This window comes from Megalobrama amblycephala, linkage group LG13, assembly GCF_018812025.1.
Source record: "Megalobrama amblycephala isolate DHTTF-2021 linkage group LG13, ASM1881202v1, whole genome shotgun sequence".
NCBI lineage: Eukaryota > Metazoa > Chordata > Actinopteri > Cypriniformes > Xenocyprididae > Megalobrama > Megalobrama amblycephala.
In genome coordinates, this window is record NC_063056.1 from 20,026,484 (window position 1) to 20,155,885 (window position 129,402).

Here is a 129,402-nt window from a genome sequence, read left to right on the forward strand (position 1 = left end):
ACTATTTACTTGAAGTCAGAATGAATTAAAATGACGAGTGAATTTGTTTTGTTACTGGAAGAGCTGCTGCTTTTGCATAGTTTGTGCTTACTTTTTAATAATCATTTGATATTTAGCTTAACTGGAAAACTCCATTAGCAATGAAATTATTTATTTCAAAATCTGTCATGGACACCATGACCCTCACAGTGCATTATGGGTATTCTATAGCTGTTTATTGTACATTGTTGTACACTCATTTTGCAGTGCATTATAGGATTGAATAATGTCAACTAGTTTCGGACACTATGGTTGTCCACTCAAATAGTGCACTACATAAGTGTGTGTGTATATATATATATATATATATATATATATATATATATATATATATATATATATATATATATGTGTGTGTGTGTGTGTTGATTTTGAGTTCCTTAATGCACTATTCAGCAGCAACAACAAAACATCGCTAAACCACAGAATGAAACAAATACCTTTTTATTCAATCAAAAACATACAGAAGTGCAATCTGATTCAACAAATGACTCTACTGAGCAGGTTAGTTTTATTTGGTCAAACACAGCTTACTGATTAAGTGTGAGACATACATAAACGTGGTTGTATTTATGTTGCATATAAAAAGACTGTGAAAAGCCATTTCAAACCTTTTTCAAGCACTGTAAAGAGACATTTGTTAATCATTAAAATTTAAATTTGGCAGTGGAATTTTTTAAAAATATTTCTTCATTAAAATGAATTCATTCAATCATTAATGGAACCATTAAAGAACCAGAATCATTAAACTCATTATGATTCCCATAAATAGACATTATCTCTTCTATTTCTTTGAAACTGACTGCGGTCTCTCAGTTCCTTTACAGCTGTGTTAAATAAAACATTTCTGAGTATCTCTGCATCACTCACAAATGCCTCAAGCACAGAAATAGTTTAAAAGATTATGATAATTGCTGTAGATTGGATATTAAAAACAGTTAAAATGCAACACCATATTTACAATGACATTTACAATGAAAAACCAATGTAAGTTCTGAGCTCACAAGCACATTCTACACAGTTACAAACTCACTTCTGACACTGTCATAATCCACTGCATCTGTATCCTAAAGGCTTAAATCAATAGAGGTTCTCCTCAGAAAAACTGCACAAGGAAATATTTGTAATGGCAGAAAATACATTTCAATGCTTTGACAGGCTTTTTATGTCATACATTTATTGACAAACACAATCTAGTATTACAAGCATTACTGAAAGCAGCCGCTCAAATGGTTAAAATACCACATTTTCATTCCTGTCATACTGTTATTAAAGACTGTTTTCATAATTACTGCAAACTGACAGTTAATTAACAACATTGATGGTTCAATGAGAATGATCTAAAAATGAAGCTGTCCTCCATTTTCTAAACTTTGTGCAAGCACAGAGATCAGTTTATCCTGAATTAATAATAATAATAATAATAATAATAATAATAATAAAGACAATAGCATTAACTGAACAACAAGCAGACAGCTACTATAAAATACATCCCAAACTAACCAAAATACTACAAAAAATCTGATCACCACTTGGGTTTGTTTGTTAACCCTTTGATGCACAAGCTATGAAAACCCCTTCTAATGCGCAACATGGGTCAAAAATGACCCGTATTCATTTCCTATGTAATTTCAATCATGGCTGAGTGTTTCTTTGCTGAATCTTTGAAAGAAATGTATTTTATCATTCATTTATTTCAGGTATTCCTTAAATATCTTGTTTTGGATTGTCAAAAATCATTATGTTCATTTTTTCTTTCTTACTTTATAAACAAGCACAGTTTTTGTATGTCTACATCAATTTTACACACATGGGTCAAAAATGACCCGTATTCATTTCCTATGTTATTTCAATCATGACTGAGTGTTTCTTCGCTGAATCTTTGAAAGAAATGTAATTTGTCATTTATTTATTCCAGGTATTCCTTAAATATCTTGTTTTTGATTTTCACAAATCATAACTTTTGTATTTCTACATCAATTTTACACACATGGGTCAAAAATGACCCATAGAAACCTTTGCAAATTTTCGCAAGTAGGAACATATTTACTGCAGACAACTATTCATCCGCCAAACATTTCACCTCTCAACATGGCTGCTTTTGTATATTTGATGGATGAAAGTCATATTATATTTCATATAATAGGCTATATATTATATTTCATAATCTTTATTTTTTGTCATAAACCAATGCTACTGGTCACCTTTTACATCTATCAGTGTTCCTAAAAAGTAACAGTTTTGAACAAGGTTTCTGTCCAACAGTGAAAATATATAATAAGTGTATTTGAATATGAATATTTGAATATTCTTGTGCTTTTGATTTTCTTTATCTAGAGTGTTAGCATCTGGTCCTCAACAGAACTGAGGTGGATGATGACATCACTGTAAAAAAAAGTTGAAAGTATACTTTGCGCACAGTCAAACACAATTTAAATGTGTATGTGCACATACACAGTTACAGAAATCTGGTGGAAATTATAAAAAGTTACAAAAATCTGTATGCTGACCCTCACGTACGCATAAAACACGAAGTATACTTTGGCCTTTAGAAAGATAATGACACAAAAAAAAATGTCATTCAAAAAGAAAGGAAATATTTAAATAAGGATTTGTTTGAGTAATACCTGGAATAATGAATGATGAAATTAATTTATTGTAATATATGAGATATAGAAAATAATAACTCATTCAGGTCACTTTAGAACACTGACAGATTTAAAGGGTGACCAATTGCATTGATTTATGACAAAAAATAAAAAATTATGAAATATATAGCCTAATATATTAAATATAATAAGACTTGCATCCATGAAATATACAAAAGTAGCCTCGTTAAGATGTGAAATGTGTGGCAGATGAACAGTTGTCTGCAGTAAATATGTTCCTACTTGCAAAAATTTGCAAATATTAAAGATTTCTATATGGGTCATTTTTGACCCATGTGTGTAAAATTGATGTAGAAACTGCGTTTGTTTATAAAGTAAGAAATAAAAAATGAACAATTATTTGTAGAAAATCAAAAACAAGATATTTAATGAATACCTGGAATAAATAAATGACAAAATACATTTCTTTCAAAGATTCAGTGAAGAAACACTCAGTCATGATTGAAATTACATAGGAAATGAATACGGGTCATTTTTGACCCATGTGTGTAAAATTGATGTAGACATACAAAAACTGTGTTTGTTTATAAAGTAAAAAAGAAAAAAATGAACATAATGATTTTTGACAATCAAAAACAAGATATTTAAGGAATACCTGGAATAAATGAATGATAAAATACATTTCTTTTATAGATTTAGCAAAGAAACACTCAACCATGATTGAAATTACATAGGAAATGAATACGGGTCATTTTTGACCCATGTTGCGCATTAGAAGGGTAGTGATAGAAAAATTATTTTTATTCAAAAAGTAAGAAAAAAAAATTAAAATGAGGATTTGTGATGATCAAAAAGAAGTTAATTGAGGAATACCTGGAATACTGAATGATGAAATTAATTTCTTGCAAAGATATAGAAAATAAAAACTCAGCCGGGTCATTTTTGACCCATGTTATGCATCAAAGGGTTAACATGTGAAAGACAGTAATTATAATGGCACTGAATAAAACCCTAAGGAGTCAATTATACAAGGTCTTTGTATAATAAATGACTGTTTTACTTATTTGTGATGGTTCTTGTTCACAGAGGCATAAAGTTGACTGCAGTTATCCTGAGGTCCAGCTGTTGCTCCTCTGATGGAAGCATAAGTCACTTTATCATCACCATGAACCTGAATGAACATCACAGATATTGTCAAACAAGTTTCAAAATACAACCCACAAATATTACAGCCTCTTGTTAGATTTTAACTCAAGAGAAGAACTGCATTTTAGAATAAAACTGAATTAGGTATAGCCTACAAACTATTATGTTGAGAGAATGTGGATGGTATTAGTAGACACAAGGAAGTGTTTACTCACCTTGTTCTTTTTGGCTTTGTTTTTACTGTACTTGACAACCTCAGTATAAATCACATCATCTTTCTGCTCCTGGACAATGAAGATATGGTGAACCAAGTTATTATGAAATACTGGAAATGTTGCATCATTGAGTCCAATATATTTATTCTTATCTGTGACATTTAAACAAGAAACGGTACAAAAAAGCATACTAACTTGACATTTAGCTGATGCTTTTATCGACTAAAAACTACACATTTTACAGGGATAGTTCACTGGAGCAGTGATTATGGACACAATAAGGATATAACATATAACATATATATAACATATCTTTGACACTTACCACAGAGTCATCAGTCCCTCTTCTGTTATCTGAAAAATAATGCCTCATGAAATAGGAATACTTATGATAAAAAAAACAAAAAAAGACAACAAAAAAACAACAACACAAAATGTCTGTAATGCAAGTTGTCTAGTAAAATTCTAATGCTGTAGAAACTTTTTTGTCTTGTTAATTGATTAGTTTTCACTTATTACAAGAATTATGAAAATTAAAATTACATAATTTTCAAATCAGTAAAATCTTATAAACCATTAAACCAAACACTTTTACATCTTCCCAAATTTCTATGATAAAACTGAAACTGATGCGCTTGTCTAGAAATACTTAAAGTCAGATTTCTTGGATTTTTTCTTGGATCTGTTGTAACAAAATACAGAGAAGTAAAACTCACCAGATTTTTTTTTACGTATCGCCCAAAGAATAACAGCAAGAAGGAGAACAGCCAATGCAGAAACAACACCAACAATCACAGTCACTGAGGGAGAGACAATAGAGGAACATGTTCAAATCCAGATGAAAACAACTGCAGAACGTCTACTGTATATTACTATAATTTTACCAAAGATATAAAAACAATGGTAACACTTTACAATAAGGGTGCACTAATGTGCATTAATTCATGCTTAACTAATGCACAGATAATCATGATTTAATGACTCATGAAGAACTAAACCATTAATGAATGATTATTGCATAAGAAATAAAGAGTCTAAATGATTAATAGATTAAGTAATATATGAATTGCTATTAATGAAATGTGTCATAATGTATTAATTCCTTAATAACATATTTTATTAACTAAAAGTTTAAATTAATGTGTTAACTCCAACAATGGTTTGAAGCCATATACTTCAACTTTCAGTTGTCTGCTTTAATTAATCATTAACTAATGATTTGAAAATGCATCATTATGTTTTGACTTTACTTGTTGAGGCACATGACTAACTGTTAAGTAATATGTAATTAATAGGTTTTGACTGTTGCACATGCAGTGAGTGTAATGACAGAGAATGTGTTTGAAGGATGTAAGTTGGGCAGCACACAAATATGAGCACACCAGAATCTGAACTACAGATTGATGTTGCACTGTGTTTAATCTGGTACACCTGTTTACACTGGACATGACAGACCATTGCAAGTCCATTTGTCCAACATAACAGAAATGACGTTTTGTTGTGTTGTGTTGCGTCATGCCGCATACAGTGTAGTATCTCTATCACTGTTTTTAATGGGTTCTATTCTCTTTGTCCGGTCTTGACACAGTGTGCCCGGCCGTATGTTCTCAGTGTTCCACCTTTGAATCCTTGACCTCAAGCATGAACAACAAGGTTCTGGATGCAGCAGTTCATCTGGTAAAGTGGAATCACGGTTGTAGATAGTTGGAAATTGTATTCCATGGCTTAGTGTGGATGTCAAACACCATTAACATATTACTTAACAATTAGTTAATAGTCATGTGCCTCCACAAGTAAAGTCATAACATAATGATACATTTCAAAATCATTAGCTATTGATTAATCAAAGCAGACAGCTGGAAGTTGAAGTACATGGCTTCAAACCATTGTGGTAATTAACACATTAACTTACACTATTAGTTAATAAAATACGCTATTAAGGAATTAATGCATTATGACACATTTAATTAATAACAATTAATATATTACTTAATCTATTAATCATATAAACTCTGTATTAGTTGCTGATGCGGTAATCATTAATTAATGGTTTAGTTTTTCATGAGTCATACATTAAAACATGATTATCTGTGCATTAGTTAAGCATGGATTAATGCATATTAGTGCACCAGTATTGTAAAGTGTTACCAAAAACAACTACTGACAGACACATAAATCCATATTTGTGGATAATGAGTTTACAAAAAGCTTTTCTTGCTTAGTTTACAGCTGTTACAACTGTTGCCACTTTGGGTGTTTCTAGGCATGGGGAACTAAGTGAATGCCAATAGGGTGTCACCATCAGGCAGTCCAGATGTTGCTAGTTGTGTTTGAATTAAACAAAACAAAGTGAATCTGAATTATTCCAGAGAACAGCATATTTTGACATGTGTTGAAAGTCATCTGCACAATTTACCCCCTATGTTTATATATGTCATGACACAGATTGTTTATGATTGTTTGAATGAGACTGATGTCTCATTGATCTTATTATTAAAGAGTTACTTTTCACTAGCAGTAGCATTAGTTTTCATTTTGATGGATGGTTGGTTATGTGTATAAGAGGAATAACAATGTTTAGTGTCAAAGTTTATTATAAGCTGCTCTAAAATCTCCAGAGAGGAATCAATAATTCACACAACCCCAGTGTGTGAATAAACACACTAACTTGAGAATTACTCGCATACATACCTTGATTAAGAGACTCTGCAGTAGCTGGAATCTGTGTTTTCTCTGTGATTGATGCTATAGAGGATGGATATTGTGTAAATTCAAAAATACTAACTGATCACACTAAAACATTAAGTTATAGATATTCCTTTTACAAACTATTTAAAATATTTAATAAAAGATTTATTTAAAATATTGTTGTCACAAGGTTTGTGAAAAGCTTCTCAACAAAGGAATATGTAGATAGCAGTTCTACTGTTACTCTGTAAAGCACTGAAATGAGAAAGACAGACATAAATACCTTGCTGTGTAACTGAAGATCTTTGTGCAGCTGAAGTCACACCAGAGTTTGAGGTAATGATCCGATTATCTGTATCGTTTTAAGGGAGTTTTTTGTTCAGATGCACCATATTGTAAAAATACAAAATATATGAAATACTGTATTGTCTTGCTTTTTATTCAACACCTCTGGTTAGCAAAAACTTTTTTAATTGTTCAATTACCCCATCATGTGTTACATCCTATTATGGATGGTTTTACAAATGTGAAAACATTTGTGTATACGCAGACTTTAAGGATGAAATCTATGCAAAGTTTTATACATGAGGCCCCAGGACTCGATCCCACTGACAAATCTGTTTAAACAGTTACTTTCCAGATAAAATATGATGATAAAAAGTTTATGAGAGCCAGTGTAAACCACTGAGGTAAGAGACTGATGCTGTGTGACTGATCATGTACCTGGTTGTGTCGGAGCTGCTGCTGTAGTTCGGCTTGATTTCTTCTCAGAGTTTGATCTGCTGACTGGAATCAGTGTTGTTGAATCAACTGGAGCTGCAGAAGATGAATGTTCAGGACATAAACATAATTTTAAACTCAATCATTACATCACATGGCATGCAGTTTGTGTTTAATCATCAGTATTTACAGTGCAGTTGTTGAGAAGAGAGGTGTTACTATAACCACATGAAACAGTTTATGCCTCATTTATATAAGAGTGAAACAAAGTGAGCTGAAGCCCATAAACCTTCAGTTTGTTCTGAATGAATGACATTATGAACAATCATGTCATGTCTCTGTTTCAGAGTCTTCTGAAATTGATTTAAGAGCGTTTTTTTAATACCTGAATACTTGACAGTATATGTGGCTGAGGTCTTCAGTTGGTTTCTCTGAGTAACCTGACATCTCCACTCTCTGTTGAGATCTTCATTCAGGAGTGTTGTAGTCAGAGTGATGTTACAGTGTGTTGAGGAGAATGATATCTGATATCTGGAGTCTGTCATCACACTAACACGAGCCTGATTCACCCAGGCCAGCTGAATTCCCTCAGTACGGACCAAAGTATCACAAGAAACTCCATCATAATACAACTGACAGTAGAGAGTCACAGAGCTGCCTAGGCTGATCTCAGTCTGTGAGGGTGATGAAGAGACTGAAACAGAAAATAAGACAGAAATCAAATGTCAGATTCAGGCTTTTCAGTAAAGAGTTCAAAGAGAGAATGGTTTTCTTTCAAAATTGAACATATAATCATATAATTAATTCATAATGAACATTAATTAATTAATTCAGTAATCAAATAATTTACAAAAACACTGACCATGAAGAAAATGCAGATAAACAGGTGAATCAGTTCCTTCTTGTTTTCCATTCACAAATTGTCGGCAGGTGTAAAGCCCATAATCTTCTTGTGTGATTTTCTTGATGTTCAGAGAGCAGTCAGACCCCAGACTCAGTCTCTCACGTCTCTCTGTGTCATTCCTCTTTATCCCTCCAGTAATCAGTTCAACTGTCTCTGAATGTCTGGTATAGATCCATGTAGTTGATGTGCAGCCAGAAAGAGCATTATTACAGGGCAGACGGACATTTTCACCAGAACTGCTGAACACATGAGTTACTTCTGCTTCACCTACATAATATAAAACAGTAAAATAATAGGGTTAATTTTAACTTTTAATACAATAACACGTGGTCGCTGGCAAACAGACGAAGAAGAAGAAGAAGAAGAAAGTTAATTCAAATACAAGGTTTAATGACAATAATTCAGGAACAGGTAGCAACACACACATGACATGTACGAAACCGGACACTGAACTGAAAACAAGTATGAACTCTTTAAAGATTAAAAGATTTCTTTACCTTTCAGAAGTGGACAGAGAATAATCAGTCCCAGCAGACACATGTGACACTGATCAGCCATTTTCTGTTTCTGTCAGTCTTTCTTTTCTTTATGTTTTTTCTTTAAACATCATCAGCCCCTCCTGTGGTTGTTAACTTCCTCTGATCTGACCAACTGACTGTTTACTGCTGACACTATGATACAGCTGCATTTAACTGATGCATGATAAAGAAGTGTCTATAATATAACCTACTGTTTAAAGCAGTTTGGTTTGTTCTAGGTCTAATTTAGCCAGAAGCCACTGAAACTCATGACTGCAGTTTTCAGGTGTACTGAAATAAATGGATACAGCAATTGAAAAAAATAATAATAATAAAGAAATAAGAAAAATTGGCTACATTTTTTTTTAACATAAAGGTAATTTATTTGTTCTTTTTCTCCAAAGACTGAATGTAATTGAAAGTTATTTATTATTTTATGGTATCACCATAACTGCTTTGAACAGATTATGCTGCCACAAGGCAAACTCAGAGACAAGGGAGGGTTGGAACCAAATGCAGAAGGTGTATTAAAATAATACCAAAATTCAATTTACTACTAAACTGAAAGACAAAATACAAGGACACTGAACTGAGAACACCAATATCACAGCCAGGAAAAGAAATGCCAGGGGTTCTTCTCAATAGCCTATATTCAAATTTATGCTTCCTTGTTTCCTCACTCCTTCATCCTCCAGTCATGTGTGACCTGGAAAAAGAAAGCCATTTTGAAGGAGATATAAATTCTCTAATTGCACCATGAGGAGGTGAGGAACGAGGAGTAAGGAAGCTTCCTGAAGACTCATGTGTATCCTATGCAGAAGTTTGTCTTGTCAAAAAACCTGACAAACTTATCATTTCTTCTCCCCTTCACATCTGTCACAATAATTTTATTTTATGTCTTACATTTGCATTTTAAATAAACCTTCACATATTTCAACAGAGCATCTTGCTTTATTATTTATTATGTACTATGTTTATTATGTACAACATAAGGGCAAATGTTGAGTGCAACTGATGATGCTTTGAAGTGATGCTTGAGTGATGTTACATCCAGAGACATATTCTTTTATTATTATTATGTGTGAGTTATTGACTTTGTCAAAAGTATGTATCATTGTTGTTAAATAACTGTGTGCTGTGGTGTGTTTTTTCCTGTTTTTTTTTTTTTTTTTTCTGTTCATTTTTGGCTCCTCCAACTCATTCTCTCTGACAGCTAATTGTTCCCAACTGTGCCTGGTTACCAACCAGGAGTGAGGCAGCATAAAAAACTCACAGATGTTGAGAAACATTCGCTGTGTCCTGCCCATATTTTTTGTTGAATTTTTTGTTTTATCTTCTGAAAGTGAATGTGTTTGCATTGCTCTATAAGCTGAGGTAATGTACTTTACTGCAATAGTAATGTCAATGCTTATCTTGCTTATCTTAAATTAAGGTTTATGTGTTCATTTACAAGTGGTTCATATTTACAACTTAAACCTGATATTATCTTGATTATTTTTGTTTGTTTTGGAAGCTGTGGGGAAGTGGGAGACATTTTTTGATTTATTCTGTTTTTCTCCTGTTTTGTGGCCAGGTTGGGAGTGAGAGACCATTTACATGACACTGTTTTCAACTAAAAACGTAAAAAATGTTATGCTTTTGGCTGTTTATTTACACGACAATGACGTTTTGGGGGGCCTGAAAAGGTAAACTTTTGAAAACTGCTTTCAAAAAGTGCAAGTTTTTTGAAAATGTGTAAACTCAGTGTAAACTACATAAACAGTCTACAGGCTAGTAGAGTTTCTTGATAAAAATGCCATCAACTAGCCTGACTTGCATATACAGCATTTTTAATCATTTTCCTGGATCCGTGTGAATAAGAATCATTTTGACTTTGTCATCTGTACAAGAAAAACACAAAGGAAAACTTCTCCATTTTTAGTACATCATTGTCATGTAAACGTACACAGAATGTATGTTTCTGTTCTTAACTTTATTTTCTTCAGCAATTTAGGGGCTGTTTACACAACACCATTTTCAACTAAAAATGAAAGACTTTTTATGTGTTTTGGCTAAATAAAAAACAGGGAATGTTACACATTCTATGCTAATAATAACAATATATTTATATCAGGCGTGAGAACTCTCCACTCTGTGTGTGCAGTTCTCACCCAATCATCTCAAAACACATGAACAAACACATTCACATTAGTAAAATATTTGAGTATTATAAGGAGCTTCAAGTTTTGCCTGATAATTGTGTATTGTAACTAAAGTAGTTGTGTTCATTTATTGTTCTTGTTTTTTTTTCCTCAGCCCTAATGTTTGTAGTATTTTCAGTTGTAGTATTTTGAGCACTATGTTGACGTTTGGAAACACGTTAGTAAAGAGCGCGAGAACTGTTAGTTTGACCACAGCGTGTGGGTTGTGATTGTTATCTCTGAACCCAGTTTAGACCGGTGGCTGTGAACTCTCACACATTCTGATGTCAGTTTCTCTTCTTTAAGTGAGCATGCTGCATGGCATTAATCTCTATTTTTACAGTTCATGATAGCATAGTTTCAACATGCTTAATAAGATAAACTAATTTAATTTAACTAAACAATTTGCAAATACTCAAATTAATTTGGAACCATTCTGTTTCACATCAGGTGATTATTGTGGTAGTATCAAGGTCAGATTTATATCACCTAAGTGTCTAAGTGTGTGCTGCTGGTTCTCTGCCAGAAAGTTCATCAGTCTTGGTGTCATAGTGAAGAAGTTAGAAAAATAAGTAGCATCCTCATCTAGGTTCAGGCCCTAATCTGCTCTCACTATCATTACTGGATCTCACACTCGACTGCCCTCTAATGAATGACTAAAGGTCAGAACAGCAAAATCAGGAATCAGGTCTCTCAGTAGATAAATAATAAATAATCAGTCAGTCAGTCACATTTATTTACACAGAATAAAATTATAAAATGCAACACTTTTGTTTTTGCCCCGATTTTTCATGAGCTGAACTCAAAGATCTAAAACTTTTTCTACAAAAGGCCTATTTCTCCGAAAAACCAGTATCTGGTGTGACCACCATTTGTCTCATGAGTGCAACACATCTCCATCGCATAGAGTTGATCAGGTTGTTGATTGTGGCCTGTGGAATGTTGGTCCACTCCTCTTCAATGGCTGTGCGAAGTTGCTGGATATTGGCAAGAACTGGAACACGCTGTCGTATAAGCCGATCCAGAGTACCCATACTCATGTTCGGTGAGTATGCTGGCCATGCAAGAACAGGGATGTTTTCAACTTCCAGGAATTGTGTACAGATTCTTGCAACATGGGGCCGTGCATTATCATGCTGTAACATGAGGTGATGGTCGTGGATGAATAGCACAACAACGGGCCTCAAGATCTCGTCACGGTATCTCTGTGCATTCAAAATAACATCAATAAAATGCACCTGTGTTCATTGTCCATAACATATGCCTGCCCATACCATAACCCCACCGCCACCATAGGCCACTCAATCCACAACGTTGACATCAGCAAACCCGCTCAACCACACAACGCCATACACGCTGTCTGCCATCTGCCCTGTACAGTGAAAACTGGGATTCATCCGTGAAGAGAACACCTCTCCAAAGTGAGAGACGTCATCGAATGTGAGCATTTGCCCTCTCAAGTCGGTTACGATGACGAACTGCAGTCAGGTCGAGACCCCGATGAGGATGACGAGCATACAGATGAACTTCCCTGAGACGGTTTCTGACAGTTTGTGCATAAATTCTTTGGTTATGCTAACCGATTGTTGCAGCAGCTGTCTGGGTGTCTGGTCTCAGACGATCTTGGAGGTGAAGATGCTGGATGTGGAGGTCCTGGGCTGGTGTGGTTACACGTGGCCTGCGGTTGTGAAGCCGGTTGGATGTACTGCCAAATTCTCTGAAACGCCTTTGGAGATGGCTTATGGTAGAGAAATGAACATTCAATTCACGGGCAACAGCTCTGGTGGACATTTCTGCAGTCAGCATGCCAATTGCACACTCCCTCAAAACTTGTGTGATAAAACTGCACATTTTAGAGTGGCCTTTCATTGTGGCCAGCCTAAGACACACCTGTGCAATAATCATGCTATCTAATCAGCATCTTGATATGCCACACCTGTGAGGTGGATGGATTATCTCGGCAGAGAAGTGCTCACTAATGCAGATTTAGACAGATTTGTGAACAATATTTGAGAGAAATAGGCCTTTTGTGTACATAAAAAAGTCTTAGATCTTTGAGTTCAGCTCATGAAAAAAGGGGGCAAAAACAAAAGTGTTGCATTTATAATTTTGTTCAGTGTATAAAGCACATTTAAAAATAACAGCTGTTGGCCAATCATCAAGGGTAAAACAGACAACACTGAGGGAAAATGAGCAATATCACACTTGTAGCAGTGTGATATGGCTGTACATCAGCAGGGCTGTGATTTCAGCCGTAGGTAATCAGAGCATGCTGATATACAGCCATATCACATGGCTACAAGTGTGATATTGCATTTATACAACAGTTTGAAGGCACAATTGTGTAAATAATTAACAACAACAACAACAACGGAGTGTCTTTTAACACCCTCTTTTGAGAGGAAATACTTCCTTCTGCCATGGATTCAAATCTCAGTTTGACAGTTTAACAGCTGAGCCCAAGCCTCCGTTACTGATTCTAAAACATCATATGTCAAAGGTACAAAAGATTCAGTCAGATGTACAAAAGCAGATCTCTAGTTAGTACAGGTTTTAATTTCAATGTAAATATAAAGTTATGAAACGTAATATGGCCCTTAAGCCAAATCTATTACCTCTTGAAGAAGTAATATATTTATAAGACCAAATATGGCCGTTTGATATCCCCCAAAACGAATTATAACTCATGTTTAAACACTATCTACATTAGAGCCAGTGGCAAATTCCTGAAGGACTGGCCGAGAATACGATGTTCTCTGTGGGTACATGAGCGCTGAATGGTCGCTGACAGCCTGAAGCTCATTCCGAAAACGTCTAAACAAATTTTCAAATAGGTGATATGTTTACATGTAAATCGCATATCTGAGGTCTAAACAACTATATTCTCGCCTAAAAAAAACTCTTAAAACTACTTTTCATTACAAAATAACAGTAGTAGGGTACATCTGGGCTAAAGGAGCCACGGGGCAAAAGGCGCTTTTGATTTTATTTTCCTCTACACCACTGGATGGCACAAAAACTTGCCGCAGCACTTTCCTAAATATCCGCTTTCCAAAATGCATGTGAAAATCTGTCTGATCCTTGACACGATTGCGGGCAGCAACGCAAAGTTGATTCTGAGGTAGTTTGATGATCTAATATTTGATGTTTTTTAAAATGTTGTTGATTTAAGTAGCAAATGAGAATCTATTAAATTAATCTTTGTATTTTCAGACAAAGATCTTCTTAATGATTTTCAGTTTTGTTTAAGGTAATTTAAGCAACAGTTTTTCAATAACGAAAGAATATGTAAAAGTATGGTATTTGGGGTAAAAAGCGCCCCTGCTGTTGGGGCAAAAGGCACAATAATTAACATGATAATGAATAGCTGGCTGACTTTTCCATCCGTTGACGTGACATGTTTAGATTCAGAAGGTAAATATCATATATCAAATTGGTATCCAAACAATCATATTATAATAAAATATATAGCCTATTATCATTTAATAATAAAATATAATTTATTGTTACTACTGTAAATCTATATTAAATATTATGGGATCTCCTTCAATGTTTTCTGAATCTTTACTTTTTAAAGTAATTTTGTTTCTGTATTTTTAAAATATATTTTTATATTAACATAGGCCTGTTTTAATGACAGTATATGAACACAAATGAATTCTTTAATTAATCAAAATAAACAGAAAATAGTACAAACTTTGCTAAAGTGATTCTTTTGAAAAAGTATTAACCTAGACATTATTAAAAACATATTATTTTAGCTAAAGTATTTGTATAAATACTGTGTGCATTTTACCCCATGTGTGGGGTAAAAGGCCCCCCTCACCACCTCATACATTTATAATATTTTGTACAGTTTTAAAAGTTAGCATTTTTGTTAAAACAACCCAATCACTGGGATTGTCCATTTTCAACCCAACTTGGGTTGTTTTAACACAGCATTTTTAGAGTGTAGTGACAGGCCTAATATACAGTGGCAAATTTTTCCAGAGCTGTGGAGCAGTTACTGAGAAAGCTCTGCTAACTCTCAAGTTGAGGCATGACCTGGGAACAGTCAACTGTGAACTTTTTGGATGATCAGATGATATATATATATATATATATATATATATATATATATATATATATTCGAAATTGGACTTGTTTACTGAAAACAGAGTTCTCCACACTTCCAAAGGGCATAAAAAAAATAAAATAATAACACAACACTGTTTTCAACTAAAAACGGAAAACTTTTTATGTGTTTTGGCTGTTCATTTACATGACAACTGTGTTTTGGGGGACTGAAAATGCAAACTTTTGAAAGTTTTCGCAGATCTTTGTGAACGGGGATTATTTTGACAAGGTTGCCGTCTGTACAAAGGAGAACCTTTTCCATTTTTAGTTTATTGTTGTGTAAACATACCCTTAGAACACCAAATAAATAAATAAATACTCATAGATATGGTAGATCAATTGATGTTATTTCTACAGGTTCTGACAGATAATTCCAGCAACATCCGAACATGGTGTTTGGTTCTTTACTTTTTACTCTTTATATTATGGTTTCTTAGTTGTAGTATTTTCAGAGCTTTGAGCAAATGTTGAGGTTTGGAAACATGTTAGTAAAGAGTGAGAGGACTGTTAGTTTGAACACACTGGTGAGTTTGACCACAGCATGTGGGTTGTGATTGTTATCTCTGATGTCATCACTTTATACTGATGGCTGTGAACTCTTACACATTTTGATGTCAGTTACTCTTCTTTAAGTGGGCTGCTACATGGCTTTAAACTCTGTATCTTTTCAGTTCATGATAGCATACTTTCAACATATTTAATAAAGAGAAGTTAAACCAATTTAATTTAACTAAACAATTTGCAAATACTCAAATTATTATGGACCCATTCTGTTCCACATCAGGTGATTATTGTGGTAGTATCGAGGTCAAATTTAAATAAGTATCTAAGTGTGTGCTGCTGGTTCTCTGCCAGAATCACATGTTCATCAGACATTGGTGTCATAGTGAACAGGATAGAAAAAAAAGTATCAGCCAAAATCAAAAATGTTTTCATTGGGTGATGGAGCTGCACACATCCTGTTCAGGCCCTAATCTGCTCTCACTGTCATTACTGGATCTCACACTCGACTGCCCTCTAATGAATGACTGAAGGTCAGAACAGCAGATTCAGTACAGAATCATGTCTCTCAGTAGATAAATAATAATATAAATATCAGTCAGTCAGTCACATTTATTTATAAAGCACATTTAAAAATAACAGCTGTTGGCCAAAGTGCTCTACAACATCAAAGTTAAAACAGACAACACTGAGGGTAAAACAAAATATAAAACACAATCAAAAACAATGTACAATGAAGGGCTGGATGCTCAGTTTCTGTGGTCATTACCTTTTAGGATCACAGAGGATCACTTTACTTATAGGGTTAGTCATTCTAAAAATTTTAAACATATTTTCAGTCTAAATTTCACAGAAGCCATAAATAAGTTACAAATCTCTATAGATAAATGGAGGGTTTTTCTGTTATCTTTAGGTCAATGTCATTGAAATGGTCTCTCTGCCTCGCTTTATCTTATATACAGTTGTGCTCAAAATTATTCATACCCTTGGTAAATATGACCAAAGAAGGCTGTGAAAATAAATCTGCATAGTTAATCATTTTGATCTTTTATTTTAGGGGGGGGGGGGGGGATCTCATTATGAAAGAAATGTTTTTCTCTAATACACATTGCTCACAATTAATCATACCCTTTTATTCAATACTTTTTGCAAACTCCTTTTCCCAAGAGAACAGCTCTGAGTCTTCACCTATAATGCCTGATGAGTTTGGAGAACACCTGACAAGAGATCAGAGACCATTCCTTCATGCTGAATCTCTCCAGATCCTTCAGATTCCCAGCTCTATGTTGGTGCTTCTTCTCTTCAGTTCACTCCACTCATTTTCTTTAGGGTTCAGGTCAGGGGACTGGGACAGTCATGGCAGAAGCTTCATTTTGTGCTCAGTGACACATTTTTGTGTTGATTTTGATGTTTGTTTTGGATCATTGTCCTGATGGAAGATCCAACTACGGCCCATTATTGGATTTCTAGCAGGGAAAGTTAGGTTTTGATTTTCTATCTGTTGGTATTTGATAGAATCCCTGATACCATGTTTCTGAACAAGATGTCCGGGATCTCCGGCAGAAAAAATAGGCCCACAACATTAAAGATCCAGCAGTATATTTCATTGTACACATGGGGTACTTTTAACCCCTGTGTGCACCAAACCAATCTTGAGTGTTTGCTGATAAAAAGCTCATTTTTTTTAGTTTCATCTGACCACTGATTATAGTAGTGTCAGTTACTTTTCAAATGTTCTATGGTCAGATGAAAGAAAAAAAAACAGCAAACACTCAGGATTGGTTTGGTATGCAAAATATGCAAATATCACAAAGACCTTATTTAGACACAGAGACCTTATTTTGCATATTGAACATCAAGCATTTTATTAAAGTAAATTGACAGAACATTTTCAAAATATAAACCAAAAATAGCACTGTTAAGTTGAAATAATCTAAAAAAACAAAACAAAGTTTTAATAAAGGATTTATTTTAGTGGTTTGGGGAATTATTGCAGAAGTTATGCTTATGGGTTTAGAACGAAACATAGGCTAACCAGAAAGTTAAATGCAAGAACTGCAATAATGTCTCATCATTTCTCATCAAGTGATTCATCATTTAATGTAATAATGTTTCTCTCTGTGTCTGTGCTGTAGTTCCTGAGAGTTTAACCCTGAAAAATCCTGGAGAGTCATACTTAAAAGTGTCTCCAGGGGGCGCCAGAGTCCAACAAGCTGACAGAATGTCTGGTCTGTATAAAGACTTCAATCCAGGTACAGTTCCAGTGGAAAACTTCCAAACTGGCCAGCACTACTGGGAAATAGAGGTCAATAAAAAGCCAGACTGGACTGTAGGAGTTAAGATGGGTTCAGAAAAAGAGAATGAGATCCTGCTCCACCTTAAACACAATAAAGGATACGATCTGTCTTGTGATGGAAAGGTACTCGAGTACTCGAGACAAACCAGAGAAAATAGGGTTGTATCTGAACTGTGAGAGAAAGCAGGTGTCGTTCTATAACGCTGACAACATGTTTCGGTTTCGGTAACCTTGCTGTCTCAGTCTGGTGCCGGGACTTTATCTGGATGGAACGAATAGTGACCCTCTCACTGTCTGCTCATATGAGTTTAACTCAAAGATGAGATTAAAATAAAAACGTTTTGATCTTTCTAACTTTATCTGGTAAATGACACATCATGATCGCAGGAAATATAATTTAATTTTAGCTTCTTGAAGTTTTTGTGTGATTCGCTGAATGCAACAATGACAACATGAAAAGATACAAGAGAAATATTGATTTTTTTTTTCTTCAGATTAATTTATTGATTGCATGCAAGTCTCAACTGAATAGTTATTATAGACTATGATGTGAGAAGTGGGCAATTAGGTTTCTTCCTTTTCTGAGGTATTTTTGATTTATTTTCAGTTTTAGCTGGCTAATTTCTGTCACGATCACCTGTGAGAGTGCCTTCAGCCTCTAGAGGGCACTCCTTCCCGGACTCATTGTTTCACTCATTTCATGAACTACATTTCCCATATACACTCCCTGGACTAATTACCATTCATCATTGCACCCAGCTGTTTTGTGTTTGTTAATTAGTGTTTGTCTATTTAATCTCAGTTGTGTCTGTCCCTGGTTGTGGTTCGTTGTATTTGTTACGTGCACTGTTTATATCTCTGGCTTGTTGTTTTGTGGACTGATTACCTGGATTTTGACCTCTTGCCTGCCTTGGATTACGTTTCTGGACTCCCCAATAAATACTTATGCTGCACTTGGATCTGTTACATCTTGTTCTTGTGCACCCGTGACAGAACGAACCACCACTATGCAAGGATCCAGCAGCAGGAGACTCCGGTCATCAGTGGGGGCTGAGGAGGCTCAGGCCCTTTTGGCGACTCTCCGCCAGAGGAGAATGGGAGTGCGGGCATTCGTCCAGAAGTTCTGGTCACGGGCGGAGGGGTATGGTCTCTCTGATACGGTCCTCAAAGACACTATTAATAACTGTCTGGATAGACCTCTGCCGCAGTGGGAGATGGAGCTGGTAAGGGGGTTAAACTTTTGGAATTTCTCCAATTACCTGCATCTGCGTGGGAATGGGCCGCTTCGACTACCTCCAGCACCCGCTCCAGCCCGTGTGCCCGCTCCAGCCCGTGTGTCCTTTCCAAGGCCTGCTCCAGTCCATGAGTGCGTCCCAGCCCGTGAATCCGCTTCAGAGGCCTCAGAGGAGGTTGGCACTGAGTCTCCGCTTCCCACATCTAAAAGGAGGAAGAGGAGGAGGAAGGCTTCCATTCCCCAAAACCCGGAGGCCTTTCCAGAGCCCGCTCCAGCCAGTGAGTCCACTCCAGAGCCCGCTCCAGCCAGTGAGTCCACTCCAAGCCCGCTCCAGCCAGTGAGTCCACTCCAGAGCCCGCTCCAGCCAGTGAGTCCACTCCAGAGCCCGCTCCAGCCAGTGAGTCCACTCCAGAGCCCGCTCCAGCCAGTGAGTCCACTCCAGAGCCCGCTCCAGCCAGTGAGTCCAGCTCCAGAGCCCGAGTCCAGCCAGTCCAAGCCCGCTCCAGCCAGTGAGTCCACTCCAGAGCCCGCTCCAGCCAGTGAGTCCACTCCAGAGCCCGCTCCAGCCAGTGAGTCCACTCCAGAGCCCGCTCCAGCCAGTGAGTCCACTCCAGAGCCCGCTCCAGCCAGTGAGTCCACTCCAGAGCCCGCTCCAGCCAGTGAGTCCACTCCAGAGCCCGCTCCAGCCAGTGAGTCCACTCCAGAGCCCGCTCCAGCCAGTGAGTCCACTCCAGCATGCTCTCCCTGTCAGTCCCGTGATGGCCAGGAGGGCTGTCTTCACTTTTTATATTTTGGCTGTCTTGCGTGCCTGGAGGATGCACTCAGAACAGCCCGAGCCCGCTTCAGCCAGTGAGTCCACTCCAGCCAGTGAGTCCACTCCAGCCAGTGAGTCCACTCCAGCCAGTGAGTCCACTCCAGCCAGTGAGTCCACTCCAGCCAGTGAGTCCACTCCAGCCAGTGAGTCCACTCCAGCCAGTGAGTCCACTCCAGCCAGTGAGTCCACTCCAGCCAGTGAGTCCACTCCAGCCAGTGAGTCCACTCCAGCCAGTGAGTCCACTCCAGCCAGTGAGTCCACTCCAGCCAGTGAGTCCACTCCAGCCAGTGAGTCCACTCCAGCCAGTGAGTCCACTCCAGCCAGTGAGTCCACTCCAGCCAGTGAGTCCACTCCAGCCAGTGAGTCCACTCCAGCCAGTGAGTCCACTCCAGCCAGTGAGTCCACTCCAGCCAGTGAGTCCACTCCAGCCAGTGAGTCCACTCCAGCCAGTGAGTCCACTCCAGCCAGTGAGTCCACTCCAGCCAGTGAGTCCACTCCAGCCAGTGAGTCCACTCCAGCCAGTGAGTCCACTCCAGCCAGTGAGTCCACTCCAGCCAGTGAGTCCACTCCAGCCAGTGAGTCCACTCCAGCCAGTGAGTCCACTCCAGCCAGTGAGTCCACTCCAGCCAGTGAGTCTCCAGCCAGTCCACTCCAGCCAGTGAGTCCACTCCAGCCAGCCACTCCAGCCAGTCAGTCAGTGAGTCCATTCCAGAGCCCGCTTCAGTCAGTGAGTCCGCTCCAGCCAGTGAGTCCACTCCAGAGCCCGCTCCAGCCAGTGAGTCCGCTCCAGTCAGTGAGTCCACTCCAGAGCCCGCTCCAGTCAGTGAGTCCACTCCAGAGCCCGCTCCAGTCAGTGAGTCCACTCCAGAGCCCGCTCCAGCCAGTGAGTCCGCTCCAGCCAGTGAGTCCGCTCCAGCCAGTGAGTCCGCTCCAGCCAGTGAGTCCGCTCCAGCCAGTGAGTCCGCTCCAGCCAGTGGCTCTACTACTGAGCCCGCTCCAGCCAGTGGCTCTACTAGAGCCCGCTCCAGCCAGTGGCTCTACTACTGAGCCCGCTCCAGCCAGTGAGTCCACTACAGAGCCCGCTCCAGCCAGTGAGTCCACTCCAGAGCCCGCTCCAGCCAGTGAGTCTACTACAGAGCCCGCTCCACCAGAGTCTACTACAGAGCCCGCTCCAGCCAGTGAGTCTACTACAGAGCCCGCTCCAGCCAGTGGGTCTACTACAGAGCACGCTGCCGTCCCAGAGCAGCCCCAGCCTGGGCACGCTGCCGTCCCAGAGCAGCCCCAGTCTGAGCCCGCTGCCGTCCCTGAGTCCTCCGCTCTCCCTGATACGGCCACGGAGACCGTTACCGAGCTGTCCGCTCCCCTTGATACGGCCACGGAGGCCGTCACCGAGCTGTCCGCTCTCTCTGATACGGCCACGGAGGCCGTCACCGAGCTGTCCGCTCTCTCTGATATGGCCATGAAGCACCCTTGGCCTACTGCCCTGCCGCCGTCCAAGCCTTCTGCTCTGCCGCCACCGCCCAGATCTTCTGTCCTGCCGCCGTCAACCAAGCCGTCTGTCCTGCCACCGTCGTCCAGGCTTCCTGCCCTGCTGCCACTGCCCCGGCCGTTGGAACCGTTGGAACCCGCCTGGTCAGTTCCGCCAGCACCGCCCTGGCACTCAGCCAGGATTCCAGAGGCGCTGGCACCAGCCTGGTCAGTTCCTCCAGCACCACCCTGGCACCCAGCCAGGACTCTAGAACCGCTGGACCAGCCTGGTCAGTTCCTCCAGTTCCTCCACCACCCTGGCTATCAGTTGGGGACCCTGGATCTGGCCCACCATCCCTCCCCCTGATCCTCCTCCTGTCCACCTCCCTCCTGAGTTTTTTTTTTTGTGTTTTTGTTTTTTGTCTGGTGGAGCGTCTGGTAGCCGCTCCTTTGAGGGGGGGTAATGTCACGATCACCTGTGAGAGTGCCTTCAGCCTCTAGAGGGCACTCCTTCCCGGACTCATTGTTTCACTCATTTCATGAACTACATTTCCCATATACACTCCCTGGACTAATTACCATTCATCATTGCACCCAGCTGTTTTGTGTTTGTTAATTAGTGTTTGTCTATTTAATCTCAGTTGTGTCTGTCCCTGGTTGTGGTTCGTTGTATTTGTTACGTGCACTGTTTATATCTCTGGCTTGTTGTTTTGTGGACTGATTACCTGGATTTTGACCTCTTGCCTGCCTTGGATTACGTTTCTGGACTCCCCAATAAATACTTATGCTGCACTTGGATCTGTTACATCTTGTTCTTGTGCACCCGTGACAATTTCAGGTTATCCAAAGTTATCCAGCCAAGAGATATGAGTTGTTTTCTGTTTTCTTTTAAATATTGTTTCTTGATTAACATTCCTTATTTATTCTTAATTTTCTCTAATGGCTTTGGTGTATGAAATTAATAAATATAATCCCTTTTTTAACCCTAATACTGATTATGAACCCAATATCAAGGTTAAATACATCTTAGTTAAATAATCAAATAATTTTCAGCACATTTTTGAAGACCAAAAAAGAAGTTTGCCATTTTGTGAATTCATATTTATGAATGAAATGACATGAAAAACATACATTCATACTTTTTCTTATTTAGGGTTAGTAGGAAAAATAAGTAAGGATTTGACTTTGCATTTAAATAATCAGTGTACAAATAATAATAATAATAAAAATCAAAATACATCTATGTAATGATAATTAACAGATCTTGCTTGTTATTTTATCAGTTTTTATTCTAACACTGTAGCAGGCATCTCTATTTCCTCTGGGTGGTGTGAGTCCTTCCTCCCTACAAAATAATGAAATACAATTTACTGATCTCCCATAAGATTTACTATGTTTGCAGATTGTTACAGATCAATGTGAATCATCAGATTATGTCGCTCAAAACTCACCAGATCTTCTTGCACAGATGATCTGAAGAAGAATCACAGTAGGAGCAGCAAACACTGCAGTCTCAACAATAATCATAATCACTACAGGAAATATGTGTGGACAGATGATAGAGAGAAAGAAGAGAATGTGATACTGTAAATGACTTTGTAGATGAAATCAAGGATATAAAACCATTAACAATTATTTACAAACCATTAAATTAACTTCATTAATATAATGGTATAGAGTTATCAGCATGAAAAAAACATACAAAGACGTTTCATACCTCTGAATAATGATCCAGCATCCATAGAGACTTCAAACTTTGGTGCAGTAGCTGGAATCTGTGTTTTCTCTGTAGTTGATGCTACAGATGTGCCATGTTGTGTAAATTCAAAAATACTAACTGATCACACAAAAACATGGTTATATACATTCCCTTTACAAACTATTTAAAATATTTAATAAAAGATTTATTTTAACTGTTGTTGTCATAAGGTTTGTGAAAAGCTGTACTCTCTAAACAAAGGAATATGGAATATGTAGATAGCAGTTCCACTGTAACTCTGTAAAGCACTGAAATGAGAAAGACAAACATAAATACCTTGCTGTGTAACTGAAGATCTGTGTACAGCTGAAGTCACACCAGAGTTTGAGGTAATGATCCAATTACCTATATAAGGGAGTTTTTGTTCAAATGCACCATATAAAACACAAAATATAGGAAATACTGTATTGTCTTGCTTTTTATTCAACATCTCTGGTTAGCAAAAACTGCCTTGTATTCTCAAAGTCTTCTGTTAAGTTAGGAGCTATTAATAGCCTCCTGTAGAAATAGATCATATATTATCAGTTGAAATTGATCATTACATCTGTACTGCATGCCTTGTTACAATTTTACTGTTTAATGCTGATGATTTATGATTATTTTGAGAGAGAAATTTATACAGACAACAGACTATATGGTCATGACTCACGATCCATCTAACAAAAGGACCTGCGGCCTGATATATAAACGTTGCATAAGCACAAAATGGGCATTGAAATATGTGTAGGGGAGACCGGTATTATTGTAACATGGGGACAGCTGTAACACCACCAATCATAAATGATCCTGAGATCAATTCAGTGTTTACCCACTTCCTCTCAGATCCCTTTTGAATGGCTGTCAAGGCTGGAAAAAGGCACATGCTTTTATAAAGGAAAAAAAACACTTTTTTTTTTTTTTTTTTGACCAAAACTATGTTTTAGCTTTTGTTGATAAAATCATTTAGGCCCCTAACTTAAATTAGATTAAATTGAAGTTTCTCTGGCAAAATGTAATGTATTTCAAACCATTATGGTAACATGGCTTGCTAAACACTGACTGACAGGGATGGTTTGTCAGGCATCTTTAAAAAGCGTTACAACAACCATCCCCTTATACAACTAAGGGCAGTTTATTTATATTAATTTTATAGAGCGTTTTAAATTGTTCTCATGGATTGCTTCAATAAACCTACTTTTGAAGCATATTGTGGCCTCTGTTTTAGCTTCTTTTGTTAAACTGTTACAACTTACCCCATCATGTGTTACATCCTACCCTCTTGTAAACTGGCTTTCCATTGAAGCATACAGTCTGCTCCGGTCCAGAGGCATGAGAGCACAGAGCGGATCATATCCGCAAGTCGCCGCAGACCACAAAAGGTACCAGACCCATTTGAATTGTGCACAAAAACAAGTGCACAAATACTCTGATTAGGATTTCTAATTTTGCGCAGGTTCTGGCTTAGCATATAGTTTTACAAGTCTGAAAACATATGAGCATACTCACACTTTAAGGATGAAATCAAAGTTTTATATGTAACATGAGGCCCCAGGACCCATTGACAAATCGGATTAAAGAGTTATGGTTAACACTTTACATTAAGGTTCCCTTTGTAAAGGGTTTATAAAGGTGTTTGTTAATGACTAATAACTCATTTACAAATGTATTATAAGTCGTTGATAAGCAGATATAACTGCATGAATAACTTTAACGTAATACCTGCCAAATAGTGAGACATTTTTAACTCACATGTTATAAAAGCTTAATAAATGTATTTATTCACACATATTTTACTCAGAACCTGATTTCTGGTTATTTCATGCAGCAAAAATATACTGTTATCATTTATTCTTTATAATATCTCATGACTTATGTCACATTTCTCAATGTTGCTCATCAGACTTTACTCTGTGCATTACCCATTTACCCAGCTTTTTGAAGAATACGGAAAGCGGAAGCACGTGCAAGGCGATCATTTGTGTTTATAAAGCATATACATTTACATTTTTGTAGAAAATGACTGATCGTTACGCTAGATAAGACCCTTATTCCTCGTCTGGTATCGTTTAAAACCCTCTGAAGCTGCACTGAAACTGTAATTTTGACCTTCAACTTTTTGGAGAGACCATTGAAGTCCACTATAAGGAGAATAATCCTGGAATGTTTTCATCAAAAACCTTAATTTATTTTAGCCTGAAAAAAGAAAGACATGAACATCTTGGATGACTTGGGGGTGAGTAAATTATCAGGAAAATATTATTTAAAAGTGGACTAATCCTTTAAACTAGTCCAGAGTGTGTACACACCTCACACACCAGATGCCGTGCGCAAGGCAGTTAGTGTATTAGAGGTAAAAATTATATAAATACTGTTCGATTTGTCATACAAACCGATTGTTTCGTGTCTTAGGACATCAATGTGTCGTCCCGAGCCGCAGGGTTTAATTTAGATTTGTCTGCGCATATTTGTTTGACTCGTATATATGGTGTTCATATTGACATGCATTATATGACTGACAGACTGCAACGGTTGAAGTTAAAAATCATCATTTGTGTTCTACTGAAGAAACAAAGTCACCTACATCTTGGATGCCCTGGGGGTAAGCAGATAAACATCAATTTTTCATTTTTGGGTGAATTATCCCTTTAATTCAAAGTGAAGTCCTGTGGACCATTTATTCTTTATTTTATAAATAAAGACATGATTCACATGTTTCCACTTTACATTAAGGTTCACTTTCACAGGTTACTAACATTTATAACTCATAAATAAATGGTTCACCCTTCATTAGGGTTTACAGGTAATTAATGTAATTACATTTCTCATGAAATATATCTCATCAAGTTATGGTTGTGCTCGTATGTTTTTTTTTTTCCCCAAAATAATGTTTGATCATTTCATCTTGATAAACATGAAATCAGTTTTTATACATTGCTCTGAGAGGGAGTATGACCTTTTAGCAGAGTATCATGGGTAATGCACAGAGTAAAGTCTGATGAGCAACAGTGAGAAAAGTGACATAAGTCATGAGATATTATTGAGAAAACAACACATAAATCACCCTTCAGTCTCACCATAACAGTATATTTTTGCTGCATCATGAAATAACCAGAAATCGGGTTCTGAGTAAAATATGTGTGAATAAATACATTTAGCTATTAAGTTTTTATAACATGTGAGTTAAAAATGTCTCACTATGTTAAAGTCACCCTTTTTATGCATGCAGTTATGACTCCTGATCACCTTATCCATTTGTAAATAAGTTATTAGTCATTAACAAACACCTTTATAAACCATTTGCAAAGGGAACCTCTATGTAAAGTGTTACCGAGTTACGTTCCAGATAAAGTGTGATGATAAAAAGTTTGTGAGAGACCACTGAAGTGAGAGATTGATGATGTGTGACTGATCATGTACCTTGTTGTGTCTGAGCTGCTGCTGTAGTTTGGCTTGATTTCTTCTCAGAGTTTGAGTTTCTGACTGGAATCTGTGTTGCTGAATCAACTGGAGCTGCAGAAGATGAATGTTCAGATGCAGGACATTAACATCATATTTTCATACTCAATCATGACCAATACTGGGTGGATTACTAACAAATTGTAATACGTTACTGAATACAAATTACATGATATGTATTTTAGGTAATATAATCTGATTATTTTTTGGTTACTTTTGACCTAACTGGAAAGGCACTACAATGGGCAGAATCCATTTGGCAACATTCAGGTCCTGTCTCCCAATCACTGGACCGATTTATTGATCATTTCAAAGAAGTTTTTGGGCAACCCCCCTGGTGATACCTCTACCAATGACCAGTTATACCATCTATGCCAAGGTAAGATGACAATTACAGATTATGCTCTAAAATTTCAAACACTGGCAGTAGCCAGTGGATGGAATGCCTTAATAACCACTTTTCGTCAAGGACCCTCACCCCAATTTAGGCTGCATCTCGCTGCATACAATGATAGCATCGGCCTGGAGAGATTCATCTAATTAGTCATTCGAGTCTCCCATCATGTGCAGGGGTGCCTGGAGACCACCCAGGGTCAGCAATCATCAGCATCCCGCTAACCAGAGTTTGCCAGCCCTCCAGAACCAGAACCTATGTAGATTGAATTCACACGTCGGTCATTTATCTTGGGAGAACTCTTCCGCCAGCTCTGTCTCCCGAAGATCCTCAATGAGAAATGTTATCAGGCCCAATCCATAACGGGAAAACCCCTAACCAGAAGTAATGTCAAATTCAGAGTCGGTCCCCTTCAACTACGAGTGGGTCAGTTGCACACCGAGAACATCCATCTTCTGGTTCTGGAGAATTCCACTGCTGGCATCATCCTAGCACAACCGTGGCTGATAAAACACCATCCCGAGCTCTCTTGGACCACTAGGGAGGTCCTGAAGTAGGGCAAGAACTGTTTTTACTCCTGTTTCCATGAACTTCCTCTAAGAATCTCCAGACCGTCTCAACCGGTCCATGTATGTTCAATTACCATTGAAAGTCCCATTGAAAAACGATCCATAGATATTCCTGAGGAGTATATCCCCACGGAGGCTTGAGGCCCTGTATAGACTACTGTGCCCTGAATAAAATCACCATCAAATTCTGGTATCCCCTTCCTCTCGTCCCAGCAGCCTTGGAACATCTACAAGGAGCCTCAATCTTCACGAAGCTGGACCTCTGTAGCGCATACAACCTCATCTGGGTACGTGAGGGGGACGAATGGAAAACTGCCGTTGTGACCCCTACTGGCCACTTTGATTCCGTATGGGCTGGTCAATGCCCCCTCTGTATTCCAGGATTTCATGCATGAGGTGCTCCGGGAGTTTCTCCATCGCTTCATCCTGGTGTACATCGATGACATTCTGATCGGTGCCTGGCCGAACATCGCCACCACGTTATGGAGGTCCTCAAGAAGCTATGTGAGTTCCATCTCTTCCTCAAAGCAGAGAAAAGTCAATTTCTTCAATCAGAAATCCAATTCCTTGGTTACACCCTGGGCCAGAGAGGTATCGTCATGGATGAGAGGAAGGTGACTGCTATTAAGGCCTGGCCTACTTCATCAACCATAAAGGAACTTCAGAGGTTTCTTGGTTTTGCAAATTTCTATCGCCGGTTTATCCAAGACTTCAGTTTGATCATCAGCACTCTTACCACATTACTCCAGAGTAAGCCCAAGTCTCTGTCATGGACCATCGAAGCTGATGAGGCCTTCAAGCGACTGAAGAAAGCCTTCTGCAGTGCACTGGTCCTAGTTCACCCTGACCCATCCAGGCCCTTCGTAGTAGAAGTGGATGCCTCCACCACCGGCGTAGGAGCGGTGCTCTTTTAGCAGCAGGGGACGCCTCCTAGACTTTATCCATGCACCTTCTTCTCCCGCAAATTAATCCCAGCAGAGAGAAACTACGATATTGATAACAGAGAACTACTCGCCATCAAGTTAGCCTTGGAAGGATGGAGGCACTAGCTTGAAGGAGCTCATAACAGCTTTAGTTGTTTGGTTCTTAAGGACCACAAGAATCTTCACTAGAAGATGCATCCAGGCAAGATGGGCCCTTTTCTTTACCTGTTTTGACTTACTCATTTCCTACCGTCCTGGAAACAAGAATGGCCGTGCTGATGCACTCTCCCGACTCCGTGCTCTGGATGACTCCCCAGATTCTCCTGAACCCGTTCTGGATCCTAAACTAATTGTAAGTCTAATCGAGTGGACCTCTGATCACACCCAAGCCAGTGCGTCAGAAAATCCTCCACCGGGCTGTCCTCCTGACCGGCAATATGTACCCAGACTCCAACGGAATCGACTTATCCATACCACATGAAATCAGTTTTTATACATTGCTCTGAGAGGGAGTATGACCTTTTAGCAGAGTATCATGGGTAATGCATGGGTAATGTTTTCTCACTGTTGCTCATCAGTAAAGTCTGATGAGCAACAGTGAGAAAAGTGACATAAGTCATGAGATATTATTGAGAAAACAACAAATAAATCACCCTTCAGTCTCACCATAACAGTATATTTTTGCTGCATCATGAAATAACCAGAAATCAGGTTCTGAGTAAAATATGTGTGAATAAATACATTTAGCTATTAAGTTTTTATAACATGTGAGTTAAAAATGTCTCACTATGTTAAAGTCACCCTTTTTATTCATGCAGTTATAACTCCTGATCACCTTATCCATTTGTAAATAAGTTATTGGTCATTGACAAACACCTTCATAAACCATTTACAAAGGGAACCTCTATGTAAAGTGTTACCGAGTTACGTTCCAGATAAAGTGTGATGATAAAAAGTTTGTGAGAGACCACTGAAGTGAGAGATTGATGATGTGTGACTGATCATATACCTTGTTGTGTCTGAGCTGCTGCTGTAGTTCGGCTTGATTTCTTCTCAGAGTTTGAGTTTCTGACTGGAATCTGTGTTGCTGAATCAACTGGAGCTGCAGAAGATGAATGTTCAGATGCAGGACATTAACATCATATTTTCATACTCAATCATGACCAATGCTGGGTGGATTACTAACAAATTGTAATACGTTACTGAATACAAATTACATGATATGTATTTTAGGTAATATAATCTGATTCTTTTTTGGTTACTTTTGACCTAACTGGAAAGGAAACTACGATATCGATATCAGAGAACTACTCGCCATCAAGTTAGCCTTGGAAGAATGGAGGCACTAGCTTGAAGGAGCTCATTACCCCTTTTTGGTTCTTAAGGACCACAAGAATCTTCGCTATCTACGAGAAGTGAAATGACTTAAAGGTCCCGTTCTTCGTGGTTTTTTGAAGCTTTGATTGTGTTTATAGTGTGCAATATAACATGTGTTCATGTTTCGCGTGTAAAAAAACACAGTATTTTTCACATAATTTACTTATCTGTATACCGCTGTTTCCACTGTCATAAAAACGGGCTGATGACTTCCTTGTTCTATGAAGTCCCTCCTTCAGAAATACGTAACGAGTTCTGATTGTGCCAGCGGTTCCTGTGTTGTGATTCGACAGCATCTTAGCACACGTTGCCCGGAAAGGTCACGCCTCTTACCATAACGGGGAGATGCATGCGCTCAGTGTTATCGTAAACATGTCTTTAATTTTACCTTATCAATTTGAGCCGGAATCAGACCCGGAGAACATAGATGAAGAGGATCGAGTAGAACCTGTGCAAACACGTCTTTTGCAGGATGTGTCACAATGGTAAGCTGTTTATTTACAGTAGGTAACGTTACATAGGCCTAAACATAGAACAATGATTCGCGTGGCTGCAGCTAAACCAGCATGTGGTTAAACAGTAAACAACAGATATAATCAACAAATAATTTAAACTGATCATAACAAACACCATCAATCGATGGTGTCCTGTTGAATTACTACACTTTTTAAAAGTTTTGGTCGGATAAGTTTCAATTGCCATCTAGTTAACAAAGCTAAACAGCGTTGCCCTTTGTGTGATAAGTTACAGAAACTGTTAAACGCACCAACGTAAATAATAAAATACACTTACCGGTTGTGGTCCACAAACAACGCCTTCTCCAGACAAAGAGGGAACTGCTCCATCTTTCAAAAATAATCTCTGTGCGAATCCGGCATTAAACTGACTGAGATTGAGGAAGCTGTCCTCAGTAAAATGTGCTGCACATAGTTTAACATGTGGATTATAATTTTCGGGAACCGAGTTAAACGTAAATTGTAACCACTGATTTCTAAGTACAGCGTCCCTGGGAAGGCCAAACAAAGGTGATTGGACTGCGGGATGAAAATAACAGCGTTTCGACGACATGGCGACAAACACACTTTACAAACACAACTCTTGCTCTTCTCCGTGGGAGCGCAACAAGACCACGCCCCTTTTTTGTGTATTCCTGTGGGCGGAGGTTAGTCAAAACACAGTTTTAGTGACGTCATTAAAGAAGGAAGTAGAGGGATGTAGTCCAAACTGGCCGTTCGTTGTAGGCTATTTCTGTTAAATAAAATATCTCGCTTGGCATTGAACTTTGAGCTTTAAAATTTTACAGATTTTATTTATACTCTAACAACAACATTACACACTAACTAAAGTTGGAAACATGGGATCACGAAGAATGGGACCTTTAATCCTCGACAGGCAAGATGGGCCCTTTTCTTTACCCGTTCTGACTTCCTCATTTCCTACCGTCCTGGAAACAAGAATGGCCATGCTGATGCACTCTCCCGAGTTCATGCTTCGGATGACTCCCCAGATTCTCCTGAACCCATTCTGGATCCTAAACTGATTGTAAGTCTGATCGAGTGGACCTCTGATCACACCCAAGCCAGTGCCTCAGAAAATCCTCCGCCGGGCTGTCCTCCTGACCGGCAATATATACCCAGACTCCAACAGAATCGACTTATCCATACTGCACATACCTCAGTGGGCACTGGTCACCCAGGGGCCAATAAATCCCTCTCGCTCCTACAATATCGCTACTGGTGGCCCATTCCCAACCGACCATGGACACATCTAGGGGCTGATTTCATCACCGACCTCCCTCCACCTCGACGTTGGGGTCCTTGGCCCTGTCACGGAATCAGCAGGCTCCACCCTCACTTCATCACGACGTGCACCCTCTCCAGAATATTAATCATCTTATCACCATTCCTGCATTTAAGCCCGCACCACACATACCTTCCTTGTCTGGTCTACGACTAGGACTACCCGAATATCTTCCTGCTACTTACCTTTGATGTATCTCCGAGCTACGATTCTTCTGGTTCACTTCCTGGATTCCAGTCGCTCGTCTCTCATCCGACATCCTCCTGCAGAGACAAGGAATATTGTATACGTTCTTCTACGGCGATCATATAAGGTGTGTGTGGTGCTTGATGCTTTTTTTCTCACCTGCTCTGGTTGTGTTTGTTTCTTCACCTGCCATTGTCATTTGTCAATAAACAGTTTAATACTTTCTACTCACCTTTTGCATTTGAGTCTGTGTTTCCTGACATGGACAAATGTGCGAATCACCATAAAATTTCATGATTGGCATAAAATTGGACAAAAAATATATTAATGGCTTTATTATATTATATTATATACAGGTGCATCTCAATAAATTAGAATATCATGAAAAAAATTTTTTTCTGTAATTTAATTCAAAAAGTAAAACTTAAATATATTCTACATATATACAGCTTGCTGCTCATCAAAATAAATAAAAAAATCAGTATCTCAAATGATTAGATATTTAATTTCAAGTTCTATTAAATGACCATTCTCAGGGTATAAATACTGGGTTTAGGTCAGTAATCCCAACAGCAATCATGGGGAAGTCTGCTGACTTGACAGTTGTCCAGAAGACGATCATCAAGACCCTCTACAATGAGGGTAAGCCACAGCGGGTCATTGCTGAAAGAGCTGGCTGTTCACAGAGAGCTGTGCCAAAGCATATTCATAGATAGTTGACTGGAAGGAAAAAAGTGTGGTAGAAAAAGTTGTAAAAGTGAAAGGAATGACCTGAAGGCTGGAGAAGATTGTCAGGTGAAGCCGATTTAAGAACTTAGGAGATCTTCAAAAGGAGTGGACTGAAGCTGGAGTCAGTGCATCAAGAGCCACCGCACACAGACGTCTTCAAGAAATGGGCTACAACTGTCACATTCCACATACCAAGCCATTTCTGAACCAAAGACAATGTCAGAAGCGTCTTACCTGGGCTAAGGAGAAGTGGTCCAAAGTCTTTTCAGATTAAAGTAAATTTTGCATTTCATTTGTAAATCAAGGTCCCAGAGTCTGGAGGAAGAGTGGAGAAGCACAGAAACCATGTTACCTGAAGTCCAGTGTGAAGTTTCCACAGTCAGTGATGATTGGGCTGACATGTCATCTGCTGGTGTTGGTCCACCGTGTTTCCTGAAATCCACAGTCAATGCAGCCATCTACCAGGAGATTTTAGAACACTTCATGCTTCCTTCTGCTGACAAGCTTTATGGAGATGCTGATTTCATTTTCCAGCAGGATTTGCCAAAGGTACCAAAAGTTGGTTCAATGACCATGGTGTTACTGTGCTTGATTGGCCAGCAAACTCGCCTGACCTGAACCCCATAGAGAATCTATGGGGTATTGTCAAGAGGAAGATGAGAGACACCAGACCCAACAATGCAGATGACCTGAAGGCCGCTATCAAAGCAACCTGGGCTTCCATTACACATGAGCAGTGCCACAGGTTGATTGCCTCCATGCCACGCCACATTGATGCAGTAATTCATGCAAAAGGAGCCCCTACCGAGTACTGGGTGCATAGAAATGAACATACTTTTCAGAAGCCTAGCATTTCTGTTTAAAATATCCTTTTTTTATTGATCTTATGAAGTGTTCTAATTTATTGAGATAATGAATTGGTGGGTTTTGGGGAGTTGAATTACAAAATTGCAGATTGAAGATTATAAAATTGGTTAGGGTTAGGGTTAGATATACTGATATAATATACTGAGAAAATAACTTCTTTCAGTCTTCTGCTGTCCAGTCCTTGCTGTACTTACAGAATTCTAGTCTGTCCTTGATGTATTTCTTGGAGAAAAGTGGCTTCTTTGCTGCCCTTCTTCACCAGCATGTTTGTCTATTTGTATGTGTTGTGGACTTTTGCAGCGCGTTTCATTATTTGTATGTGCTGTGGACTTTTGCAGCACGTTTGTCTATTTGTAAGTGTTGTGGACTTTTGCAGCGCGTTTGTCTATTTGTAAGTGTTGTAGACTTTTGCAGTGCATTTCACTATTTGTATGTGTTGTGGACTTTTGCAGCGCGTTTCACTATTTGTATGTGCTGTGGACTTTTGCAGCGTGTTTGACTATTTGTAAGTGTTGTGGACTTTTGCAGCGCGTTTCACTATTTGTATGTGCTGTGGACTTTTGCAGCGTGTTTGACTATTTGTAAGTGTTGTAGACTTTTGCAGTGCATTTCACTATTTGTATGTGTTGTGGACTTTTGCAGCGCGTTTCACTATTTGTATGTGCTGTGGACTTTTGCTGCGCGTTTCAATATTTGCATGTGTTGTGGACTTTTGCAGCATCTTTGTCTATTTGTATGTGTTGTGGACTTTTGCAGCGCGTTTCACTATTTGTATGTGCTGTGGACTTTTGCTGCGCGTTTCAATATTTGCATGTGTTGTGGACTTTTGCAGCATGTTTGTCTATTTGCATGTGTTGTGGACTTTTGCAGCGCGTTTGTCTATTTGTAAGTGTTGTGGACTTTTGCAGTGCATTTCACTATTTGTATGTGTTGTGGACTTTTGCAGCGCGTTTCACTATTTGTATGTGCTGTGGACTTTTGCAGCGTGTTTGACTATTTGTAAGTGTTGTAGACTTTTGCAGTGCATTTCACTATTTGTATGTGTTGTGGACTTTTGCAGCGCGTTTCACTATTTGTATGTGCTGTGGACTTTTGCAGCGCGTTTGTCTATTTGTAAGTGTTGTAGACTTTTGCAGTGCATTTCACTATTTGTAAGTGTTGTGGACTTTTGCAGCGCGTTTCACTATTTGTATGTGCTGTGGACTTTTGCAGCGTGTTTGACTATTTGTAAGTGTTGTAGACTTTTGCAGTGCATTTCACTATTTGTATGTGTTGTGGACTTTTGCAGCGCGTTTCACTATTTGTATGTGCTGTGGACTTTTGCAGCGTGTTTGACTATTTGTAAGTGTTGTGGACTTTTGCAGCGCGTTTCACTATTTGTATGTGCTGTGGACTTTTGCAGCGTGTTTGACTATTTGTAAGTGTTGTAGACTTTTGCAGTGCATTTCACTATTTGTATGTGTTGTGGACTTTTGCAGCGCGTTTCACTATTTGTATGTGCTGTGGACTTTTGCTGCGCGTTTCAATATTTGCATGTGTTGTGGACTTTTGCAGCATGTTTGTCTATTTGTATGTGTTGTGGACTTTTGCAGCGCGTTTCACTATTTGTATGTGCTGTGGACTTTTGCTGCGCGTTTCAATATTTGCATGTGTTGTGGACTTTTGCAGCATGTTTGTCTATTTGCATGTGTTGTGGACTTTTGCAGCGCGTTTGTCTATTTGTAAGTGTTGTGGACTTTTGCAGTGCATTTCACTATTTGTATGTGTTGTGGACTTTTGCAGCGCGTTTCACTATTTGTATGTGCTGTGGACTTTTGCAGCGTGTTTGACTATTTGTAAGTGTTGTAGACTTTTGCAGTGCATTTCACTATTTGTATGTGTTGTGGACTTTTGCAGCGCGTTTCACTATTTGTATGTGCTGTGGACTTTTGCAGCGCGTTTGTCTATTTGTAAGTGTTGTAGACTTTTGCAGTGCATTTCACTATTTGTAAGTGTTGTGGACTTTTGCAGCGCGTTTCACTATTTGTATGTGCTGTGGACTTTTGCAGCGTGTTTGACTATTTGTAAGTGTTGTAGACTTTTGCAGTGCATTTCACTATTTGTATGTGTTGTGGACTTTTGCAGCGCGTTTCACTATTTGTATGTGCTGTGGACTTTTGCAGCGTGTTTGACTATTTGTAAGTGTTGTGGACTTTTGCAGCGTTTCACTATTTGTATGTGTTGCGGACTTTTGCAGCGCGTTTCACTATTTGTAAGTGTTGTGGACTTTTGCAGCGCGTTTCACTATTTGTAAGTGTTGTGGACTTTTGCAGCGAGTTTCACTATTTGTAAGTGTTGTGGACTTTTGCAGCGAGTTTCACTATTTGTATGTGTTGTGGACTTTTGCAGCGCGTTTCACTATTTGTAAGTGTTGTGGACTTTTGCAGCACGTTTCACTATTTGTATGTGTTGTGGACTTTTGCAGCGAGTTTCACTATTTGTAAGTGTTGTGGACTTTTGCAGCGAGTTTCACTATTTGTATGTGTTGTGGACTTTTGCAGCGAGTTTCACTATTTGTAAGTGTTGTGGACTTTTGCAGCGAGTTTCACTATTTGTATGTGTTGTGGACTTTTGCAGCGCGTTTCACTATTTGTATGTGTTGTGGACTTTTGCAGCGCGTTTCACTATTTGTAAGTGTTGTGGACTTTTGCAGCACGTTTCACTATTTGTATGTGTTGTGGACTTTTGCAGCACGTTTCACTATTTGTAAGTGTTGTGAACTTTTGCAGCGAGTTTCACTATTTGTATGTGTTGTGGACTTTTGCAGCGCGTTTGTCTATTTGTAAGTGTTGTGGACTTTTGCAGTGCGTTTGTCTATTTGTAAGTGTTGTGGACTTTTGCAGTGCATTTGTCTATTTGTAAGTGTTGTGACTTTTGCAGCGTTTTTCACTATTTGTAAGTGTTGTGGACTTTTGCAGCGCATGTGTTGTCAAACTGATGAAGATGTTTTCTTTATTTGCAGGTGTTTTTCTATTTGCATGTGTTTTCTTCATTTGCAGCACGTTGAGCTCTCTCGGCCACCGTAAAATACACTTAATAACTGCACATAACCTCCTGAAAATCCCAATAAAACATACATGTAAACATGTCTTTAATTATTAATTCGGTTAACCAAAGCAGTCAACATTTATTAGTTTAAAATGCCAGCATTACTGCTCTTTGCGAAGGAGCAAAACAAACGCATCAAGAGAACACATAGAGTGCGCCACTAATTAGTGTCCCACCAAAAACAAATCCTACATACTTTAGTTCCGGGAAGAAACTATGTCTATTTAGCTATGACTAAATATAAATGAACTATAAAAAAAAATTAAATTTATTAGTGGTAGTTAGTCTATTTTCCACATTTGATTAGGATCTATGTAATAGGATATGGATGTAATTAATGGCTAAATAATCATGTGCCATTCTAATTATTTGTCATAAAGCTGCAGATGGCAGATTATGATTTACAGTTTGAATTATGATAGTATTAAATCACATGTTTATTTTAAAGTCCAAATATTTCTTATTACTTCTTATAGAGACTGTTTGTTTTAGTTTACCTAATGTTAAATGTTAATTAATGCATTAATTATCAAACATGTTTTAACATGTAGTTAAGGCTTCTGTTTTCATGCATGGAATCTTATGACTCCTGCAGTTAAGGATAGCTCTTCATTAGTTCATGATTAGTTAATATCTTCATTAATCATGAGTTCATGTTGAAGTAACTATCACTTCATAATTAGTACATTGATTATTGTACTATGAGTAGTATTGTACTAGTATTAGAACATGATTATTCATGTACTGTTATTGTAAAGTGTAAAAGGTTTTTCCATATCAAGTATAAAGGAAAAAGGATGAGGAGAAACACAGCCAGACCATGTGACTGTGAGCAGCTTCATAATTCGATGGTGCTTGTTTGTTGTCATGAATTAAATCTCAACAGTTAGCTAATATTTGTACTTGTGTCCTGTTTTTTAAAGGTACGTGTTTTCTGACATTTTTGCTATATTACTAAGGTTTAGACAAAAGTCTAGTGTAGATATGACAACATCATTGATGATCTTGCTTCCAATAAGTTAAAGAAGCAGAAATTCTGTAATGGGGGTAATAAGATGTTTCTCCCCTTTATACCCAGAAATGGCCCTGGTTACCATATACAGTTGCAAGAATAAGTATGTGAACCACTTGCAGAATCTGTGAAAATGTGCAAAAGTTTAGCAAAATAAGAGAGATCATACAAAATGCATGTTATATTTTATTTAGTACTGTCCTGAGTAAGATATTTTACATAAAATGTTTACATATAATCCATAAGACAAAAAAAATAAATAAAAAAATAGCTGAATTTATTAAAATGACCTAGTTCAAAAGTTTGTGAACCATTGATTCTTAATACTGCGTGTCATTACCTGGATGATCTACGACTGCTTTTTGTTGTGTGATGGTTGTTCATGAGTCCCTTGTTTATTCTGAGCAGTTAAACTGAGCTCTGTTCTTCAGAAAAAATCTCCAGGTCCCAAGAATTCTTCAGTTTTCCACCATCTTTTGCATATTTGAACCCTTTCCAACAGTGACTGAATGATTTTGAGATCCATCTTTTCACACTGAGGACAACTGAGGGACTCAAACACAACTATTGAAAAAAGGTTCAAACATTCACTGCTGCTTGATGCGACAAATTAAATACAATTTACCTTGACCAAATGTTTGAGACCCTTCCCTCAGTTGTCCTCAGTGTGAAAAGACGGATCTCAAAATCATACAATCACTGTTGGAAAGGGTTCAAATATGCAAAAAAAATGCTGGAAAACTGAAGAATCTGCAGGACCTGGAGGATTTTTCTGAAGAACAGAGCTCAGTTTAACTGCTCAGGACAAACAAAAGACTCAGGGCCCTATTTTAACGATCTAAACGCAAAGTGTAAAGCGCACGGCGCAGGTGCACTCAGGGCGTGTCCAAATCCACTTTTGCTATTTTAACGACGGAAAAACGGTCCGTGCGCCGGGGCGCATTTTTGAAATGGGTTGTCCCTATTCTCTTAATGAGTAATGGGCGTAACGTTCAATAAACCAATCAGAGTGTCATCTCCCAATCCCTTTAAGAGCGAGATGCGCTCGCGCCATGGCGGATTGCTATTTACATGGCGGAATTTGTTGGCGATGAGTCAGTTAATATATATGTGTGTGTATTGGCACGATTGTTCAATTAATTAGCCAATTTCGTTCATCATTATAAGTAGTAATAGGCTGAATTGAAAATAGGTAGCCTAATTCTAATACACGCAATGACTATTCATCATTACATTTTTATATTTATGTAGCCTACACAATAATATTCTTTTACACTGTAATCCTTTTGTTTTTAATATTTGGCATGTTTGTGTGATGCGCATCCCTGTGTGTAATAAGCAAAGTCAACGCGCACTGTGGACGCGCCCAGAGGCGCAGTTTCTACCAACGCGCTCTAACAAAAAAATATTGCGCCATTGACTTTAGACTTTAGACCAGGTTTGAGTTGGTCTATGGCGCAGTCTATTTTCAGCTCCTTAAAATAGCAATGCGCCGGCAATGCGCCTGAACGCACCTCTTTTTTAGACCAGCACGCCCATGGGCGCACTAACTGGCGCAAATGCATTTACTAATTTAAGGACGTGGCGCTGAACGGGAAAACGCGAACGGCACCGGACGCAAACTAGCAAACACACTTGCGCTGCGCCTTGCGTCGCATTGCGCCGGGTGTATTATAGGGCCCTCATGAACAACCATCACAAAACAAAAAACAGTCGTAGATCATCCAGGTAAACACACACAGTATTGAGAACCAATGGTTCACATACTTAAGTTATGAATGGGGTCATTTTAATAAATTCAGCTATTTTTTTTTTTTTTTTGTCTTGTGGATTATATGTAAACATCTTTTATGTAAAATATCTTGCTCAGGACAGTACTAAATGAAAAATAACATGCATTTTGTATTATCTCCCTTTGTTAAAATTATTAACATTTTCACCTGAATTAATGACTTTTAATCATCATGTCATCTGAAATTAAAGAATGTTTTACCTGAATACTTGACGGTATATGTGGCTGAGGTCCTCAGTTGATTTCTCTGAGTAACCAGACATCTCCACTCTCTGTTGAGATCTTTATTTAGGAGTTTTAGAGTGCTGATACAGTGTGTTGAGGAGAATGATATCTGATATCTGAAGTCTGTCATCACACTAACACCAGCCTGATTCACCCAGACCAGCTGAAGTCCATCAGAACGGACCAAAGTATCACAAGGGTATCTATCATAAAAATACAACCGGCAGGAGAGAGTCACAGAGCTGCCTGGTCTGATCTCAGTCTGTGAAGATGATGAAGAGACTGAAACAGAAAATAAGACAGAAATCAGAATAAATAAAACAGATTTTAGTCCTAAGATTACACATAAGTGTAACCGGGTGGTAAATAACCTTAAAGTTCTTTCTCTCCTTGCATGTTAAAAATCTATTATTTTCTGATTCTCATTATTTTCAGTGTATTAAGTTAAGATAAACAGTAGTTGCATGTATTTTCCTGGAGTGGTCAGCAGGTGGCACTGTGTGTGTTGCGTATGAGACAGTGCGCATGCGCTCTCACTCTGAAATATCCTGTTGAGATTGCGAGGAGTGCAAGCAGTGCAAGTATTGCGTGTTCTCTGGAGACTGTGGTCATCCATGGTGAACTATGGAATTACTTTTGATCCAAAAATAATGAACGTAACTTTTCAAAAAAACTAATAAAAATAGAAATTGAAACTGAATAAAATGTCTTTGAAACTTAAAAAAAATAAATCGCAGGCAAAATGTTTGACTTTGTTTTTAATACACTGCATGTTTTGCTAACAGTTTATTTTCTTTCTTTCACTGATCTTTACTTACAAAAGCATTTCCAGAGTTTTCATTTATGCTTCTGAAGTTTTCGTTTACGATCCCAGAGTTTTCGTTCGTCTTTCTGACACAAATCTCTCGCGGGGGCGGGGCCAGCAGTGGCGTGTTCTCATTGGCTTACTGAGTTTTTGATTGACAGCTTCTTCTTGACCTGGAAGTGAAGACGTCAGCGTTGTGTTTACAATTACATGTGTGGAGGTGAGCGTCTGTAAGCGGCTTCTTATTTCATTTTAGTGATGTAAAGATAGTCGTTTTTATTATTTTATCTGTATCTGCTGCTACTATAGTGAGATGATTTCTTAGGCCTAGCACAGACGAATGATATAATCATCATTATCATCAGTCATCGTCGTTATCTGGATACTCGCGGTAAGTTAGTATTTTTTACGTTTACAAAATCAATATAAGTAACATTACTTGCTTTTGCTTTTTCAGATGGAGAGGTATTTTAGAGCTCATTTAGAGCCCACTTTATACAGCAGTGTTGTCTTGATTTAACCCAATCATTACAGGATCTGGTTATGTACTGTACATACAGCCTTGGATTAGATCATATTTAAAGGGGAAAAGGTAGTCTTTAATAATAATTCATATAAAGTACTGTGCAAAAGTCTTAGGACACCATTAGATGTTGTTTTAGCAATGGTATAGTGACCATGTAAATTTTTTTTTTTCAGTCTTCTTATTAGAATATGACCAGGAAATACTTTAAATTTGTAAGCATTATTAAAAAACAGGGGAAAAAAAGACTTCTACAGGCTAATGTGGCAAGTATTTAGTGACCTCTCCTTACACTTGAGTAATAGTGAGAACCTGGCTCTCTCAAACCTAAATGGAATGGAAAATGACTGGAAGGCCAAGAAAACTTTCAAAATCTGATCACAAGTTTCTCCTTTGAAAAAACTGGAAGTCTAGGAGGTCACATTAAATACTGATTTTTGCTTATAGAATCCATTTTGTTCTGATTTTTTTGTGTGCATATTTCCTGTATTTTATGTTTGCATTGTAATAAAGACCAAAAAAATAAACATGGGTGGTCATTAAAACATTGCTAAAACAACAAAGCTAAGACTTTTGCACAGTACGCCTACTGTATGGCTAAATGCAAAACCTAATACATGAAAGTAATTATGGCTGAAATTATATATAATTTGTTTGAAATAAATATTTTAAGTCTGCATAATTTGTTATGTGGGAATTCAAAGCAGTTTGTATTGTTAGATTATAATACATCTGATTTCTTATTTTCCAGGGAGTGGAGCAACTTTTCCATTAACAAAATTCTGATGCTGACCCAGAGGAGGGAGTGGTAGCCCCAGAGATCCACTGTCCCCATCAGACAAGAATCTTATTTTGTTCAGACACATCACCTTTGACTGACTGGGATCTTGATCTTCAGACACCTGATATTATGCAAATATTTTAATTTTTTTGGAGCTCTAGATTAAAACAAGACACAGTTCACAAACACACAAGAGGTTGTACTTTATTCTTACTAGTCCATACTGATCTTGGATTAGCATACCAACAACATATGAATGTTAAAATGATAGTTCACCCCCCAAAAATTCTCATATATTTTACTCACCCTCATGCCGTCCAAGATGCGTATTACTTTCTTTCTACAGATAAACATGAATTAGGATTTTTAGGAAAATAATATATGTCTGAGTCCTAAAGACACATTAATCCATGCGACCCCAGTGGATGAATCAATGTCTTCTGAAGTGAAACAATAGATGAGAAAAATACTAATAATTTAAACTGTTTTAATTATTAACAATCGTTTCCCACCAACCATCATACGTGTATGGGTTACAGTCCACTTATGAGATGGACACAGAGATGGACTATTTTCTTAAAGATATTTGTGCTTATGTGGAGAAAGTCATACAGTCAAACCAAAAATGTATTCAGACAACATGAACATTTCATTCCATTCATTAAGTTTATTCACTATAGTTTAAAAAAATGGTAATAAAATGAATTTTATGAATTTTACACATGTATTCTATAATAGGTGCTTGTGCATTTTTATAGTAATGTACTGTATATCATGAGAATACTGCATTACATGAATATGCAGTTAGTGTTTTGTGGATTCTGGTCGTTCCTTTCACAACATAATTGCATCCAACACTTTCACTTTTATACTTGTGTGTATGCTGTAGTGACAATAAAGAATTTAAATTTATTTGAATTGATTCATATTTTCATTTATTCAACTGTTTATATATATATATATATATATATATATAAAGTCACAATTGAAACTGTTGATGATTGTTAAAAAAAATCTACTTTTATATGTTAGATGATAATGTTAACTAAATAAAATTATTATAATGATAAAAAAAATGGCAACAAGATCATTCTTTATGTGGAGTACTGAAATGCCCTTTGAGGTCTATACCCAGATAGCAAACTGACTCCGCAACGGATCCGCCCCGGCGGTATCACAAGCTCCGGAACGGATCCGCAAAACGGGTCCGGAACGGAGTCCACTTGCACAGCGCAGCGGATCCGGAACAGATAAGGATTGCGGATCCAGTTCAGATCCGGAAGAGACCCGCCCCGTGTCCGCCGATAAAGTAGTTCATCCGCCGCGGATCCGATCTGGACCCGTTCATGAAGCAGCTGATCCGCCGCGGATCCGATCTGGACCCGTTTATGAAGCAGCTGATCCGCCGCGGATCCGATCTGGACCCGTTTATGTGGTTCATTTGGTCTGGATACCTTTCAGATCACTCTCGAAATAGTATTCTGGCCAAAACTGGCTACACAGAAATATTTAAAATCTAATGGACCAACATCAGACAGACTGGATTGCTCTATAAAAGCTTGAATATTTAATGTTTACCTTTATTAATATTAATAAAACATGATGAAATCATTCAAAACTTTAGCCAGTTACAATAAAACTATAAAAATAGTTTGTAAATATATTTAGAGTATGTAATTACTATTACTATTTTTATAGTTTTATTATTTATGTACATTAATAGGTATTGAATAGAATTACAGAAAATGAAATGCAACCATAAATTGTACCAAAAACATTTTTTATTTAATGAAAAATAACACTTAAGAGTAAATATTCGAGCAACATTTTTGTTATTAATGTTGTAAACAGTTGTACTGCTTCATTTTTTTGTAGAAACTGGATTTTTTTTAAGATTCTTTGAATAGAAATTAAAACAATTAAAACATTTATTTAAAAATAAACTTGAACATTCTTTATTTTATTGTAACTGTTGCGATTTTAAATGAACACTTCAAAACACTGAAGTTAACATTGGCTACGTTTACTTGCACCCAAATAATCCATTTGTAATCGGATTGACGGCTCAATCGGATTGAAAAACGTTCATGTAAACACCTTAATCGATCTGAATGAAATTTCGATCGGATTGGAAGGGGTGGTTTATTCCTTTTCTAATCCGATCAAACAGCAAAAAATAACCATGTAAACATTGAATCCGACTACTTTCTCAATAGTATTCAGAAGCCTCTGGGGCACAACAGTGCAATGCTGACACGCATTTAAAGTTAACGTTCACGTCTTTAGTTGTAAAGATGTATGTCAACAGGCAGTGGCGTATGTATCACTTCGTCACAATATTCTTCCGTTTTAAGACAAGACGGGGAGCAAGTGGATATCACATAAGAAGCAACGTCCAAACTTTGCGCAAGAGTTATGCTGATGAAAAAGTCTCAAACTCGGTCAGTATTCACCACAAAAAGTAAAAAGTGACTGAGCTGTCTGAGGCTGCTTTAACAAAGCATATTCTCAGAGACAAATTTCAACATAAAATGCTGATAACGGTAGCCTATGTAACTGTCTAAATTTATTCCATTATTTCACTTGTGGCCGTACATATAAGCTAGTGAAACAAATGAGAATAATAGTATTTCGTGTTAAACAGGTGGTTTGTTTTTTAAAGTCAGTGCTTGAAGTAAAGCTGCGCTTAATTTTCATTGACATTCTTAATAACTTTAATTATAGGCCTATAATTCATTGTATCAGACCTAAAAAAAGTTTAAATCATTTTCAAAGATAGCTAATAGCCTAATCTTATAAGTTATATTATTCTCAGAGCACGCCAGTTATGCGGCGACGCGCTATGAAATTGTGGGGCAAATTTATTATAATATTAATTTAATAATAAAAGAAAGAAGCCTAACCTAATAGTAATAATAATAGACTAGAAGTATGTAACAGGCCTACATTAATTGGAAATACCAAATCCTCTTAATATTGCCAAGATTTGCTGCATTTGACAATATCTCTGACTCTGTTGACGCAACCTGGGTTACCGCAAGTGTGATTGATATGACATCAAAGTTTTAATCGGAATGTATATAAAACAAATATAAATGGATATTTGAATCAGATTACAATGTTTATAGTACATGTAAACAGATCTGCAATCAGATTCAATTAATTCAGATTGACGAAAATCGGTGCATGTAAACGTAGCCAATGATACTCTGAAACTCTACTGTTGGGTGCTCACAGTGGGACGGTTCCTGGAGCTTCCCCTATCAGCTGCCAGGCTGAACCATCGTATTGTGTTTTGTAATGTCTTCATCAGTGGCGGTACGTGATACATGGTTCTTTCTCACAGCACCTGTAATACACAAGCAGATTTATTTAAAAAATTAATTCACATTGAAGCTACCAGTTTTTTTTTTTTTTTTTTTAAAAAGGATACACATAACCACTGCTTTAAAAACAAAAGTGTACTATCTGACATTTATAGGTACACTATGTAACTTTTGGTGCTCTAGCGGTTAATAAACAGAACTACATGCATCTTGCGGAAGAACATTATAGCCGGAGCTATTTCTCTCTGTTTATGTCTATGACGAGTCACACAGATACTGTGCTACTCCACAGTGCTGCCGACCAGAACCAGTCTGAAATAGTCCCAGTGTGAACTCACTCGTTACATACATTTTGAACAACAACAAAAAAAGTTATGTGTTGGCAAAAAAAATAAATGTACTTAAATTTTTTAGCCAGGCAAAACTTATTACATTTACTTACACAGGAGGAACTTCTTGGACTCCATGTGGTTGAATGCGGGAAAGGATGTTCCTTGTGACACATTTTGTGTCATGGCGCCCAACAGTTGCACGGGATAAAATAGAAAATGTAACAAAAATCTTGTCAATTTCTTATAGTTGAAGGGTTAGTTCACCCAAAAATGAAAATAATGTCATTTATTACTTACCCTCATGTCGTTCTACACCCGTGATGCCTTCGTTCATCTTCAGAACACAAATTAAGATATTTTGATTGAATCTCATGGCTCGGTGAGGCCTACATAGGGAGCAATGACATTTCCTCTCTATGATATGAAATAATGATCTGAAACAACATTACATGAGGTGGAGAATTGTCAAATGTAAACAAAAATAGACTCAAACTAGTATACTACAACTAAAGTTTACTGATACAAGTGGGTTTTTAAACTTTAACCCATCAATTATAGGTATAAATCTTTTAAAACGGCACATTTATTACATGTTAAAAGCTGTAGTTGTGGACCATTATCAGTATTTGACAAAAGAACTAGCTAAATCAAGTTTAAAACAGTTTTTAATCTTACTTTCCTCAGATGAAAGATGAAATAGAAAGAAGAAATACTCCAAAAACACACTGGCGGCACTTGAATGAGCTGTAAGCTGCAACAGAACACACACACACACACACACAGTAACTTATTAATTATGAATTAATATATGAAATAATGATCTGAAACAACTTTACATATATTCTCCACCTCATGTAAACAAAAAAATAGACTCAAACAACTAGAAGTTCAGTGAAAAGAACAGGTAACGTTAGGCCTAACATTAGCTTATCTCGCTTGCTATTTTACTGGAAAGGAGTGAAAATTTGCGTTTAGGATTGGACTTAAACCCGGACAGCTTATTAAATCACCCCACCTCCCAGAAATATAAAGAAATTCTGTCCAAATAGCGTTGTACTCAAAAGGTTATTAGCCAAATTATTTTTTTACTCAAATCTAAGTAACGCTAATGACACTAAGAGCTAACTTGGCCACAGTCATTTTTAAAAACATCAAACAAAGCAATGAACGGTAATGTTACTGGATACAGCTGAACAAATAAAGCATATTTTAACTTTTCTTACCGTGTTTAGTCTTCACCGACCTGCCGGCTCCAGCTTTTCCACGGTGAGGAGAAGGATTCAGTGACGACGACAGTTGAAAAAAGGCGCGTCCGGTCAGTGAATCCGCCCAGCATCTGGTAACGAGTCCGCGAGTTGACAGTGCGCTGTGCGGAGGCGGGGCATATCCTGTGCGCGTTGCCGAATTGAATCTGAGCGTACAGCGGAGCTGGCGACTTGAAGGCGGATCCGCCCCGGAGTCTGTTGCTATCTGGGTACCGTCTTACAGCAAGCCACGACTGTTATTTTCATATTTGAATCCTTCAGAATTAAGTGATCATTAATTGTGATGGTGTATGTGCATATGCTAACAATGGGTAGAGTGATGGCCATGGTTGCCAACCTTGATTACCTGGTTGGAGTGAGACTTTCTTGACGGCTGAATATATACATGTATATGATACTAGTACTATTCTCTTTAAACTGTAACAGCACAACCTAATCAGACCCAACAATAGAGAAGAATCATCAGAAATAATCAAATATTCTCCGAAAACATTGGACATTATGCAATATTTTCAGTATTATAACCTTTAATGTACAATTAAACCTCAAGACATTCATTTTCTCTCGCGTTTGATCTCTCACGCTCCTAAAAGTTGATGTGACAAAGTAGAAGCCGCAGATAAATACAGATAAAATTAAAAAAAAGCTTTAAATGAAATAAGAAGCCGCTTACAGACGATCACCTCCACACATGTAATTGTAAACACAACGCTGACGTCTTCACTTCCAGGTCAAGAAGAAGCTGTCAATCAAAAACTCAGTAAGCCAATGAGAACACGCCACTGCTGGCCCCGCCCCCGCGAGAGATTTGTGTCAGAAAGACGAACGAAAACTCTGGGATCGTAAACGAAAACTTCAGAAGCATAAATGAAAACTCTGGAAATGCTTTTGTAAGTAAAGATCAGTGAAAGAAAGAAAATAAACTGTTAGCAAAACATGCAGTGTATTAAAAACAAAGTCAAACATTTTGCCTGCGATTTATTTTTTTTAAGTTTCAAAGACATTTTTTTCAGTTTCAATTTCTATTTTTATTCGTTTTTTTGAAAAGTTACGTTCATTATTTTTGGAACAAACGTAATTCCATAGTGAACAACATATGTTGGGGATTTCAGCCTTTGTAAAAGGTGAACGTGATGTTATGTAGGAGCTCATCGTTATGTGAGTGTTATTTTCTCATTTCACTCAAATGGTGTAAGTGGGTAATATAAAAATGTACTAATGTCATTTTGTTCTTTTTGTACAGTATTCCCACCGCCGTATTGTGTTGTAACATTTTCATTTGTGTTGCATTACTCATAAGGGTTTTATTGTCTTTTATTTTGCACTGAGATTTCTGTAATTTTTCTATTCTCTTGCATTTTGGAAATGACACCGTAGAGCTACGGAGGTTTAATTTGTGTCATCAGCTCTGTGAAAGCGCTCATTTTGTTTATATAAATTTTGTTATATAAATTTTGTTTCGCTTTTACTGATCTTTTTGTAAACTTTCTTCTCAATTAAGTTGAGAGGTCGCTTTTGATAGTGAATCATTTTCTCGAAAACAGTAAATGAATAAACAATAAAGTAGAACCCCTCAATGTGTTCCTGGTGGTGAATTTAAATCCCCAGTCACACATGTTTAAAAGGAAAATGTTGTTCTTTTAAACTTGAACATATAATCATATAATTTACAGAAACACTGACCTTGAAGAAAATGCAGATAAACAGGTGCATCAGTTCTTTGTTGTTGTTCATTCACATATTGTTGGCAGGCGTAAAGCCCGTAATCTTCTTGTGTGACTTTCTTGATGTTCAGAGAGCAGTCAGACCCCAGACTCAGTCTATCACGTCTCTCTATATTATTCTTCTTTATCCCTCCATCAATCAGTTTAACTGCGTCTGAATGTCTGTTATAGATCCATGTAGTTGATGTGCAGCCAGAAAGAGCATTTTTACAGGGCAGATGGACATTTTCACCAGACGTCCTGAACACATGAGTCTCTTCAGCTACAGTCATGCCTGAAACAGTACATTTGAGTGATCATATTTTCATAAATATCAATAAATTAAAACAGAAAATGTGAAAGAAAACAGCACATGCGATCACAACATGACCATCAGTAAAAATAAATCTTCAGTCTAACTTTTAGTCAGACTCAATGCCAAAGTAATTAAATTAATTCAATTAATTAATTTGGATCTTCACATTATACAGATCTTTCAAGCCATCTTATAGATCATATAAAGATTTCTTTACCTGTCAGAAGTGGACAGAGAATGATCAGTCCCAGCAGACACATGTGACACTGATCAGCCATTTTCTGTTTCTGTCAGTCTTTGTTTTCTTTATACAGTTCTTTCTATAAACATCATCAGCCCCTCCTGTGGTTGTTAACTTCCTCTGATCTGACCAACTGACTGTTAAGTGCTGACACTATACAGCTGTATTTCTTTGAATATGCTCCTGTGGAATCACAATTAAGTAAAATGTGCTAAAATTGATACCTTCTATAGAATCAATAATGGTGACATCATATCGGGGCGGTTTCCCGGACAGGGTTTAAATTAAGCCAGGATAGGCGTTAATCTAGAATAGTTAATCATTGCTTAAAAAATGGTTTTCTGAAATACAGATTAAGTACGGATTATTAAATCCCCCCCTCCCCCCTTTACTAAACAAGAGACAATTTTTTTATAGCAAGCAAAATACATCAGCTGTGAAAAAAAATAAATGCCTGGAAATCTCTTTGTAATGAATTCTATTTAAAAAGATGAATTCTATATATAATAATAATTCTATGATTATTAACCACAATGGTAATCTCCAAAAAACACTAACATAAATAAAACTTTTACATAATAGAACATTAAACAGTATGAAGTCTCTCCATATTCTCATCTTTCTAAAAAAATGCATAAAATAACACTTTTTCAACATTTACTCTCCTAATTCAGCTCGGTGCAAAGCATGATGGGAAGTGAAAGTCTTGTTTGATTGGGTTACTTGACTGAAACATGTCATTTCAAAATAAAAACATCAGGTGAGTGTTAGTAACCATTTCAAGTCAATTTAACATGAAGCAATCACATTTGAACCAGAAACAATGGTGTTAAATCAAAATAAATGGTTTAAATAAAGTGAACGGCATAATTTAGTGTGATTTATAAGCTGTTTTTTTATGAGGACCAAAAATGCACAAGATCAAACATTTCTGGTATTACTATCCTTTTGTCAGCATGGGGACAATGTAATCCAGTTAGTTTTCAACTCAGTTTGACCATACTAGTTAAACACAGAGGACTGTGGTCATCTCTGAACCCATTTTAGACTGATGGGTGTGAATTTTCACACATTCAGGTGGCAGTTCCTGTTGATTCTTAAAGTGGGTTTTCTTTCACACTTAAAAGTTTATTAACATAAATAGAAAAATATATAAAGCAGAAAATCACTTACAAAAATAACTCCAATTTCTGTCTGACACATGGTGTTAAAATATCAGACAGAACCAAGTTCAAAATAATAGCAAAAGCAAAAGAAACAAACAAGAACAAAAAGCAAACACAAGCTAAACAGAAGCAAGCAAATCTCACAACCCCCTCATAATGACACAAGCCTCTTTGTACTCTCACAAACTCCCCTTTAATAAGGGAAGAAACAGGTGCCAATCATTCCCTTAATTAGCCTGAACAGGCGCAGATTCTTGTGATAAGTCAGCCACACCATCTGGTCGACAACAGCAGAAATAACGGGAGACCAGTCATACCCCCCCCCCAAAAAAAAAGAGCACAGAGTCTTCCACAATTCAAATAGTCCAAATTACAATAGTTGGTTCAGCTTGCAATTCCATCCTTTCAGCTCTCACTCCTTTAGCAACCTGGCACCTAGGAAGCAAAATTAAGAAAGAAACAGAGAGAGACAAAATCAGAGAAAATACAAACTTTAAAACACCAAAATCACGTGAAAACAGGCAAGGCATCACCAGTTAAATTTTTTTACGCCTTTAATATGGTGTATGTCCAACAAGTAACTCTGAAGAAATAAACATCTCATCAGTCTTTGGTTAGGGTTTTGTAAGGAGAAAAACTAAAGGATTGTGATCTGTATAGACCACTAGAGGTCCCTCTGAAGATCCAAGATACACTTCAAAGTGTTGTTAAGCCCAAATCAAAGCAAGCGCTTCCTTCTCTATCACAGAATAATTAAGATGATATTTAGAAGAATCCGACGGGATGATCAATGTCATCCTCAGACGTTTGCAACAAGACGGCACCAGCACCCACATTACTTGCCTGGAAAATCCAGACTCATCCGCTGGTACAGTGGTGTCACCATTGAATCAATTCGATTTCTAGGGCGGAGCAAATCTGAGCAAACAGGAAGCGGAGTAAACCAATCAGAGAAGGGTGGATATGATGCTGTTATACACTGTTGACACTGGACGGATATTACACTGTTGTAGAAAGTAAAATCTTACCATTCGTAAGTGAGATGAACCTCATCGATCACAATGCCAACGAGCTCCTTCAGGTTAAACAGCAAGCGTCTCCATTTCTCATTCAGCAGCCAGGCCTCCGGGCTACCGAACAACAACTCTGCTTTACCGCTGAAAATCTCCTCGTCCCTATTCACTCCTAACTGCATGGCGATAACTCCGAGCTTGAAGGCCTTCATTACCTGCTGCTCCATGAGTGCAAGTAGAGGAGACACCATGACCACAACAGGAGTTTCACACAACGACATCTTTGCAACGAGCGGAGCTAACTGATATATTAAGCTTTTCCCAAAGCCAGTGGGAAGCAACGCGAAAACGTCTTCTTTTAAAATAAAAGCTTTTAGTGCTGTCAGCTGCTGGGGTTTTAATGACAATGTGTTTTTGGTCATTTAAAACTGAATTCATGGCTGAATAGAACAAACTCTCGGGTCTCGCGTGCACCATCTTTGTTGATATTGAAGGGACTTTCGCCACACTAGAGTGACGCTTGATCAAATCTCGGAGCTGCCAAAATGGGAGCCTCTGTAAGGAGCATGTGTACCCTTTCAAAAGCTTGCTGACACACTGGTGTCCAGCAAAAATCTGCTCCTTCCCACAACAAAATTGTCAAGGTCACTGCCACCATAGAAAACAACTGCAAAAACAACAATAAAACCCTACCATTTAGTGAAATCGCATTAGCTCTCTTTTTGTAGTGGGAGTAGAATATTTATCTATTGCCTCTACCTTTTAGCAAACAGGATGTACTTGGCCTTGCCCAACCACCTTTCCCAAATAGGTAACAGTAGCTTTGGCGAATTCGCATTTTTATTGACAAATTAACAGTCAAACTGGCCGATACAAAGCGATCAAATAGTGCTCTAATCTGAATCAAGTGTTCCTCCCAAGTTTGAATGAAAACAACAACATCGTCGAAATATACAGTGAAGCCCCTCAAACCAGATATAACTTGATTCATTAAACGTTGAAACATTGAGCATTGCGCAATCCGAAACTCATAACCTTGTAAGAAGATAACCCTGAAGGCGTAATAAAAGCAGAAATCTCTCGAGCCCTTGCAGTTAAAGGCACCTGCCTATAACCTTTAAGAAGATCGAACTTACTCACATATCCCAATTGACACGATCCTCGATTCGCGGCAGAGGAAAAGAACCAGGCTTCGTTATGGCATTTACCTTTCTGTAATCTATGCAGAATCTAAATGACCCATCAGGTTTATTCACTAGCAAAGATGGAAATGCCCAACTAGAAAAAGTAGGTTCAGCAATACCATTTTTCAGCATATACTCAATTTCATCATCCAGCTGTTTTTTCTTATTTGCAGACACTCAGTATTAATACTGATGAATGGGACTTGAACCTCCCACATCAATGTCATGTTCAATTAAATTTGTACAAGGAGGAGTATTGGAAAACAATGTAACATATTCAGTAATCAAATTAATCAAATCAGTATGCTGTACATCCGTTAGATGATTAAGCCGGACGTGCAAAGAAATAAATGCTTCCGAATTTCAAAGACGACCTTGAAGAACACAATCTTCCGAACAGATTTCATCTTCCTCCTCACCTACCGGAGTTGGAGTAGAAGCCAATTCAATGCTGCCATTATTAGAAGAAGAATCTGTAAGCAGAACAGGTTTAATACAAGAATCAGGTACATTAACTTTGAATTCATTACACACACTCTCGTCTTTTTTCTTCGATCTGGCATATTAATCAATTAATTCATATCAGAAATCTGATGAGCAACAGTACATGGTCCAACAAACTTAGCATGAACAATGATCCAACAATAGGCAACAATGGTTAAAACGAACGCAACTCTGTTCGACGATCAAAAGGTCATTTCATTTTATATTTTCCTTAAGTTGGAGTGAGCACACACTCAAAGCATGTTTTCGGGAGGGGCTGGATGATGACTTGTATATGTTTCTATCACCCAGTAAGAGCAGTACTTCCCTACTATATCAACTATGTCCTTTGGTTGAGGGGTTCTGACTTTGTTTTGGCAGAAGACTGTTCCATTAATCATCCAGCTCCATCCTAAACAAGTGTGGTTGTTCCAGTTAAACACAAACCAGTGCCCAAATCCTCCAGCGCCCGAGTCAGCTCCAGACTCCGCTACAGCACCAGAGTAAGCTCCAGACTCTGCTCTCATCCCAGAGCTGTGTTCAAAATCATCTCCAGTCCAGACACTCCTAGAATCCACTCTAAGTTCTGCCAAAATTTGCTCCAGCTCAAGTATCCTCTCCATTGTAACGTCTGTATAAGATCAAAATTGGCAAGCCAACTATAAACTGTTTAAGTTTGAACTCCTTGAACTTTTGTTTGTAAATCTCACATTGGCTCTGGCCTGGCTGACATTAACAGCTCACTTGACACATTTTATGGCTGCATCGATGGATCCCCAACCCTCTCCCCTGTGACTTCAAACGATCGTGGTCAACTTGGATCGAATTACTGCAAGCCATGTGGCTGCATTTCAGACATCGTCAAACCCCAATACACACCACACACACAGACACACACGAACACGCATGAAGATTGTACGTACATTTATCCTCCAAATATGACTGTGCCAAAGTGTAAGAGTGTATCTATTTCTTTATGTCTGTTGCACCCTGGCATGTTTGGTCTTAAACGAATTCTGTCAAGATTCTTTAATTAACTATGGATGTTCTGTTATGATACCATGTATTAGTCTATTTCTAAGGTCTTTTTGAGTAAAAGTTACCAATTCTGAAACCATCAAATTATGCAAATTGAGCCACAAGACAAGGCAAAGAGAACTTTTACCTCCTCAAAATCCACGCTCGACATTGGCTGTTTCACCCAAGGAGGCGTGTTGGCTTGTTTTTCCTTAAAAAGACAACCACAAGCATGTTCCCTTTGTCTCTTGATTGTCTCTTAATTGTCCCTCGCCATTTCACGCACGTCTCTCCCGGATGTCTCGGCGACCACGCTTCCATCACATGCTCCTCTTCTCTTCGGGATGACCATCTCCGGCGAAACAAACTTTCAAGTCCTCAGTTCAAATCTTCCTGCGAAAATGGAAGAAGCCAACAAACTGCAGCCACGGACGCACTGAATCGTCACTAGTATCTTTTTGAAACTCAGCACACAAACTCATGCAAGTACCACTTCTCTCTATCTTACAGGTAATTCTGGGATGTGTATGGTGGAATGATTCACCACATCTAGTGGTTACACCATGTCCGATGACCTTGAAACCAGATGGTGATGAAAATTTGACCTGTTCTTTGAATGTGTTACCATCTTGTGTGATAACACGTTCTATGGGTGAAGCACAAGCTGAATCTAACAAGGTGGTGAGTAAAACCCTTAAATTTTGTCAGTGTCACGTGATAAATAGCAAAAAGCTGACTCAACTCTTTTTAAATTATTTGACTGAGTTGTCTCATATGACTCAGTTGTCAATCTTGTATCTGGGTATTACCTAGACGAAGGACTGTTGGTTCAGAAATGGGCGCCACAGGGAGAGTTTGCAGTTGGTGATCCTATGGTGCAAATTGTAATTCCTCAGTCTCTCCAGCAACTAGTGTTACAGACCGCACATGATACGTCTGGCCATATGGGAGTGAAAAAGTTGTCTCATATGACTCAGTTGTCAATCTTGTAACACAAAACAAATCTTGGGACAGATGCACACAGTACCGTTTAATCAGACACTAACTGTGCTGCCTTATTCCAGTGGTCACAGCGCTACAAGGTCTAACATTCACAGCACTGCCAACACTAAAAATATTTAGACACATCAGTTTAGACACATTTAGATGCTTCAGTTCTTCAGTTTAGGCTAAAAAAAAAAAAAAAAAGTTTCAAAAGTAACTTGTACATCTTTTTCACTCCCATATGGCCAGACGTATCATGTGCGGTCTGTAACACTAGTTGCTGGAGAGACTGAGGAATTACAATTTGCACCATAGGATCACCAACTGCAAACTCTCCCTGTGGCGCCCATTTCTGAACCAACAGTCCTTCGTCTAGGTAATACCCAGATACAAGATTGACAACTGAGTCATATGAGACAACTCAGTTAAATAATTTAAAAAGAGTTGAGTCAGCTTTTTGCTATTTATCACGTGACACTGACAAAATTTAAGGGTTTTACTCACCACCTTGTTAGATTCAGTTTGTGCTTCACCCATAGAACGTGTTATCACACAAGATGGTAACACATTCAAAGAACAGGTTAAATTTTCATCACCATCTGGTTTCAAGGTCATCGGACATGGTGTAACCACTAGATGTGGTGAATCATTCCGCCATACACAATTGACAGCCAGGTAATTTCCCAGAATTACCTGTATTCCTTCCACAGGCAAGCAGGAACAAACCACTACTTCCACTTCTCCCTGGATCAACTCAGATTGTAAAGTAATTTTTTGAAGTGGTACAGACATAACATTCAAGCCAATGCCCTTAATTAACACATTGCTTCCAGTATAAGAATCAGTTGAAAAATGCAATACAGATTCTACCATAAAGGTTTCTGATGATACGGTATCATGTAAAATCTTAACTGGTACAACTTTTGTGGAATCTACCATTCTAACAGAACCTTCTGTAACAAATGGAGTAAAAGTTGAAACACATCACTGTTGAAGGAGTCACAGCCAATGCAACAGACTTTTCAGAGGACACAAATTTTGAATTCACTTTAGAATTGTCAGCTTTTGCTTTCAGAAATGAACACTCATACTTCCAGTGACCAAACCCATGACAATAATAACACATTTGCTGTCTTTTTCATCAACAGAGCTATGCAACTGTCTGCCAGGTGACTCACGCACAAATTTGGAAAATTTGCTATTTTTCCGCCAGGGTTCTTTTTGAAAATTTTCACCATCAGGTCTGTAATTAAAAACTGTTTTTTATGATTCAACGAGAATTCATCAGCCATAATGGCCGCCTCATACACCGTATCAGGTTCGCGCTCGTTGATGTACGTTGCAATACGATCTGAAATGGAACTCTTGAATGGTTCAAGCACCATTAATTATTTTAAATCATCAAGTGTTTTTATATCAGAAGTTACACACCAAAGATTAACATAGACCAAGATATCATGTACAAAGTCAACATACGTCTGCTTTTCTCTTCTAGGATTTAAATCTTTGTCGATAGGCCTCTGGTACCAGCTCATAAGCCCTTTAACACTGCTGCTTTTACAGCTTGATAATCAGATGCTTCTTCTACACTAAAGTGAATATGGTTCTTGGGCTTTGCCTGTAAAAACAGACTGCAACATCAGCATGTGCTCTTCATCTGACCAATTTTGTGCATCCGCAACACGTTCAAACGATAAAAAGAACCGCTCAACTTCTTTTTATTAAACTTTGAAATCAATCTCATATTATTCACAGTATCATACTTGCATGAACTTTAATTATATTTTCCCGTTAAAGAAAGTTTGCCATCTCTTATTAAATCTAAATGATAGCGTTCAAGTTCAAGTTGCTGAATTTCCCTTTCATGTTTGGTATCATTTTAAATGTCTCAGTGCGATTGGTAAAGTAGTCTCAAATTCACAGCAGTCACTGGTATTATGAGGAAGATTGAAAACTAAGGAGAATTCTGTCCTCCTTTTAGGTGGTGTCTCTTCAAGGTATCTGATAACCCACTCCTCTCCCCTGAAACCATGTGTTGGTGTAGTAAATATTTATAATCCTTTTGTCCTGAGGCCGTATTCACAAAACATCTTAAGGCTAAAAGTAGCTCCTAACTTGCCGATTTAGGAGAAACTCTTAAAAATAATGGGCGTGTCAGTCCTAATTTTAGGACTCCTAAATTTTTGCTCTAAGAGTATTTCACAAAGCATTTAGCGCTAAAACTAGCTCCTAAATCTGTGAAACGTTAGGAGTAGTCAAGAGGACTCCTAAGTCACTACCCCGCTAGAAATTTTACGTTCCCAGAACATTGTCAGAACGTCCCCAATGGTGTTGAGTAACGTTCCCAGTATGTTCACAAACGGTCACGATGTGGAGTTCTTTTAAGGTTTTGGGGGACGTTATTTGGTGGACCTTCAGGGAACATTCAAGACATTCTCTGAACGTTTAGGGAACCATACTTTATTTGGACATGTTCTCAGAACGTCCCCACTGCCCTTGTCAAAAACTTGACAAATAAAAGTGGCTGTTCAAACAAAAACTATTTTCACTTAAAGCTCTTTACAGGTATTTCCTGGATTAATATTATGAAACCTTTTCTTTAAATTGCAAATCTTTTGCATTAAGTCATTAGCTGACAAAAACACACACATGAACTAATGTAACTGCTGTATCACTGCATCAGCAACTACTGTACACAGTTACTGTCTTTAAATAAAGCAACATGCAGCAGAACATCAGTGTTTCTGGATCATCACTGACTGAAGCACAGGAGCTACACTTCAGCACAATGGTGACACATAAAACTCAGATAACGCAAACAACATTAAACAATAACAGGGGCCGTATTCACAAAACATTTTATCTTACCACTAAGAGTTCTCCTAAATAGCAGTAAAAGTTCTTAGCTAAGAGTGATTTGCTATTTGCTATTTGATATCGTGACCGTCTCTAAACGTTCTGGGAACGTTACTAGACAACGTTCTTAATACCAGTGGACGTTCTGAGAATGTTCTGGGAACGTAAAATTTTTAGCAGGACAACCTGTCACCTAGTAACGTTCCCAGAACGTTCAGAGACGGTCACGATGTGGAGTTCTTTTAAGGTTTGGGGAACGTTATTTGGTGGACCTTCAGGGAACATTCAGGACGTTCTGGGAATGTTGAGGGTACTATTACTATAGGACGTTCTGATAACTTCCCAAATGTCCTCTTTGTAACCTTCTTGCATGACCATAAAATAACCAAAATGGAACGTTCCCCTAAACTCATATCGGGAACGTTATTAAATGACCAACAGAAGACCATGTGGGAACGTTCTGTTAATGTCCCAAATGTCCTCTTTGTAACATTCTTTTTTTGACCATAAAATAACCAAAATGGAACGTCCCCTAAAGTCATATAAGGAACCTTGAACTGCAGCACTTTCATTACCAAAAGAGGACGTTTTAGGAACGTCCCGAATGTTCTGTAAAGGTTCAGAAATTTCATCACCTTTTGACAACTTTTAGGAAACATTGCGTAAGGTCCTGAGAACGTCACCTTCAACGTGGGTAAGACCAAATCACAAACAGTCCTAATCCACCCAAAGACACTGAACACCATTGAGGCAATAGCGACAGAGCCTTAGGTGCTGAACCTTTTCTTCATAAATGCAATACATTTTGATTTATAGATTTGAATCTACGATGAGACGCCAAAAAAAATCGGTAACACTTTAGAATACTGATCCTTCATTAATGAATAACTACACAGGAACAAATGAGTAATGCATTATTAACACTCTAGTAACTACTATTAACTAACAAGTAACTCTGATGAATGAATTAGTAAGTAATAGTGCTCAGTTGTAGGTGGTAGTTCACTATTAACTAATCAGTAACTACTGTTTTTTCATACCTCTAAGAGAACTACTAAGAACTACTATATACAGGTTCATAATTAACATGAATGATGCATAATGTATAATTAATTCTAAAGTAAAGGCCTTGGTAAACCACTAGTAATGACTGAAGTATTACTAAATACAGGGGCGATTCTAGGGTCAGAGCTTTAGGGGTGCTGAGCACCCAATGAGCCCCATTGCCACCACCCACCCTCTTTTCACACAAAAACAAAAAATATGTCTATTGAAAAATAACTTTATCATTTTAACATTGATTCAACTAACTCCAAAATCCAGATGTTTTTTCTTTTTTTTTTGCCTAGTTATTAATTGAATAACGAGACACAAATCAATCGTGTTTGGTCCCATTTATTTTTGATCACAGTGCATACACACAAAACTTTTAGTCCGAAAGTGCGCACATTTGGAGAAATGCACGTTTACCTCAGATTTCATTAGATAGAATAAGCCGGGCCGCACGCCGGGTTTTAATTACCGAGATCAGAAAATGTAGTATGCTAGGGGGGTTCGGGGGCATGCTCCCCCGAGAAAATTTAGATTTCCCTGGTGTACATATGTGCATTTTAAGATGTTTTAAGGCCAACAAATTGGATAACAATAGGTTTAAAACCATGTCAACAAATACATGCCTGCACAGTTTTGAGGCAGCTTTAACCGCATGTGTGGTAATTTCATGACTTAACTTACAACAGAACAACGACGGTCATTGCTCGCAGTTTCTTTTGCGCTTTATTTAAGCTATAATAAAGTAATTATGCAGCGCGCGCCGGCGCATTTGCGCATGCAATTCTTGAGTGCGCGCCACGAGCACAGTATAACGGCTGATTGGACAGTCGTGTTCATTTTTCTGAGTTTTACCGACATAGCCTGACATCATCTCATCTGACCGCGGTTCACTGTTGTTCAACTGAAGCTCCCTCGTCGTCACCTGCACCTTTTCCGCGCTCGTTTGACTTGCGGCTGGCGCTGAGGCGAGGTCGGAATACGCGTCTGAAAAGTGTCCCGTTTGTTGTGGTCGTAAAGAGACAGTTCTATATAAACGCAGCGTTTTACTTGGCGATGTTTTAAAAAAAGATTTATATTTTTGGTATTTTATATGCTCTGTTGGTGGTTTGAGGAGTAGCATCACCCAGGGGGATATTTTTTTTATACTGACTCCAGTAGGCTACTCACCGATATGGTTTCGGAATCGGAACAACTCTAGGTAAAAGGAAAGAAGTGTGATACACAGCTTTGGAGCAACTTAGTTGATTCGCAACACTACATAACGGGTTCTCACTCTGCGTGTTTCGCGCTGGATGACGGTCGTGCTGAGCGGTGCAGGTACAGAGGAGAACTTAGTAGAAGAAGAGAAGAGGATGACATCATTTGCTAAGGGGAATGTTTTCATTTTCATCCTTAACACATACTGTACAAACTACAGAGTATGTTTTGGACATTATTTAACCTTGTAAAAGACGAACAAAAATTTTAGAATAACATTTCTTACTCCAAGTTTTAGGGGTGCTGAGCTCCTTTTTAGGGGTGCTGAAGCACCCCTAAAAAGGGGCTAGCCTCGCCCATGACTAAATACTTAATAAAGAATTACTAATTATTTGGATCAGTATTCTAAAGTGAAAAACATGATAACTCTCTAGTAACTACTGAAGTCATTGTAAACTTTTGATGTTTTTGTATGTTTTTGTACAGTAATTCCTTATGATATATTTGGTAACACTTAAGTAGTTACTAGTGGGTTACCATGATCTTCACTTTAGAATACTGATCCAAATAATTAGTAGTTCCTTTAGAAGGATGTAGTAACACTTGAGTAATTACTAGTGGGTTACTATGATCTTCACTTTAGAATACTGATCCAAAAAAGTAGTAGTTACTTTAGAGTTATATAGTAACTCTTGAGTTATTACTATCCAATACTTTACAAAAACCTCAAAAGTTTACAGTGACTTCAGTAGTTACTAGAGAGTTATCATGTTTTTCACTTTAGAATACTGATCCAAATAATTAGTAATTCCTTCTTAGGTATTTGGTAATACTTCACTCATTACTAGTGGTTTACCAAAGCCTTTACTATGGAATTAATTATACATTATTCATTATTCACATTAATTACGAACCTGTATATAGTAGTTCTTAGTAGTTCTCTGGGAGGTATGAAAAAACAGTAGTTACTGATTAGTTAATAGTGAACTACCACCTTCAGCTGAGCACTATTACTTACTAATTCATTCATCAGAGTTACTTGTTAGTTAATAGTAGTTACTAGAGTGTTAATAATGCATTACTCATTTGTTCCTGTGTAGTTATTCATTAATGAAGGATCAGTATTCTAAAGTGTTACCAAAAAATCTTTAACAAATGAATAAAGATTGTCTGATTACCTGTGCCAGTGGTTTTCATTAGTTCACAATTACAAATGATCGAATAGAGTAAAAAAAAAAAAAAAAAAAAAAACACACACACACACACACACACATATATATATATATATATATATATATATATATATTAACTGTATATACTAGTTTAATTAGTGACACTTAGCTTATATTTTAAAACCTTTATGGCAACAATATGGCAACATTTTATTTTGAATAGGGCAACATTTGTATTTTTAAACCTTTATTTTAATATGGAAACATGACACCTCATTCTACAATATTTCTATGATTAAATCACTGACTCCTTCCCATCAGCCAATCACTGTGTGTTTACTCCATAGCAACGAGGTTGCAACCCCGCCCTTACTCTTAGCTTAAGACTTCAGTCTATTCCTTAGTAAAAGTTTGTCTCAGCAGGTTTGTAAATAGGTTTTAAGAGAAAACTCTTAGCTAAAAAGTTTTACTGCTATTTAGGAGAACTCTTAGTGGTAAGATAAAATGTTTTGTGAATACTGCCCCTGGTCTGGATATTTAAGGGAAAGAGCAAAGCAGTAATGTTGGACATTCTGCAACCAGAACCCTCAGTGATGGGTGAATTATTAGAAATATTCATCCACCACTGTATGCAATTCTTAGTCTCAGAGTCATCTTTGAGCAACTGATGTTATGTATTTATTATTTCTGAATGGGCTTCTAATTGTTTAAAAGTGTAATTGGCATGACATATTTTTACCTGATAAATAATTGTTATTCTAGATTTAATCTGCATTTATTCTTAAATCATTATTTCTAGTAGATTATTGCGAGTTTGGTATTACCACAAGTAATACCAAGGAGCATGGAGCACATTTGAGATCTTTTCGATTTCTGTCTATTGGCGTCTTAGTAAGTTGCAGTTTCCGTAAATATACAAAACTATGCTCCTTACAGGAGCTTCAAGTATTGCCTGTTAATTGGGTATTGTAACTAAAGTAGTTATTCATTTATTGTTCGTTTTTTTTCTCAGCCCTAATGGTTGTCTTTTTACTCTTTATATTATGGTTTCTTAGTTGTAGTATTTTCAGAGCTTTGAGCAAATGTTGAGGTTTGGAAACATGTTAGTAAAGAGTGAGAGGACTGTTAGTTTGAACACACAGTTTGACCACAGCATGTGGGTTGTGATTGTTATCTCTGATGTCATCACTTTAGACTGATGGCTGTGAACTCTTACACATTTTGATGTCAGTTACTCTTCTTTAAGTGGGCTGCTACATGGCTTTAAACTCTATATCTTTTCAGTTCATGATAGCATACTTTCAACATATTTAATAAACAGAAGTTAAACAAATTTAACTCAACTAAACAATTTGCAAATACTCAAATTATTATGGACCCATTCCGTTCCACAGCAGTTAATTGTTGTGGTAGTATCGAGTGTGTGCTGCTGGTTCTCTGCCAGTATCACATGTTCATCAGACATTGGTGTCATAGTGAGGAGGTTAGAAAAATAAGTATCAGCCAAAATCAAAAATGTTTCCATTGGGTGATGGAGCTGCACACATCCTGGTTCAGGCCCTAATCTGCGCTCACTGTCATTACTGGATCTCACACTCGACTGCCCTCTAATGAATGACTAAAGGTCAGAACAGCAGATTCAGTACAGAATCATGTCTCTCAGTAGATAAATAATAATAAAAATAATCAGTCAGTCAGTCACATTTATTTATAAAGCACATTTAAAAATAACAGCTGTTGGCCAAAAATGCTCTACAACATCAAAAAGACAACACTGAGAGTAAAACAAAATATAAAACACAATCAAAAACAATGTACAATGAAGGGCTGAATGCTCAGTTTCTGAGGGCATTACCTTTTAGGATCACAGAGGATCACTTTACTTATAGGGTTAGTCATTCCAAAAAATTTTTAAAATATTTTTAGTCTAAATAAGTTACAAATCTCTATAGATAAATGGAGGGTTTTTCCATTATCTTTAATTGGTCAGGTCAATGTCATTGAAATGACCTCTCTGCCTCACTTTATCTATCTTTTTCAGAACCTGCCTATATATTTGCCACATTCTTTTTTTAAACAATTAGATTCTGTCATTTTGCATTCATTTGGGGCTATAAAGAGGATAGAATTTCTAAGCCCCATTTGATTGAGTTGGGTGGTCTAGCACTATCTGTTTTCCGTCATTATTATTGGGCTGCTAATGCCAAGGCTATGGTGTTCTGGCGGATTAGCGATCAAGCTGCCGATAACTTGGATACGCATCCCAAGTGGCTGTATATGGAGGCTCGATCAGTTGTTGGTAGCTCCCCAGCTGCTATTCTTTTTTCGAATCCTGTATCTTTAACGAAATTCTCAATTCCATTAGAATTTTGAAACAAATGAAGGCCGCATTGTCAATAAACACAACACTGCAGATCAATTGAAGAATAACGTTGACATAATTTATTATCAGTTTTCACAGTGGCATGCTGCCACCACGCACACTAGGCCAACTCCATATAGGCCAACACTGTTCACTCTCTGCACATGCGCAAATATATACTAGGCAGGTTTGCCACTACTCAATTAAACCAACCGCTATCAATACATCTTCCTTTTTCCTTTTTTTCCCTCTTTTTTCACATTTTTTTTCTTCATTACTCTCAACATTTCATTAAAGGTGCTGTATGCGATTTCTCAAATTCATTGTTGAAAACTGTTGATATTTGAAATCAACCCAAACAAACCCACCCCTCTCTTCATTGCTCCGCCCGGTCTCAAACCCCTGTCCAATCATGGCATGCGAGGCAAATGCACTACCAACGGCACTAAATACCGCATTCTCTAGCTGTCGTCAGTGTGCATTATTTTAACTGCAAAACTCTCACTATCTGGCAACTGTTACACACCCAATGTGGGTGGATGTCTGTTTATCACAGCTGATGTGCAACAAAATGAACATACAGTACACAAGAGTAAATACAAAGTGTTCGTTTTTAGTCACCAACAGCACAGCAGCTCCAGACAATCAAAACCCAGTGTTACTCACATGAGAAGTAATCAAATCAGCCTCCACATCTGTTTTCAGGCCTTCCCTCTAAGCTCTCCCCAGCACTGGAAAGCTTTTCTAATATAAACATGGGTCCTAAAGCGCTTGCCGTCATAAACCTTCATTCCAGTGATATTTTTTTGAGCTCTTTTGTATTGTGTCCCATCTCTAGTTCTGCAGTTTTTTTTTTCTCGTTTTCTTATTTTCAAATCTTCCTCTTGCTCGTTCTCTCTCCTCGACCATCATACGCCCCTGATGCTGATTGGTTAGACGTTTGTTGTTGGTATTGGCCCGACTGACTTTCAAACAGTGTATTTGAAATCATACTGAGTCAACCTTTAAATATCAACATTTAAAATTATAAGCAAAATACACACGATTGTAATTATCTGTAATTATCTCAGCCTTTTGCAAGTCTTTCAGCATTTCAGATTTCAGATTTCAAATTTCAGCATGTTTCATGCACGTTTCATCTTAGTTTTTCCAGTTTTCTCTGGTTGTTCTAATTCAGCTGATAAATCTTTCAATAGATGTTGATGATTCCTCCATAATACAACACCGCCTGTTGTTTCAATGTTATAGGACCGGTTGAATTTGTTCAAGTACAATGCCTTTCTGATTCCAGGTATTAGATTTATCTTTAAATCTGACCTCCTCACCAGCACAAAGTTCAGGCAAATGAACTTTATCATAATAGATCTTTTGTTTAGCTTTTTGTCATTCTTTGAACTTTTTAACTTTCTCGCTGCCTTCTGTCAAGAGAAGATCCTCGGATATAGGTAAATTAGAACAAAGACGTTGTGCCATCAAAAGATATGCCGAGGAGTTTCTGCACTCAAGAGGTATACTACAATAAGCAAGCAGTCCCTTATAAAAACTACTTCTATCATCTCTTGTCTTTTGCATGAACCTTTTCACAACTCCCGCTGATTCCATTAGATTGGGGAAAATATGGACTCAACATCGTATGTCGGAAATCCCAGTCTTTTGAAAAGAGACTTCCCAGTCTTTTTGGAAACAAGAATTAAAAAATTGAGGGCCATTATCTGTAGAAACTTCTGTTGGTACTCCACGTCGAGCAAAGATCGATTTGAGACAAGAAATGACATTTTCTGCAGTAGTTGTGCTTAACACACACACTTCGGGATAAAATGAATAATAAGAGGTAATTTTTTCCATGACGTAAAAATGTCTACACCTACTTTTTGGTATGGTCTTTGAGGTACTGGATGCGACTTTAGTGGTTCTCTTGGATTACTGAACTGGTATCTGGCACATGTCTGACATTTGGACACGGCAATTGTGATGTCCTGATTGATTTCAGGTCAATACATGACTTCACAAGCTCTTTTTTTTACACTTTTCAATTCCATCTCAAAACATCTCATGTCTCAGATTTTTCAGAATCACTACTTTATTTCCTTTATGCAGAATTCCATCACAAACAGACAATTAAGACTTGCATTTCCAAAATTCATGAACATTCATGACACAATTTTGCTTCACTTCTGGCCAATCATTCATGACAGTATTTCACAGAGTGAGTGTTTGATCTTGTTTCGTCTCTTCACAGGTCATTTTGGAATCAGCAACAGGTACGGCTTCTACAATCATGTTCACATGGCCCAATTGACACTTTTCTCTATATTCAACTTCAAATTTGCATGCCTGCTTCCAGAACACTTCTTAACCTTGCATCATGTTCTTCTTCTGAAGCTCCCCAGACAATTATATCATCCATCGATATATATATATATATATATATATACAGTTGTGCTCAAAATTATTCATACCCTTATTGGTAAATATGACCAAAGAAGGCTGTGAAAATAAATCTGCATAATTAATCCTTTTGATCTTTTATTTTAAAAATCTACAAAAATTAAACTTTTCATTGGAGAATAAGAATTTTAAACGGGGGGGAAATCTCATTATGAAAGAAATGTTTTTTCTCTAATACACATTGCTCACAATTAATCATACCCTTTTATTCAATACTTTTTGCAACCTCCTTTTGCCAAGATAACAGCTCAGAGACCATTCCTTCATACAGAATCTCTCCAGATCCTTCAGATTCCCAGCTCCATGTTGGTGCTTCTTCTCTTCCACTCATTTTCTTTAGGGTTAAAGATGAGATTAAAATAAAAATGTTTTGATCTTTCCAACTTTATCTGATAAATGACACATCATGATGGCAGGAAATACAATTAAAATTTAGCTTCTTGAAGTTTTTGTGTGATTCGCTCACTGCAACAATGACAACATGAACAGGTACGAGAGAAACCTGATCCAGTTTGGCTACTTTCCATGTTATACAACCTGTGGGAGGAACAATAGTTACGCAAGCCTAATTTAAATGTATTTAAAACCGAAAGTGTTCACTTATGAAGCAAAGTCTTGGTAGAAGAACAAACACAACTGAGAAAATAACATCATCATCTTTGGAAGAAAGAATACGTTTATTGAGCCAAAACAGAGCTTATTGATTAGAACACGATCTTGACCAGAAGGAATCTAAAATGTATTCTCCTTTGTCTTTGCAGATAAAGTGCTCCGTGTGTTTGACTGATTTTACGGATCCAGTGACTCTCTCTTGTGAACACTCGTTCTGTCGGGAATGCATCACAGGTCACATGCAGGCCAGCCTGGGACCAAGCGCCTGCCCAGAATGCCAAAGGCCTTATAACAAAGAAGACCTGAAATCCAGCCGTTTACTGAAGAACATGACCTCGACAGTGAGAGAGCACCTTGCTGAGCAGAAATCGGACAGATCCACATCTAAAGAAGGAACACAAGCATTAAATTAAAGTAAAGATATCTGTAGGTCTGTCAATACCAGAAGAGGAGCTTTCCATGGATGCGCATCCATGATCCGCTTTATTAGACAGTTTTCTAAGGAAAAGGATGCACGATTTATTAAAACTATCTAAAAATCATAATACAGCATTACATAATGCTATTCTTAAATCTACGCTTACACAGGATAATACATATAAAAGTTTGAACCCTCACTCTGTCTTTGCATGTTTGATGTATGCCATATTCTTGTTAAAGAGATCACAGTGGCATTTCTATCAAAAAAAAAAAAAAAGGTGGCCGAAATATTATTATTTAACTAATAATATATTTTTAATTATGGTGGTTGGCTTTGATCGTGGATTTGGTCGTGCTGTGCTGTGTAACTACAAAAATCAGCAGGCTTTTGGTGCCCTCTGCAGGCATTTGTTATAATATATAATGTATTTATAACATTTCAGGGGAAAAACTCTTGATGTGTTTAAACATACAGATTAGCCTGTTTTGGTTAATTTAGAAGAAATCTACAGATGCAAACAGACGGATGGTAGTAGGCTTAAAACAAACACCATAGGGTTAAGTTTTCTTCCCATTAGAGTAAAAGACATGGCAGCAAAAATTAACCAAAATCTTAAAAGTATTCGAATGACACCAAAAGAATTAAAACGATTGATTGATTTGTGCAAAATAAACAAATTATTAGTGAAACTATGTCCCTCTCCTTGGTGCAGTCATTTATTCAAAAATATATCTACTTGAAAATAGTTGCTGTTGCCTGCTCTTGTGATAAACCTAATGAATACTAATGAAGAACATGGTCTCTGTTTGAACTGATTATTTTGTAGAAATCTGTGGAGGATAAAACAATTGTGTGAGTGTAAGGGAATTAAAATAAATTGGTAAGGAAGTCAGAGTTGTCTTAATAGATTTAAGAGTTTATTATTTTTTTAAATAAATAATTATGAAAAGTGCCCTTTTTCCACTTGAGCCCCTGCCCCCCAAAATGTCTGTGCACGTCCCTGTGTGAGACTGATCAGAAGCTGGTGTGTGTCATCTGCAGGGATGGAGACAAACACAAAGGCCACGTCTTTAAACCTGTGAAAGAAGCTGCGCAGATCAACAAGGTAAAACTCGGTCATATGAGTCACATGTGACTTCTTGATTAAAACATTGTGGATTAAGAGCTGCTTTCTTGCTTTCAAGTGTCTTTCAACCTATACTATTCATGTAATGTTATTCATGGCATAATTAGGTTTCTAAATTTGAATCCCAGGCTTATTTAATTGAAGATATCCAGAGAACCTTCTCTGTTTTCTGTCGGTGTTTTTCAAATCATGCCTGAGGAATCTTTTTCTGTAGGGGGAGCTGAAGACTGCTTTGGGCTTTCTTGCCAAAGAAAATGGACAGCTGGATTACATGATACAACAACAGACAAGGAGATGCTGCAATCCATCAAACCAGGTGAAGAATATGACAATCAATGCATTTTCAACAATTCATGTTTAAAGTTCAGCTATAAAGTGAAGGAAATGTCTAAAAAAACAAAATGTCAAAAATGTTAAAAATGTGGCAAAGTTAGATTTTTGACTTGGTTGTCATGATTCTCTGTATTTGTCAGCTGTGTGTGAGAAACAACATATAACAAAACATATGGGTCAGTGACTGTTTTTCTAGGCCAGATTTTTTAAATTATTAATTAATTAATTTTTTTTTTTTTTAAACCTTTTTTTATAATCTTGGACATCCTTATTTGTAATTCTGGCATTTGCGTGTAAAGCCAGCTACAGATGATTAAATAGAAGAAAGGGGAAAATAAATAAATAAATAAATAAAGACCTTAAAAATACATGACCAATCAGAAATCAATATATGCCAAATATCACAAAGACATATTTATTCAGTTGGATATTTAACATAAAGCATTTTATTAATGTAAATCAACAGGACATTTTCAAACTAAAAATATAAACCAAAAATAGCACAGTTAAGGTGAAATAATCTAAAAAAAAACAAAGTTTGAATAAAGGAATCTGTACATTTAGTGGTTTGGGGAATTAATTGCAGAAGTTATACTTATGCTAAACATAACCAGAATATTCAATGCAAGATCTGCAATAATGTTTCATTCAACAACTGATTCTTCGTTTAATAATGTTTCTCTCTGTGTCTGTGCTGTAGTTCCTGAGAGTTTAACCCTGAAAAATCCTGGAGAGTCATACTTAAAAGTGTCTCCAGGGGGCGCCAGAGTCCAACAAGCTGACAGAATGTCTGGTCTGTATAAAGACTTCAATCCAGGTACAGTTTCAGTGGAAAACTTCCAAACTGGCCAGCACTACTGGGAAATAGAGGTCAATAAAAAGCCAGACTGGACTGTGGGAGTTAAGATGGGTTCAGAAAAAGAGAATGAGATCCTGCTCCACCTTAAACACAATAAAGGATACGTTCTGTCCTGTGATGGAAAGGACACTCCATTAAGTACTCGAGACAAACCAGAGAAAATAGGGTTGTATCTGGACTGTGAGAGAAAGCAGGTGTCGTTCTATAACGCTGACAACATGTCTCGATTGGTCCAGATAAACTACAGCTCAAAACAGCCTTGCTGTCTCAGTCTGGTGCCAGGACTTTATCTGGATGGAACGAATAGTGACCCTCTCACTGTCTGCTCATATGAGTTTAACTCAAAGATGAGATTAAAATAAAAATGTTTTGATCTTTCCAACTTTATCTGGTAAATGACACATCATGATGGCAGGAAATATAATTTAATTTTAGCTTCTTGAAGTTTTTGTGTGATTTGCTCACTGCAACAATGACAACATGAACAGGTACAAGAGAAATATTGATTATTTCTTCAAATGGATTTATTGATTGCATGCAAGTCTCAACTGAATAATTATTATAGGCTATGATGTGAGAAGTGGGCAATTAGGTTTCTCCTTTTTCGAGGAATTTTTGAGTTATTTTCAAAATAACTCAAAAAGAGTTATTTTCGGCCCCATTGATTATGAACACAAAGTTAAATACCTCTTAGTTAAATAAACTCAAATCATTTTCAGCACATTTTTGAAGACCAAAAAAGACATTTGCAATTTTGTGAATTCATATTTATGAATGATATGACATAAAAAAACATGTTGAAGCATGTTGTGGGTGGGGAAGACAATCATTCATTTCTTATAGTAGGAAAAATAAATAAGGATTTGACTTTGCATTGAATAATAAGTGTACAAATCAAAAAATCAAAATACATCTGTAAATATGTCATGATAATGAACAGACTTGTAGTATCATAATTTAAAATGGACTATTGAAATATTCAAAAAGCCTTCTGTAAAAAGTTTCAAGATTAGAAGTAAAGTTAGAAAAGTGAAATTACCATGTATTTAGATTATGATTTGTGTCTGTGGAAATAACCATTCATGTTTATTAAGGTAACTGTCTTGTTTTGTTGATCACTTTATTTAAAATTATTTTTAAAGCAGTCTATACAAAATTTAGCACTGGAAAATTATAATATTCACAAACATGAAGATAAATCTTGCTGTAATCTTGCCTGTTATTTGTTTTTATTCTAATACTGTAGGCATCTCTATTTCCTCTGGGTGGTGTGAGTCCTTCCTCCCTACAAAATAATGAAATACAATTTACTGACCTCCCATAAGATTTACTATGTTTGCAGATTGTTACAGATCAATGTGAATCATCAGATTCTGTCGCTCAAAACTCACCAGCTCTTCTTGCACAGATGATCTGAAGAAGAATCACAGTAGGAGCAACAAATGCTGCAGTCTTAATAATCATCATAATCTCTACAGGAAATATGTGTGGACAGATGATAGAGAGAAAGAAGAGAATGAATCTATGAAACTGTAAATGACATTGTAGATGAAATCAAAGATATAAAACCATTAACAATTATTTACAAACCATTAAATTCACTTTATTAAAATAATGGTATAGAGTTATCAGCATGAAAAAAAAAAAACATACAAAGACGTTTCATACCTCTGAATAATGATCCAGCATCCATAGAGACTTCAAACTTTGGTGCAGTAGTTGGAATCTGTGTTTTCTCTGTAGTTGATGCTACAGATGTGCCATGTTGTGTAAATTCAAAAATACTAACTGATCACACAAAAACATGAAGTTAGAGACATTCCTTTTACAAACTATTTAAAATATTTAATTATTAGATTTTATTAGATATTATTAGATTTTATTAGAGATTATTTGATTTTTTTTTAACTGTTGTTGTCACAAGGTTTGTGAAAAGCTTCTCAATAAAGGAATATGTAGATAGCAGTTCTACTGTTACTCTGTAAAGCACTGAAATGAGAAAGACAGACATAAATACCTTGCTGTGTAACTGAAGATCTGTGTGCAGCTGAAGTCACACCAGAGTTTGAGGTAATGATCCGGTTATCTGTATAAAGGAGTTTTTGTTCAGATGCATCATATAAAATACAAAATATATGAAATACTGTATTGTCTTGCTTTTTATTTAACATCTCTGGTTAGCAAAAACTGCCTTGTATCCTTATAAAGTCTTCTGTTAAGTTAGGAGCTATTAATAGCCTCCTGTAGAAATAGATCATATATTATCAGCTGAAATTTACATTTACATTTAGTTATTTAGCAGACACTTTTATCCAAAGCAACTTACAAATGAGAATAGAATCAATCAAATCAACATGAGAACAACAGTATATAAGTGCTGTGTGAAGTCACAGTTATGACAGTAAAATGCTCGTAGCAAGGAATTTAATTTTTTTTTAAACAAATACACAAATAGGTGGAAAAAGAATAGAAATCAAGGTTAGGCTACTATTACTGGGTCAAGTGCTGACGAAAAAGATATGTCTAGCATTTTTTTGAAAATGGCTCATTACATCAATGAAATTGATTATTACATCTGTACTGCATGCCTTGTTACAATTTTACTGTTTAATGCTGATTAAAAGATTAGTTTACTTCACAATAAAAATTTCCTGATAATTTACTCACCCGATGTCATCCAAGATCTTTATGTCTTTCTGTCTTTAGTCGAAAAGAAATTATGGTTTTTGATGAAAACATCACAGGATTTTTTCCCATATAGTGGACTTCAACGGCTACCAATGGGTTGAAGGTCAAACTTACAGTTTCAGTGCAGCTTCAAAGGGCTCTACATGATCCTAGATGAGGAATATCTTATCTAGCAAACCGATCAGACATTTAAAAAAAAAAAAAAAAAAATTATATAATTTTTAACCACAAATCCTTGTCTTGCACTAGTGCCACGCATTACATAATCATGTTGGAAAGGTCCCCCTCCCTTTCCCTTTCTCTCTATACCAAGAGGCTAGTCTTAGCCACACCTATATATTAACCAGCTGTCTTTGATGATCCATTAATCACCACTTGTTTAAGAATACCTGTTTGAGCAATTGATGTCCTGAAGAAGGCTGTGTTGCCGTAGATCTACTTTTAACTGGTTTTAATGATTTAAGCCCAGTTCATTAAAGGCTTTTTACTTTACCACATGAGTGCCTTGGAAGTATTTCGTCTACATAATTTGAATATTTTTATTTTAAACAAGACACGGTTACTGAATGATTTTTAGCAATGTGACGGCACAAACAGCATTTACAGTCCACCTATCTCATATTGTAGTGTCTTTAAACACTGTAGGCTATTACATGGATGGAAATATTCATATGGAAATAATATGCAGATGAGTATATGCAGTAAAGCTATAGGCGTTGTAAGATCCATATGGTTATGGGGAGGAGATGGGGTGGAGATGCGTATACTCTGATTAGGATTTCTAAAGGGAATTTAAAAGGTTCTGGCTTAGCATATGGTTTTACAAGTCTGAAAACATTTGAGCATACATACACTTTAAGGATGAAATCAAAGTTTTATACGTAACATGAGGCCCCAGGACCAATTGACAAATCTGATTAAAGAGTTACAGGTAACACTCCTACATTAAGTTTCCCTTTGTAAAGCGTTTCTCATTTACAAATCTATTTTAAGTCATTGATAGGCAGTTATAATGGCATGAATAACTTTAACGTAATACCTGTCAAATAGTGAGCCATTTTTAACTCATGTTATAAATGCTTGATAAATGTATTTATTCACACATATTTTACTCAGAACCAGATTTCTGGTCATTTTAAGCATGTGAGTTAAAAATGGCTCACTATGTTAAAGTCACCCTTTTTATTCATGCAGTTATAACTCCTGATCACCTTATCCGTTTGTAAATAAGTTATTAGTCATTAACAAACACCTTTATAAATTATTTTCAAAGGGAACCTTTATGTAAAGTGTTACAGAGTTACTTTCCAGATAAAGTGTGATGATAAAAAGTTTGTGAGAGACCACTGAAGTGAAAGATTGATGCTGTGTGACTGATCATGTACCTTGTGTCGGAGCTGCTGCTGTAGTTCGGCTTGATTTCTTCTCAGAGTTTGAGCTGGTGACTGGAATCAGTTGTTGTTGAATCGACTGGAGCTGCAGAAGATGAATGTTCAGATGCAGGACATTAACATATTTTGAAACTCGATCATTACATCACATGACATGCAGTTTGTGTTTAATCATCAGTATTTACAGTGCAACTGAGAAGAGAGGTGTTACTATAACCACATGAAACAGTTTATGCCTCATTTATGAGAGTAAAACAAAGAAGCCCATAAACCTTCAATTTGTCCTGAATGAATGACATTATTAATCATCATGTCATGTATCTTTATCAGAGAGTCTTCTGAAATTGATTTTTTAGTAACACTTTAGATTACAGCCAGGAAAGTACTGCATAATTACAACAAATTTACAGCTTTTGATACAGTAAGTACATGTAAGTATAGGGGAACAATTGGGAATAAAGGGGTAACAACCAGGAAAATAACAAATTATTTATACTGTAAGTATTTTAGAACTAAGGGGTACTTATACTGTTATGATAGACATCAATCTTACATTTGGGAGCAATTTATTGAGAAAAAGCACTGATTAAGTTGTTTCAAGGCAAGTAGAAAGAACTATTGCAATCTTTTTTAATACATGGGGAAATATAATTCTGTTTCATGTAGTTACAGGGTAAGTATGACATTACGGGTTGTAAATTAAAGTGGTACTTGTTACACTTTTGTTTCATGTAGTTACAGGGTAAGTAATTAAAAAACCGCAAACAATCTGATATCACTGACTCTGAAACCTTTATTTGAAAAAAAAACTTCATTAACAACAGGTCTACAACACTTATTTATTCATTTATTCATTTTTTTTTAAAATCAACTTTTCATTTCAAATTCTAAAGTCCTGACAGAAAGTAACAAGTTTTGTCTGTTTTTGGTTGTTGTTGTTTCTCACTTGGCTTCCCCCTCCTCTTGTTTCTCAACTGATGAATCTTAATAAGGAATCCCGTTGCTATTCTGTATTATAAGAAAATACAGTACACCCAAAAATTTTCTCACGGTTTAGGCTATTCATCTTTTCACTTCTGACCATCTGTCACCAGCGCCTGCATGAGAGTCGACTTTGTGTTCGACGAAGCACATTGTGTTTAAAGTTAAAGTTAAGTTAAAGTTATTTTTAAAGTTTCAAATAAAGGTTTCAGAGTAAGTGATATCAGATTGTTTGCGTTTTTTTGATTACTTACCCTGTAACTACACAAAAACAAGCACCACTTTTTACGGCCCACAATGTCATACTTACCCTGTAACTACATGAAACAAAATTATATTTCCCCATGTATTAAAAAATATTGCAATAGTTCTTTTTACTTCCCTTGAAACAACTTAATCAGTTCACTTTCTCACGAAATTGCTCCCAAACGTAAGATTGTTGTCTATCATAACAGTATAAGTACCCCTTAGTTCTACATACTTACAATTTAAATTATTTGTTATTTTCCTAGGTTGTTACCCCTTTATTCCCAATACTTTACATATTGTTCCCTTATACTTACACATACTTACTATAGGTACACTATAATTATAGAAAGTTACGCTGTAAATTCGTTGTAATTACGCAGTACTTTCCGGGCTGTAATCTAAAGCGTTACCAATTTTTTTTTTTTTTTTTTTTTTTTTTTTTTACCTGAATACTTGACAGTAAATGTAGCTGAGGTCTTCAGTTGATTTCTTTGAGTAACCAGACATCTCCACTCTCTGTTGAGATCTTCATTCAGGAGTGTTGTAGTCAGAGTGATGATACAGCGTGTCGAGGAGAATGATATCTGATATCTGGAGTCTGTCGCCAGATTCACACCAGCCTGATTCACCCAGAACAGCTGAATTCCATCAGAACGGACCAAACTATCACAAGGGTATCTATCATATGAATACAACTGACAGTAGAGAGTCACAGAGCTGCCTGGTCTGATCTCAGTCTGTGAGGATGATGAAGAGACTGAAACAGGTAATAAGACTGAAATCAAATGTCAGATTCAGGCTTTTCAGATGAGAGAGTTAGGAGTTTTTTTGAGATGTTTTTCTTTTTTTTATTATTGAACATATAATCATATATGCAATTTATAATGAACATTAATTATCAAATAATTTACAGAAACACTAACCATGAAGAAAATGCAGATAAACAGGTGCATCAGTTCCTTGTTTTTGTCCATTCACAAGTTGTCGGCAGGTGTAAAGCCCATAATCTTCTTGTGTGACTTTCTTGATGTTCAGAAAGCAGTCAGACCCCAGACTCAGTCTCTCACGTCTCTCTCTGTCATTCCTCTTTATCCCTCCAGTAATCAGTTCAACTGTCTCTGAATGTCTGTTATAGTTCCATGTAGTTGATGTACAGTCAGAAAGAGCATTATTACAGGGCAGATGGACATTTTCACCAGAAGTGCTGAACACATGAGTTACTTCTGCTCCACTGGTACCTACATATTAATATAAAACAGCAAAATAATATAGTTAATTATTTAATATTTAATGACATACAGAAAATAGTTTCTTGATTATGAAAAACTAAAGAAATATTCAACATCTACTGACACAAAATTTCAGCAAGATAAAACCATGTACTCTCAATCCAACTCTTTGCCAATCTCTGTACCAGTAAATCAAAAGTAAATCAATTATTTTTTAACAGATGGTTGTTCACATTATACATTATACTTGTATAATATCTTATAGTCCATATAAAGATTTCTTTACCTGTCAGAAGTGGACAGAGAATGATCAGTCCCAGCAGACACATGTGACACTGATCAGCCATTTCCTCTCATACAGCTCTATCTTAAAACATCATCAGCCCCTCCTGTGGTTGTTAACTTCCTCTGATCTGATGAACTGGCTGTTTAGAGCTGACACTATACTGATGAGTGATAAAGAAGTGTCTATAAATATGTGAAGATATTAATGTAATTTCGAGAGGAGTACGCCCATCTAATCTTCTAAGTTTGGTTTGTTCTGATAGTGAAGGGCCACTGAAACTCATGACTGCAATTTTCAATGGTGCACTGAAATAAATGACAGCAATGAAAAAAAAGAATTCTATGGGCTAAAATTAACATATAAAGGTCACTTTTTGTGGAGTTTCTCAAAAAAAGGAATAAAATTGAAAGTTATTATTATTTTACAGTCACCATCATTGCTTTTACCATTTTTGTTTTGCACTTGTTTTCTAGTTAGTACTTCACACCAAACTGAAAACTCTGAAAAGATCATCCTGTCATGAAGCGAACTCAGAGATGAGGGAGGGTTGGATCCAAATGCAGAAGGTTTATTAAAATAATACAAAAATACAGTTAACTCAAAAACTGAAAAATAATTCACAAGGAGAGTAGACTTAACTGAGAACACCAAAATCACAGCCATAGAAGAAAAAGAAACACTAGAGGTGCTTCTCAATATCCTACTCAAATCGAAGATAGAAAGACATCTTGAAGGAGATCTCAGTTCTCTAATTGCACCATGAGGAGGCGAGGAACAAGGAGTGAGGAAGCTTCCAGAAGAGCTATGAGCGAGGATGCACAGGTGTATCATATGCAGCAGCCTTTCTTGTCAAAAAAACCTGACACACGTATAAGTTCTCCTCCCCTTCACATCTGACACAATAATTTGAGGGCATCATGATTCATTATTATTTATTATGTATTTCTTAAATAACCAGACTTTAACAACATAAGGGCAAATGTTGAGTGCAACTGATGATGCTTTGAAGTGATGCTTGAGTGATGTTACATCCAGAGACATTCTTTTATTATTATTATGTGTGAGTTATTGACTTTGTCACAGTGTATCATTCTTGTTAAAGAACTGTGTTTTGGTGTGCCGTGGTGTATTTTTCCCTGTTTTTTTTTCTGTTCATTTTTGGCTCCTCTTACTCATTCTCTCTGACAGGTATCTGAGTGTCCTCAGCCGTGTCTGGTTACCAACCAGGAGTGGGGCAGCATAAAAGCAGAGATTCTTCCTTGTTTTGGAAGCTGTAGGGAGGTGGGAGCCGTTTTTGATGTATTCTGTTTTTCTCCTGTTTTGTGGCCAGGGAGTAAGAGGCCGTTTACACAGCACCATTTTCGACTAAATACTTAAAATGTTTTGGGGGGCCTGAAAATGTAAACTTTTGAAAACTGGTTTCAACGTGCAAGTTTTTTGAAAATGATACTGTTACTGCCTCAGTGTAACTAGTATAACTTGTAACTATATGTGAATTTGTGAAAATGATGACATTCGCATTGTGTGTTCAGTCTGTAGACTTAGTGCTTGTAGGATTATTCCCGAACAAAGCTCACCAAATTACCACAAACTCCACATTCCAAAGATCAAAGAGTCAACTCATTCCCTTACTGAACCATTTGTGAGCCATAAAGTTGGACCTGGAAACTAAAATGGCTGATCAAAGATGGCCCCTCAACGTCTGCTTAATTACAAATGCATTTGATTGTAGTAACAGAGCAAAAGATCAAAGAGACTCTCTTTCGCTGTGTTGACTTTAAGAAAACAGATGGATCAGCAAACACCAAGGTGTAAATTCACGGTTATCAGAAAACTCGGCCCTGCGACACATCTTGAGGTGAAGATCACAGCAGGGCACCATGGGAATCACCCACAAGAAACTTTCCCTCTGCCCAGCTTTGCATTTCAAAAGACATTCCAAAGTTTCAGAGACAATTTAGAAAAATACTGCCAGAGATATGAACTTATCACCAAAAGCAGTCTCTAACATATCATATGTATTAAGCATGTTTTATTTTGTTCATGGAACGTATGTAATTCTTTCTGTGTGTTTTAAATATTGATTACTGGTAAATTTGAAGAAAATCTACCTCAATTGTACTGTTTGGTATGGTTGTGATGGATGAATGCTTTCCAGTATTTTGATGCAAAATTGATTTATGTAAGATGTATGACTTTTGAACCAGCAAAATTAACTTCTCAAAGTTCTGACCAAAATCCCTAAGTTTGAGAACAAAGGACTGTAAGGACAGTATGCTAATTGCATACAAGGACAGGAGAACTGGGCGTGGGACCCCGCCCAAAACAGGACCTGATTGGCTAAAACAATCGGAAAGGCGGAACCAACAAACTGTTCAAAACTCAATACCGCGCATTGGGAAAGTGCTTTTTGCTTTTTGCTTTCTGCTTTGGCTTTCGGCTTTTGCACTTCGTCTTGGCATTCGCTGAGGCGGCGGACAGAACATCGTCCTGCCTGCAAGCCAAACCATTTCAAGACTCACTCAAACCCCTGCAAGAAACTTCGTTGAACTTCGCAGCCGAGGACTCACCAAAAGTCCTTTGTTTCCAGTAACTCCGTGAGAGGCAGAGAGACACTCACGCAGCAACGCGTAAACCCTGCTATTTAACGAAGACTCCATTTCCTGCAAAGCCAACTTCTTCCCCACAGACGTCGTCCTTCAGAACTCTTGACCGAGCCACGCGCTTCCTTCAACTCCGTCACGAAGGGAACACGCGCTTAAAGGAGCAGCCAACGCAAGTAACACAGGTCTCCTAATTTTGCTGAGCTGGTGCAATTTTATTAAGCAAATGAAACTATGGTTGAATTGCTAGTGTATTAATTCTCTCAGGTTACGGTCAGAGAAACTTGTTAAAAGCTAAACAACTGGGGAATCCATTCACCTCCAAACAATAACCTCACCATTTCCCTGTAACTGAATGAATGTGTGTGTGTGTGTGTGTGTGTGTGTGTGTGTGTGTGTGTGTGTGTGTGTGTGTGTGTGTGTGTGTGTATGTGTGAGAGTATATGTTTTTCGTTAGATTAGTTGGTGCGTAGTAGATTTAGTTCAATAAAGTCTTGTTTGATTTTCCATACGTACAGTGTCTTGTGCTGTGCTTACCAAATTGCTGCCTTAAACAAAGATCATGCTACTTGCTCATAATCATAATCATAATTATTAATCATAACAAAATATTATTACTGTTGGCCACAGAATAATAATTTTGTCCAGAATTGGTAAAAATACTGTAACCTCAATTTTTCGGTGGACGAATAATTGATAAAGTGTTAAATATTGATTCTGAATCATTCACGGTTAATCCGGTTCTTATTCAATGTAATTTAATTACATTTTTGATTCGATATTTGGGTTTAATTCCTACATGCTTTACAAAAGTGGCATCACTACTACTGGCCTGGCATGAATAATACTGCATTTTTTTATTATTTCCCCGGATCCATGTGAACAGGAATTGTTTTGACTTTATCATCTGTACAAGAAAAACACAAGGAAAATGTTTCCATTTTACTACATCGTTGTCATGTAAACATACGCAGAATGTATGTGTCTGTTGTTAACTTTATTTTTCTTGAGCAGTTTAGGGACTGTTTATACAACATTTTCAACTAAAAATGGAAGACTTTATACGTTTTGGCCAAAAACAAACAAACAAACAGGGAATGTTACACGTCCTTTGCTGATAATAACAATATATTTATATCAGGCGTGAGAACTCTCCACTCTCCACTTGTGTGCAGTTCTCACTCAATCATCTCAAAACACATGAACAAACACATTCACATTTAAAAATGTTAAAATTAGTAAAATATTTGAGTATTATAAGGAGTTTCAAGTATTGCCTATTAATTGTGTATTGTAACTAAAGTAGTTGTGTTCATTTATTGTTCTTTTTTTTTCTCAGCCCTAATGTTTTTTTAAAGTCTTTTCATTATTGTGTGCTAGTTGTAGTATTTTAGTTTTGAGCACTATGAGGTTTGAGGTTTGGAAACATGTTAATACAGAGTGTGAGAACTGTTAGTTTGACCAAACTGGTGGGTTTGACCACAGCGTGTGCGTTGTGATTGTTATCTCTGAAACCAGTTTAGACTGATGGCTGTGAACTCTCACACATTCATGTCAGTTCCTCTTCTTTCTTTAAGCTGCTGCATGGCTTTAAACTCTGTATCTTTTCAGTTCATGATAGCATACTTTCAACATGTTTAATAAACAAAAGTTAAACAAATTTAACTAAACAATTTGCAAATACTCAAATTCATTTTGAACCATTCTGTTCCACATCAGGTGATTATTGTGGTAGTATCAAGGTCAGATTTTTATAATGGTCTAAGTGTGTGCTGCTGGTTCTCTGCCAGAATCACATGTTCATCAGACACTGGTGTCATAGTGAAGAGGGTAGAAAAATAAGTATCAGCCAAAACCAAAAATGTTTCCATTGGTTGATGGAGCTGCACACATCCTGGTTTAGGCCCTAATCTGCTCTCACTGTCATTACTGCATGAATGACTAAAGGTCAGAACAGCAGAATCAGTACAGAATCAGGTCTCTCAGTAGATAATAATAATAATAATAATAAATAATCAGTCAGTCACATTTATTTATAAAGCACATTTAAAAATAACAGCTGTTGGCCAAAAATGCTCTACAACATCAAAGTTAAAACAGACAACACTGAGGGTAAAACTAAATATAAGACACAATCACAATGTTCAATAATAGTAATATAACTACAACTGAATAGTTTCAAGAAGTGATTTAAAACCATGTACTGACAGACTTAATATACAGAGGCAAATTATTCCAAAGGTATAGAGCAGTTACTGAAAAAGTTTAGCCTCCTGTCAAGTTGAGGCGTGACCAGGAAACAGTCAACTGTAACTGTAACTTGAGTGTAGAAGAGTGTATATATGATGATAGGAGAGAAGATCAGAGATATATTGAGGAGTCAAGCCATGTATGCCCATGTGAAAAAACTAAAATGTGAAGTTCCGTTAGTTGACAATGTTTACTGAAGACTGTTCTCCAGAATTCCAAAGGTCGTAAAAAAAAAAAAAAAAAAAAAAAAAAAAAAAGAGTAAGTAAGAGTAAGAGGATCCAGCCTTGAACTAACTCATGCAACATCCGAACATGGTGTTTGGTCTTTACGCAAATGTGATTATTTAAAGACAATATCTGTGACAGTTCTCATTCGTAAGCAGCTCAAGGGTCAAAGGTGAGTTAGAAATCCCACAAGGGCACTTCTCATCCGGGTGGCTCCTAAACAACCCTTGCAAACACACCATAGACAGAACAAGGGAGATATCCTTTCCCTTCAACACTGTATGACGGCACATCATCACTGAAACAGAACAACACATTCACACAGAGCAAACGTGTGCTAAACTTCCACTATTGATTCATTGTCACATTTGGTAATATATGCTGCTGTAAAACCTAAAGAGTTACAAATGGCAAAAATATATGCATATATGCATCTGTTAGACATGTTGAGTATTATTGAATTTAATGCACAGCTGAACATCAAAATAAAAAATAAAAAAATAAAAGCAAAACATCAAACTCTAGATCTCTTGATTAATTTGATTGCATGATCGAATGAATTAATTACAAAGCAAGTTCATATTTATTCTCTGGATGCTGGGCTGAATGAATCACAAACACTGTTACTGCATTCCTGACATGGGTCAGACCCTCAGTCACTTCTCTGATACTGAATACAGATATTGCTTGTAACATTAATACCAGAGAAGGTGCAATAGATTTAAGAAAACTATGATTCCCTATTTGGAGGGTATAGGAGGCTCAATTCACCCCTTCAGACTGGAACCCAGTGAAGAGAGGCCACTGACGAAATACTTTCCCTTTTCTTAGTACCAGTCATAAGGAGCAGCATTCTGGAAAGTTGGATGAGTGACAGAAGGGACTGTGAAACACCCAGGTAAAGGGTGCAGAGACATTTTGGGGGGCAGGGGCTCAAGTGGAAAAAGGGCACTTTTCATAATTATTTATTTAAAAAAAAAAATAAACTCTTAAATATATTAAGACAACTCTGACTTCCTTAATTTATTTGAATTCACTTACACTCACACAATTGTTTTATACTCCACAGATTTCTACAAAATAATCAGTTCACACAGAGACCATGTTCTTCTTTAGTATTTATTAGGTTTATCAACAGCAACTATTTTCAAGTAGCTATATATGGCAGGAAATATAATTTAAATTTAGCTTCTTGAAATTTTTGTGTGATTCGCTCACTGCAACAATGACAACATGAACAGGTACAAAAGAAATATTGATTTTTTTTTTTTTTTTTTTCAAATGAATTTATTGATTGCAAGTCTCAACTGAATAATTATTATAGGATAATGTGAGAAGTGGCAATCAGGTTTCTTCCATTTCTGAGGTATTTTAAATATTGTTGTTTGATTAACATTCTTTATTTATCCTTAATTTTCTCTAATGGCTTCTGGTGTATGAAATTAGCACATATTTGAAGACCAAAAAAGACTTTTCAATTTTGTGAATTCATATTTATGAATGAAATGACATAAAAAAACATGTTGAAGCATGTTGTGGGTGGGGAAGACAATCATTCATACTTTTTCTTATTTAGGGTTAGGAGGAAAAATAAGTGATTTGACGTTGCATTGCAATGATCAGTGTACAAATAATAAAAAATGAAAGAAAAACAAAATCAAAATACGTCTGTAAATATGTCATGATATATGACTTGTAGTATCATCATTTAAAATGGTCTACTAAAACATTTAAAAAGCCTTCTGTAAAAAGTTTCAAGATTAGAGGAAGGAAAGTTAGAAAAGTGAAATTATCATGTATTTATATTATGATTTCTGTCTGTGGAAATAACCATTCATGTTTATTTAGATAACTGTCTTGTTTTGTTGATCACTGTATTTTAATATTTTTAAAGTGGTCTATACAATATTTAGCACTGGAAAATGATAATATTCACAAACATGAAGATAAATCTTGCTGTAATCTTGCTTGTTATTTGTTTTTATTCTAATATTGAGGGCAGGAACAAGCCTTTATGAGGCCCTATAGGCAGAATTTAATTTTGGGGGCCCCTCAGTTAAAATAACTTAAGATAAACAGTATCTTTTTATAAATGTAAATGTACAAAATGGATATTAAGTTAAATTCTTAAATAATAATGACATAAAATGAACAGATCAGATGGACCTGTAACAAGATAACAATAATAAATGTATTAACATTAAAGGAACAGTTCACACAAAAAAATGTAAATTCTGTCATCATTTACTCACTCTCAAGTTGTTTTAAACCCGATTTATTTATTTTTTCTTCTGTTGAACATAAAAGTTATTTTGAAGAATGTGGGTAACCAAACAGATGCTGGTCCCAGTGGCTTCAATATGTATTTTTTTCTATGAAGTCAATGGGGACCACTTTTTGGTTACCCACATTCTTCAAAATACCTTCTTTTGTGTTCAACAGAAGAAAGAAATTAATACAGGTTTGGAATGAATGAATGAATGAATGAGGCATTTATATAGCGCTTTCATATGTACTACTGTACACCCAAAGCGCTTTACAATCATATCAGGGGTCTCTCCTCATCCACCACCAGTGTGCAGCATCCACTTGGATGATGCGACGGCAGCCACAGTACAACGCCGCCAGTGCGCTCACCACACACCAGCTGTAGGTGGAGAGGAGAGAGTGAAAGAGCCAATTCAAAGGATGGGGATTATTAGGAGGCCGTGATTGGTAAGGGCCTATGGAGGGAATTTGGCCAGGACACCGGGTTTACACCCCTACTCTTTTACGAGAAGTGCCATGGGATTTTTAATGACCACAGAGAGTCAGGACCTCGGTTTAACGTCTCATCCGAAGGACGGGTCTCATGGAACAACATGAGAGTGAGCAAATAATGACAGAATTGTTATTTTTGGGTGAACTATCCCTTTAAAGACAAGGTGCAGGTTAGCGCAATCAGATGTGAAAGATAAAGTCCAGTAACCGGGCGCTGTTTGATAGGCTTAATGTGCTGATAGAATATGCTGTAAAAATCAAGCTGTCTTTTCATGTGCTCATGGGGCCCCTGGTGGCCCTAAGCAGCTGCTTAGTTCGCTTATGCCTTGGGCCAGCTCTGTACTGTATAGGCATCTCTATTTCCTCTGGGTGGTGTGAGACGAGTCCTTCCTCCCTACAATATAATTAAATACAATTTACTGACCTCTCAGAAGTTATTACTATGTTTGAAGATTGTTACAAATCAATGTGAATCGTCAGATTATGTGTCGCTCTAAACTCACCAGATCTTCTTGCACAGATGATCTGAAGAAGAATCACAGTAGGAGCAGCAAACACTGCAGTCTTAACAATAATCATAATCACTACAGGAAATATGTGTGGACAGATAATAGAGAGAAAGAAGAGAACTGTAAATGACTTTGTTGATGAAATCAAGGATATAAAACAATTAACAGTTATTTACAAAGCATTTACATACACTTCATTAAAATAATGGTATAGAGTTTTCAGCCTCTGAATAATGATGTTTTATAAACGTAGTTCAGGAGGAACAAGTCAAATAAGATACCCAATCATTACAACATCTTAATCATTACGTCATCTCAACCAGCTGTCAACAATCTGTAATCAACATATCTACCCAATCGGCATGAGTTCAGGCCTGTATATAATCACAGTCAAACTCACCCAAGGATCCTCGACAGTTTCCAGAATCCCTCCACCACCCCGTCTCCTCACACTCTCTGGATTACTTCATATAATCTAAAAGGAGGGGGGGGGGTACTCTGTGTTCGGGCCGATTACCGAGCTCGGAGCCCTCTCCCCGGACAGCACGCCAAATACGTTTACCAATTAATTTACCTGACTTATTTGTAAGTGTGAACTCGTGAAATGATCCATCAGCCATTAAGGCTTCAGTTTCTGATGGTGTGTCAGCTGGATCTGTGGATCATGTCTGTTAGTTCAGTTCAAACATATGTAAACATTGAAATGTAGAATATCTGTATTGACAGCATCTAAAATGTACAACCTTTACGATGCATGAAGACATTTCAAATGTACAAATATTTATAAATCCTTTGAGGTTTAGGATAATGAAATTATGTAATTAATAATTTTATTAAACTTGTATTGTGGTTGGATCAATTGTGATAAAAAGTGCAAATATACCTTGATTCACAGACTTTGGTGTAGCTGGAATCTGTGTTTTCTCTGTGATTGATGCTATAGAGAGGATGCATTTTAGTTCAGATATTGTAAATTCAAAAATACTAATTGATTGCACAAAAACATGACGTTAAAGATATTCCTTTGACAAACTATCTAAAATATTTAATAAAATATTTATTTTAACTGTTGTTGTCACAAGGTTTGGGAAAAGCTGTACTCTCTCAACAAAGGAATATGTAGATAGCAGTTCCACTGTAACTGGCCCTGTAAAGCACTGAAATGAGAAAGACAAACATAAATACCTTGCTGTGTAACTGAAGTTCTGTGTGCATCTGAAGTCACACCAGATTTTGAGGTAATGATCCAATTACCTATATAAGGGAGTTTTTTATTCAGATGCACCATATTGTAAAAATACAAAATATATGAAATACTGTATATTGTCTTGCTTTTTATTCAACATCTCTGGTTAGCAAAAACTGCCTTGTGTTGTGATTGGAAAACTGCAACATCACCAAAAAAAAAAAAAAAAACAGAGAGAGAGAGAAATTAATAAATGTATAGGCATCGGTATTGAAATCTGCGAGTACTAGAAAAAAAAAAAAAGCATCGGTTCTCATACTCTGTCCTTAAAAAATGGTATCTGGTGCATCCCTAATCATTTTTTAGCAACATGACAGCACAAAAATTTACAGTCCTGATTTTTAAGATTTAAATCTTACTAAAATGTTAAATATTTTTAAAACATTTAAAATAAAACAATCAAAATAAAATGTTTACTAAAAATATTTCACTTGTTTATGTGAATGCAATTATAGCCATCTAACTAGTGGCCGTGTGTGAAATTCCACAAATCTGGAAGACTTTCCCAACATTTATAAGCAATAGGCTGCATGTTTCAGAATGGGGCAAAATTAAAAACAAAATTAGTAAGGATTTTAAACATTAGAAGAATTAGGGAGAATCGGTGAATTATGAATAATTTACTGTTGTTTTGAAAATATTAAGTAATCATGTAATCGTTTTTTTAAAATTCTTGGGTCTCCAACTTGGGTTGGTTTTCCATAATGATTTTTATACTGTACATTCTATCACCTAAACGCAACCCTTACAGAAATCTGCATTTTTACATTTTCAAAAACATATTTCAGCATAATTTCTAAGCTGGTTTTCTCATGGGGACAAAAAAAAAAGTCCCCATGCACAAGATTAAAAAAAAATTCAGGTATTACTATCCTTTTGTCCCCATAGTGACAATGTAATCCAGTTAGTTTTCAACTCAGTTTGACCACACTCTGGTTAAACACAGAGGACTGTGATCATCTCTGAACCCATTTAAGACTGATGGGTGTGAATTTTCACACATTGTTTTCACACATGGCAGTTCCTCTTGATTCTTAAAGTGAGTTTCTTTTTACATTTTGCTATAGTTACTACAAAACATTTACAAATTCTCTAGTGCTGCAGTGTAACCAATGTTTAGCTTCAACTGTGCTCCAGCACACCTGGTTATAACTATAATTTATTAAAGTAAAAAAAGTTTGTTGATTCAGGAGTGTTTAAAGTTAAACCTGATATTAAACAAATGGTTCTATGCATTTTTACATGCTTGTGTGATCGAGACCTAAACAGACTATACCCCCAATCAAAAAAAAAAAAAAAAAAAAAAAAAAAAAACCCAAATTTTCCTCCCGGTAGCAGGCTTTCAACTAAATGAAAAGGACAAGCAGAAACAATGCCACAAGATCACAAGTTTATCTATCAACAAGACACTATTAAAACATTGAGCTCAACATTAATAAGAAAAGACATTTTATGCTTAAGGGTCAACCACTTGGCTTAAACCAAGCTAACATTCAATGGCATTAGTAGCAGAGGTGGCCAAAATACCTTATTTATAGGTACCCCAAAAAGAGTCCAATTACTTTACAATGTGCTTCAACGCTACAACCAGCCCAATGGCTTTGGTTTAGTCAGACCAAATGAACCGACCACCTTTATACTCAATGTTAACAATAACAACAGTACCAATAAAAACAGCAACAATAATAACAATAACAATAATAAACAATACAAAGAAGAAGAAGAAGAAGAAGAAGAAGAAGAAGAAGAAGAAGAAGAAGAAGAAGAAGAAGAAGAAGAAGAAGAAGAAGAAGAAGAAGAAGAAGAAGAAGAAGAAGAAGAAGAAGAAGAAGAAGAAGAAGAAGAAGAAGAAGAAGAAGAAGAAGAAGAAGAAGAAGAAGAAGAAGAAGAAGAAGAAGAAGAAGGAAAAGAAACAGGTCACAAAAGAAAACACAAGAGAAAATAACTGGAGGCAGATAATTTCTTTGATCTTATCTCTTTACACCAAACATTTCATACAGATCAAATCATGAACCAAGAGTGAAAAGGAAAAAAAAAAAAAAGAAAAAAAAGAAAAAACACATTTAAACACTCCAAACCAACCAAAAACAAATTTATACATTAACTACTTTAAAGCAACACAACATAATACACCATAAAATGTAAAAAAAAAAAAAAAACCACACACACCACCACACACACACCCCCAAAATAGAGTTCTATTGCATACACAAACTGAGTTATATCAATGTAAAGGCAACGAAATAATACCCAATAAATCCCAATAACAAAATTCAAACAAACACCAAGTCAACTTACAACGAAACCAAATAATACAAATAAGAAATATACAATAAACAAACTAAGCAGCAAAAAATAAAAACAAACTTCAATCCAGCTCGAATGCGCACACACACACGCACGCACGCACGCGCATACTCACGCACATACTCACGCACATACTCACGCACATACTCACGCACATACTCACGCACATACTCACGCACATACTCACGCACATACTCACGCACATACTCACGCACATACTCACGCACACACACACTTTAACAAGACACCCACACAAAAGACAAACAACACAAATTAACAATGTACGGGCTCAAACGACCACCAGGTGGCAGCGGAACAAGAGGCAACAGTCTTGCGTCTCCAAGGCAAGCGATTTACAAACAATAGCGGACTGAAGGCGTTCAACGCAACAGTGCGCAAGCAACACTCCAGCGTCCCAAAACTGGAAAACAGGTATATAAGCCACAGCAAAGCAGCAGCTGGCAACTTCTTTCATGCGCACGACACTTACATACTCACTAACAATGCCTGAACACGCACGACTAATCTTTCTAGAGGAATGAAGATACACGACCCACACAAACAGGCTCACATCAGTGCAATGCCACGAGAAAACTGAGATGTCACCTGTGATTATATAATTACGCAATTACCTGACGTACCAACCCACCGCACTCGAACGCACCATTCTTAAAGGGGCCATATTACTACGCTTGCATAGAAAATTGTTTCCCAAATTTGTTCCTGGAGTTACTGTACATACTGTACAACGTGCACTCTTGGGGAGTCTCCAGAAACGAGTTTGGGAACCACTGTCAAATGTAAAATATTTATTTACTGACAGAATCTAAAATGTAAAACATTTATATATGAAAACTTTTCAGGTGTAGAAATGTTTATGAATCCTCTGAGGTTCATATAATGTTGAAATAATGGAATTAATCTGATTTTATTTAGAACCGGGTTTTTTTTTTTTTTTTAATCCTGGAAATGAATGACATTAATGGTTCAGACATGCATTTTCCATTGATACGGATAGGACACTGTACTAAAATACTCTGGCTGTATCCAAAATCACCCTCTTTATTCTCATCCTCTATTCCCTACATTAAAAGTCCACTTAAAGGAGGAATTAATACAAATTTGTACACTGTGTTACTGGAAGGACTGCTTGCTGTTTATTAATCATTTGATATTTAGCTTAACTGGAATACTCCATTAGCAATGAAATGATTTATTTAAAATCTGTCATGGACACCGTGAGCATTATGCACAGTACATTATGGGTATTCTATAGCTGTTTATTGTATATTGGTTGTACACTCATTTTTGCAGTGCATTATGGGATTGAATGAGTGCACTTGATAATGTCAACTACGATTTTGGACACTATGGTTGTCCACTCAAATAGTGCACTATATTATTTATATATATATATATATATATATATATATATATATATATATGTGTGTGTGTGTGTGTGTGTGTGTTGATTTTGTATACAGTCTCTGTCTCTGCCAGAGTTCCTTGCATATGCACTATTCAGTAGTGACAACAAAACATCACTAATGAAACCACAGCACAAAACAAAAAGTGTGACCAGTTTGCACTTTTTACTCAATCAAAAACATACAGAAGTGCAATCTGATTCAACAAATGACTCTAATGAGCAGGTTAGTTTTATTTGGTCAAACGCAGCTTACTGATTAAGTGTGAGACATACATAAAATGTGGTTATATTTATGTTGCATATAAAAAGACTATGAAAAGTAATTTAAAACCTTTCTGCAAGAACTGTAAAGAGAAATTTGTAAATCATTAAATTATCTCTACATTTTGCAATGGAATTTTTAAAAAATATTTCTTCATTAAAAGTACTTCATTCAATCATTAATGGAATCATTAAAGAACCAGAATCAATAAACTCATTATGATTCCCATAAATAGATATTATCTCTTCTATTTCTTTGAAACTGACTGTGGTCTCTCAGTTCCTTTACAGCTGTGTTAAAACATTTCTGAGCATCTCTCACAAATGCCTCAAGCACAGAAATAGTTTAAAAGATGACGTTAATTACTGTAGATTGGGTATTAAAAACAGTTAAAATGCAACATCGTATTTACAGACATTTACAATAATAAAAAAGAATGTCAGGTCTGAGCTCACAAGCACATTCTGCACAGTAACAATCTCACTTCTCACTTGTTTGTTAACATGTGAAAGACAGAATATTTTTTTTTTTTTAAGTTATATTTATGGGCTTTTTGTGCCTTTATTCAGATAGGACAGTAGAGAGCAGACAGCAAAGCATTGGAGCAGAGAGGATCGGCAAAGGACCTCAAGACGGGAATCGAACTCGGGTCGCCATGAACGCAATTGCGCCATGTGTCAGTGCGCTAACCACTAGGCTATTGGCTCTATTTTCCTCTATTCATTTATCATAATACAATGTCTTTGTATAATAAATGACTGTTCCCTTTCGATACTTCACTCATACTGCATCTGCTAGACGCGGTGGGGAAAACTCATTTTCTCCAATAACTGAAGCCTTATTCAATCACGCAGTGAAACTGCACAGCCATTGATTTGTGCAGTTAGAATGAAACAAACCAATGATGGCGCGGTGGAGCTTCACAAGCCTATGGCGAAGAAGCCACTCTAGTGAAGAGTCTCTTAGAATGGGCACATTGCAACCTGCGTTGACTGAGGGCAGCGCATGTGCCGGACAAAATGAATCAGGGAGCAGACATGCTGTTCTGGAACAATGTCTCCTCAGAAAAGTGGATGTTCCATCCCCAAACGGTTCAGAGAGTCTGGGAGATATTCAGGAGGGTAGAGGTCAACCTCTTTGCCTCAGAAGACAACTTTCCTCTCTGCCCTTCTTGAGTACCTAGGCTGTGCAAGGTTTCTATAATGATTATTCAGGGCCGGGCATAACCTGTGTGAGTTTAGCCCATTTTTATCTTCTATAACGCCCCGACTTAAGTCTGGACCCCTGGCTAGTGGCCTTGTTTCACTGTACTTGGTCCCTTGGGCCCTTCAAGTGCTTAGGACTAATTACTTATCAGTTGTTCCTCTACCATTGCATGGTGCGATTGTACTTGTTCCCCACCGCATCTAGCAGACGCAGTATGAGTGAAGTATCGAAAGGGAGCGTTCTTGGTTACTAACGTAACCTCAGTTCACTGAGATACGGAAATGAGTACTGTGTTGCTAGCTGTGCGATGTTGCTGCACAACTCTGTGTCGTCGCTTCAGTCAAAATAAACCAGAGATCCTATGCAAAATGCATGCTTATATAGCCAGATGTCCCCGCCCATTCTGGCGGGCTCTGGCAGGCTTCTTCGCCATAGGCTTGCACAGTTCTGCTGCGCCATCATTGGTTTGTTTCATTCTAACTGCACAAACCAATGGCCATGCAGTTTCACTGCGTCAATGAATAAGGCTTCAGTTATCAGAGAAAAGGAGTTTTCCTCACCGCTTCTAGCAGACACAGTACTCGTTCCGGTATCTCAGGGAACTGAGGTTACGTTGGTAACTGAGTACGTTTTACTCATTTGTGATGGTTATTGTTCACAGAGGCATAAAGTTGACTGTTGTTATCCTGAGGTCCAGCTGTTGCTCCACTGATGGAAGCGTAAGTCACTTTATCTTCACCATGAACCTGTATAAACATCACAGATATTGTAAAAAAAACGATGCAAATTTCAACCCAAAGATATTACAGCCTCTTGTTAGATTTTAACTTGAGAGAAGAACTGCATTTTAGAATAAAATTGATTTAGGTATAGCCTGCATAACTACTATGTTGAGAGAATGTGGATGGCATTAGTGGACACTGATGGAAGAACAAGGAAGTGTTTACTCACTTTGTTCTTTTTGGCTTTGTTTTTACTGTACTTGACAACCTCAGTATAAGTCACATCATCTTTCTGCTCCTAGACAATGAAGATGAACCAAGTTATTACGAAATACCTGAAATGTTGCATCATTGAGTCCAATATATTTATTCTTATCTGTGAAATTTAAACAAGAAACTGTACACTAACTTGACATCTAGCTGATGCTTTTATTGACTAAAACGACACATTTTACAGGGCAAGTTCACTGAAGCAGTGATTATGGACACAATAAGAGCTCATGGATCAACTGCACAGATCTTTGGCACTTACCACAGAGTCATCAGTCCCTCTTCTGTTATCTGAAAAATAATGGTGCCTCATGTAATAGGAATACTTCATGATAAAGACAAAAAAACAAAACATAGAATGTCTGTAATGCAAGTTAAAAGTGTCTAGAAGAATTCTCATGCTGTAGTAACTTTATTTTGTCTTGTTAATTGATTTGTTTTCAATTATTACAAGAAATATGAAAATTAAAATTACATAATTTTCAAATCAGTAAAATCTTACAAACCATAGTTTAAACTAAACACATTCACATCTTTCCAAATTTCTATGATAAAACTGAAACTAAAACTTGTCTATAAATACTTAAAGTCAGATTTCTTGGATTTTTTCTTGGAAAATACGAGTAACTAAAACTCACCAGATTTTTTTTTACGAATCGCCCAAAGAACAGCAAGAAGGAGAACAGCCAGTGCAGCAACAACACCAACAATCACAGTCACTGAGGGAGAGACAACAGAGGGACATGTTCAGATCCAGATGAAAACAACTGCAGAACGTCTACTGTATATTTATCAGGTGTGTTTCTAGGCCTGGGGAACTAAGAATACCAATAGGGAATACCAACAGGGTAATCATCAGGCAGTCCAACACCATTACACACTATTACAATGTACAAAATAATCAGCCCAGCAACAAGACAAACAGTGATGCAATATTACAGTAATATTCATTATAATCGATAGCTAAGTCCAAAGATGTTGCCATTGTTTGAATGAAACAAAACAGAGTGAATCTGAATTATTCCAGAAAACAGTATAAATTATTTTGACATGTGTTTAAAGTCATCTGCACACTACAATTTACCTCATATCTTTATACATGTCCATGACACAAATATGATTGTTTGAATGAGACTGATGTCTCATTGATCTTATTGTTAGTTACTTTTTATTAACAGTATTAGTTTTCAAGTTGATGGATGGTTGGTTATGTGTGTAAGAGGCATATCAAAGATAACAGAGTCAAAGTTTATTATCAACTGCTCTAAAATCTCCAGAGAGGAATCAATAATTCACACAACCCCAGTGTGTGAATAAACACACTAACTTGAGAATCACTCACATACATACCTTGATTAAGAGACTTTGCAGTAGCTGGAATCTGTGTTGTCTCTGTGATTGATGCTATAGAGGATGGATTTCAGTTCAGATGTGCCATATTGTGTAAATTCAAAAGTACTAATTGATTGCACAAAAACATGAAGTTATAGACATTCTTTTTTACAAACTGTTTAAAATATTTAATAAAATATTTATTTTAACTGTTGTTGTCACAAGGTTTGTGAAAAGCTGTACTCTCTTAACAAAGGAATATGTAGATACTAGTTCCACTGTAACTGGCCCTGTAAAGCACTGAAATGAGAAAGACAAACATAAATACCTTGCTGTGTAGTAATTGAAGTTCTGTGTGCAGCTGAAGTCACACCAGATTTTGAGGTAATGGTCCGATTACCTGTGTAAGGGAGTTTTGTTCAGATGCATCATATTGTACAATACAAAATATATGAAATACTGTATTGTCTTGCTTTTTATTCAACATCTCTGGTTAGCAAAAACTGCCTTGTATTCTCATAAAATAATATCCTCATAAACTTATTGGAGCTATGCCTCCTTTAAAAATAGATCATGCTTTATCAACCATCCCCGCTAACACAGTGTCATTATTAGTTACTATAACAATAATAATTATAATTTGTGCATAATTATATGCAACTAACCCTAAACAAAACCAAACCAAACCCTAATCCTAACCCTATAGTAAGTACATGTAATTACTTAATACTCAGTACTTAATGTATAATTACAGTGTATTAAATAAAGTGTAACCCCATCCCCTTATACAACTAACAGTTTCTTAAAAAAAAAAAAAAAAAATACAATATTGAAATTGTTATTATGGGTTGTTTCAATAAGCATATTTTTGAAGCATATTGCATAATGTGGCCTCTGTTTTTGCTTCTTTTGTTTATTTGTTACAACTTGCACCATTACATGTTGCACCCCGGCAGTGGAGTAGATTGTAACAAAGGCACACAATGTATTGAAGTCAACTCAGCAGGACTTCGATATTCTTGCACAGGTTTGAATTGGTGCCTTTTGTAGTAAACAAATATGTGTATGTTGTATAAAGGTTTAAGCATTCTATAGCTCAAAAATTCATTAAGTTACAGATGCTGAAGAAAAAAGTGTTACAATTCAACCGTACCCCTACACAATTTTCCATGCAATTTCGATATTTTTTAAAAATAAATGGAGTAAATATGTGTGCGTACTGTCTGCACATTCTAGACCATGTGTACACACTCGTGACTCGGTAACTGGTGTGAGCGAAGTCAATGAAGTAGGCTAAACAAAATTATTCTTATCTCTGTTTTTCCATTTGATACACATTTACTATAAAATATGTCACTCTTATTAGTGGAGTTAATCACTCAAATTTGCCTACATTAAATAATTTTCCAGAAGTTAAAAATATTTATGAATTTAAATATAGATATTTGTAGTGGATGCGCTGCTTTTTAACACTTTTTAAAATGTTTGAACAAATGTGATTCTGTGATAATTATCAAATGTGATAATTCTGCATTGAATTGTATTCTAAATAGCAGGACAGAAAATATTTTCACAGCGATGCACACTTGACTCTGACTAATGGCTTAGCAACATATAGGCTGTATAATGACCGACACTCACTGACTCTTTGGCTGGTCGACCGGTCCATAGGTCCAATGACACAGTACTGTGCAGCTTCTGTTGCACCGCGTGCAAGTGTGCAGTTTCCTGTGCAGATAGACACTAGCCTAAGTGATAACACCTCCCGCAGTCTTCCAAACATTTTTGAAGGAAACGTGAGAGCTGCACCACGGTTTATTTTTAAAATGTTTTGTGTAAGGCACTGATGTTAGAGAACTGCTACAATGCTAAAATAATCTGTTCAGTTTCCAGTAAAAATATCTCAGCGTTCTATTTTAAACTGCATGAATTGTTTGTTTTTTTAAAATATTTTTTTTATTATTTTTTATTATTATTATTATTTTGCCAATAGGAATAGGCCTAAGTGAGAATAATTCTTCTCTGAAAAAATTCTGGGGTGGGGATGCATGTACTCCACTGATTAGGATTTCTGAGGGAAATTTTGCGCAGGTTCTGGTGTACATATAGTTTTACAAATCTGAAAATGTTTGTGCATATGCAGACTTTAAGGATGTAATCTATGTAAAGTTTTATACATGAGGCCCCAGGACTCTATCCCATTGACAAATCTGACTAAAAAGTTGTTTTACAGATAAAGTGTGATGATAAAAAGTTTGTGAAAGCCAGTGCAAACCACTAAAGTGGTGAAAGACAGATGATGTGCGACAGTGATCATGTACCTGTCGGAGCTGCTGCTGTAGTTCGGCTTGATTTCTTCTCAGACTTTGAGCTGGTGACTGGAATCAGTTTTGTTGAATCGACTGGAGCTGCAGAAGATGAATGTTCAGATGCAGGACATTAACATATTTTGAAACTCGACATGACACGACATGCAGTTTGTGTTTAATCATCAGTATTTACAGTGCAACTGAGAAGAGAGGTGTTACTATAACCACATGAAACAGTTTATGCCTCATTTATGAGAGTAAAACAAGGAAGCCCATAAACCTTCAATTTGTCCTGAATGAATGACATTATTAATCATCATGTCATGTATCTTTATCAGAGAGTCTTCTGAAATTGATTTTTTGGTAACGCTTTAGATTACAGCCTGGAAACTACTGCATAATTACAACGAATGTACAGCTTTTGATAATTATAGTGTACCTATACAGTAAGTACGTGTAAGTATAGGGGAACAATATGTAAAGTCTAGGGAACAAAGGGGTAACAACCAGGAAAATAACAAATTATTTATTGTAAGTATTTTAGAACTAAGGGGTACTTATACTGTTATTATAGACTGTTCTGATTAAGTACATGTAATTACTTAATACTCAGTACTTAATGTATAATTACAGTGTATTAAAAAAAGTGTAACCTCATCCCCTTATACAACTAACAGTTTCTTTAAAAAAAAAAAAAAAAAAATTACAATATTGAAATTGTTATTATGGGTTGTTTCAATAAACCTATTTTTGAAGCATATTGCATAATGTGGCCTCTGTTTTTGCTTCTTTTGTTTATTTGTTACAACTTGCACCATTACATGTTGCACCCCGGCAGTGGAGTAGATTGTAACAAAGGCACACAATGTATTGAAGTCAACTCAACAGGACTTCGATATTCTTGCACAGGTTTGAATTGGTGCCTTTTGTAGTAAACAAATATGTGTATGTTGTATAAAGGTTTAAGCATTCTATATTTCAAAAATTCATTGACTTACAGATGCTGAAGAAAAAAGTGTTACTGTACAACCATTCAACCGTACCCCTACACAATTTTCCATGCAATTTCGATATTTTTTAAAAATAAATGGAGTAAATATGTGTGCGTACCGTCTGCACATTCTAGACCATGTGTACACACTCGTGACTCGGTAATTGGTGTGAGCGAAATCAATGAAGTAGGCTAAACAAAATTATTCTTATCTCTGTTTTTCCATTTGATACACATTTACTATAAAATATGTCACTCTTATTAGTGGAGTTAATCACTCAAATTTGCCTGCATTAAATAATTTTCCAGAAGTTAAAAATATTTATGAATTTAAATATAGATATTTGTATGGATGCGCTGCTTTTTAAAACTTTTTAAAATGTTTGAACAAATGTGATTCTGTGATAATTATCAAATGTGATAATTCTGCATTGAATTGTATTCTAAATAGCAGGACAGAAAATATTTTCACAGCGATGCACACTTGACTCTGACTAATGGCTTAGCAACATATAGGCTGTATAATGACCGACACTCACTGACTCTTTGGCTGGTCGACCGGTCCATAGGTCCAATGACACAGTACTGTGCAGCTTCTGTTGCACCGCGTGCAAGTGTGCAGTTTCCTGTGCAGATAGACACTAGCCTAAGTGATAACACCTCCCGCAGTCTTCCAAACATTTTTGAAGGAAACGTGAGAGCTGCACCACGGTTTATTTTTAAAATGTTTTGTGTAAGGCACTGATGTTAGAGAACTGCTACAATGCTAAAATAATCTGTTCAGTTTCCAGTAAAAATATCTCAGCGTTCTATTTTAAACTGCATGAATTTTTTATTTTTATTATTATTTTTTTGCCAATAGGAATAGGCCTAAGTGAGAATAATTCTTCTCTGAAAAAATTCTGGGGTGGGGATGCATGTACTCCACTGATTAGGATTTGTAAGGGAAATTTTGCGCAGGTTCTGGTGTACGTATAGTTTTACAAATCTGAAAACGTTTGTGCATATGCAGACTTTAAGGTTGTAATCTATGTAAAGTTTTATACATGAGGCCCCAGGACTCAATCCCTTTGACAAATCTGACTAAAAAGTTGTTTTACAGATAAAGTGTGATGATAAAAAAGTTTGTGAAAGTCAGTGCAAACCACTAAAGTGGTGAGAGACGGATGATGTGCGACAGTGATCATGTACCTGGTTGTGTTGGAGCTGCTGCTGTAGTTCGGCTTGATTTCTTCTCAGACTTTGAGCTGGTGACTGGAATCAGTTTTGTTGAATCGACTGGAGCTGCAGAAGATGAATGTTCAGATGCAGGACATTAACATATTTTGAAACTCGATCATTACATCACATGGCATGCAGTTTGTGTTTAATCATTAGTATTTACAGTGCAACTGAGAAGAGAGGTGTTACTATAACCACATGAAACAGTTTATGCCTCATTTATGAGAGTAAAACAAGGAAGCCCATAAACATTAATTGTCCTGAATGAATGACATTATTAATCATCAAGTCATGTATCTTTATCAGAGAGTCTTCTGAAATTGATTTTTTGGTAACACTTTTTACAGCCAGGAAAGTACTGCATAATTACAACGAATTTACAGCTTTTGATACAGTAAGTACGTGTAAGTATAGGGGAACAACTGGGAACAAAGGGGTAACAACCAGGAAAATAACAAATTATTTATTGTAAGTATTTTAGAACTAAGGGGTACTTATACTGTTATTATAGACAACAATCTTACGTTTGGGAACAATTTATTGAGAAAAAGCACTGATTAAGTTGTTTCAAGGCAAGTAGAAAGAACTATTGCAATCTTTTTTAATACATGGGGAAATATAATTCTGTTTCATGTAGTTACAGGGTAAGTATGACATTACGGGTTGTAAATTAAAGTGGTGCTTGTTACACTCTTGTTTCATGTAGTTACAGGGTAAGTAATTAAAAAAACACAAACAATCTGATATCACTTGGAAACCTTTATTTGAAAAACAACCTCATTAACAACAGGTCTACAACACTTATTTATTAATTTATTCATTTTTTAAAATCAACTTTTCATTTCAAATTATAAAGTCCTGACAGAAAGTAACAACTTTTGTCCGTTTTTGGTTGTTGTTGTTTCTCGCTTGGATGGCTTCCTCCTCTCCTCCTCTTGTTTCTCAACTGATGAATCTTAAGAAGGAATCCCGTTGCTATTCTGTATTATAAGAAAATACAGTACACCCAAAAATTTTCTCACGGTTTAGGCTACTTATCTTTTCGCTTCTGACCATCTGTCACCAGCGCCTGCATGAGAGTCGACTTTGTGTTCGACGAAGCATATTGTGTTTAAAGTTAAAGTTAAGTTAAAGTTATTTTTAAAGTTTCAAATAAAGGTTTCAGAGTAAGTGATATCAGATTGTTTGCGTTTTTTTAATTACTTACCCTGTAACTACATGAAACAAGAGTGTAACAAGCACCACTTTAATTTACAGCCCACAATGTCATACTTACCCTGTAACTACATGAAACAAAATTATATTTCCCCATGTATTAAAAAAGATTGCAATAGTTCTTTTTACTTGCCTTGAAACAAGTTAATCAGTGCACTTTCTCGATAAATTGCTCCCAAATGTAAGATTGTTGTCTATCATAACAGTATAAGTACCCCTTAGTTCTAAAATACTTACAGTATAAATAATTTGTTATTTTCCTGGTTGTTACCCCTTTATTCCCAATACTTTACATATTGTTCCCTTATACTTACACATACTTATACTGCATAGGTACACTATAATTATAGAAAGTTATGCTGTAAATTCGTTGTAATTACGCTGTAAATTCCGGGCTGTAATCTAAAGTGTTACCTTTTTTTTTTTTTTTACCTGAATACTTGACAGTATATGTGGCTGAGGTCTTCAGTTGATTTCTTTGAGTAACCAGACATCTCCACTCTCTGTTGAGATCTTCATTCAGGAGTGTTGTAGTCAGAGTGATGTTACAGTGTGTTGAGGAGAATGATATCTGATATCTGGAGTCTGTCATCAGATTCACACCAGCCTGATTCACCCAGACCAGCTGAATTCCCTTCGAACGGACCAAACTATCACAATCAACTCCATAATAACACAACTGACAGTAGAGAGTCACAGAGCTGTCAGGTCTGATCTCAGTCTGTGAGGATGATGAAGAGACTGAAACAGAAAATAAGACAGAAATCAAATGTCAGATTCAGGCTTTTCAGATGAGAGAGTTCGTTTTTTTTTTTTTTTTTTTTTTTTTTTATTGAACATATAATCATATATGCAATTTATAATGAACATCAATTAATTATCAAATCATTTACAGAAACACTGACCATGAAGAAAATGCAGATAAACAGGTGCATCAGTTCCTTGTTTTTGTCCATTCACATATTGTCGGCAGGTGTAAAGCCCATAATCTTCTTGTGTGACTTTCTTGATGTTCAGAGAGCAGTCAGACCCCAGACTCAGTCTCTCACGTCTCTCTCTGTCATTCCTCTTTATCCCTCCAGCAATCAGTTCAACTGCCACTGAATGTCTGTTATAGTTCCATGTAGTTGATGTGCAGCCAGAAAGAGCATTATTACAGGGCAGATGGACATTTTCACCAGAAGTGCTGAACACATGAGTTACTTCTGCTCCACTGGTACCTACATATTAATATAAAACAGCAAATAATATAGTTAATTATTTAATATTTAATGACATACAGAAAATTGTTTCTTGATTATGAAAAACTAAAGTAATATTCAACATATACTGACACAAAATTTCAGCAAGATAAAACCATGTACTCTCAATCCAACTCTTTGCTAATCTCTGTACCAGTAAATCAAAAGTAAATCAATTATTTTTTAACAGATGGTTGTTCACATTATACATTATACTTGTATAATATCTTATAGATAAAGATTTCTTTACCTGTCAGAAGTGGACAGAGAATGATCAGTCCCAGCAGACACATGTGACACTGATCAGCCATTTTCTCTCAGTATTTCTTTTCTTTATACAGCTATTTCTTTAAACATCATCAGCCCCTCCTGTGGTTGTTAACTTCCTCTGATCTGATGAACTGACTGTTTAGTGCTGACACTACTGATGAGTGATAAAGAAGTATCTATAAATATGTGAAGATATTAATGTAATTTCGAGAGGAGTACGCCCATCTAATCTTCTAAGTTTGGTTTGTTCTGATAGTGAAGGGCCACTGAAACTCATGACTGCAATTTTCCATGGTGCACTGAAATAAATGACAGCAACAGAAAAAAAAGAATTCTATGGGCTAAAATTAACATATAAAGGTCACTTTTTTGTGGAGTTTCTCCAAAAATTGAATAAAATTGAAAGTTATTATTATTTTACAGTCACCATCATTGCTTTTACCATTTTTGTTTTGCACTTGTTTTCTAGTTAGTACTTCACACCAAACTGAAAACTCTGAAAAGATCATGCTGTCATGAAGCGAACTCAGAGATGAGGGAGGGTTGGATCCAAATGCAGAAGGTTTATTAAAATAATACCAAAATACAGTTAACTCAAAAACTGAAAAATAAATCACAAGGAGAGTAGACTTAACTGAGAACAACAATATTACAGCCATAGAAGAAAAGAAACACTACTGCTTCTCAATATCCTACTCAAATCGATGCTTCCTCATTTCCTCACTCCTCCATCCTCCAGCCATGTGAGACCTGGATACGATCAAAGAAAGACATCTTGAAGGCGATCTCAGTTCTCCATGAGGAGGCGAGGAACAAGGAGTGAGGAAGCTTCCAGAAGAGCTATGAGCGAGGATGCACAGGTGTATCATATGCAACAGCCTTTCTTGTCAAAAAACCTGACACGCGTATAAGTTCTCCTCCCCTTCACATCTGACACAATAATTTGAGGGCATCATGCATCATTATTATTTATTATGTATTTCTTAAATAACCAGACTTTAACAACATAAGGGCAAATGTTGAGTGCAACTGATGATGCTTTGAAGTGATGCTTGAGTGATGTTACATCCAGAGACATATTCTTTTATTATTATTATGTGTGAGTTATTGACTTTGTCACAGTGTATCATTCTTGTTAAAGAACTGTGTTTTGGTGTGCCGTGGTGTATTTTTCCCTGTTTTTTTTCTATTCATTTTTGGCTCCTTTTACTCATTCTCTCTGACAGGTATCTGAGTGTCCTCAGCCGTGTCTGGTTACCAACCAGGAGTGGGGCAGCATAAAAGCAGAGATTCTTCCTTGTTTTGGAAGCTGTGGGGAGGTGGGTGCCATTTTTGATGTATTCTGTTTTTCTCCTGTTTTGTGGCCAGGGAGTAAGAGGCCGTTTACACAGCACCATTTTCGACTAAATACTTAAAATGTTTTGGGGGGCCTGAAAATGTAAACTTTTGAAAACTGGTTTCAACGTGCAAGTTTTTTGAAAATTATACTGTTACTGCCTCAGTGTAACTAGTGTAACTTGTAACTATATGTGAATTTGTGAAAATGGCGATGACATTCGCATTGTGTGTTCAGTCTATAGACTCATTTCTTTACAAAAGTGACATCACTACTACTGGCCTGGCATGAATAATACTGCATTTTTTTGTTATTTCCCCGGATCCGTGTGAACAGGAATTGTTTTGACTTTATCATCTGTACAAGAAAAACACAAGGAAAATGTTTCCATTTTACTACATCGTTGTCATGTAAACGTACGCAGAATGTATGTGTCTGTTGTTAAATTTATTTTTCTTGAGCAGTTTAGGGACTGTTTATACAACACCATTTTCAACTAAAAATGGAAGACTTTATACGTTTTGGCCAAAAACAAACAAACAAACAAACAAAAAAACAGGGCATGTTACACAGCCTTTGCTAATAATAACAATATATTTATATCAGGCGTGAGAACTCTCCACTCTCCACTTGTGTGCAGTTCTCACTCAATCATCTCAAAACACATGTACAAACACATTCACATTACTAAAATATTTGAGTATTATAAGGAGCTTCAAGTTTTGCCTGATAATTGTGTATTGTAACTAAAGTAGTTGTGTTCATTTATTGTTCTTTTTTTTTCTCAGCCCTAATGTTTTTTTAAAGTCTTTTCATTATTGTGTGCTAGTTGTAGTATTTTAGTTTTGAGCACTATGAGGTTTGAGGTTTGGAAACATGTTAATACAGAGTGTGAGAACTGTTAGTTTGACCAAACTGGTGGGTTTGACCACAGCGTGTGTGTTGTGATTGTTATCTCTGAAACCAGTTTAGACTGATGGCTGTGAACTCTCACACATTCTGATGTCACTTCCTCTTCTTTCTTTAAGCTGCTGCATGGCTTTAAACTCTGTATCTTTTCAGTTCATGATAGCATACTTTCAACATGTTTAATAAACAGAAGTTAAACAAATTTAACTAAACAATTTGCAAATACTCAAATTCATTTTGAACCATTCTGTTTCACATCAGGTGATTATTGTGGTAGTATCGAGGTCAGATTTTTATAATGGTCTAAGTGTGTGCTGCTGGTTCTCTGCCAGAATCACATGTTCATCAGACACTGGTGAAGAGGTTAGAAAAATAAGTATCATCCAAAACTAAAAATGTTTCCGTTGGGTGATGGAGCTGCACACATCCTGGTTAGGCCCTAATCTGCTCTCACTGTCATTACTGCATGAATGACTAAAGGTCAGAACAGCAGAATCAGTACAGAATCATGTCTCTCAGTAGATAAATAATAATAATAATAAATAATCAGTCAATCACATTTATTTATAAAGCACATTTAAAAATAACAGCTGTTGGCCAAAGTGCTCTACAACATCAAAGTTAAAACAGACAACACTGAGGGTAAAACTAAATATAAAACACAATCACAATGTTCAATAATAGTAATATAACTACAACTGCATAGTTTCAAGAAGTGATTTAAAACCATGTAGTGACAGACTTAATATACAGAGGCAAATTATTCCAAAGGTGTAGAGCAGTTACTGAAAAAGTTTGGCCTCCTGTCAAGTTGAGGCGTGACCAGGAAACAGTCAACTGTAACTGTAACTTGAGTGTAGAAGAGTGTATATATGACGATAGGAGAGAAGATCAGAGATATATTGAGGAGTCAGGCCATGTATGCCCATGTGAAAAAACTAAAATGTGAAGTTCCATTGACAACGTTTACTGAATTTCTACAGGTTCTGATTATCTGATTAACAGTAAAGATAATTCCAGCAACATCCGAACATGGTGTTTGGTTCTTTACGCAAATGTGATTATTTAAAGACAATATCTGTGACAGTTCTCATTCGTAAGCAGCTCAAGGGTCAAAGGTGAGTTAGAAATCCCACAAGGGCACTTCTCATCCGGGTGGCTCCTAAACAACCCTTGCAAACACACCATAGACAGAACAAGGGAGATATCCTTTCCCTTCAACACTGTATGACAGCACATCATCACTGAAACAGAACAACACATTCAAACAGAGCAAACGTGTGCTAAACTTCTACTATTGATTCATTTTCACATTTGGTAATATATGCTGCTGTAAAACCTAAAGAGTTACAAATGGCAAAAATATATGCATATATGCAGATCTGTTAGACATGTTGAGTATTATTGAATTTAATGCACAGCTGAACATCAAAATAAAAAATAAATAAAAGCAAAACATCAAACTCTAGATCTCTTGATTAATTTGATTGCATGATTGAATTAATTCATTACAAAGCAAGTTCATATTTATTCTCTGGATGCTGGGCTGAATGAATCACAAACACTGTTACTGCATTCCTGACATGGGTCAGACCCTCAGTCACTTCTCTGATACTGAATACAGACATTGCTTGTAACATTAATACCAGAGAAGGCGCAATAGATTTAAGAAAACTATGATTCCCTATTTGGAGGGGATAGGAGGCTCAATTCACCCCTTCAGACTGGAACCCATTGAAGAGAGGCCACTGACGAAATACTTTCCCTTTTCTTAGTACCAGTCATAAGGAGCAGCATTCTGGAAAGTTGGGTGAGTGACAGAAGGGACTGTGAAACATCCAGGTAAAGTACATTACAATAGTCAAATCTAGATGAAATAACAGCATGTAGGCCTACTACAGACTTCAGGTCTTCGAAAGACAAAAATGACTTTATTTTAGCAAAAATATTATACTTATAACTATCACAGTTTTATAGTACATAGGCTACAAACAAGAAAACTCAGAACTCACCACAATATAGCAAAAATATGCCAGAAATACATGGCCAAAAACTGACCAAGCATTAGGGCAAAACACTAAACAGTTTGGAAACATAGCGACACCTAGTGGTCACTTTCAAAAAGTCTTGAGTATATTATGATCACAATGTTGATGTCTAATGTACAGAAAATAATCATCTCTCCCTCTCCAAATACCAAGTAGTACAATACAATAAGTGGTAAACTAATATATACATCATATACATACTATATTATTAACTAAATATTATTAATTAATAATCCATGACAAACAAAATGAAAGAAAATGAACAGCAGGTGAATGACATATTGACAAGACTTTTTTACAGATTCTTTCTTTACAGATTTTCTCTACATTTATATCCAAATGTATATACATTTATATCATTTGCACACAAAAGAGTTAGAATGTTTTGACAGATTTATATATTAATATCAGTTCAGAGGTTGAAAGAGTGAATGATGCTTACAAAAATTGTTTGATCTGATATCGAGTCTCAACAATTACAACCAAGTTGTTAAACAAGCATGAACCTCCAGGAAACATGAAGCTGCAAACATTTTTACTGCCTGATTCTCTTCTCAGCACTAGCCAATGTGTTTGTGATGGTAATTGATGGTAATTAGATGGTAATTTCTAGATAGAGTATCTGGAAAAAAAATATACAGTAGTCAACAATTGAAGTGGATCAAAAAAGTTCAAAGTTGTCTTAAGAACTAAGTTGTCCTAAGAAGAAGGTTTTAGGACAACTTTGATGAAAGGTTTTGATCCACTTCAAATGTTGACTACTATATATTAAAGAGTTATTACAGGTGCTGATCATATAATTAGAATATCATCAAAAAGTCGATTTATTTCACTAATTCCATTCAAAAAGTGAAACTTGTATATTATACTCATTCATTACACACAGACTGATATATTTCAAATGTTTATTTCTTTTAATTTTGATGATTATAACTGACAACTAAGGAAAATCCCAAATTCAGTATCTCAGAAAATTAGAATATTACTTAAGACCAATACAAAGAAAGGATTTTTAGAAATCTTGGCCAACTGAAAAGTATGAACATGAAAAGTATGAGCATGTACAGCACTCAATACTTAGTTGGGGCTCCTTTTGCCTGAATTACTGCAGCAATGAGGAGTGGCATGGAGTCAATCAGTCTGTGGCACTGCTCAGGTGTTATGAAAGCCCAGGTTGCTCTGATAGTGGCCTTCAGCTCTTCTGCATTGTTGGGTCTGGCATATCGCATCTTCCTCTTCACAATACCCCATAGATTTTCTATGGGGTTAAGGTCAGGTGAGTTTGCTGGCTAATTAAGAACAGGGATACCATGGTCCTTAAACCAGGTACTGGTAGCTTTGGCACTGTGTGCAGGTGCCAATTCCTGTTGAAAAATGAAATCTGCATCTCCATAAAGTTGGTCAGCAGCAGGAAGCATGAAGTGCTCTAAAACTTCCTGGTATACGGCTGCGTTGACCTTGGACCTCAGAAAACATAGTGGACCACCAGCAGATGACATGGCACCCCAAACCATCACTGACTGTGGAAACTTTACACTGGACCTCGAAGCAACGTAAACTGTGTGCCTCTCATCTCTTTCTCCAGACTCTGGGACCCTGATTTCCAAAGGAAATGCAAAATTTACTTTCATCAGTGAACATAACTTTGGACCACTCAGCAGCAGTCCAGTCCTTTTTGTCTTTAGCCCAGGCGAGACGCTTCTGACGCTTGTCTGTTGTTCAAGAGTGGCTTGACACAAGGAATGCGACAGCTGAAACCCATGTCTTGTATACGTCTGTGCGTAGTGGTTCTTGAATCACTGACTCCAGCTGCACTCCACTCTTTGTGAATCTCACCCACATTTTTGAATGGGTTTTGTTTCACAGTCCTCACCAGGGTGCGGTTATCCCTATTGCTTGTACACTTTTTTCTACCACATCTTTTCCTTCCCTTCGCCTCTCTATTAATATGCTTAGGACGCAAAGCTCTGTGAACAGCCAGCCTCTTTTGCAAAGACCTTTTGTGTTTTGCCCTCCTTGTGCAAGGTGTCAATGGTCGTCTTTTGGACAACAAGTCAGCAGTCTTCCCCATGATTGTGTAGCCTACAGAACTAGACTGAGAGACCATTTAAAGGCCTTTGCAGGTGTTTTGAGTTAATTAGCTGATTAGAGTGTGGCACCAGGTGTCTTCAATATTGAACCTTTTCACAATATTCAAATTTTCTGACATACTGAATTTGGGATTTTCCTTAGTTGTTAGTTATAATCATCAAAATTAAAAGAAATAAACATTTCAGTCTGTGTGTAATGAATGAATATAATATACAAGTTTCACTTTTTGAATGGAATTAGTGAAATAAATTAACTTTTTGATGATATTCTAATTATATGACCAGCACCTGTAGTATTAATAAACTGAATGTATTTTAAATACATAATTGTCACGATCATTCGCACAACAAAGATATAACTAATTGGAAATTAGTATATAAAATATTCAAATTTTACGAGATATTCGATCCGTTGCATTTTGAACATCAAACATTTTATTAATGTAAATTAACAGAACATTTTAAAACTTTAACCTCAAATTTCTTTAAAATATAAACCAAAAATAGCACAGTTATGGTGAAATAATCTAAAAAAAAAAAAAAAAAAAAAAGACGTCTGAATGAAGGGCTATCTCTCAGTAACATCTCATTCAACAACTATCATTTAATGTTTCTGCCTGTATCCGTGCTGTAGTTCCTGAGAGTTTAACCCTGAAAGATCCTGTAGTATCATACTTAAAAGTGTCTCCAGGGGGCACCAGAGTCTGGTGCAGGTATAATAAACCTGTTTTTTTTTTACAGTCTATGATAATAACGTATATTCTTTAATAACTTCACTTTGTAGGCCAATCGGAAGTTAGCATCACACTGGTACCCTCGACAAAAACCCAATGTGATTTTCCATAGGCTTTTGGATTATCGCAAAAAACAAGCTCTGTGATCAACAAAGGTTTAAAATACTTACACGTTTTGTCCATCAAGATCATTTTCACAGATGAACATAACTTTTATGAAGTTTGAAGCCTAAATGCAGTTGCCAGAAGTAAAAAGCTAAAGGTAAGCTATAAACAAACTACACTACGGTCGCTTGACTTCAATGTCACCATCACTTCTGACAACTCTTTCGGTTTTTATCTAAAAACATTTTCCCAGCACGTTTGAGTTAGAATAGTTTATAAAAGTACAATTATGAGCATAATGAGGCTGTAAAAGCAAACTGAGTTTACCTTTTTAGTGTGATGATGTTTAATATCCCTGACTGCCTGTGTAGTCCCATTTAACCACTTGTTAGCAATTGCCTTTTTCAAGACACATAACAGCTTAAAAAAAAAAAAAATCAAAAGTGGGGTAATACTTATGCATTTTATGTCGTAGAATAAAATGTGAAACTGTCATCACAGACCTTATTTCAGCCATTTGACCAAAATCCCATTAAAAAAAAATAATAATAATAATGACTTTGGGGCGATGGAACCGGAAGTGCTAAAATGCTAACTCACTTCCGCATTTTGGCCTACAAAGTGATGTTATACCTGCACCACTCTGCTCTCTATAAAGGCTTCAATCCAGGTACAGTGTCAGTGGAAAACTTCCAAACTGGTGTTGGTGGTGAAAAAATTCTTTACATTCTCTTCACCTTTGGTGGTGAGAATGTAATGAAACAAACACTCAGGAAATGTCTACGTTGATTTTATTCTTGCAAGAAGGTTGTTCAATGCAGATACAGAGTTATACAGAGAGGAACACCCTCACACAGTGCTGCTCTTATATACCCCTCTTATTGTTCCTTGTTACTTCAAACCAATCATAAAACATGTTACCATATATGGATCAGAATAATAAAAAAACAGTCTAAACATGCCCTTTTGAACTCCAAGCTATCTAGACAAAACATCTGCGCCCTTGCCTCACTTCCTTAGTTTCAGAAGTGCTTCCCAAAACAAATAACAGCATAAGCAGTAATTTTCCATTTAACAAGCTGTATTAAATGTAATACAAGACAGAGAGAAAACAAATATCAATGCATCATTTGATAAATCAAGAAATTAAATGATAAACATCATATTCAAAGCAGTCTATATAATATGGAGCACTGGAAAATTATAATATTCACAAACATGAAGATAAATCTTGCCTTTTATTTGCAGAGTGTGTTTATTCTAATACTGTAGTATGCATCTCCATTTCCTCTGGGTGGTCTTTCCTTCCTACAAAATAATTAAATACAATGTTCTGACCCTTTTTTTTACCATGCTTTTACCATGCTTTTACTATGTTTAAAGATTGTTACAGATCAATGTGAATCATCAGATTCTGTGTCGCTCAAAACTCACCAGCTCTTCTTGCACAGATGATCTGAAGAAGAATCACAGTAGGAGCAACAAACACTGCAGTCTCAACAATAATTATAATCACTACAGGAAACGTGTGGACAGATGATAGAGAGAATAGAGAGAATTAATCACTGAAACTGTAAATGACTTTATAGATGAAATCAAGGATATAAAACAATGAGCAATTATTTACAAATTCACTGAGATTTTCAGCAGTTTATAATTATCAGCATAAAATAAACATGCAAAGTATTTTCATACCTCTGAATATTGATCCAACAGCCATACTGCCATCAACGTGATCTGTGGATCATACATAATAAACATTGAAATGTAGAAAATGTGTATTGAAAACATCTAAAACATACAACCTTTTATGTACAGTGCATGCAGAATTATCAATATCTGATAGCATTTGATAGTAACTTAAAAAAAAATGGGTTTACCAGGGGGAGTATGATTTTCACATATGTAAAATTTCAGTTTCATATTTTGGCTGTACCACGACCTAGAACATGATCTGTAGTCACATTGGAGTTTTGTTTAAAGTGACTTGCATGTTGGGTGTTTAACCCAGGGTGGTCCGTCAAGGTATAGTGATGGCTTGGAGGAATGGGAGGGAATGTCCATGCTGCTGTTACAAAGTCGAGTTTATTTCTAAGTTCATTCATTCTTCACTGTTTCTATGAGCATTTTTGGTTTTGTTTGGATGTCATCTTTTTTTTTTTTTTTTTTTTTTAACACCTTTTCTTTTATATGTCTTATTCATTAAATACACTCACATGGCAAAGTCTCTGAGATATATTAGCTGGATCTTAAGGCTGTCAATATTCCTGTTCAGCACAACTAAGTCTGAAATCATGTGAAGACTTTTTTTTTTTTTTTGTAAGAAAAGCATGTTTGTTCTGCAGACCACTTCAGATTAAAAAGGGATCATTACATATTTCACTTTAAATCTAGAGGCTGTGCACAAATCTGTTCCATTTGTAGTCTCTGATATTGTAGCTCATAAAGGAAAATGCATTATTGTACCAGGAACACTTTTCTTGACCACCTTGACTCAAATGTTTATGCTCCTAATTATGATGATCCTACTTTTATCTCCTCTTTTTTTGTCCTGTATTCCTAATATCCATTCGCACCCAATCATCTTGGCTGGGGATTTTTAACTGCATTATGTCCCCCATTCTTGATAGATCTTCTAAAATGATCATAACTCTATCAAAATGTGCCTCTGTTATATATACATTTATGCAAAAGTAAGGTATATGTGATGCATTCCGTCATTTGTATCCTTCTGAAAGGAATATTCTTTGTTTTTCTCATGTTCTCCAGACATATTCTCGCATTTTTTTCTGGACCATAAATCATACTAACATTATAAATTCACCTTAAGAAACACCATGAAATAATAATAAAAATGCAGTTCATGACCCCTTTAAACATTGTCTTTGGTATCAGTTTTGTCTCACATTAGACCTTAAAGATCTTAAAGAGATTTTTTTGCAATGTGTCATTCCCACCTTCCTTGATGGATGGGGCCTTCAATATTTAGAGGGAACATGGCCTAGCTACAGTTGGCCAACTATATACAAACAATTTTGCATCCTTCAGTCAACTTCAAGAAAAATTTGACCTACCCAGCTCCCATTTATTTAGATTTATACTGTTACCATTGTAACTATTTGTTTTAGCAACACGCTCAACGAACACTTGTAGTGCAGTTTTTCCTGTAAGTGCTTTTCCAGCACTAGTTCTTACAGTCAGTCAAAATAAAATAAAATTAAAACAAAATAATAACCTGGTGTCCTCCATGACTCCTGTTCTTTCTGACATCAAAGCACACGAATGCGAGGAGCTCGTAATCAATACTTCAGAAGTGGGAAGAAGGAATAGCACCGATAGCACGTGTAGGCAGCGTTAAGGTCAAAGCATTGGTTATCACAAATTGAGAACACGTTAGTTTTATCTTTTTACCTTTAACTAGTAAAACATGTCTTTGTGAGGCGCTTCTGTTTGTGGCGTTATTCCAGGCAGTGCAGTCGTAATATCCACTGTGTGTGAAGTCAGTCTTATCTATGGTGAATGTGTCTGTGGTCACATTGGTGTCTGTTCCATTAAACGTCCATCTGAATGAGGCAGAAGGTACAGAATTTGCAGAGCAAGACAGAGACACAGGAAGCCCCTGAATTCACCACATCCAGACCCTTAATAGAAACATCATCTGGTCCATCTAGAACAAACACAAGAGACTCACTGTTAGAAGGAACAAACTGAGCACTGAAGTTATGTCTATATTTCATCAGGTTTGAGCTCAAATCATCTTTGTTTAAATGTTTAACACTCACAGTTGATGATCAGGCTGTATGTTGCCATCTCAGAGATTGTAACAAAGGCACACAATGTATTGAAGTCAACTCAGCAGGACTTCGATATTCTTGCACAGGTTTGAATTGGTGCCTTTTGTAGTAAACAAATATGTGTATGTTGTATAAAGGTTTAAGCATTCTATAGCTCAAAAAATTCATTAAGTTACAGATGCTGAAGAAAAAAGTGTTACAACCATTCAACCGTACCCCTACACAATTTTCCATGCAATTTCGATATTTTTTAAAAATAAATGGAGTAAATATGTGTGCGTACTGTCTGCACATTCTAGACCATGTGTACACACTCGTGACTCGGTAACTGGTGTGAGCGAAGTCAATGAAGTAGGCTAAACAAAATTATTCTTATCTCTGTTTTTCCATTTGATACACATTTACTATAAAATATGTCACTCTTATTAGTGGAGTTAATCACTCAAATTTGCCTACATTAAATAATTTTCCAGAAGTTAAAAATATTTATGAATTTAAATATAGATATTTGTAGTGGATGCGCTGCTTTTTAACACTTTTTAAAATGTTTGATCAAATGTGATAGTTCTGCATTGAATTGTATTCTAAATAGCAGGACAGAAAATATTTTCACAGCGATGCACACTTGACTCTGACTAATGGCTTAGCAACATATAGGCTGTATAATGACCGACACTCACTGACTCTTTGGCTGGTTGACCGGTCCATAGGTCCAATGACACAGTACTGTGCAACTTCTGTTGCACCGCGTGCAAGGTGTGCAGTTTCCTGTGCAGATAGACACTAGCCTAAGTGATAACACCTCCCGCAGTCTTCCAAACACTTTTTGAAGGAAACGTGAGAGCTGCACCACACGGTTTATTTTTTAAAATGTTTTGTGTAAGGCACTGATGTTAGAGAACTGCTACACTGCAAAAATAATCTGTTTAGTTTCCAGTAAAAATATCTCAACATTCTATTTTAAACTGCATGATTTTTTTTTTTTTTTTTTTAAATAGCCTATTTTATTATTTTTTATTATTATTATTTTTTTGCCAATAGGAATAGGCCTAAGTGAGAATAATTCTTCTCTGAAAAAATTCTGGGGTGGGGATGCATGTACTCCACTGATTAGGATTTCTAAGGGAAATTTTGCGCAGGTTCTTGTGTACGTATAGTTTTACAAATCTGAAAACGTTTGTGCATATGCAGACTTTAAGGATGTAATCTATGTAAAGTTTTATACATGAGGCCCCAGGACTCTATCCCATTGACAAATCTGACTAAAAAGTTGTTTTATAGATAAAGTGTGATGAGAAAAAGTTTGTGAAAGCCAGTGCAAACCACTAAAGTGGTGAGAGACAGATGATGTGCGACAGTGATCATGTACCTGGTTGTGTCGGAGCTGCTGCTGTAGTTCGGCTTGATTTCTTCTCAGACTTTGATCTGGTGATTGGAATCAGTTTTGTTGAATCGACTGGAGCTGCAGAAGATGAATGTTCAGATGCAGGACATTAACATATTTTGAAACTCTACATGACACAACATGCAGTTTGTGTTTAATCATCAGTATTTACAGTGCAACTGAGAAGAGAGGTGCTACTATAACCACATGAAACAGTTTATGCCTCATTTATGAGAGTAAAACAAAGAAGCCCATAAACCTTCAATTTGTCCTGAATGAATGACATTATTAATCATCATGTCATGTATCTTTATCAGAGAGTCTTCTGAAATTGATTTTTTGGTAACGCTTTAGATTACAGCCTGGAAACTACTGCATAATTACAACGAATGTACAGCTTTCGATAATTATAGTGTACCTATACAGTAAGTACGTGTAAGTATAGGGGAACAATTGGGAGCAAAGGGGTAACAACCAGGAAAATAACAAATTATTTATTGTAAGTATTTTAGAACTAAGAGGTACTTATACTGTTATGATAGACTGTTCTGATTAAGTACATGTAATTACTTAATACTCAGTACTTAATGTATAATTACAGTGTATTAAAAAAAGTGTAACCTCATCCCCTTATACAACTAACAGTTTCTTTAAAAAAAAAAAAAAAAAAAATTACAATATTGGAATTGTTATTATGGGTTGTTTCAATAAACATATTTTTGAAGCATATTGCATAATGTGGCCTCTGTTTTTGCTTCTTTTGTTTAATTGTTACAACTTGCACCATTATGTGTTGCACCCCGGCAGTGGAGTAGATTGTAGCAAAGGCACACAATGTATTGAAGTCAACTCAACAGGACTTCGATATTCTTGCACAGGTTTGAATTGGTGCCTTTTGTAGTAAACAAATATGTGTATGTTGTATAAAGGTTTAAGCATTCTATATTTAAAAAATTCAGTGAGTTACAGATGCTGAAGAAAAAAGTGTTACAACCATTCAACCATACCCCTACAAATTTTCCATGCAATTTCGATATTTTTAAAAAATAAATGGAGTAAATATGTGTGCGTACCGTCTGCACATTCTAGACCATGTGTACACACTCGTGACTCGGTAACTGGTGTGAGCGAAGTCAATGAAGTAGGCTAAACAAAATTATTCTTATCTCTGTTTTTCCATTTGATACACATTTACTATAAAATATGTCACTCTTATTAGTGGAGTTAATCACTCAAATTTGCCTACATCAAATAATTTTCCAGAAGTTAAAAATATTTATGAATTTAAATATAGATATTTGTAGTGGATGCGCTGCTTTTTAACACTTTTTAAAATGTTTGATCAAATGTGATAGTTCTGCATTGAATTGTATTCTAAATAGCAGGACAGAAAATATTTTCACAGCGATGCACACTTGACTCTGACTAATGGCTTAGCAACATATAGGCTGTATAATGACCGACACTCACAGACTCTTTGGCTGGTCGACCGGTCCATAGGTCCAATGACACAGTACTGTGCAACTTCTGTTGCACCGCACGCAGGTGTGCAGTTTCCTGTGCAGATAGACACTAGCCTAAGTGATAACACCTCCCGCAGTCTTCCAAACACTTTTGAAGGAAACGTGAGAGCTGCACCACACGGTTTATTTTTTAAATGTTTTGTGTAAGGCACTGATGTTAGAGAACTGCTACACTGCAAAAATAATCTGTTCAGTTTCCAGTAAAAATATCTCAACATTCTATTTTAAACTGCATTAATTGTTATGTTTTTTTAAAAATAGCCTATTTATTTTTTTATTATTTTTTTTATTATTATTTTTTTGCCAATAGGAATAGGCCTAAGTGAGAATAATTCTTCTCTGAAAAAAATTCTGGGGTGGGGATGCATGTACTCCACTGATTAGGATTTCTAAGGGAAATTTTGCACAGGTTCTGGTGTACGTATAGTTTTACAAATCTGAAAACGTTTGTGCATATGCAGACTTTAAGGATGTAATCTATATAAAGTTTTATACATGAGGCCCCAGGACTCTATCCCATTGACAAATCTGACTAAAAAGTTGTTTTATAGATAAAGTGTGATGAGAAAAAGTTTGTGAAAGCCAGTGCAAACCACTAAAGTGGTGAGAGACAGATGATGTGCGACAGTGATCATGTACCTGGTTGTGTCGGAGCTGCTGCTGTAGTTCGGCTTGATTTCTTCTCAGAGTTTGATCTGCTGACTGTAATCAGTTTTGTTGAATCGACTGGATCTGCAGAAGATGAATGTTCAGATGCAGGACATTAACATATTTTGAAACTCGATCATTACATCACATGACATGCAGTTTGTGTTTAATCATCAGTATTTACAGTGCAACTGAGAAGAGAGGTGTTACTATAACCACATGAAGCAGTTTATGCCTCATTCATGAGAGTAAAACAAAGAAGCCCATAAACCTTCAATTTGTCCTGAATGAATGACATTATTAATCATCAAGTCATGTATCTTTATCAGAGAGTCTTCTGAAATTGATTTTTTGGTAACGCTTTATACAGCCAGTAAAGCACTGCATAATTACAACAAATTTACAGCTTTCGATAATTATAGTGTACCTATACAGTAAGTACGTGTAAGTATAGGGGAACAATTGGGAACAAAGGGGTAACAACCAGGAAAATAATAAATTATTTATTGTAAGTATTTTAGAACTAAGGGGTACTTATACTGTTATTATAGACAACAATCTTACGTTTGGGAGCAATTTAGCGAGAAAAAGCACTGATTAAGTTGTTTCAAGGCAAGTAAAAAGAACTATTGCAATCTTTTTTAATACATGGGGAAATATAATTTAGTTTCATGTAGTTACAGGGTAAGTATGACATTGCGGGCCGTAAATTAAAGTGGTGCTTGTTACACTCTTGTTTCATGTAGTTACAGGGTAAGTAATTAAAAGAACACAAACAATCTGATATCACTTGGAAACCTTTATTTGAAAAACTACCTCATTAAAAACAGGTCTACAACACTTATTTATTCATTTATTCATTTTTTAAAATCAACTTTTCATTTCAAATTCTAAAGTCCTGACAGAAAGTAACAAGTTTTGTCCGTTTTTGGTTGTTGTTGTTTCTCGCTTGGCTTCCCCCTCCTCTTGTTTCTCAACTGATGAATCTTAAGAAGGAATCCCATTATTCTGTATTATAAGAAAATACAGTACACCCAAAAATTTTCTCACGGTTTAGGCTATTCATCTTTTCGCTTCTGACCATCTGTCACCAGCGCCTGCATGAGAGTCGACTTTGTGTTCGACGAAGCATATTGTGTTTAACCCTTTCGAGCGTGAGTTTAAAATATTCTTACTGTCCCCCCAGAGTGAGTTTTTTTAAGGCGACCGTTATTTTAGAACGTTTGCCTTTAATGTTTCCATAGCGACGCGTCATGCGTGTCACGAGCGCTGAGCTCAGCCACAATAACACTGTATGACAGGTGGATCGCTATTATTTTGTTTTTCCTTGTTTATTTAAAATATTCACAAACTTGCTTACCATGTTATCAACTATCTGATATTCCGATCCTCAAATATGTGTAAGTGAGTGTGTTTTGTCGTTTAAAAGCCTTTATAAATGATCTTTATCTTGATCTATAATGCGAGATGGGCGCCGCCATCTTAGTTTCCCCCCCAGTTCGCAGAGTCCTGTCAGTCGGATTTACAGCAGGTGAATTCATCATTTTCTCCCAAAATATATGCAAGTAAGTGGCTGGTGAACTGGAAGAATAATAGAGTAAACTTTGTAGTTACTTGGGCCTATTATGTTTATCTGATATGAATAAATGTCGGCAAATTGTAAACGAATGGATTGTTATTGCTCCTTCCACTGATGTCTGACATCAGTGTGTATTTTATAAACAATAAATATATTGTTTTAATGGTGCTTATGCGTATTTAAATGTCTGAAACCTTAAAAGAAACGTTATGTGGCTGAAAACACGTCTGAAACCTTAAAAGAAACGTTATGTGGCTGAAAACACTGCATAGCTGCAATATATGACAAGAGCTGAGCGCGTCCGTCTCACAGCCAGAGCGCGAAAGCGCAGTTTGAATCTGGCAGTTATGTGACGTCGCTGAACGTTCGAAATCCCATATGTGGGACCGTACGCCCAGAGGCACTGAAATAAAAATCCCATATGTGGGACCGTACCGCTCAAAGGGTTAAAGTTAAAGTTAAGTTAAGTTAAAGTTATTTTTAAAGTTTCAAATAAAGGTTTCAGAGTCAGTGATATCAGATTGTTTGCGTTTTTTTAATTACTTACCCTGTAACTACATGAAACAAGAGTGTAACAAGCACCACTTTAATTTACGGCCCGCAATGTCATACTTACCCTGTAACTACATGAAACAAGAGTGTAACAAGCACCACTTTAATTTACGGCCCACAATGTCATACTTACCCTGTAACTACATGAAACTAAATTATATTTCCCCATGTATTAAAAAAGATTGCAATAGTTCTTTCTACTTGCCTTGAAACAACTTAATCAGTGCTTTTTCTCACTAAATTGCTCCCAAACGTAAGATTGTTGTCTATCATAACAGTATAAGTACCCCATAGTTCTACATACTTACAGTATAAATAATTTGTTATTTTCCTGGTTTCACTATTTCCAAGACTTTACATATTGTTCCCTTATACTTACACGTACTTACTTAGGTACACTATAATTATAAAAAGTTACGCTGTAAATTCATTGTAATTACGCAGTACTTTCCGGGCTGTAATCTAAAGCGTTACTGATTTTTTTTTTTTTTTTTTTTTACCTGAATACTTGACAGTATATGTGGCTGAGGTCTTCAGTTGGTTTCTCTGAGTAACCTGACATCTCCACTCTCTGTTGAGATCTTCATTCAGGAGTGTTGTAGTCAGAGTGCTGTAACAGTGTGTTGAGGAGAATGATATCTGATATCTGGAGTCTGTCGCCAGATTCACACCAGCCTGATTCACCCAGAACCAGCTGAAGTTCCCTCTGAACGGACCAAAGTATTACAAGGGTCATCTATCATATGAATACAACTGACAGTAGAGAGTCACAGAGCTGCCTGGTCTGATCTCAGTCTGTGAGGATGATGAAGAGACTGAAACAGAAAATAAGACAGAAATCAAATGTCAGATTCAGGCTTTTCAGACGAGAGAGTTAAGAGTTTTTTTGAGATTTTTTTTTTTTATTGAACATATAATCATATATGCAATTTATAATGAACATTAATTAATTATCAAATAATTTACAGAAACACTAACCATGAAGAAAATGCAGATAAACAGGTGCATCAGTTCCTTGATTTTGTCCATTCACATATTGTCGGCAGGTGTAAAGCCCATAATCTTCTTGTGTGACTTTCTTGATGTTCAGAGAGCAGTCAGACCCCAGACTCAGTCTCTCATGTCTCTCTATGTCATTCCTCTTTATCCCTCCAGCAATCAGTTCAACAGTCTCTGAATGTCTGTTATTATAGATCCATGTAGTTGATGTACAGTCAGAAAGAGAATTATTACAGGGCAGATGGACATTTTCACCAGAAGTCCTGAACACATGATTTACTTCTGCTTCACTGGTACCTACATATTAATATGAAACAGCAAAATAATATAGTTAATTATTTAATATTTAATGACATACAGAAAATAGTTTCTTGATTATGAAAAACTAAAGTAATTTTCAACATATACTGACACAAAATTTCAGCAAGATAAAACCATGTACTCTCAATCTAACTCTTTGCTAATCTCTGTACCAAAGTAAATCGATTATTTTTTAACAGATGGTTGTTCACATTATACATTATACTTGTATAATATCTTATAGATCATATAAAGATTTCTTTACCTGTCAGAAGTGGACAGAGAATGATCAGTCCCAGCAGACACATGAGACACTGATCAGCCATTTTCTCTCAGTATTTCTTTTCTTTATACAGCTATTTCTTAAAACATCATCAGCCCCTCCTGTGGTTGTTAACTTCCTCTGATCTGATGAACTGACTGTTTAGTGCTGACACTATACTGATGAGTGATAAAGAAGTGTCTATAAATATGTGAAGATATTAATGCAATTTTGAGAGGAGTACGCCCATCTAATCTTCTAAGTTTGGTTTGTTCTGACAGTGAGGGGCCACTGAAACTCATGACTGCAATTTTCCATGGTGCACTGAAATAAATGACAGCAACAGAAAAAAAAGAATTCTATGGGCTTAAAATTAACATATAAAGGTCACTTTTTTTTTTGTGGAGTTTCTCCAAAAACTGAATAAAATTGAAAGTTATTATTATTTTACAGTCACCATCATTGCTTTTACCATTTTTGTTTTGCACTTGTTTTCTAGTTAGTACTTCACACCAAACTGAAAACTCTGAAAAGATCATCCTGTCATGAAGCGAACTCAGAGATGAGGGAGGGTTGGATCCAAATGCAGAAGGTTTATTAAAATAATACCAAAATACAGTTAACTCAAAAACTGAAAAATAAATTCACAATGGAGAGTAGACTTAACTGAGAACAACCAATAATTACAGCCATAGAAGAAAAGAAACACTCGAGCTGCTTCTCAATATCCTACTCAAATCGATGCTTCCTCATTTCCTCACTCCTCCATCCTCCAGCCATGTGAGACCTGGATACGATCAAAGAAAGACATCTTGAAGGAGATCTCAGTTCTCTAATTGCACCATGAGGAGGCGAGGAACAAGGAGTGAGGAAGCTTCCAGAAGAGCTATGAGCGAGGATGCAACAGCAGGATGTATCATATGCAACAGCCTTTCTTGTCAAAAAACCTGACACACATACAAGTTCTCCTCCCCTTCACATCTGTCACATTAATTTGAGGGAATCATGATTCATTATTATTTATTATGTATTTCTTAAATAACCAGACTTTAACAACATAAGGGCAAATGTTGAGTGCAACTGATGATGCTTTGAAGTGATGCTTGAGTGATGTTACATCCAGAGACACATTCTTTTATTATTATTATGTGCGAGTTATTGACTTTGTCACAGTGTATCATTCTTGTTAAAGAACAGTGTTTTGGTGTGCTGTGGTGTGTTTTTCCCTGTTTTTTTTCTATTCATTTTTGGCTCCTCTTACTCATTCTCTCTGACAGGTATCTGAGTGTCCTTCAGCCGTGTCTGGTTACCAACCAGGAGTGGGGCAGCATAAAAGCAGAGAATTCTTCCTTGATTTTGGAAGCTGTAGGGAGGTGGGTGCCATTTTTGATGTATTCTGTTTTTCTCCTGTTTTGTGGCCAGGGAGTAAGAGGCCGTTTACACAGGCACCATTTTCGACTAAATACTTAAAATGTTTTGGGGGGCCTGAAAATGTAAACTTTTGAAAACTGGTTTCAACGTGCAAGTTTTTTGAAAATTATACTGTTACTGCCTCAGTGTAACTAGTGTAACTTGTAACTATATGTGAATTTGTGAAAATGGCGATGACATTCGCATTGTGTGTTCAGTCTATAGACTCATTTCTTTACAAAAGTGACATCACTACTACTGGCCTGGCATGAATAATACTGCATTTTTTTATTATTTCCCCGGATCCGTGTGAACAGGGAATTGTTTTGACTTTATCAATCTGTACAAGAAAAACACAAGGAAAATGTTTCCATTTTACTACATCGTTGTCATGTAAACGTACGCAGAATGTATGTGTCTGTTGTTAAATTTATTTTTCTTGAGCAGTTTAGGGACTGTTTATACAACACCATTTTCAACTAAAAATGGAAGACTTTATACGTTTTGGCCAAAAACAAACAAACAAACAAACAAAAAAACAGGGCAATGTTACACAGTCCTTTGCTAATAATAACAATATATTTATATCAGGCGTGAGAACTCTCCACTCTCCACTTGTGTGCAGTTCTCACTCAATCATCTCAAAACACATGTAACAAACACATTCACATTACTAAAATATTTGAGTATTATAAGGAGCTTCAAGTATTTGCCTGATTAATTGTGTATTGTAACTAAAGTAGTTGTGTTCATTTATTGGTTCTTTTTTTTTCTCAGCCCTAATGGTCTTTTTTAAAGTTTTTTTCATTATTGTGTGCTAGTTGTAGTATTTTAGTTTTGAGCACTATGTTGAGGTTTGGAAACATGTTAGTACAGAGTGTGAGAACTGTTCGTTTGACCAAACTGGTGGGTTTGACCACAGCGTGTGGGTTGTGATTGTTATCTCTGAAACCAGTTTAGACCGATGGCTGTGAACTCTCACACATTCTGATGTCACTTCCTCTTCTTTCTTTAAGCTGCTGCATGGCTTTAAACTCTGTATCTTTTCAGTTCATGATAGCATACTTTTTTAATAAACAGAAGTTAAACAAATTTAACTAAACAATTTGCAAATACTCAAATTCATTTTGAACCATTCTGTTTCCACATCAGGTGATTATTGTGGTAGTATCGAGGTCAGATTTATTATAATGGTCTAAGTGTGTGCTGCTGGTTCTCTGCCAGAATCACATGTTCATCAGACACTGGTGTCATAGTGAAGAGGTTAGAAAAATAAGTATCAGCCAAAACCAAAAATGTTTCCATTGGGTGATGGAGCTGCACACATCCTGGTTTAGGCCCTAATCTGCTCTCACTGTCATTACTGCATGAATGACTAAAGGTCAGAACAGCAGAATCAGTACAGAATCATGTCTCTCAGTAGATAATAATAATAATAATAATAAATAATCAGTCAGTCACATTTATTTATAAAGCACATTTAAAAATAACAGCTGTTGGCCAAAGTGCTCTACAACATCAAAGTTAAAACGGACAACACTGAGGGTAAAACTAAATATAAACACAATCACAATGTTCAATAATAGTAATATAACTACAACTGCATAGTTTCAAGAAGTGATTTAAAACCATGTAGTGAGAGACTTAATATACAGAGGCAAATTATTCCAAAGGTATAGAGCAGTTACTGAAAAAGTTTGGCCTCCTGTCAAGTTGAGGCGTGACCAGGAAACAGTCAACTGTAAGTGTAGAAGAGTGTATATATGATTATAGGAGAGAAGATCAGAGATATATTGAGGAGTCAAGCCATGTATGCCCATGTAAAAAACCTAAAATTTGAAGTTCCATTGACAACGTTTACTGAAGACTGTTCTCCAGACTTCCAAAGGCCGTAGTAAAAAAAAAAAAAAGTAAGAGGATCCAGCCTTGAACTAACTAACACAACACCCTTTTCAACTAAAAATGTAAAACTTTTTATGAGTTTTGGCCGTTCATTTACATGACAGCTGCATTTTGGTGGCTTTAAAATGGTTGATACCGGTGCAAGTGCAAGTTTTTGAAAAAGATACATCATCTCTGTGTAAACTACAAAAATACTAATTTGTGAAAACGTCATGCATATGCGCATGCGTATTACGTGTTCAGTCTATAGGCGTGTAGTGTTTCTTTACAAAGTGACATCGCCAACAACTGCCTGCATAAATAATACAGCATTTTTAATCCTTTTCACAGATCCTTGTGAACAGGGATTATTTTGAGAATGTACAAAGGAGAATCTTTTCCATTTTAATATATCGTTGTTGTGTTGACATAACCCTAACACTCGCAGAACACACAAAATATTAATAATAATTGATATGGAAGATAAATTGATGACATTTCTACAGGTTCTGATTATCTGATTAACAGTAAAGATAATTCCAGCAACATCCGAACATGGTGTTTGGTTCTTTACGCAAATGTGATTATTTAAAGACAATATCTGTGAAAGTTCTCATTCGTAAGCAGCTCAAGGGTCAAAGGTGAGTTAGAAATCCCACAAGGGCACTTCTCATCCGGGTGGCTCCTAAACAACCCTTGCAAACACACCATAGACAGAACAAGGGAGATATCCTTTCCCTTCAACACTGTATGACAGCACATCATCACTGGAACAGAACAACACATTCACACAGAGCAAACGTGTGCTAAACTTCCACTATTGATTCATTGTCACATTTGGTAATATATGCTGCTGTAAAACCTAAAGAGTTACAAATGGCAAAAATATATGCATATATGCAGATCTGTTAGACATGTTGAGTATTATTGAATTTAATGCACAGCTGAACATCAAAATAAAAAGAAATAAATAAAAGCAAAACATCAAACTCTAGATCTCTTGATTAATTTGATTGCATGATCGAATTAATTCATTTAATTCAAGTTCATATTTATTCTCTGGATGCTGGGCTGAATGAATCACAAACACTGTCACTGCATTCCTGACATGGGTCAGACCAGAGCCATAGAGAGAGAGAGTTGCGACAACTCCATAGACTCCAATGGAACGGTTTTTTACAGCAATGGCGGCTCGTGGAGCCTCTCAATAGTTCCCGGAAGTAGCAGCCGCGCCGTAGAGTTACAGCAGAACAGACCGTTTGTGATGTACTTTTAAAAGGTAAGCCGTTTAAATTATAAGATTTTATAGTATCAGTACATCTGAATCAAATTAACTTGCGTATTAAAGCATGCTAGCTGATATTGCTCACTAAATAAATAGTTTCAGGGGATGTTATCAGATAGTAGATTAGACAATAGTTTAAAACAGCTTTATTCATCGTTGTGTAATTAGAGAAAAATGCTTCTAAACGGGGTTAAATATAACTTTGGGGCTTGTGGTGGGTGAAAGTGGTAAAATGAGAATATCCTTATTCCTTATTAAATGTACAACCCAGGTGAAAAAATACTAGTATAGTGTTTTTGAACCATACTATAGTAAATTGTAGTATACTATATTATAGTATTTACAACACATTGTTAATGAATGCTACAGCATACTGCAATATAGTGAACTGATAAACTGTAATAAATACTGTAGTATACTTTAGTTTCTTACTACAGTATACTGTAGTGTATATTGTAGTAGGCCTATAATATACCATATAGTTGTAGAAAACTTACAGTATTGGGTAACGTACAGTATTGGGTAACGTAATTTGTTTATATTACTATAGTTGTTCTATTATCACAGCAACTATAGAATTACCACAACAAATTAATTCAAGTACTTTACTATAGTATGGTTCAAAAACACTATGGTATTTACTATAAATTACTATAGTATTTTTTTCACCTGGGAATAAAGAAAAAAAATCCTTATTTTAGAATTTATATTCGAGAATGTATTGTGATTCTGTTGTCTGTCTATTATGTGTCAGCTCAGCTGATTTTTGGATTGATGGGGAGAGGGAAGTTTATAAGTGAGATTAAAAAAAACAATGCTTAAAAGCAGCAAAAAAAAAAAAAAAATTATATATATATATATATATATATATATATATATATATATATATATATATACACTAGGCTAAATGGGAAATCATACTAAATACCAAAACTGTATATTATATACTACTACTGTATTTAATTTCTCCCATTTTGTTTCCTTTTATCTTGCTTTCAATACAAGCACAAAGGGGATTCAGATCCTGAAGACTCCATGCAATGATGCTGTCACTGCCAGTCTCTGCTCCTTGGATTTTGCAAGCTTTTCCTTGCTCCTTATTTTTAATAAACCTTTAATAAACATAAAAGTTCCCAGTGTTGGTTTTTGTGAAAAAAGGCAGATACACCTATATATGATTAACACACAACTTGGCGCACAATCTTTAGTTCTGTTTAGATTGCTCCTGCTGACTTGAACATAACTTTCTCCTTTCCGTGTCAGTGGGGAAACCATGCATTCATACTGCTTTCTCTGAGTGACTGGATCATCCTCATGCAACACTGCAAACCATAGCGGGGAGACTACAAGAACATGTAGGAAAGGACAGACAAAATGCTTGACATGCAGTTTATTATAAATGTATAAATCCATTGCACTAAATCAGTGCAAAAGACAATGTGTGTATAATGTTTTATTTTAGAATTGAATATATTGTGTATGGATGTATATATAATAAGTGAATGGGGTGCATAAGAATTGTTTACATTAAGATTAATTAAATTTTACTTAATTAAATTTTACATTTCACTTATTTGCAATGGGCTTTTTAAGACAATCACCTGTCACCTGCATGTCTCCTGTCCCTGTGAAACCATAGTGAACATGACTTGATTGCCCTTAACTAACATACAAGTTTAAAAACATAAAAATACTTCAAAACAACTGCAACGCGATCTTTAAACAAGGTAATGTTAGCCAGAAATATGTTAGCAAGGCTGGTTGACAACACTAATCCTGCAAATATTAGCAGGTTTTTATCTTTTAAAAACAACATTGCTGTAACTACAAACACATGCTACATTCACATGTCGGTGTATTACATAAATATTGTAAACCGATGCATTTATTGACTACAAATTACCAAAAATCACGGTTCTGTCTCTCTAACCCTATCTTTTTGAACTGCCGCCGAAGCACTTCCTGGAACTATCTGAAGGCTACACGAATCACGTGACGATCAAGCGTTTTGAACTTCCGTTGTCGCAACTCTGTCTCTCTATGGCTCTGGGTCAGACCCTCAGTCACTTCTCTGATACTGAATACAGACATTGCTTGTAACATTAAAGGTCCCGTTCTTCGTGATCCCATGTTTCAAACTTTAGTTAGTGTGTAATGTTGTTGTTAGAGTATAAATAAAATCTGTAAAATTTTAAAGCTCAAAGTTCAATGCCAAGCGAGATATTTTATTTAACAGAAGTCGCCTACATCGAACGGCCAGTTTGGACTACATCCCTCTACTTCCTTCTTTAATGACGTCACTAAAACAGTTTTTTGACTAACCTCCGCCCACAGGAATACACAAGAGTTGCGTTTGTAGAGTGTGTTTGTCGCCATGTCGTCGAAACGCTGTTATTTTCATCCCGCAGTCCAATCACCGGGTCTGATTCCGGCTCAAATTGATAGGGTAAAATTAAGACATGTTTACAATAACACTGAGCGCGTGCATCTCCACGTTATGGTAAGAGGCGTGACCTTTCCGGGCAAGATGCGCTAAACTGCTGTCGAATCACAACACAGGAACCGCTGGCACAATCAGAACTCGTTACGTATTTCTGAAGGAGGGACTTCATAGAACAAGGAAGTCATCAGCCCGTTTTTATGACAGTGGAAACAGCGGTATACAGATAAGTAAATTATGTGAAAAATACTGTGTTTTTTTACACGCGAAACATGAACACATGTTATATTGCACATAATAAACACAATCAAAGCTTCAAAAAAACACGAAAAACGGGACCTTTAATACCAGAGAAGGCGCAATAGATTTAAGAAAACTATGATTCCCTATTTGGAGGGGATAGGAGGCTCAATTCACCCCTTCAGACTGGAACCCAGTGAAGAGAGGCCACTGACAAAATAATTTCCCTTTTCTTAGTACCAGTCATAAGGAGCAGCATTCTGGAAAGTTGGATGAGTGACAGTAGGGACTGTGAAACATCCAGGTAAAGTACATTACAATAGTCAAGTCTAGATGAAATAACAGCATGTAGGCCTACTACAGACTTCAGGTCTTCGAAAGACAAAAATGACTTTATTTTAGCAAAAAAATTATACTTACAACTATCACAGTTTTATAGTACATAGGCTACAAACAAGAAAACTCAGTACTCACCACAATATAGCAAAAATATGCCAGCAATACATGGCCAAAAACTGACCAAGCATTAGGGCAAAACACTAAACAGTTTGGAAACATAGCGACACCTAGTGGCCACTTTCAAAAAGTCTTGAGTAAATTATGATCACAATGTTGATGTCTAATGTACAGAAAATAATCATCTCTCCCTCTCCAAATACCAAGTAGTACAATACAATAAGTGGTAAACAGTTAATATTATTAACTAAATATTATTAATTAATAATCCATGACAAACAAAATGAAAGAAAATGAACAGCAGGTGAATGACATATTGACAAGACTTTTTTTACAGATTATTTCTTTACAAATTTTCTCTACATTTATATCCAAATGTATATACATTTATATCATTTGCACACAAAAGAGTTAGAATGTTTTGACAGATTTATATATTAATATCAGTTCAGAGGTTGAAAGAGTGAATGATGCTTACAAAAATTGTTTGATCTGATATCGAGTCTCAACAATTACAACCAAGTTGTTAAACAAGCATGAACCTCCAGGAAACATGAAGCTGCAAACATTTTTACTGCCTGATTCTCTTCTCAGCACTAGCCAATATGTTTGTGATGGTAATTGATGGTAATTAGATGGTAATTTCTAGATAGAGTATCTGGAAAAAAAATATACAGTAGTCAACAATTGAAGTGGATCAAAAAAGTTCAAAGTTGTCTTAAGAACTAAGTTGTCCTAAGAAGAAGGTTTTAGGACAACTTTGATGAAAGGTTTTGATCCACTTCAAATGTTGACTACTATATATTAAAGAGTTATTACAGGTGCTGGTCATATAATTAGAATATCATCAAAAAGTCGATTTATTTCACTAATTCCATTCAAAAAGTGAAACTTGTATATTATATTCATTCATTACACACAGACTGATATATTTCAAATGTTTATTTCTTTTAATTTTGATGATTATAACTGACAACTAAGGAAAATCCCAAATTCAGTATCTCAGAAAATTAGAACATTACTTAAGACCAATACAAAGAAAGGATTTTTAGAAATCTTGGCCAACTGAAAAGTATGAACATGAAAAGTATGAGCATGTACAGCACTCAATACTTAGTTGGGGCTCCTTTTGCCTGAATTACTGCAGCAATGCGGCGTGGCATGGAGTCGATCAGTCTGTGGCACTGCTCAGGTGTTATGAGAGCCCAGGTTGCTCTGATAGTGGCCTTCAGCTCTTCTGCATTGTTAGGTCTGGCATATCGCATCTTCCTCTTCACAATACCCCATAGATTTTCTATGGGGTTAAGGTCAGGTGAGTTTGCTGGCTAATTAAGAACAGGGATACCATGGTCCTTAAACCAGGTACTGGTAGCTTTGGCACTGTGTGCAGGTGCCAAGTTCCTGTTGAAAAATGAAATCTGCATCTCCATAAAGTTGGTCAGCAGCAAGGAAGCATGAAGTGCTCTAAAACTTCCTGGTATACGGCTGCATTGACCTTGGACCTCAGAAAACATAGTGGACCACCAGCAGATGACATGGCACCCCAAACCATCACTGACTGTGGAAACTTTACACTGGACCTCAAGCAACGTAAACTGTGTGCCTCTCATCTCTTTCTCCAGACTCTGGGACCCTGATTTCCAAAGGAAATGCAAAATTTACTTTCATCAGTGAACATAACTTTGGACCACTCAGCAGCAGTCCAGTCCTTTTTGTCTTTAGCCCAGGCGAGACGCTTCTGACGCTTGTCTGTTGTTCAAGAGTGGCTTGACACAAGGAATGCGACAGCTGAAACCCATGTCTTGTATACGTCTGTGCGTAGTGGTTCTTGAAGCACTGACTCCAGCTGCAGTCCACTCTTTGTGAATCTCCCCCACATTTTTGAATGGGTTTTGTTTCACAGTCCTCACCAGGGTGCGGTTATCCCTATTGCTTGTACACTTTTTTCTACCACATCTTTTCCTTCCCTTCGCCTCTCTATTAATGTGCTTGGACGCAGAAGCTCTGTGAACAGCCAGCCTCTTTTGCAAAGACCTTTTGTGTTTTGCCCTCCTTGTGCAAGGTGTCAATGGTCCTCTTTTGGACAACAAGTCAGCAGTCTTCCCCACGATTGTGTAGCCTACAGAACTAGACTGAGAGACCATTTAAAGGCCTTTGCAGGTGTTTTGAGTTAATTAGCTGATTAGAGTGTGGCACCAGGTGTCTTCAATATCGAACCTTTTCACAATATTCTAATTTTCTGAGATACTGAATTTGGGATTTTCCTTAGTTGTTAGTTATAATCATCAAAATTAAAAGAAATAAACATTTGAAATATATCAGTCTGTGTGTAATGAATGAATATAATATACAAGTTTCACTTTTTGAATGGAATTAGTGAAATAAATCAGCTTTTTGTATACATAATTTTATATACATAATTGTCACGATCATTCGCACAACAAAGATATAACTAATTGGAAATTAGTATACAAAATATTCAAATTTTACGAGATATTCGATCCGTTGCATTTTGAACATCAAACATTTTATTAATGTAAATTAACAGAACATTTTAAAACTTTAGCCTCAAATTTCTTTAAAATATAAACCAAAAATAGCACAGTTATGGTGAAATAATCTAAAAAAAAAAAAAAAAAAAAAAAGACGTCTGAATGAAGGGCTATCTCTCAGTAACATCTCATTCAACAACTATCATTTAATGTTTCTGCCTGTATCCGTGCTGTAGTTCCTGAGAGTTTAACCCTGAAAGATCCTGTAGTATCATACTTAAAAGTGTCTCCAGGGGGCGCCAGAGTCTGGTGCAGGTATAAAAACCTGTTTTTTTTTTACAGTCTATGATAATAACGTATATTCTTTGAATAACTTCACTTTGTAGGCCAATCGGAAGTTAGCATCACACTGGTTCCCTCGACAAAAACCCAATGGGATTTTCCATAGGCTTTTGGATTATCGCAAAAAACAAGCTCTGTGATCAACAAAGGTTTAAAATACTTACACGTTTTGTCCATCAAGATCATTTTCACAGATGAACATAACTTTTATGAAGTTTGAA

The 129,402-nt window shown here is 36.6% G+C and overlaps 6 protein-coding genes and 3 long non-coding RNA genes across 13 annotated transcripts; 2 read left to right on the plus strand and 7 right to left on the minus strand.

Annotated features, from left to right (window-relative positions):
- Nucleotides 1-3,543: 3,543 nt before the first annotated feature.
- LOC125242909 lies at nucleotides 3,544-8,951 on the minus strand. Its single transcript, XM_048152010.1, has 10 exons — nucleotides 8,819-8,951; nucleotides 8,280-8,588; nucleotides 7,803-8,111; nucleotides 7,421-7,513; nucleotides 6,981-7,049; nucleotides 6,701-6,754; nucleotides 4,726-4,809; nucleotides 4,335-4,363; nucleotides 4,010-4,078; nucleotides 3,544-3,819 (listed from the first exon to the last, which is right to left on the minus strand). The coding sequence occupies exons 1-10, from the start codon at nucleotides 8,877-8,879 to the stop codon at nucleotides 3,709-3,711; spliced, it is 1,188 nt and encodes a 395-aa protein (XP_048007967.1). The 5' UTR covers nucleotides 8,880-8,951; the 3' UTR covers nucleotides 3,544-3,708.
- A 13,348-nt stretch (nucleotides 8,952-22,299) lies between these two features.
- Nucleotides 22,300-39,862, minus strand: LOC125242919. 3 transcript variants are annotated; one of them, XM_048152029.1, is made up of 7 exons: nucleotides 39,579-39,862; nucleotides 29,537-29,629; nucleotides 26,603-26,695; nucleotides 23,483-23,551; nucleotides 23,165-23,284; nucleotides 22,899-22,979; nucleotides 22,301-22,792 (listed from the first exon to the last, which is right to left on the minus strand). In XM_048152029.1, the coding sequence occupies exons 1-7, from the start codon at nucleotides 39,730-39,732 to the stop codon at nucleotides 22,734-22,736; spliced, it is 669 nt and encodes a 222-aa protein (XP_048007986.1). In that variant the 5' UTR covers nucleotides 39,733-39,862; the 3' UTR covers nucleotides 22,301-22,733. The 3 variants fall into 3 exon arrangements, with proteins under 3 accessions (XP_048007988.1, XP_048007986.1, XP_048007987.1); XM_048152030.1 differs by having other exon boundaries at nucleotides 22,302-22,792; nucleotides 23,165-23,245; XM_048152031.1 differs by lacking the exon at nucleotides 26,603-26,695 and having other exon boundaries at nucleotides 22,300-22,792; nucleotides 23,165-23,245.
- Nucleotides 39,863-40,609: 747 nt separating this feature from the next.
- Nucleotides 40,610-42,623, plus strand: LOC125242925. The gene is made up of 2 exons (XR_007178935.1): nucleotides 40,610-40,798; nucleotides 41,682-42,623. It is a non-coding gene; the product is annotated as an uncharacterized LOC125242925 (long non-coding RNA).
- A 763-nt stretch (nucleotides 42,624-43,386) lies between these two features.
- LOC125242924 lies at nucleotides 43,387-47,566 on the minus strand. 2 transcript variants are annotated; one of them, XR_007178933.1, is made up of 4 exons: nucleotides 46,593-47,566; nucleotides 46,045-46,120; nucleotides 45,480-45,803; nucleotides 43,387-45,060 (listed from the first exon to the last, which is right to left on the minus strand). It is a non-coding gene; the product is annotated as an uncharacterized LOC125242924 (long non-coding RNA). The 2 variants fall into 2 exon arrangements; XR_007178934.1 differs by having other exon boundaries at nucleotides 43,391-45,060; nucleotides 45,480-45,703; nucleotides 46,593-47,561.
- A 2,203-nt stretch (nucleotides 47,567-49,769) lies between these two features.
- LOC125242923 (ATP-dependent DNA helicase Q1-like) lies at nucleotides 49,770-54,174 on the minus strand. Of its 2 annotated transcripts, XR_007178932.1 has the most exons (4): nucleotides 52,932-54,174; nucleotides 52,681-52,730; nucleotides 51,089-51,291; nucleotides 49,770-50,495 (listed from the first exon to the last, which is right to left on the minus strand). XR_007178932.1 is itself a non-coding variant. In XM_048152039.1 (2 exons), exons 1-2 carry the CDS (start codon nucleotides 51,493-51,495, stop codon nucleotides 50,417-50,419), a joined length of 486 nt encoding a protein of 161 aa, XP_048007996.1. In that variant the 5' UTR covers nucleotides 51,496-52,663; the 3' UTR covers nucleotides 49,770-50,416. The 2 variants fall into 2 exon arrangements, 1 of the variants encoding a protein (XP_048007996.1); XM_048152039.1 differs by lacking the exons at nucleotides 52,681-52,730; nucleotides 52,932-54,174 and having other exon boundaries at nucleotides 51,089-52,663.
- A 12,255-nt stretch (nucleotides 54,175-66,429) lies between these two features.
- Nucleotides 66,430-69,722, plus strand: LOC125280808 (probable E3 ubiquitin-protein ligase TRIML1). Its single transcript, XM_048211554.1, has 5 exons — nucleotides 66,430-66,849; nucleotides 67,813-67,967; nucleotides 68,203-68,304; nucleotides 68,462-68,465; nucleotides 69,022-69,722. The coding sequence occupies exons 1-5, from the start codon at nucleotides 66,567-66,569 to the stop codon at nucleotides 69,540-69,542; spliced, it is 1,065 nt and encodes a 354-aa protein (XP_048067511.1). The 5' UTR covers nucleotides 66,430-66,566; the 3' UTR covers nucleotides 69,543-69,722.
- Nucleotides 69,723-70,848: 1,126 nt separating this feature from the next.
- On the minus strand, nucleotides 70,849-76,159 carry LOC125242917. Its single transcript, XM_048152024.1, has 6 exons — nucleotides 76,005-76,159; nucleotides 75,413-75,727; nucleotides 74,935-75,246; nucleotides 73,254-73,344; nucleotides 71,198-71,266; nucleotides 70,849-70,968 (listed from the first exon to the last, which is right to left on the minus strand). Exons 1-4 carry the CDS (start codon nucleotides 76,063-76,065, stop codon nucleotides 73,295-73,297), a joined length of 738 nt encoding a protein of 245 aa, XP_048007981.1. The 5' UTR covers nucleotides 76,066-76,159; the 3' UTR covers nucleotides 70,849-70,968; nucleotides 71,198-71,266; nucleotides 73,254-73,294.
- A 13,323-nt stretch (nucleotides 76,160-89,482) lies between these two features.
- LOC125242902 lies at nucleotides 89,483-100,495 on the minus strand. The gene is made up of 12 exons (XM_048151989.1): nucleotides 100,353-100,495; nucleotides 99,767-100,081; nucleotides 99,294-99,602; nucleotides 97,617-97,709; nucleotides 95,447-95,533; nucleotides 94,767-94,853; nucleotides 93,454-93,525; nucleotides 93,144-93,197; nucleotides 92,432-92,512; nucleotides 92,056-92,084; nucleotides 91,753-91,821; nucleotides 89,483-91,547 (listed from the first exon to the last, which is right to left on the minus strand). Exons 1-12 carry the CDS (start codon nucleotides 100,411-100,413, stop codon nucleotides 91,437-91,439), a joined length of 1,368 nt encoding a protein of 455 aa, XP_048007946.1. The 5' UTR covers nucleotides 100,414-100,495; the 3' UTR covers nucleotides 89,483-91,436.
- A 7,873-nt stretch (nucleotides 100,496-108,368) lies between these two features.
- On the minus strand, nucleotides 108,369-111,402 carry LOC125242929. The gene is made up of 5 exons (XR_007178941.1): nucleotides 111,377-111,402; nucleotides 111,006-111,261; nucleotides 109,290-109,331; nucleotides 109,029-109,109; nucleotides 108,369-108,902 (listed from the first exon to the last, which is right to left on the minus strand). It is a non-coding gene; the product is annotated as an uncharacterized LOC125242929 (long non-coding RNA).
- Between the last annotated feature and the right edge of the window lie 18,000 nt (nucleotides 111,403-129,402).

Excerpts from the sequence above, each read along its gene's own strand:
- LOC125242902 (XM_048151989.1), bottom strand. The coding sequence starts at position 100,413 with ATGGCTGATCAGTGTCACATGTGTCTGCTGGGACTGATCATTCTCTGT. Across the intron at positions 99,603-99,766 it reads TTATCTGCATTTTCTTCATG|TCTCTTCATCATCCTCACAG; the intron begins GTCAGTGTTTCT and ends TTTCTGTTTCAG. Across the intron at positions 94,854-95,446 it reads TACAGCAGCAGCTCCGACAG|GAAACTGCACACTTGCACGC; the intron begins GTACATGATCAC and ends CTATCTGCACAG.
- LOC125242923 (XM_048152039.1), bottom strand. The coding sequence starts at position 51,495 with ATGACCAAAAACACATTGTCATTAAAACCCCAGCAGCTGACAGCACTA. Across the intron at positions 50,496-51,088 it reads GTTCATCTCACTTACGAATG|GTGCCAGGTTGCTAAAGGAG; the intron begins GTAAGATTTTAC and ends TTTGCTTCCTAG.
- LOC125242909 (XM_048152010.1), bottom strand. The coding sequence starts at position 8,879 with ATGGCTGATCAGTGTCACATGTGTCTGCTGGGACTGATTATTCTCTGT. Across the intron at positions 8,112-8,279 it reads TTATCTGCATTTTCTTCATG|TCTCTTCATCACCCTCACAG; the intron begins GTCAGTGTTTTT and ends TTTCTGTTTCAG. Across the intron at positions 4,079-4,334 it reads GAGGGACTGATGACTCTGTG|GAGCAGAAAGATGATGTGAT; the intron begins GTAAGTGTCAAA and ends TTCATTGTCCAG.
- LOC125280808 (XM_048211554.1), top strand. The coding sequence starts at position 66,567 with ATGTATTCTCCTTTGTCTTTGCAGATAAAGTGCTCCGTGTGTTTGACT. Across the intron at positions 66,850-67,812 it reads AGAAGGAACACAAGCATTAA|TGCCCTTTTTCCACTTGAGC; the intron begins ATTAAAGTAAAG and ends AATTATGAAAAG. Across the intron at positions 67,968-68,202 it reads AAGCTGCGCAGATCAACAAG|GGGGAGCTGAAGACTGCTTT; the intron begins GTAAAACTCGGT and ends CTTTTTCTGTAG.
- LOC125242919 (XM_048152029.1), bottom strand. The coding sequence starts at position 39,732 with ATGACAGACTTCAGATATCAGATATCATTCTCCTCAACACACTGTATC. Across the intron at positions 29,630-39,578 it reads ATATACCGTCAAGTATTCAG|CTCCAGTTGATTCAGCAACA; the intron begins GTAAAACATTCT and ends CATCTTCTGCAG. Across the intron at positions 23,285-23,482 it reads ATCTTCAGTTACACAGCAAG|TTAGTATTTTTGAATTTACA; the intron begins GTATTTATGTTT and ends TTGTGTGATCAG.
- LOC125242917 (XM_048152024.1), bottom strand. The coding sequence starts at position 76,065 with ATGGCTGATCAGTGTCACATGTGTCTGCTGGGACTGATCATTCTCTGT. Across the intron at positions 75,728-76,004 it reads TCTCTGTCCACTTCTGACAG|GTACCAGTGGAGCAGAAGTA; the intron begins GTAAAGAAATCT and ends ATTAATATGTAG. Across the intron at positions 75,247-75,412 it reads TTATCTGCATTTTCTTCATG|TCTCTTCATCATCCTCACAG; the intron begins GTTAGTGTTTCT and ends TACCTGTTTCAG.